Genomic DNA, 144,179 nt, shown 5'->3' on the forward strand with positions numbered 1-144,179 from the left:
CCCAGCGGTGCACAGAATATGGACTGCTTGATCTATTTTCTGTCTTATATAAACTTGTGAACCGTCTGTTTTTCTTTCCAGCTTCACTGTAAAGAAAGTAGAGCAAGAAACAGATTGCTACATTGAGTGTTGCTGCCAAATAGAAGCCTTCTTATTAAGTGCTACAACAACAACAAAGAGACGCAGAAAGAGGCCAACACAACTGCAAGGAAAAGCAAAACTGCATTGTGACTATGAACAGGGGCAAATTTAAACACACAAAAAGCTATTATTGACTACTAAAAGACAACAACAATTACAAAGTGACCACAAAATCACAACATAAAAAAACCAAACAAAATGACCACAGATAAAAACGAATTGACCACAAAAACAGATATAAAAACAGATGCGCAACGACTACTAATAGATGCAAAACAACAACTACAAAAGGGAAATACAGCTATAAACTCTGTGTTTTTATCCTTCCTTGGCCACAACCTAACTCTGACTTCCCACTGATTGAACATGGCTCCCAAATTCATCACTTTGTTTCTAATGAAACATGCAGCAATGTGACGGAGAGATGTCGATATGCCGCTGAGGAAACATTGTTCACACTGAGGGAATACAACCAGACACACTGCACTGTTTACCCCTTTTCCACATGGATGTTTCAGTGTTATGTATAGTTACATTTATTTGACCACGTATTATTAATCAGGAGTCACTTTCTTCAGCAGAAAAACATAAATAATATTATGTAAATTGCATTAATGCCTGCTTGTAAAAGTATGTTTAAAGGAGTTGTCAGTTATGTTCATATGGAGATGTGAAAGTGAGAGTGACATGCTACTCCACTGAGTACCACTCACCGAGGGGTGGAGTTTACACACTCTTTTTCAAATTCTAAATTGAGTTAGCCCACTTATTTGAACACACCGCTATGAAATAGATTCATATGTGGGCCATTTTCAGAACATGTTATATCCCTGTATTATAATTTGTTGTCCATTTATGTGTTATATTTTGCAGATGGTAAAGGAGTTACTAACTTTATTGCTTTCTATAAATCATTAGTAGATTCAACTTGGAAGTGTAAAGTAGCATAGAATGCAAGGTGAAGTACTCAAAAACGAACTTAAGTACAGTACTTGAGTAAATATAGCCTACTATCACTTTTACTTTGTAATTGAAAGTGTAATTCCACTGACTGTCCACAAGATGGCGTAAATTCACAAGAAAACAAGAGGGAGTTCAATACACTAGTGTGTGGAGTCCACGTGCTTTCTCAAACACCACTATTATGCTATAAAGTTGCATGTACAAAAACGTATAGAAATTGACAATACAAAAATCAGACATTATAAAAAGAACGACAACAAATAGGTTATTGCATTTCCTTTAGCTTTATTTATTTTATTTTAAGAATAACCACAGCTTAATAAGCTTGAAAACTAAAATATAGGCTTTTAAAAAAAAAAAAAACAGTTGCTACATTGAAACGAAATTGATTGTATTGTAATTACAATAATGAAAACTTTAATGAATAATAACGACAGGAAGTTACCAAAATAAAACTAATTTGAACTGAATGACCACATTATGGTATACGTTATGATGTACGTAACCTAATAACGTATCCAGTCCGCCTAAAAAAGGTTACATGTAATTTGTCTTATAATAATTATAAATATGTTGCTGTATACTTGTTTTTTAAAATATTTTATAAAAGCGTATATAGTCAGTCCATGTCGCGACAGTCACAGCACATCCATCCCCTGCCTAACGAACCGGAAGCGCGGATTGATTTCTCCATGCAAGCAAGGGCGGCTAAAGAAAACAAATCAAAGGAGCGCTTTTTAAATGACAATCCATCAAGCGTCGAACAGGACTTTACAAAAGAAGATTTAAAAGAATATAAATCTGGTATTGACTGACTATCCGCTTTAAAAAAGGTTTACTCTTTCGGGTATGGGATCTACCTTCAGGGTCCCCACCTGCTGGGCACCGTAATGGTGGTGAGTATACAGATCTTTGGGCAAGCTTTATTGATGTGACAGCTCCCTTTGATTGAAATAAAATCGGGTTAAATTCGATTTTTACGCTGAGACAATTCACTTTCTGTAATGTTAAGTGTAGTGTGTGAATTCAACACCTTTCTTACAATGAATAAGACATTTTAAATCTGTCTGTATTTTTTCTTTGATCTTTTTCTGCTTGGTGCGCGCGTGATAGGTCCACCCTACCACAGTATAAGCTACATTTTAAAGGAATTTCCCTGTTAAAATATCGTTTTTATTACGCAGATATTTAGTTTTTCACTAGATTTCCATTTCACTGGTGGGGCATTTCATTTACCTAATATTGCTAGGTTATGGACTGTCAGATAAGATTACATTTACAATCGAACAAAATTAACGAAAATGACCTCCGGGGTTTGATAAACAAAATGGGCTTCACATATGAGCTAGCCCCCGTCGTGTTGTGAGGTAATATACCTAATTTCCTGTTCATAACATGTCATGCAAGAAGAGCTTGGATTTACAGAGGTTTCATATGGAAACCATGGAGGGAGGTGACAGCAAAAACAAAGGTCTATTTCTATTTTTGGTACCAGTTGCTCTATGGAGAGGACACGCCCAGACGTATTCAGTTATTCATGGTAAACCTCCTGTCAGTGAGCCTAAATACTTATTACATATTTCCCATTGGATAAGATTTAGACTCTAATCAGGGTTTAAATTGTAGGTGTTTTTTTGTTAAAGTATATGGAACATGGAAGTGAGGATAAAAAAACGTATGAAGCAGGAAATAATGAAATTAGTTAAATGAAAGTACTGCTTGGAGCCATTTTAATTACAGTTCAAGACCCCATGTGGCCCCCGGACCTCAGTTTGCACCGCTGGTTGATGGTTGTCTGCTGCCGTGGAAGACATTGAACGTCACAGCCTTTTCGGTGACAGCCACCGGTGTACGTGTGCGTCTGGCTCTTCTTATTTACCCTACTGCTTCTGGGTGTCGTCGTTCTGCTGGTGGCGTATTTTGAAGAGGTGGAGGTGAAGACATGTCGGCTGATTCAACAGGCTCATAGTGGCAATTTCAAAAAGTGTCCTTTTTTCACTGAAAACACGCGGATACAGCCCCAACATGGCGACAGCAGCCGCGGCTCGTTTTGAGACCGAGACAATTAAGGTATCGTCTGCCACCCGCCGTATATTTATTTTTGAAATGAGCCTTATTAGCTACTTTGCTACAACTTTCAAGTCGGTCTCTATCTGTAGTCATTAATTGTTTTAAAAAAGAGTAACGTAAAGTGTTTGCTATAGCTTATTACAGGTGCAGGGGGTCTTCAAATTGCTTTACGGTCAAGCTATGGGATAATGTAAATGTAATATTTCATTTAAAATATGTCATAGGTAGGTTTCCATTTTCTATAATCACAATAGAAGCCCTTTTGACACCATGTCAGCTAGAATTGCAGTTATTCAGATGCGATGTCACTAACTCAGGTACATTTAGTCAACAGAGAAGGTCTAGTTCAGAAAGCTTCTAGAAACACAGTATGTCTCTGTGTTTGTTCACTGAGGCAGCTGCTCTCCTTTAGCACCATGGACAGAACAGCAGTGATTTGCTCAATGGCACTTAAAGGAGTCATTACTGCTCAGGACATGTTGTGACATGTACCCTAATTAAAATGTCAGGTGTGTCATTTTAAAAGTATATTCTAAAACAGTATGCCTATACCTACATTTAAGCTGCATTTGGTTGCTATAACAATTAGCCTATTACAGTTAGACTATTTGGTAAAACAATCCCTGTTTCTGCTCACCAGACAGTTGAGATTTGTTTTAGCGATATTACATAATGGTAATTTTATACAAAATGGGGTAACTTTGGAGGATGCATTCTTAAATTGTCAGACTCAAATCAAATCAGGAAGTGATGTCTTCATTTCTTTCATATATAGCCAATCAGTGTTGTGTAAAGATTGAGGAAACTTGCTCAAAATAAGCCAGCAGATGAGTATTCCTGTTTTTATTTCTAGTGTCTCGCAACATGCCGAAAAGTAGGGTTATTAAACAGTGGAAGCAGAAAAGAGTCCAATAACAAGTCCAGCTTGGATTCGCATTAGGGCTAAGAACAGAAATCCAGATTCAACATGTTAGTTAGTGAGCTATAGAGGTGTGTTCCAGACCTTTCTTTGAGTTGCTTGCTACTCAGGCGTCGGCGAAATGTCATAATAGCTTTTTTTGTCCTTTACTTTAACCCCGATTTTTCAATTGAAAGAAAGAAAAATGTCGTCTTTCCATTTGGAAAAGGACTAAATGAGACTTCTTATTTTCTGGGCCTGTACAATGAAAAAGACCCACCATTAAACTGACAATGGCTCGCTAGGGTTTTTGCGAGGATCGGTTTTTATGGGCCTTTTTCGCCAGTTCCTGCGGGACCATGATGGGCTTCTTGGTGTGAAGCATGGTGGATGGATAACAAGGAAAAATCAATAATACTTTTAACTGCATTTGTTTTTACTGGAAGCTATTAGTGAATGTATCTGTAATTTGAGACCATCCATCAATACAATTTGCCATTAAAAGACCAGTACCACTAGGGAAATCCAGAAATAAGTAGGTTCAGACGGGCAATTTGTATGTTCCCTTCAGATGCTGTTCCTCTGGCTAGTTCTGTGTCGCTGTGAATCAGCTGAAGGCATGCCACCAATGTCGTGCCCCATATTTACTGCCTCTGTAAAACCCTCCACCCTACCTGTGACCTCTCACTGCTCTGATTGAAACGCTCTACTCCAGAGATCCACGTGACACGCGCTACAATGATCTCCTCCAGCCTCTCAAATGCATTTCTGTAACTGCTTTATATCAACTCATTTGCTTGGGCAATTAGTCGCCCACATTAAGGCATTCCATCATCATGCGGTAGATCAATTGGGTTGCGGTAAACAATTCAGGTCGTAAACCTATTTTTGAGTCACTGTTTGGTTGCTTGAGCTTGTTTGATGCATTTTCACGTTCACCCCCTATGATTCTACCCTGCTCGGTTCCATGGACAGAGCCGCACCTACGCGCAATAATACATACATGTGTCATATACATCTTGGCTGATCATTGTGTTGCAGCTCCCTGCCCCAGCTGAGCCCCTCGCTGCCCTCTGAAGGAGCAGGATGACAAGATGGCACAGCTGCTTGTACCGCCCGGACCTGACAGCTTCCGCCCCTTCGTCCCCGAGTCGCTGGCCGCCATCGAGAGGCGCATCGCCGAGGAGGAGGCCCGGAGACCACGGGCGGACCGCCGCGTCGACAGCGATGATGAGAACGGGCCCAAGCCCAACAGCGACCTGGAGGCGGGCAAATCTCTCCCCTTCATCTACGGTGACACCCCTCCCCGCCTGGTGTCCACCCCTCTGGAGGACTTGGACACCTTCTACAGCAATCAGAAGGTCGGTTCCAAGGTTACTATAATACGTCTGTCTTATGAAAGGAAGCGGTATGACTCAAGCAGTTCATTTTGATATATGATTACAGTCTGTACTTTTCACCGTCTACAATCTAGAAGCTAATTGCCCGATGCTCTCAATAAACTATTTTAAGGAAGCAGATGTAGCAATTTCCTCCCACATAGGACGAACTTGTGCTGAAGGTAACAGATGAATAACTTAAGTTCCTATCCGTCAGTGTGGGCAGATCAGTATTTATCAAAGGGTAAAGTGCAGCTCATCAAGCCTCTGTAAGCATCGTCTACATAATCCACGTGAGACTGGAGTACTCGCATAAGGTATTTAAGTACTTGACTATTTTTGACTATACATCCCAGAAGCAATTGTTTTTCTGCTTTTCTGGTTGTAATTCAGTATAAAGAAAATAGTTCCTACATAAATCTGCTCTGCGAGTCAGTTGTGTACTGTCGCTTTAATAGAATTTAGAATCATGAACAGTGCCAACATGTTCTGCCTGAGGTGAACCCCTACAGCTCCATTATATTAACAGCCAGCCTTCCTCTCTGCTCTTATGAATAATCACACCAGGAGATACAAACTCATGCATATGAGTCCTTATTGTATGTCTCCCCTGTAAGCTGCATATTTCCCATATAGAAGATAAGGTAAGCATGGACAATACCAGCCTTTGTTTGATTTCAACACATCTTCTCTCTCTTTCAGACCTTCATAGTATTGAATCGCGGGAAGACAATCTTCCGTTTCAACGCCACTCCTGCCTTGTACATCCTAAGCCCCTTCAACCCTCTGAGGAGGGTAGCCATTAGAGTTTTAGTACACTCATATCCTTTCAGAGTTAGCCACGGACACGGCTTGATTGGGATGAAAGGGTTTGTCGGACAAAAGAGGGATTTAAATGATGAAGAAGACTACATGTCATGATTGGTTAAGAGTTGTAAGCAGACATCCATCAGGCTTTACTGCTGCTCAGAAAGACATTTTACACCCTGGATGAATAGAAGCATGTTGTTATCCTTATTATAGCAGTTCTGAATGGGAACATGATAGTCTTGATGTTTAGCTTTGGATGAAGTGTGTTTTACATAGCAGGCATGAGTAGTGACTCATGCTCAACAACGCAAATGCTCCTTAACTTTGTCTCTACGATTTTCAGCATATTGATCATGTTCACCATCCTGACCAACTGTGCTTTCATGACCCTCAGCAATCCCCCAGAATGGGCCAAGAATGTAGAGTAAGTACGCATGTCATTTCACTCGGGATGTAATCATGCCACAAAACATTATCCCTCAAATATGTTCCTTTCCTGATCATTCTTTTTTCCTAGAACATATATATGACTTGTACTCGTAGGTAGATTGATTGATTTAGCTTCTAGGTTGATAAACATATTCTATTTAATCCAAATAAACAAGATCTAGCAATGCTAGCTGAATCATGTCCGAGTGCAAACCAAGGATACAAAAAGACAAGGCTAATGACACATTTGATAAAAGAGGATGCTCTGCAAGCGTTTAAGTGTAGTGCAGATACCCTGAAGCACAGATCCACTGCCTCTCAAAGTAGGTCACTGCAGCACATAGTGGAGATCATTTAATAATCAAGAATCATATGAACAACAAGGATGACGAACGAGATTTGAGGCAGTGATAGTAATGTAAAAAGAACTGCCATGCACACGGGAAGTCTTTCACCAACATCATTATTTCTCTCTGTGGGTCCTTCCTCCTCTCTCCCTCACTTCTGGTTTCCCTCGCTGTGTTTAACAGGTACACATTCACAGGGATTTACACCTTTGAGTCCCTCATAAAGATCCTGGCCAGGGGCTTCTGTGTGGGGAAGTTCACTTTCCTGCGGGACCCGTGGAACTGGCTGGATTTTAGTGTCATCCTCATGGCGTAAGTATTGTGACAGGAGTAGTTAGCGTCAGCTTAACCTGATGTGGCGTCGATTAAGAGGCCAAATGCTTTTAAGGCTAATCAGCATAGCAGCCAATATAGTCCCACTGACTGTGAGACGGAGAGGAAGGGGCGTAACGATCCGCAGCTCAGTGTGTACATTTAAAAATGATTGCCAAGAGCGTCTATAATGGATGTAAGCCCTGAATATCTTGGCCAACATTGAGTGGTGTAGCAACGACACTGTTTTGTAGGGTGACCCGGAAGTTAGCATCTCCAAGCTCCCTAGAAATAAAGCAATACATTTGGAGTATTTCAGAGAAAACACATGTTTATGATACTTCAGCTGGATAATCACCAGATATTGACACCACTTTAGGATTGTAAGAAGTAAAAAGCTAATGTTAGGCTATAAAGCATGGTCACATGACTTCATGCGGCACGGCTAAGCTAACGACGGCCAATGACCAGCGTGATGACGTCTAGTAGTCTCATTTAGACCCATTTCCGCCCATGTTTGTCCACAGCTAAACAAAATGGATCCTTCAGCATGAATGTATTTGTTTGTGACCACAGTATTCGTTTCCTCACTGGTAGCATAATAAGCTAAGACTGTATTAACCCTATGATTCATAATGCTGTTATGAGAGGATTTCTTCATGTGTAATGGGTTCTGTTGCTGTGTAGTAACTGTGAATTTGATCCTGCAGGTATATAACAGAGTTTGTAAACCTAGGCAATGTTTCAGCTCTGCGCACGTTCAGAGTTTTGCGAGCTTTGAAAACTATCTCAGTAATACCAGGTAAGGCTGCCCGCGCCTGCCTCCAGCACTCCTGCCATTTGTCCTCTGTGCGTGACCGTTTTGCCGTCCCCTCCCCTTTCCCCCCCTCCCCTTGACCTTCCTTTTGTCTTGTCACGACATGTGTGCGGGTGCCTGACTTGTGTGTGCGTGGGCATATGTGCGTCCCATACCTTTTTCCCCAAAACCCCCTCTATCCTACTCCTTCCCCCCCCCCCCCCCCCCTTCCCTTACAGATATGTCACAGAGTTTGTGGACCTGGGCAATGTCTCAGCACTGCGAACCTTCAGGGTTCTGCGAGCCTTGAAAACTATATCAGTCATCCCAGGTGAGACAGGCCCAAAAGGGTTGATGAAATGCTAACGGCTAACTGGCGTTTCGCTAACATCCAAGCACCACCCCCCCCCCGCCCATCTCACTGTAGCTAAGCCTGATGACGCCCGTCGCCGTCTCTCATGCTGCCTCCGCCCCGAGGCCAGTAAAAGCTGGAATCTGGCTCCAATCTGCGCAGATTGACGTGATTCTGAGCTTTTAGAAACTCCCTTTAAGGCAGAATTTTTTTTGGTAGAAATCTATTCTTGCCTTGGGAGACTTACGGGTAGATTTTGTGGTACTTATTTGTTTTTTTTCTTTTATGCATGAGACATTGCAAAAGCAGATTTTCTGGTGGCAAGCACTTGTGTGTGTAGGGTTCCTCCTTACCTTGTTTTCCTGTGCATGTCCTGTTCAATGTTGTGTGTTTCTTTGGCGAAGTTGTGACATGGTGAGTGGTGGTTGGGATAAAGCATTGTAAACGCTGACATTACAAACTAACACAAAGGTCATGTTTAAAGCTTATACATTACATACTGTACATTCAGACCCCCATCCCAAACATGCTTTAGCCTAGCATACGCAGTGTTAGCACATGTTGCTCATTTCCTGCCCTTAAATGCATTTGACTCGTCACGTTGACATTTGAACTGGAAGCACAGTGGGGGAGAAGAGGTGCAACAAAGATTGAGAGTGGTGATTTGGTGAGAAATGGGTCCTTATTGTCTTGTTTGACATTTTACGTTGCATTGTTGGAGGAGGCGGGGACTCAAGATCTTCATTGTAGCCATTGTGCTTATGAGAATAAAGCCTTGGAATCTTGGAACATTTAAGAGAGGGTTAGAAGAAAAAAAAGATTGCACTCATTTCTGAAAACAGACGAAGAAACGTATAGCCTGGCCCTGTCCAAACTTTTATCACTTCTGACTCTCACTAGTTGACAAACCGTGGCTCATTTGTTTTAGCTGTACAAATCACACGATGGAAAGCTGTGGTTTAATAATGGGTTTACTGGACTGGAGCTTTTGAGATAAGATCAGTAATGTGACCACAATCACCCTCCAACATATTCACCACTTCTCTCCACCCTCCGCACTACAGCGCAGTTGTATAGAATATTCGACCACATGACTTATTACTGATCACATTCCCCGAGCCCAATAGCACTGTGTTGGGCTTGAGAAACGTTCACTCATGGTTTATCATGATTAACCTGCTTCCTGTATGACAGCACACTTCATACAGGAACCTCCACTGCAGGTCACCTTGCTGCTTGCTACTGTGAGCTCTAATTAGCAACTTCCTTCTCTTTATAGGTTGGCTGTAACAGTCAGTAATCACTCTGCGATGTATCCCTCCCGCCCCCTTCACCCTCTCTCCCGTTCAGGCTTGAAGACCATCGTCGGCGCCCTCATCCAGTCGGTGAAAAAGCTGTCGGACGTCATGATCCTCACCGTGTTCTGCCTCAGCGTCTTCGCGCTCATCGGCCTGCAGCTCTTCATGGGCAACCTGAGGCAGAAGTGTGTGCGCTGGCCAATCGGCAACAACGCCACCAACGGCAGCAACGTCACCGCCGACGACACGTTTTTCAGCCACTCCCTGCTGGATATCAACACCACGTTTGGGCAGAACACCACGGAAAACTACTTCAACTGGACAGAGTACATCAGCAACGATAGTAAGCACGCGTGAAAGTGCTGCCAGGGTTAATAGGGGTCAAATGATGGGTCAGGACGGTGGTCTCTCTTTGATACGCAGTGACAGAAATGGCTGCAAACATGGCCCACGCTTTCTAACAAGGGCTGGTGGGAGAATAGCAAATGTGGCGGATAATCGCCACAACGATGAAATCCTTTACTTTCACCCCCTCACTACCCTGCTCCACTCCACCAAAGCCCATGTGTGGCATGGAGAGGGTGAGTCACTGACCGCCGCAGGATATGGAGGGGACGTGCACCAGCTGCATGACAAGCTAACACCAGAGAGTCACGGACAGCTGATAACAAATACATAATATAAAGTGTGTCATATGTATTGCATCAATGACCCTAAAGTAGTCTGATACTGTGACACACATGGTAGATCAGGTCATGTGGTTATTAACACACACACACACACACAAAAAGGATGACTAATGCGCTGGGTGTTGGAACACACATTTCACCACCTTCCTCTATGCCTGCCAGCAGATCTACAATATGAACACACACAGTGGAGGGTTGTCTTTGTGTTCCCTCATATCTCCTGACTGACCGCCCCTGTGTCTCCCCTTTCCTCCCCCCTCTCTTTAGCCAACTACTATTTCCTCCCTGGCCGAAGGGATGCTCTGATCTGTGGGAACGGCACCGGCGCTGGGTAAGGCTTGACATATTTTATTTATACGGCCAATTAGATGCACCGCAATTAGTGTCGACTCTCGCCACCGCGCTGAGGCATTACGGGAAGCTAAACTGCCGGTCGACTATGGGTGCTTCTCATCTGTGATTTGGCAACTTTTTCAACTCCTTTTTATGCTTCTGTTACTAAGGAAAGCTTATTGATTCTGATATTTGTTAAAGAGTCACTCCAAAAGGCAAAGAGGATGGTGTGCAGTTCTGACTCAAGGCCAGTCAAACCTTCTGCAAGCATCTAACTATGATCCCACTTATGAACAGCCATTGCTCTCAATATCATGTAAGCTAGTTCAGTTCCTCAGAAGCTTTTTAACCACGTTTTAGGAAGGCTTGTATCCGCTGATGCTAATTGCTTCTTAAGAAGATGAATGTTCCAGCATTTAATTTGATCAATTATCTCAGTGTTTTTCTCCAAGGAGTCACGTCTGACCCAACAGGAAGTTTCATAAAAGTGCTCTTCATACAGAAAACCCTTTAGAAATGATGTGTTTGTTCCACTGATAATTAGATTTGGGATACTAGACATGGCACCACTAATGCTACGTGTTGTTGCTAACCCCTGTGTCCTGACAGGCTCTGTCCAGAGGGCTTTATATGTATGAAAGCCGGCCGTAACCCCGACTACGACTACACCAGCTTCGACTCCTTCAGCTGGGCCTTCCTGTCCCTGTTCAGACTCATGACCCAGGACTTCTGGGAAAACCTGTATCAGCAGGTTAGCTCATCTCTCCATTAGGGAGTACATAGCGTGCTTGTCCCTTGGGTATTTGTTTTACTGTATTTACTATCTATATTAAAATAATTGTCATAATAAAAGACTTGGCTTTAAAGATCTGAGCAAACATACCCTGTTTGTTCAGGTGTGTCATTCTGCTATTATTGAAGAGGCCTGTTATGTAAGGCTACGTTTGTTTTGAACTTCAGCAGCAACTTGACATTTGGAAAGTCACAAAACAATGGGATGACCGCCACTGAACAATATTGCTTTTCAAATATCCTTTGTTTTGAATACATTCTGTCTGTCTGCCTTGGGTCTATCAGACTTTGCGCGCGGCAGGAAAGCCCTACATGATCTTCTTCGTGCTGGTGATCTTCCTGGGCTCCTTCTACCTGGTGAACCTGATCCTGGCCGTGGTGGCCATGGCGTACGACGAGCAGAACCAGGCCACCATCGAGGAGGCGCAGCAGAAGGAGGAGGAGTTCCAGGCCATGCTGGAGCAGCTGAAGAGACAGCAGGAGGAGGCTCAGGCAGGACATCTATCTTTGTCTATTTAAATCCAAACATTTGAACATTTGTTTGTCCATTCAGAAAACAATGATTTTAGGGACTTTTTCCATGTGTTTTATAACATACATGAGTCATTGGTAGAATCTCTTTTTGTGGATGTAGCGGCTCTATTGAGGTGTGGTGCCAGCTGACAAAAGCAGCGTTGCCACTGGAGACCGAGGGATTCACTGTCCTGGATGAGTGACACCCCTCTGCTGCTCCCTCAGGGCTTAGCAGTCCTTGCTCGACCTACAGAAACAATAATTAGCAGCTGAGTGCAAGAGAAATGCAGGATAATGGAAATTAAAATAAACAGTTGTGACGACAAAGCCAGATCGTTATTTTTAATCCTCATTCATAAATAAATGCATCGATAAACACTTGAATTAGCTTAAGGTATTCGGCCGGTGGTAAAAAGGTACTACTTCTGCCAGTTCAAATGGTGGTAGTAGTCGTATGTCATCAAATAGCAAGACCGGCCCTGATCAGTGACAGTTAAGCAGATGTAAAACATGTTGTACTAATATCCACATGTATGCAGTGTTACTTACATAAACATCTTCTTTACAAATCAATTGAAATGAATGCATTTAGATGTTAAACCTAGCATCCACACTTCCTGTATTATTTTCATAAATGCAGGAATTCATAAATATTTTGGTTTGCATAAAAAGTATTTAGGCGTCCATTTTTAGATCCTGGCTCTATTTGCTGGCGCTACTCTCAGCTTCCAGGCTCTCTCCTCAGCTCTGTTCACGAGAGCCTCTGAGACATGCACTGGATCGCCATGACAACTGTGTTTGTGCTCTGATTGGCTGGCAGGTTGCCGCGGCAGCAGCCACGGAGAGCGGAGAGTACAGCGAGAGGGGGGGCCCGGGCCTCCGAGTCCTCCTCGGGGATGTCAAAGCTCAGCTCGAAGAGCGCCAAGGAGCGACGCAACAGGCGGAAGAAGAGGAAGCAGAGGGAGGAGGAGGAGGAGAGGGGGGGCCGCGACAAGTTCCACAAGTCTGAGTCAGAGGACAGCATCAAGAGAACCAGCTTCCGCTTCTCCATCGACGCCAACAGACTCTCTTATGAGAAGAGATGCTCCTCGCCCAACCAGGTAAACACCTCCCCTGGTGTCTCATTATAAGAGTGGTTTAAAGCTCAGAGACACTTCTAAATAACAGACCTACAAGGAAGAAAATACAAAAACTCAAAAGTATTGTGAATTAAAAAAATACTTAAGCAATTCAGGAAGTGATTTGTTTTTTTCTGAGAGCTAGACAAGAAGATGGATACCACACATCTGTATATTATGAAGCTGGAGCTAGCCTAGCTTAATGCTTAATGCATAATGACTAGAAGCAGGCAGAACACCTAGCTAAGCTAACATTTTCACCAACAATAAAATACATAGTGTGTTGCCATCATTATTTTCCCTGTTGTCCTTTTTTCCTTTGTTTTTTTCTCACTCCCTCCTTCCTTGCCTATCTACATACCTGTTAGGCCCACCTAGCACCAAGTCACTCTCCTCTCTCCTAACCACTCGTCATTCAAACCCCTTATTCCCTTCCCTCTCTCCCCCAGTCTCTCCTCAGTATCCGAGAATCCCTCTTCTCCCCTCGGAGGAACAGCCGCGCCAGCCTGTTCAGCTTCCGGGGCCGGGCACGCGACATGGGCTCCGAGAACGAATTCGCCGACGACGAGCACAGCACCTTCGAGGAGAGCGACAGCCGGCGGGGGTCGCTGTTCTTGCCGCGGCGTCTGGAGCGCCGCTGCAGCGCTGTGAGCCAGACCAGCCTCGGGGCGCCGCGCTTCATGCTGCCCGCCAACGGGAAGATGCACTGCGCCGTGGACTGCAACGGAGTCGTGTCTCTGGTCGGAGGAACTTCTGTCACGACCTCGCCTGTAGGTGTCCTGCTGCCTGAGGTGACTGTTTGTTCCATGCGTTAATCTGCATTCAAGTTGATTCCACTTAGTTCCTTTGTATACCCATCTTATTAGAATTTGCTCTCCACATGATACTTTATTCTTTTTAAATGAAACAGTAAAACTAATGACATTCTCCTCAGCTTAGGAAGAGACTCTTTGCTCTCCGATGCAGAGGGTTAGGTTTATAACAGGCTTTGACATGTGGTATCAGTCTCTTCATTGGACTAACTGACCATTAGAACATTTTGCATTTTATCCGACTCGTCCGCACAGGTGTTTTCAAATGTTCTGGCTGATTAGAATAAAATGATAAAGGTGACACATCTCCCCACCTACAATACTGATCATAGGGTCCGACACCTGTCAATCAAGAACAGTCTGTACAATCAGACCAGGTCTAATCATGCAACGAGTGAAAACACCTGTGTAGGTAAAGCACGTGTGTGTAGGGCTTTAATTATACATGATATGTTTGAACACCGTAGACCGGCTTGCTTTTCTTTCCCAGGGCACAACTACAGATACAGAGCTGAAGAAACGACGCTTCCGCCATCCATCCATGGATTATTTAGACGAACCAGTGGCAAGGCAGAGAGCCATGAGCGTGGCCAGTATCCTCACCAACACCATGGAAGGTTTGTGGCTTCAGTCTCATTTCATATTTTCCTTTCTTCCTTTTTTATAACTGCATTTAGTTAAAATGACACATTGTCATTTGTCCTTTTCCAGAGCTTGAAGAGTCGAGACAGAAATGCCCGCCCTGCTGGTATAGATTCTCCAACACCTGTCTGATCTGGGATTGTTACCCAGCATGGCTGAAAATGAAAGACGTGGTCTGCACGGTGGTCATGGACCCGTTTGTGGATCTGGCCATCACAATTTGCATCGTCCTCAACACCCTTTTCATGGCCATGGAGCATTACCCCATGACGAAAGAATTCAACAGCGTGCTCTCAGTTGGAAACCTGGCAAGTAGTGTGTGCTTTCAAACTGAGGGAAAATATCTCTCATGCTGCAGATTAAAACTCAACATGTTGCCCCTTTGTCATCAGGTGTTCACTGGCATCTTCACAGCAGAGATGTGCTTCAAGATCATCGCCCTGGATCCCTACTACTACTTCCAGGAGGGCTGGAACATCTTTGATGGGATCATCGTGAGTCTGAGTCTGATGGAGCTCGGCTTGGCCAACGTGGAAGGCCTGTCTGTGCTCAGGTCCTTCAGATTGGTAAGAGCCCTGGCGGAGGGATACCTTATTTCAAAAGCTGTATTAGATGATTCACAAGAAAAAAAATGTCCCCCAACAATTGAGTTTTAATCATGTAGAGACATTTCAGAAACTCAGACGGTGATTTTCATTTTCTCTTTGAACAGCTGAGGGTCTTCAAACTGGCCAAGTCGTGGCCCACTTTGAACATGCTGATCAAGATCATCGGGAACTCGGTGGGCGCGCTGGGGAACCTAACTCTGGTGCTGGCCATCATCGTCTTCATCTTCGCCGTGGTGGGCATGCAGCTGTTTGGCAAGAGCTACAAGGAGTGCGTGTGCAAGATTTCGGACAGCTGCAAGCTGCCCCGCTGGCACATGCACGACTTCTTTCATTCGTTCCTCATCGTGTTCCGGGTGCTGTGCGGGGAGTGGATCGAGACCATGTGGGACTGCATGGAGGTTGCGGGACAAAGCATGTGCCTGATTGTGTTCCTGATGGTCATGGTCATTGGAAACCTGGTGGTATGGGTTCTTTCTCTTGATTGATTATTTAGTTGAATTGATTAGACTGTTTTTGTGTGGAATTTGCTTTCCCTGCCTAATGTCAATTCTTCTTAGGTGTTAAACCTGTTCCTGGCTCTCCTCCTGAGCTCCTTCAGCGCCGACAACCTGGCAGCGACTGACGACGACAGCGAGATGAACAACCTGCAGATCGCCGTGGGTCGGATCCAGCGGGGCATCGCGTTTGTCAAATCCATGGTGCGCCAGTTCTTTCAGAGCCTCTGCTTCGGCGGTAAGGGCGGTAAGGGCTCCGGCCTGACGGAGGAGAGCAAACCGTTAGACGAGCTGCACAGCAACGGCAAGGACAACTGCATCTCCAACCACACCTCAGTGGAGATCACCAGAGACCCCAGTGTGGTGTACGTGACAGAGGGCAATGGACGGCCAGGAGGGGGGCTGGTCATTGAGGTTGGTGTGGACACTGCGGGGAAGTACCCGATGGAGGAATGTGACTACATGTCATTTATTCATAACCCCACCCTGACAGTCACAGTGCCCATCGCTGTGGGCGAGTCGGACTTTGAGAACCCGAACACGGAAGATTTCAGCAGCGACTCGTCGGACGTGGAGGGCAGCAAAGAGGTAAGATCAGAGATGACATGTTTCCATCAATTTATAGAAAAGATCTTGAGTCACACAACCTTTGTAGATGATTAGCTCCTTCATATGCATAATAGTTACCAGCCAACGCAGGCCATGTATAAATGTCATGATTTGCATAGAGATGGCCTTTACTGGCAATCTTCCAACAGTCTAACAGTTTGAAAATAAAATACCTGCTGACTCATTCGTACATGATTCATGCTGCGCTACGAATCTCAGCTCTGAAGCCATGGCAGCAGAAGAAATGACGAATCATGACTCAAATTGGTCTTGTAGCAGGTTCAGAGTGTAATGAATTTGTCAGTGTATTTGTGTGTAGTGCTAAACGGTCGACCTGCTAGAGGGACTAAAAACATTACGATTAAATTAATGAGCAATTTGCAAAGCTCCATAAACCATTGGCACAAAAATCGCAAGGAAGTGTTACTTTTCTTTTGCGTGTTCCAACAGAGCAAATGCCAGGTTTTGTTGTTAAGTGTTGCCAGGCCGACAGAGCATCGGGACTGTGCTCCCTGGTGATGTCAACCTGCCACTGTGGGTGTGGTGCCAAGTCCCTGAGAGTCAAAACAAACCCAGGAGACTATTTCTAGCCTCGGCACCACATGTTCCAGATTTGGACAAACAACACCGAAGTGAACACCCTGTAGCCAGGGGTTGGTGATTTGTGATATCTGAGCCCCCGGTTTAAAGACATTTAGAAATATCTTTAGCATTTAGAGTTCTGTAAGACGAGTATCTATGAAAGACAATGCCTTAGGGGAATTCTAATGACTTGCTGTGTGTGTTCCCATTGTGGCTGAGCACACTTGAGGTTGTATGCTGGCTTTTTGGTGTGTGTGACTTACTTTGTTTAACCCCCCCGTTTGTTATTGCAGCTGTGTCACAGACGCTCTCAAGGTTTTCAGTGAGAGGACAATTGTAAGAGCACTTTATTGTACCATAGCACTAACCATGAGGACTGCCTATGCCATTTTACAGACAAACAACATCTTTGTTCTCATACCTTCAATGGATTGCCCATTTTCGTTCTTTGCCTGGTCTGCCCTCCGTCCCCCCCCACCCCCACCCTCTTTGCTTTAAACCTCTCCCTACCCCTTTCCCATACAGCAGCACTTCAATGCTGTCATCTTATTCCCTTTAACCCCTCCTACCCCACCACCCCTTTCATAATTGATCTCCAAACATCAGGCTGTATCGCAGTAACACACCATTAGGAATGAGCACCACCTTTTGTCCATCGATAGACCACCATCCAACATGATGTTTGCTTTGGTTTCATTGCTTGGTTTTGGGACTTGATTGGCATCCAACACTCCAAGCTTGAGAATGAAGAGAGGAGGGAGAGAAAGAAGGGGGGGGGGGGGGAGAGATGGAATGAATTTTGCTGTAGTTTGACAAAATTCATTGGTCTGGTCCATAGCCCATACACACACACACACACACACACACACACATGAAATACTTGTGTTCTGTGTCGATTATTAGTAGAATGGTAAAGAAATATCTACATAGGGAATTCTTTCCAAGTTTCCAACCAATTAATCAACATGGATTTTTGCAGGGTGGCAAACAGATAACACACGGCGTTTACATTCAACCAGGCTTATTTGTGATGAGTAATATCTTCATTTAAACCTCTATTTAAAATCTGAAATAACATTGAATCCAACAGAGTGTGCTTCGATGCCTGTGTTATCCACTTTCGATCCACTGCATCGATCTTGTTTATACGAATATAATAAAACCAACTCAATCTGCCAAATAGAAGCATGTTAGACTAAGAGTAAAACCCTCATAAGATCCATGCCCAGAAGAGCTAAGGTGGGTCTCTGGCTGTAGCAGAGAAGGAGGAACCAGAAGGCAACTCGCCTTCAGAAAACGATGCACTTGTGAGCAGCATGCTTCCATCATTCCCATGCCGTATTAGCTGGGTCCCACGGCAATCAGAGCTGCTGCACTGTCTAGGATGACATGTTCCCGTACTTCACACCACAGCAGATAGATCCGACATGAGGCCACACAACACCATGTTTGCCCAAAGAAAAACAGACAGGAAGCCCCGCAAGATCAAAAAGTCTGAAAGATCTTAGCGTTACAGAGTGTTCAAAACTCAGAGATGGTGAGGAAGACAGCAACACTTTACATGTGTTGCTGAGAAGACTAGCACTCTTAGCCCTGTATGTTTTCTGGGTATGCATGGGTGCTAATACAACATGTTTTATAAAAATGGGAACATGAAAAAACTACGCCAGACCATATATGTTATAAACAGTGCACAGTACTGGTTTTTGCTGGTAAGCTAATGTGGATGCCGTCTACTTCAACACAAACAGAAGAAGCTTGTACACTGCTTTCAAGGAATGGAAATAACGTGTTTTCATGTCACTCCGGAAAATGTTCAGCAGCGCGGGTTGATTACTATGAGGGTGGGGGGGATACATATTCATAGAAGCAATTTTTGGATAAAGGGGGATACATTCTAGACTCATTGATTTGGGCTCATTTTTCAGTGGACATGAAAATACTTCAGCACACGTTCTGCTTGGTACTATTTCAGGCTTGGATTGATAATGCACTGGAATACTGCATGCACTTCCTCCAACTGAGGGCACATCAAACGTACCCACAGCGCACTTCTTTATGCTAACCTCCCCATGCCATGTGTTGCCACATCATCTGATCAGATAACGTAAAAACAAAGCCTGTAGGTACATTTGATCGATGCTGCATGTGATGGTGATACAATGACTTTGAAGAGCCCAACTCTGAGCTATTACAGTGCCCAGTCTCCACACTAAGGTTGTGTACGTGTAAATGGAGAATCACAATGATAACCAGCTCAGAAGGTTGGCTCCTATAACCAGTGTGCCTCCGTGGCGTTGTTTCCTAACTTCAGACCCTCGTCTTCTTCCAGAAGATTGACATAGAGCCCCACCCTCCGAGCTCATCGGAGGGGAGCACGGTGGATATCCGCCCCCCTGGAGACGGGGTGGATTCGGTGGAGCTGGAGCCAGAGGAGTCGCTGGAACCAGAGGCGTGCTTCACAGAGGGTGAGGGGGGGTGTGAGGGTGACGGGTAGTGGGAGAGTGTGACGAAGAGAGAGAAGGTAGGAGTTGAAATGCTCCCGCAGCACATTTCAAGGCGCAGAGTAAATCGAGGTAACTGTCCGTGAGTGACGGGCAGTACAAATGCTCAGCAGGACAGAAAGAAAAGGAGTCTTGTTTGTAATGCAACCTGACATTTAGTCTGATGCACCTCCAGAGCCATTCTGAATCTGCAAGTATCTCTTAAGTCTTGTACGAATGTGGAATACAAAAAGAAAATATGATGGTTTTTCTGTAATGCTTTAATAATACTCGAATGGTAGCAGCGCATGCATTGATTAGCATTACTTTAGCAATTATGTAAATATCAAATCAGATTGCACTAGATTTGTTAGCGGACTGAACAAAAAAAGACGAGTTTGTTTTTGGTTTAATCATATGCGCCTCTACCCACAATCCCCCGGTGCCTGCAGGCTGTGTGAGCAGGTTCCAGTGCTGCCAGATCAACGAGGAGGAAGAGCACTTTAAGAGCTGGTGGACACTCAGGAAAACCTGCTTCATCATAGTGGAGCACAACTGGTTTGAATCCTTCATCATATTCATGATCCTGCTCAGCAGCGGAGCCCTGGTGAGCAGGCGTTCTGTGCAGCTTCCTCCTTTTGTGACCCCACAAAAACAAGTTCTACATACATACAGCACTTCTTCCATTACTGGTCTTTACTATGTATTCCATTGTGTTCAGGCTTTTGAGGACATTTACATCGAGCAGCGGAGGACCATCAAGACGGTGCTGGAGTACTCAGACAAGGTCTTCACCTACATCTTCATCCTGGAGATGCTGCTGAAGTGGACGGCTTACGGCTTCGTCAAGTATTTCACCAACGCCTGGTGCTGGCTCGACTTCCTCATCGTAGACGTACGTATGAGGAGTCCAGTCAAAGACAGCTCGGATTTGATTGGTTATTTATTTGAGGAAAGATGTGCTTTCTTGCTGCAAGTCAGACGAAGTACTGAGGATTAAGGACTGAAGTCACAGCATCAAATTGTGTCCTATCATTGGGGTCAAAAACATGCACGGCCCAGCCTTCACTTAGTAGCTTGATATTTTACGCACATCTAACAGGCGAGAAATATACAAACTATTATTTTTTAGCGATTACCATACTGATATAAATAGCACATGCTGCTTAACTCGTTGTTCATTGCTGTCACATCTCTTAATCTGAAATTCACATTATTTAAGACTCTAAATTCTTTATAATCTCTTAGCTAATCATTAATGCATAACCCACCATCATGTTCCAACAGAGGGACCTTTCTCGTGTCTCACCTCTCACCCTGCCTGTCTCTGACGCTCTCGTCTCTCAGGTGTCCCTGGTCAGCCTCGTGGCCAACTTTATGGGCTACTCGGAGATCACCGCCATCAAATCTCTGAGGACACTGCGAGCCCTGCGGCCCCTCAGGGCCCTGTCTCGGTTTGAGGGCATGAGGGTAAGGACATCTGGGAATAACGGTTTTAATATTCTTATTGTTGAAGCAGAAGGCAAAATGATTGTACAGTATAAATATATTTGATTTATATCATGTGGTTGTACTGCATGTGTATTATAACTTGTGTTTAGTTATCTTTTCCTTGCAATTCAACACTGCTCTGCATGACTCTCTGCACATTGTGTCAATGGATTATCTTCGTTAGCTGCTCTCAGGCTTTGTTTCTCTGACGTTGCTCGTGTGCTGCCTTTGACCTGTAATTATTTTCTTTGTTGTGTGTCTTTTTTCATTTACAGTCAAACAAAATGTTGTGACTTCATCCCGCCTCTCTAAGGTTTTTTTCTGTTATGCTTTTATACCTTTCAAATGTTCACTTTTCTCACCTATCCATCTTCCTCATGTTGTAAATATATATAATGTGTAGGTATTAAAAACAGCTTTGAAGAATGTTGGAATTTTAAAATCAGTATTTGCTTATGTTCAGAACACTAATCTATTCAGGTGTGCACGTGTCTTCTTTAAGCACGGTTAAGTGATTACATGATTGTAATAGCCACTTATTGTAATAGCCACTTATCTCAAGTCAAACGGCCTCTGTGTTTCCTGAGTGTGTGCTTGGCCCCTCCCCAGGTGGTGGTGAACGCGCTGCTGGGGGCCATCCCCTCCATCATGAACGTGCTGCTGGTGTGCCTCATCTTCTGGCTCATCTTCAGCATCATGGGCGTCAACCTGTTCGCAGGGAAGTACTACTACTGCGTCAACACCACCAACGACGAGATCTTCCCCATCAAAGTGGTCAACAACAAGAGCGAGTGCCTGAACCTGGTGAACGACAGCGCCCGCTGGAGGAACGTCAAGATCAACTTTGACAACGTGGGGGCCGGTTACCTGGCTCTGCTGCAAGTGGTGAGTTCAGACTTAGGGACACAGGAGGCAGTGTGAGGCCAACATGTCAAAGTAAGCATTTTCTGGCTTCTAGTTTTGCTGTGTGATTGACAGTCTGATCTGATAAATAAACCAATCTTATTAATAAAATACCCCCATCATGCACACTGACTATTTAAAATGTGCTCTTAGGCCACATTTAAGGGTTGGATGGACATCATGTACGCAGCTGTGGACTCTCGGAATGTAAGTGTTAACAGATAGATTTATAAGTCGAGGGGCTGATATAAGCCAATAGCATTCCAATGTGTTCTATCTGTCCTGTTCTAGTTGGAGGACCAGCCTGAATATGAAGTGAACCTCTACATGTACCTCTACTTTGTCATCTTCATCATCTTCGGCTCCTTCTTCACCCTCAACCTGTTCATTGGTGTCATCATCGACAACTTCAACCAGCAGAAGAAAAAGATAAGTGGCTTTTAGTGACATGATCCATCAGGACATGTCCAATTGGACCCCAAAATGTTCTGTAGACATCTAAAAGGATTTGTGTATGGTGGTGAAACAGCTGAAGGAACACTTTGGGAAAAAAAACATGGCATTTAAGGCGTTTATAAATGTTCTATTTTTGAAGTTGAGATAAAACCCAGGTAGCAGCACCCTGCTAGCTGAAACGATCGTTGCTAATCTAGCCAACAATGGCGATAATCACTTGCGGTGAGCACAGAACGGTCGAAGTTCACGGACTGCGTGGTCACAGAGCACGACATGTAGACCGTACACAGTCTGTCAATGTGCCCTCCATACAACCTAGCACTAACAAGAAGGATTGGCAACACCCAGGAGAGGGTGTGAGTGAGGGGAGGGTGTTTGCCTCCGTGCTGGCAGCTCTGACTGAGACACTTGATCCGTATCACAACCCCGCAGATACAGCCTCTCACACACACACACACACACACACATTAGTTCAGCGCTGACACGAGTCCTCCCTCCAGACACGCATCATACTCACAGTGAGCAGCGCGGAGACTGTGATGCGTGCCTCATGTATCATATCAGGAGAGGGTTCATCGCTTTGATTAATGACAGCGTACGGACTCGCTCAGTCTCATTATGTGTTTCAGATAGCATATCTGTCAGTTTAAATACAGGGGGGAAAGTCTTATAATCCAGTCCACCTTTACTCAAGGGTGACAGGATTTAAATGTAATGGTGAAGGTTCCACGTCCCTGTGACCTCAAAGGCCATTTTTGACAATGCAAACAAGGAGTTCTTATTCATTCTCATAAAAACTGTGTGCATGTGCGGGACGATCCTCCTGCAGGTGTTTCTGTTGATTACTGATCACATGGTGCGTCCTCTAAAAGGGCTCACTGCTGTCACATGTTCACATGAAGGCTTCATGCTGACATGCAGCAGCAGTCAGTGATTGCAAATCAAGTTACCCAAAGCATTTAATAATGAGAGGATGCGTTGGCTGGTTTGATTTATGGAGTGGCCGCTCCCCCCTGGAACATTGTGGCAGATCACCTGACGGAGGTTCAGAGCAGCACCTGTTGTCTCTTACACACTGATTGGCCCTCATGGTGACGCAGGACACCAACAACAAACAGTGGAGGCCTTTTAAAGTCATTATACATGGTTTCACAAATGCAATATGTGCCATTATTAAATTGACATTTAAGAAGTGACTTGTGACGAGGGATAACATTTTCGACCACACACAAAATGAGTGTTCTATGTGGTTATAACCAGGTCTTGTTGTGCTCCCTTTACTTTGGAGGTCAGGACATCTTCATGACAGAAGAGCAGAAGAAGTACTACAACGCCATGAAGAAGCTGGGCTCCAAGAAGCCACAGAAACCCATCCCCCGGCCTGCAGTAAGTGTTCACCCTGTCCTTTATCTCTAACAGACTCGGAGAGGAAGTGTCACATGACTCCTGCTGTCCTCCTCTGCCCTCAGAACGAGTTCCAAGGCTGCGTGTTCGACTTCATCACAAAGCAGGCCTTCGACATCGTCATCATGATCCTCATCTGCCTCAACATGGTGACCATGATGGTGGAGACGGACGACCAGACGAAGGAAACCGCCTTAATGCTCTACCGGATCAACCTGGTCTTCATCACGCTCTTCACCGGGGAGTGTGTGCTCAAGATGATCTCCCTGCGCCACTACTACTTCACCATCGGGTGGAATATATTCGACTTTGTGGTGGTGATCCTGTCCATTGTAGGTAAGGAGGGAGATGTTTAATTGGATAGATTAGATGTGTTTAGGTCCAGAGTCAATTATACGTACGTACAGTGGAGTACCAGCAGAAAGGTTTGCAATGTATTGTTCTAATGTACAAATTGAACTGAGGACGTGCAAACAATCTCCTGTCTATAGAGAAAAGCCTCTTACAACCCCAGCAAAATCCAAACCTCCCTTGAAGGTGCGAAAGCTTTTTACTGTTTTATAAGTAAAATGGCCTGCTGACGTTTTTTCTGCTTTTGCAGGTATGTTTTTATCCGAAGTCATCGAGAAGTACTTTGTGTCCCCGACGCTGTTCCGAGTGATCCGTCTGGCCAGGATAGGTCGCATCCTGCGCCTGATCAAAGGTGCCAAAGGCATCCGGACCCTCCTCTTCGCTTTGATGATGTCCCTCCCCGCCTTGTTCAACATCGGACTCCTCCTCTTCCTGGTCATGTTCATCTACGCCATCTTCGGCATGTCCAACTTCGCCTACGTGAAGCGAGAGGCGGGGATCGACGACATGTTCAACTTCGAGACGTTCGGGAACAGCATGATCTGTCTGTTTCAGATCACCACGTCGGCGGGGTGGGACAGGCTGATGGCCCCCATCCTGAACAAGAGGGAGCCCGACTGTGACAGCCAGATGGAGCACCCGGGCAACAACTACAAAGGTAACTGCGGCAACCCGTCGGTGGCCATCTTCTTCTTCGTCAGCTACATCATCATCTGCTTCCTCATCGTGGTCAACATGTACATCGCCGTCATCCTGGAGAACTTCAGCGTGGCCACGGAGGAGAGCGCCGAGCCGCTGAGCGAGGACGACTTTGAGATGTTCTACGAGGTGTGGGAGCGCTTCGACCCCGGCGCCACTCAGTTCATGGAGTACAGCAAGCTGTCTGACTTTGCCGATGCCCTGGACCCGCCGCTGCGCATGCCCAAACCCAACATGCTCCAGCTGATCTCCATGGACCTACCCATGGTGAGCGGCGAGCGCATCCACTGCCTGGACATCCTGTTCGCCTTCACCAAGCGCGTGCTGGGCGAGAGCGGCGAGATGGACGTGCTGCGCGGGCAGATGGAGGAGCGCTTCATGGCCTCCAACCCCTCCAAGGTGTCCTACGAGCCCATCATCACCACGCTGCGCCGCAAACAGGAGGACATAGCGGCACTCATCATCCAGAGAGCCTTCCGCCGCTTCCTGTTCTGCAGCACCATGAAGAAGGCCTCCGCCCTCTACAAGGAGCAGCTGAAGGAGGGCATGCGGGACCCCGACAAGGACGTCATGGTCATCTGCAAGTTCAGCGAGATGTCCACCTCGGAGAAAACGGACATGACGCCCTCCACGGCCTCCCCGCCCTCCTACAACAGCGTGACCAAGTCGGACAAGGACAAATACGAGAAGGAAAACAAAGGGAAGGACCGGAAAAAATAAAAGTTTATGAATAGGAACAAAAAATAACAATGCATCAGAGACATTTGTTTACAGCTTCTAAAGTGGGGACATAGTGTGTGTCTTAGAAGGAGGCCTGACATGGGAGTGTTATATGTGAACACAAAGTGAAAAAAGCCTCTGTGCAAAATGCTTGTGAGTTTCCTATTGGTTGTTGTTACTATCTGACACACTTGAGTGTACTGTTAAGTTGTCTGTAGCTAGTGCCGCTGCTACTACTATAAATCCAGTGTCTTGAATTTAACGATGGCTGTATCACTTAATAAGTACTCTGCATTCTTTTTATTTTTTACGAGAAAGAATGTTTTCTACTTTTTAGTTTCACTGTGAGAATATGTCTGCTTTCACTGTTGTAAACGCACCACTGGCCGACAATGGGACACAAAGCTGAAGTGCAACGGATGAATTGTACTCACAGGTGTGCCATCAGTGATGTCTGTATCGTGCTTCTGTCTGGACTCACATCTCCCATAGCAACGCAGAGAAGCTGAATGTATGCGTACGCGTTAAAGAGCTAGTTTGACATTTTTGGAAATGATCGCAAATTTCCCAAAACATCAGAACTATGCCTTTTTAAAGTGACACTTGTATTTGTTTCCCCCAGAGCCCCTGTAAAGAAAACCCCCTGAACTAATGAAATATACTTTAAGAAAATGTCAAGCTAGAACATGACAATATATCACATTTATAATATCACAAATGTTTGTATGGCATCCATGTTGTTTAAACCGAGAAGCGAGTGGTTCGATGTAGTGCTTTGGTTTGTATATAGTATAGCTATCTCGGCCCACAGTATGCATCACACTTACATTTGATGTAAGAGCACTTTTGATCCCCACATTTATGTAAGTCATGTGTGTTTTGTAAGAGCGGGAGAATGTAGTCTCTTCATGTGAGCGCGCGTGTGTGCAACTGCGGCTTGTTCCACCCATTATAAATAACATTTTTACTGTAGATATGAGTGCATTTTTCGTTCTGCACTGTAACACATGATGTAAGGTCCCCATACGTGTAGATAAACCATGAAGCAATCAGTAGCCATCTCTCATTGCGCTTGTAGTGTTTTAGTGAACTGCATGCAGGAAGTGACTACTGTCCGCTCATATGGTGATATCATTTCAAAGCCAAAAGAATAAAGGACATATTTTTTCTTAACGCTTGTTTCTTTTCTGTTTTCTTCCCGGCCTTTTACTTTTTTCTGTGAAAACATAAAAATATAACCAAGTAAATAATATTCATCTATACGTTTCTGTACTGTATAAATATAAAATAACAGTTTTAAGCATACACAAGAGGATGCAATGCATAGAGACAGTCTCATGATGTGTGTTGATGTAACACGTACAGACAGGTGTGAACATGTAAATGTCATGTGTCGTGTCCATGGTAAGGCAAGACACTCCATATAAATATTCACTAATATGATATTTGTGCTTATTTCAGATGCGTTACTCATATTTGCCATGCAGCAGTTCATTCTCTTAAAATGAGTAGAACAAATATGTTTCAAACATTTTCCTCCCATTGTATTGACATGTCCTAACCTGTCTGTTGATGCATATGTTGCTCATAGTGACAGTAGAATTGATTTAAGGAAGACGAGCAAATCTCCTATTGTAGTACTTGTTCTTTAAAGGTGCATTTCAACACAATATTCAGCATTAAACATATGAACAAAGTCACATTAAGATCTAGACATTCAGGAGGAGGAGGGAGACGGAGGTGAAAAGCTGAGACTACCCACACCCAGCGCCCCCCACTCCCCTCCAGACGCTTTATTGTTTCTTCTTCTCTCTCCCTGTTGCCTGGCAACCTAGAATTACAGCTCCTCTGTCTGTGATTGATCAGCAGCCGCGCCTCTGCTTACCCGCTTGTTGGCTGAATGCAAGCAGGCATCCCCCGCTCCACCCCCCCCCCCCCCCCACCACAGGGGACACACACCTTTGGTTATATAAGCAGGGGGGGGGGGGGGGTGACATTGTGTTGCCTTCACTGTACACACTGTGACATCACTGCTGAATGTACACTAACACAACACCTGCTGCAGCTGCGTGGAGGCTCAGCCAGCCATGAAACATATTTCTATACATGAACACAATGATGAGGGAGAACACAGAGCTTCCTGTCTGAGATCTTCCACACACACACACACACACACACACACACACACACACACACACACACACACACACACACACACAAACCCTACAGTGCTCTCTGCAGGCTGCATGGTGCAACACAGAAACAGTGAGACATAACATAAGGTCAAATGAGATGGACCTTTATTAATCCCCGTAGGGAAACTCAGGAGTTAAAGAAGCAACAGAGTGAGAGTGAAATACAGGACAGTAGAGTTTAACATTCAAGATATAAATGTTGCTTTTTATTTGGTGACTATAAGTAAAGGAAAATAAAGTAACATGCCATATTGTACGCCGTAAATTATGTGAAATAATATGAAATAGCACAACAAAAGATAGTGAGACTATACGTTACAATCCATTTATTATTTAAATAACTGACTCATTGTCTATTCCAAATGTCCTGGCATATTAGAAACACTTATACAATTATATATACTGTGAAAAGCCTTCTCATAGACATCTAACCATGAATAATGTTAGGAAAGTGTCCTTCAAAATTAATCATTCATATTACCCTGCCAATCTCCATATGCAGAAATGTAAAATGTGTCTGTGATGAATATTCAGGAACAGTTTTGTTCTCACATCAAGAAAATCTGGCAAGACATTTGCAGATGTGTCACTAATAATCCTTTTTATTTGAATGGGGAAGTGTTTGCTTGCTTTCAGTATGTTTTATGATAATGGCCAAAGCGTGGATTATATGCACATTTGTGAAGTTTTCAGTAAGAAATAATGTTTGTTTCGTGACAGTGCACAGATGTTCCGAGCAAAAGCGATGTCATAGTTTGTCCTGAGGCAGGAAAGATGTAGACAATAACCCTAACCCTCTTGTTGGAGGATGTCAGTGATAAGCAAGATATAGTCAGTTGTTGTCAACGTGTGCCATCTGCTGGTAGGAAAGTGGAATACTAGAAATGCACTGATAGTGGACAGGAACTTTACTTCAACTTAGATGTATTAACACCAAGACAACAAAGTAAACCACTTTTAAGAGTTTTTTTTATTGACACTCATGGAAACTCACAGTTGCTTTAAAAAGAACATGAAATATATTTGGACCCCAGTTTGGCAGTGTTGACTGTTGAGAGACAAAGTTACTACTCTTGACACAAGCCTTATTACGTTATCTGAAAACTGGAAAAAAGTGCAGTTTTATCACATTGTTCACACAACTGTAAAATGATAAATTTAGCACAGACAAATGGTGTTTTTTAGGCAGAAAGACATTATTTTTGTTATTATATTGTGTGATAACTTTGGCAAACATGCTTATGGCAGCATAGTTCACGTGTTAGAGTTCTGATAATTACTTTTAAGCTAAATACTACCGTTATCATGTAAACAAGCTCACAAATGCTATGATAACAAGCTGATATTACTGCTCCCTGTTGCACGTGAAACTAGCTACTTTGCACTTAGTAAAGCCTGGCTTATAGGAATGCCATCAGTTTCGAAGGTATTTGGTCATAAAACAAGTTATTGGAAACAATAATGTTGACCCTATAACTGCACACTAGATGATAACGTACAACTACTTATTTTTTTAGGCATGTAAGCACAATTCTGACCTAGCAGCAGAGCTAAGCCGATACAGCTAACGCGTTAGCAAACAGGTCAGTTGGAAACATCCAGCAAATACGTAACCACTTTACAGTCATGTCAACCTAATGAATATAAATGCAATATCTTTCTCTCCTTTTATCTCTACCAATTATTGGAGAGGATATTATCTGACTCTTTAGCTGCTAAAAACTCCCTTATGTTCATCAGCTAAATGCTAGCTTTTGATGTTGTTTAGAGCATTTTTAGGGATAGAGAAAGTTGTGTGAACCAAAACAGTCAAATTAAGGCCTAAAACCAAAACAATGAGCTGAAATATGCTAACATTTTCCATAACTAAGAGAAACTGCAGTCACTGATAATCGTTTTGTCTATGGGTTGGTCACTACAAATAACATTGTTAATCATAAACTTATTTAAAGCTGCTTTAATGTCCAAATTGATTTATCAAACTTCTGAAGCAAAGACAAGCTGCTAACTAGGCTAAAATGTGAGCCACAAAAGAAAAAAAGCTTCAGTACGAATTGAATCAGATTTATGTGTTAATATGAATACCAGTGTTTTGTCAGTGACACCGTTTATCATTTTACAGTTTGTGTTAAGCCTTGGAAACATAGGTAAACTGGACACATGCTATAAATACAGGCATAAAGAACAATTAGCAGCATCAATGAGACACCGGCACAATGCAAAAATATTGAAACAATACAAGCACCTCAAAATGTTGATTTATCATAGGTGCCGTTCACAACCAGGAAACATGCTGTAATGATCAAATACTTTATGAGAGGGCATACATTGTACTCCATATAGTTAAATACAGAAACGCTGTTTTATTGAGTTTTGTTAGTGAACTTTTTATAGTTTACCAGTCTTAAACAACAATCTGTATGACTCATTCGGAATCACTTATCAATAGAAACTGATGTTTGAAGGGCACCATTCTTGATAACATTTTTTTTTTTTTAAATGAATGGATCCCTCTTTGAGTCATCAGGTACTCTCAGAGCATGATGTGTCTGTGATTTGCTTTTTCAGTCCTGGTCGCTCGATTTTTTCCTCTTTATTCTGCTCCTCAGATCCAGACGGAGCCTCAGTCTGTGAGTCACGCAGCTCTGGATTGTTATGGAGGTCTGTGGAGGGGGGCTGTTCATCAGCTGCATCGGCGGGGGCAGCGATACTCTCACGGGTGTCCACATGTGCACAGGTTTGGAGCTTCATGGACTCGGTGGGGTCAGGGAAGTGGCTCTGCTGCTCTGTTTGGCAGTGGAGTTTGATTTCAGACTCTAAGGCTGTTTCTACTGGGGGGAGTGTGGGGACATTTTCACTGAGAAACGCAGGAGAGTCTGTTTGATAATGCTGCGAGCTGTGGAAGGGGCTCATGTTAGAGTAACTCATCACAGAGGGAAGGGGGACAGTGTAGGGCGGTGGACCTGTTCCATGCATTGAGCAATCCCAATCATCATCATCCTCTTCTTCGTCATCTTCCTCATCATCCTCTTCATCTTCCTCGTCCTCTTCTTCGTCCTCCTCGGTGTCCATTGTGTCTAAGCTGTGTGTGCTGCAGTCCGACAGCCCGCTGCAAACACTGCTGCCATCCTCATCGTCCTCATAGGCCTCATCATCCTCTTCCTCCTCCTCCTCTTCCTCCTCTTCATCTATATGTGAATCGGTGTCGCCTGTGCTTTGGAGGTGCATGATGGGAATGTGCTGTGTGCCACTCATCAATGGAAACTGCAGGTTCGTCTGCTGCTGCTGCTGATGTTGGACTAAGGAGGAGTCGCCATGGTAACCGTTGCCATTGGTTACAAGCTGCTGCTCCGGCTGCTGCTGCTGCTGATGCTGCTGCTGCTCCTCTCGACTCTTCTCCAGCTCCAGCTTCATGATGGTGTGCAGGAAGTGGGTGCGCACCCGGACCGGGTTGAACTCCAGGCGTCCCGTGTTGTTGCTGCAGCCGTCTTTGGTGCAGCCGCAGGGGAAGGACATGCGGTCCACCTGAGGAAAAACAAAAATAAATCCAGTGTTAAACCGTAGTGACAAAAAGAGAATTCAAGGATAAATCATAGCTGGTCATGTTTGGGGAGAGCTGCAGAATCCACTGTGGGTGTACAAGTTACTCACCTTAACGCAGTAGAGCTTCTTTATTCAATAATTTGGTTTAAAAATCCTCCAAAACTTTGAATATAACTCCAATAATTTACATGGGAAAAAGGCTATTTAAAACGAAATTTGTTATTTTTCTTTAAATCTGCAGGGTTTCTCCAGACGTGTTTTAATTTAGAAGTGATGTGTAAAGAAGCTCTCAGGAGTCAGAGGGTGGGCACTATTTCTTGATAAAAAAAGTAGGAGAAGATAAGAGACACGCCGTTACCTACAAAGGTCATTTTGCAATACTCATGAACCATTTTTATCACTGAATCATTTGGACAACCAATAAGGCAGTCTTCCTGAAGTTTGTGTTTCACTCAAAAAGTGTAAGCTAGCAAGCTAGGCTAAAAAGCTTTCATTTCATTTGTACAGTCATGGAGTTACTTAGGAAGAGCTATAGTCCCTAATTGGATAATGCAAAGTAAACACATGTCTGTCTGTTGGAATCTGGTGGTTCACATAGATAAATGACAAATGTCTTCTTTACCAGTAGAAACCAATTAGTACCAGTTTACCATTTTGACCAAATAGCCAAAGAAGTTTTGAGGAAGCTGTACTGCTTTGACAGACATGAACAACACTTTAGTATTATAGATGGGCCTCACCACAGTTCCATTTACCTGGCACTTAATGCCGGCCAGGCTGCAGGCACAGGTCTCCGGGTCACATATCCCCCGGCAGCGGCACCCACACTCCTCTCGGGACATGCGGAGGGAACGCAGCTCGTGCTTCTCCTCCACGTCGATGCGTCGGACCCCCGAGGAACGGAGCAGGGTGCGCCGCCTCCTGGTAGTCAGAGGCTGGAGGAAGAAGTAATCATCCACCTCCGTGTTGTCCACATCAAGGTCATCTTCGGAGATGTCATCCAGCGTCAGGGTATCCGCCTCCACGGATGACACAGTGCCATTCTTGGTCAGCTGGAGGACAAGAACGTTTAGTTAAGATTGGACCATAAACTACGCCTACACATATACAATATTTGAAGCAGGAAACACTGACTTTGAGTTTGATGGCATTGAGTTTTTCCTCTTTGAGATGGTCCCTCAGCATGTTCCGGTGGCTCAGTTTCTGCTCCATGGCAAACTCCCTGAGGGTGAAATGCTTCACCCCGCTGTGGCGTGGTGACATCCCCAAGGTGCTGCCGCCCTGCGTGGGCACACTGGTGAACCCCTGCCGGCGGTTGAAGTAGTAGACTGTCACATTCTCAAAGTGCACGTTGCGGCCACGCAGTCGCTTCGAAGGCTGCTGGAGAGTGGCTACAATTGACACAGACAATTGGGAATTGGGTTACATTTCTGCTGTCACTGGATCTTTTGGTGTCAAACAGTTTGGGGGACATCACAAGGGTAGTGGGGCAGGAGGCGCTAATGACAACAGAAACACTTCCAGTGGTTAAGTAGGAATAACACTAGGTTCTTGGTACAAACACAGTTGTTATTCTAATAAGATTGCGTCTATTAAAACTGTGTCCAAGGCAGAGAGAAGTGAAGTAAGAATAAAATGGAGCAGTCAAATGCAACGTGCAAATCATTGCTGAACATAATGACAGCCTTTTCCGTCAAATAAATAGAGCAAAAGCCAGATTCAAAATATATAAATATTAAGTTACAGCTGAAAATATATACCTTTCTGTTAGCTCTGGGTAATCACGTCATCGTCACTTTTAAGTTGTTATAATCAGCTTTTTTACAACATTTGTTAGACGGCAAAAGATTGACTTTTAAGATTGACCCAATTTTGAAACGTTTCTCCATCTCAATGTCCAGTGTTGTGTTGTGTCTTACAGTCCAGCAGCCCAGAGGGGACGGGGTGGTTGAGACTGTCACTGCTGTTGCCGCTGTCGCTGCAGGAGACCTCATCGTCAGACCTTTGCAGGGACAGATAGGGGGACGGGCCCTCCTCAAGCTTCCTCTTCAGGATCCCACTCATCATGTGGCTCCTCTCACTGGTTGCACCTGCACAAGGGACAAGGCTAAAGTTAGGGTAGGTGACTACTGATGGATATAAGCCAGAGTATTGATTATGATTTAAAAAGATATTACTGCGCTACACGCCTCTGTGTCCTTTGCCATTTTAATCACGATATTTAACCTTTGAATCCTACAGTCCTTCAGAACCCCCAGTAAAATAATGTTGATAAGCAGTGCCTTCTAGAAAGCTGAAATTGTACAAATTAATGGGAACAAAAGTGAATGACTTCCACATTTATTTACCTTAAGCTCATTCTATTTAATAGACCGCTTAATTATGCAGAATGTATTACTGATCTTCGTATTGAACTTGAAAAACATTAAGCGAAGCAAGCAATTGGAAGAGGTGTAATTAGCGGTGAAGTATTAGTTTTTCTTCTTTTGGAAAATTGTCAAACATATTACATTTTTAAAAGTAGAGCCCAGTAAAAAGCTCCTGATTTTTTTTGAGGAAATGTGTCATCATTTTAATTTATTCAAAACTGGCCCATGTTGTTATGTGACTTAGCCAATTTTTGTGTATTGCCTTTTATATCAAATTAAGACTTTGGTTCTGTTTTGGTTGCTTTTGTGGAGAATTGAGTGCGTACACTCTTCTGATTGGAGTTAATTTGCACACACATAAAACGCACTTTGATGTAGTGTGTCTTAAGTCCTGTGCACTTTTTTGACACTTAAATTTCATATTTGGAAAAAGTGTTGAGCATAGACCGATTGGAGGATTACATCATATGCAGCAGAGCCGAATGCTGGGCCAAGCTTTAACAGGCTTTGTCTCCTTCCTCTTACTACCCACTGCAAAACAAATATTCCTGTGCGACTTCCTTATTATTCCATTCCTTTTTAATATGAATTCCCTTCCCTTTATCTCCAAACTACCTGGTATTAAGTCCTATACACAAGCTCACTGCTTTTCAGGGAAAAAAGCTGTAAAACTAAAAACATCTGTCGTAGAAGGGACCCTGAACACATCATTCTATGTAACATAATTCTGTGTCACAGATGGTGATGCAGGAGAGTTTCATGTGCTGCCTCTTTAACCTAAACGTCCCTGGTGGAGATATGTTAACACACACACACGTACTACACACACACATGTGTCTGCCTGCATGCGCAGCCTCCCACTCCCCAAACACCTTACAGGGGGATTCTTATTGACAAATGTATCAGCATCATCCTGTGACGTGATTCAATCCCCCGTGTTGCATGCTCTCTTCTTTCCCCGTCACTGACCTGTTTCCTCTGCTTGCCTTTGGTTTCCAGGAAGTCCTCCACTTTGCATCCCAGTGTTCACCAGCAGCAGCCAAACATCCCCATGTGTCGTGATGATGCAGTGAGTGCTGCCATGATGCCTCTCTCCCTCCCTCTTGCCAGCAGCCTCTGGCACTATTGTGCAACAGCGAACACCTCTGCCTCTGTCACTATCTTAAGCGTTCTCCCACTGCACCCTCATCCTATGTCTCTCCCTGTCTGATTCTCTCCTGCTCTGCACCCCCTTCCCTATTCTCCCTCCCTCTCTCTCTCCTCACAAAGACTTGTTAGCTCGATGCTGCTGCCGGCTGGAGCGCTGGAGCTTGACTGAGGTGAAGCAAGCCCTTTGAGATCACAGAGAGAAAGGGGGGTGGTTGATGGGGGTGGAAAGTGTAGGTTCTGCACGCTGATATTTCCAGTCTCCAGGAAAATAATTGGGGCAAATGTACAAGCAGTATTTCCTCCGATTACAACAAAAAAGAATAAGTGGAAACTGAATCTCTCCACCTGACGTCACAGGGGATATCAGTTTTTTTCCACTCCATACAATGTTTTATTTCTCACATTTAATGCTTTGCAGGGTGTTTGTAATGCAAATGTTTTGCTCTGCTATATATCTTCTTTTAATTACTATAAAGTTAATTCCAAATTTGAATTGAAAGACGAAACAAATAGATCAGAAAAACAGGCGTGTCTGGGAAATTCTTAAAAACTACATTATACACTCTGACTATCTTTGTGAAATTCAAAGAGAAAGGGCAGAACTAACCAAAACCTATGGAAATCAATAAAGAGAAAGTATATTTAAATTGACCAGTGGCGAGCCGTGACTTTTATACCTAGGCCCTCTGACCCCCCCTTCCCTCGGAAAAAAAAGAAGAGATATTACGTCTCAACGTAGACTTCAGCGGAATATCAAAACAGTGGTCCGGGGTGCAAAACGCATCAATGACAGCGACCCTCTACCACACAAAACAACACAATTTATAACACCTATCATGACAGGGCACCCACAGCCAAGCAGTAGCGTGGCGTGGGAAAAACAATTAGGGGAAGCCAATAATACGTCCTTTCTTTTGGGTCGGGGGTGTGGTGGTCAATGTAATAACGTAACCAGATGAGTGATTACAGCACCCGGTATCATTTTACACACAATTTTATCAGATGCAGGACTTACACACGCCTGTTATCTAACCGACAGGTCCGCACGCACTCTCCAGCCGAAACTCTAATAAGCATTCATTCACAAACTAAATCAGGAGACCTTTAACGTTTTACGTCCGATTCGCTCCTTTTTTCCTCGCTGTACACAGCTCCAGTTTGGGCATTGGTCTGGCATCAGATTGTATTTGTTGTTGCTGCTGTAGCGGAAGTTTAGTACAATTATTTTTGAGGAAATACTCCAAATCTCCACCCTCCATAATTGCACTTGCTTCAGTTGCTTGCTACTTTCTAACGGCGGTGAGAGTGGTGCAGTGGCGCTATCTATCTTCTATCGATTAGATTTATGATTCGAAAATTATAAAAGTAGGGTACACATGTGGATATTATCCGACTGAACAAAACGTGCATTTATCTAACAGGTTCGTTTTCCACTGACCTTATTTCGAGCTATTTTCCTAAATCCTATGGAGAAATTCCATTGTTTTTTTGTCGAGGGAAACCGAGCGCAGCTTACTTCCGGGTTTTAGGACGCGTCACTGCAACACTAAATTGATGCGATTTGATTGGATTGTGAGGCAAGGGAAGCCCTTGGCATGGCCCTGACCAATCACAGGTTGGCAGGGGCATCACGTGAGCCTCATCTGATTGGCCAATCCCTCAAAAAAAAATTCACCAAGGGAAGCCAGATTCGGCTGGCCTCCTCTCGCAACAGTGAGTGCAATCTACTGTTTCACCATAACATCTAGAGCGGCGCTGTTTGTTTCACTCTTTGTAAAATACTCAATGAGAATGGGGGAGAGACGGGCCGGTGTCAGTACCAGATATGTTCGGGCTACCAGATATGTTCGGGTGTATTTCCGTCGCATCCGTCATATTCGTCATATTTTACGGCAACTCAAGAGGGCCACCACGGTCAAATAACGAACATTTAAACATAGCCGATACTTCATTCTTTACTTTGTCCGTTATTATATGTAGAAGATTATACTTTTTCTCCGTCATGTTGTTTCCTTAGCAACAACTTCAAACAGGCATAGCCTACACTTCATTCTTTACTTTGTCCGTTATTATATGTAGAAGATATTAATTTTTTCTCCGTCATGTTGTTTCCATAGCAACAACTTCAAACAATAACAACTAACCGCTAGCCGCAAAGCTAGCATCACAGCCACTGCTTCCGTCTCCGTTTTCCACCATAGCACCTCACACATAACAAGCTGTCCCGAGTTCCTCCGGCTGCAGTTCCACAGACGGCCGGTGTGTGGCAGCAGAGCGCTGGGAGCACAGGGAGGTGAGTATATGACGGATGCGACGGAAATACACCCGAACATATCTGGTAGCCCGAACATACTGATACTGACACCGGCAGCAACACACAGCAAAGGAGAATTATCGAAACAAAACAAAGTGTTTTTATTTATTTATTTAAATTGTAACTACAATCCGAAAAAACAGGGGAAGCCTGGCTTCCCTTGGCCTCCGGGAGAAAACGCCACTGCAGCCAAGTAGCGATTACAAATGAATTAAGTCGGCACGGCGGCCCGCATTGAAAATGACTTATTAGGCCTACCTTTGATGATCAAATCACTGAAACACAAAGTCCATCCTCCTGTCCTTTTGGATGAAGCACTTGATGGCGGGTCATTCAGCTGATCCTTTGCCACTCCAGTTTATCATTGTAACTCAATCTTGAAAATGACTCGGTTAATAATTTCGCAACGATGTCATCACTATCACTGAAGTGAGCCATCATGAACGAACTTATGCTAATTATAAATCTATCGATTAGATTTATGATTCAAAAATAATAAAAGTAGGATAGACATGTGGATATTATCCGGCTGAACACACCGTGCATTTATCTAACAGGTTCGTTTTCCACAGACCCACTGCTTTCTGTCGAGGGAATCCGAGCGCAGCTTACTTCCGGGTTTTAGGGTGCGTCACTGCACCTCTTGCATAGACCTCACAGCGGGCGGAACCTATCATAAAGTCCGCGAAAATAAAGCCCGCCCATTTAGAGGGAAGATATGATTGGTCAATTGTACTGTCATTTGACATTACTCTCTCATTGCGTTACTATAGCGGGCCCTCTGTGAATGTAGAGAGGGACCAACAAGCCCTCCCGTCTTCACATAACTCGCAGAGACGGCATTTAACCATAGACTGTATATATAAAGCATTTAACCCTTCACATTCCCACAGAAACTGAACAGGCAGATTCGAAGGATTTCTTTGGAAATATTATTTTAAATACAATGTAATCAAGTTATTTTGGTAAAACTAATGAAAAATGTAACAACAAAAAAATATAAAAAATAATATTTAAAAAAAAATGTTTTTTTTTTAATGTTTTCAAATATTATTTTTTAGAATATCTTAGGCCCTCACAGAGGTCCTAGAGGGCGCTGACGGCTCGCCACTGAAATTGACTGCACATGGAAATATTTAAAATCAAATTAAAATGTAATCCCGTTAATTCCCGTTAACAATTATTTTGGAAAAGTCATAAAGAAAAACAGTCTAATTAACTAACCAGCTGTTAATGGACACTTACATGTAGCAAGGGTTCATAACCATCTTGTTGCTTTCGTTACAGCAGGATTGGCCGCTGTGACTTAACGGCATTCAGGCTGAAAGTCAACCATGCTGTTCTGCCAGGAAATGCAGCGACTGAAACTGAGTAAGACAACATATAAATACTTATTTGTTTGCTAAAAGTAGTTCATAAGTCTGCTAGCTCATTGACAGGGGTGCAAAATGCCATAGGCTGATGCTAATAACGTTAGCATGTTGAGTAGCAAACACTTATTTTTGCTTTGAACCCTGTGAGTTATAAGGTAGCTAAAATGTGCACCTTTTTAAAGTGTGGTTAATGTTAAGAACTGCACTTTATATACAAATGGAAAGCAGAATCTATATTTAGGACACGAGCTGTACAGGCAGTAGAGTCACAACATGTTTCAAACTGTCACTATCAACACCACACAGTTACCATTACCAGTGGCTCTATGCTACTGTGTGACATTGGGTAATGAGATACACTCTCCAGTTGAAATCTCTCAGTGAGTAATTTTGAGGTGATGTGCAAATGGCTAAAATTAGAAAAAGCTTTGTTGTTGCCCATGCATGATGACTCACTGCCTATTTAAATATGAACAGCTCAAAGACGCAAGCAGCAACTCCCACATTTCACACGTCCGAGTCTATGATTTCATTAAGAGTCTTGTGTGTCCTTTAACCAACAATGTTAACCATCCATGTCCACTGTCCACCCATCACCCTCAGCTGTACTTTGTGTTAAGTTTGAGTTATTTGGAAGCTTCCATACACCCAGCACTTCCAGCACCCATCGGCTATTGTGTGATGAAGAGAGCCAACATTTCTGGTGTTTCAGTGTAGCCAATGGATTTTTAGCAACTTCAAAAACGAGGTGGTCTATCTGCAATCATGGGCAGATATCTGTTAATAGAGATTATTAAAAAGATAATGAATTCATTGTAATAAGATTGCATTTTAGGTAGTGCATAGATACGTGCATGCAACCAAATCCCACCAAAACACATTTGTCTACAGAGATGATTTGCTTGCTAATATGCTAAACCAGGATGTTAAGCATAGTAAACATTACACCTGCTCAATGTTACCATGCTTTAACTGTAAAATGTGGTCTAAAATAAACCCCAATTTATAGTCATGAACAACAACAACTCATTAAACCCTACTTTTCATAAGCACCATAATGATGAACTACATTTTTTTGATTACCCAACATACACTCACAAGCCACTAAAAGGTGTTGCTATAGCAATGCCAGACCCTGAATGTTCTATCTTTCTGTTATAGATGTGCTTGGTTGAAAAATATCTGAAATTAAGTCACCAAGATCTTTCGCCTTGAGTTTGCAAGTACTGTACACAGAGAGAGCAAAAAGAGAGAGTGTGTTAGTGATTCGTCTGGCAGGAAGACATTTTGTTTTTCCATCGCAGCAAAGAGGTTGTGGGAAACAATATGGACTCACAGGAAACATCTGCCTTCTTCAATTAATATTACAGCTTGGTGACCTACTAAAATGCAATCATAAGTGTCGAAATAGGACTCGTAATTGGTGCATTTATGGAAGAAACCACTTGAAGACATAGTCATAATAAACGTAGTTGTTGATTGTTGAGCTGGAACATAATTGCAGTGCATTCAGATTTGCAACAGCTGATTATTGTCCTCTGTATTCTTAGTAGAGAGGGTCATTAAAAAGTACTGAAGCTGTCAGGGTACTGTGGGATCAAACTACCAGAGCGTGGAGTAAAATGTCCTTGACCATAAGGGCATAAGAGACAGCACGACATAAATCAAGTGTAAATATTCTCACATCGTTGCAGAACAGCGTCAGATTTAAAATGTCTCTCTATTCAATATGTGAATCGTAGTTGTTTTAGAATTTGGCAATTGGAAAGAAACGAAAAGTTACGAAACACAAAAATAAAAGTACACCATGATAATCTGTGTTTGTACTTGTATTTTATTATTACTGTCAATAATAACCTGACCTCCACTTGCTGTAGGAGAAGGGCTTTTTTTTGGTTTTTGTGCTGTGCTCTGAAATGCCTCGTTTTCTGTTGGCAGAGATGGAGTGGCAAAGTGCCGGAGAGACAGAGCGATCCTTCCAATCAGCTTCCATGGCAACGGGCCACGAGAGGTAGGGAGGGAGGGGGGGAGATGAGGAGGAGGAGGAGGCAGCCAGAGGGGTTGTGGGGAGGTGGGGGCTGGGATGTGGCCGCTCCTAACGCTGAAGCATGAGGGGAAAGCTGTAAGAACTGTGAGAGGGAGAAAAGGGTGTGTGTTTGTCTGTGTGTGTCTGTGTGTGTTCGAAATCTGAACAATGGTTAATGAAAAATTGCCTATAAGACACATGATTATGTTTGGCCTGTGACATTATACTTTTTAATACAATGCACTAAATGTCTTGATAATCATAAGATTGAAAACATTTATATATCACACCATAATGGCGTCCTCTAGTGCTCTTAAAGTCAATAGAGGACACTTTAACCATCTGTACATGGGCCTGTAGAAATGGCTCCACAGCATCCTGTAATAAGTAATAAATAACAAATAGAATGTCATGTCTGCAAATAAAAGACATAAATAGTCCCAGACAAAGTAATCACTGTATTTATCTTGTATTACTACCTTGAGGGGATCTGCAGTGTGTCACTTGTAGCTACTAAATGAGTTTATAGTGACCAATACCTCTTAGTACATTACGGTTTACTGTGACATCATTCAGGAGTATTCCTAATACCAACCAGTTGTTATACAAACACAGATCCTTAAAAAGTTACAGATAAAAAGGCATTCTACAGTTTTATTCTACATTTATTTATAAAGGAAGTATCAATTTATTTGAAAACTTACATGCTGGTTGCGCCTGCTACAGTGTTCAACATTTTTTGTGTAATATTTGTAGTAATTTAGTTTAGATTGTCTGAGTTTTACCCAACAAACAAGTGAATCAAAACTTGATGAAATACTTCTATTGGATCAAACATTAATTTAACTTCTAAAATCTCTGCCAAAATGCTTGTTGCACCTGCCGCAGTGTTGAAAGATAGTAACATTTGTAGTAATTCTGTTTTGATAGTCAGATTTTTTTACTTCTTTTTACTGTATAATGAAAGTAAGGCTATACCGTGGAAGCTTATTGATAATAAGTTGCATACACATGCTGCCCTCCATAGACAATTAGTATTTTGCTATTTGGACATGAGGCTGTGTTGTGTTTTATGTATACACTGACATGTTTTCACTTAACTAGTAGCCTTAATGTATTCTTCAGTGTAATATAGTAAAACATCATCATAATATACAATTGGCATACTACTGGATAGCAAGCTTAGCAGTAACTGCAATCAAATTAAGTGATACTGGGAACAATTAATAAACATCATTTACTAAGGTTACAACAAACCAGCGGGGTCTCGGTCAGTGACACGTCTTTTCACTGGGAGTCTTTTCTTCAGCTTCAGTCATGAGCCCATCATTAATTCCCAGCTCCTGTCCGGTCCTCCTGCCTGTGGGGTGTAATTGTTTCCCCAGGGACCCGGAGAAATGGCTCAGCTGTCTGGCTGCTGCTAACTGCGGCCTGACCTACAGAGCTGTGTGTGTGCATGTGTGTGTGAGATGGGTTGAGGGAGTTTCCTTACCACAGGGGAACAAAGACTCGGTGTGAATTACATAATTTTCGATAAAATCTGATGTATTTTCCAATCTATTGTTCTATAGCTGTCTTAAAATTATGTTAAGAAGAGTCTGATCAGTAGAACCTGTGTGGATGGACCAGTTGTGCGTACGGCCATTTTAAACAGCAGTTAGTTTGAATCCTGGACGCAAACCAGTCAATTACAGCATCTGCATGTAGCTGCTGTTGTATGTTTCAATCAGATCCTACTTAAATGGCAAAGAAGAACTGGGTTCGAGGTTCCTAGATTGAAAATAAGTGGTCAACACTTAAAGGGATAGTGGAAATGGAACCTCAAATAGTTTCGTTTTAACTTATATACAAGCATAATTACGTACCAAAACAATCACACCTGATTAAAAAAATATAATAATTGCCTTACGCATGTTAGAAGCACTTTATTGCAGCTTCCCCGAAGTTTTTTAGAAACGAAATGTTCGACTCAGCCAAACCGGAAGTGACGAAAACTTAGGAAGACGATACGATAACAAACCATGGCGTCTATGCAGAATGAACGTGGAAGGGCAAATATACCAGACAAAGAAGAAGGATTGTACGAGGTATCCAGTGATGATAGCGAGTCAGAATCATCCTCTCGGCTTTCCTACGAAAATGTCGTTTTAGGAACTGAATCTGAATCCGGTTCAGTAAGCGACGATGGTGACAATATTGAGCCAGACGATGGACCATTACGTCCTTATTTGTTCGAGCCCGAGGTGATGGTTCACGGCATGGGCAATGGCGAGGATGACCAGGACCAGGCGCCAGATGATGCACCCCTACGCACAAATAATCTTGACTGGTAGGTCCCTAAGCATAGCTCACGCATCTTAAGATCACCTGTAGCCTTTACAAATATTAATCATTGTTAACCAGTTAAGCCCGAAGGTCCCCCCAGTGGACCCCTCCCACAGTTTTTTCTCTCACATGTCTCAGGGCTTCTTAACATTTATGAAACTATTAATGTTTCATACCCTTTTAAAGGTAAGAAACTCCGCTAACTGACAATAAGAACAATTGTTAGCTAGAAAAAACACAAGAGTAATACCAAGCCTTTGAATTAGCATTGAGCGAAACAATGCTAACTAATGCTAACGCTTTTTTACACACAACACACGGTAGTAGAAATGCCCTTATTACTATCTTAACTGCACAAACAAGATATACGATTTAAAGCTGAGACTCCACAGATTCCACACATGTAATGTCATCACTGTAAGACCTCGAATTCCTGGAGCTATCAGCCAGAAAAGAGAAAGTAAACAACATCCGGTTCCAAAAATATTACAATAATTACGTCTTACCTTTTTTGATTTGTGATCAAAAGTTGTGTTCAACGGAATAAAAACAAATTTCACCCACTGACGACGAATGGCTGGGTTTCTTGGAAACGCATGCGTCGATACGCCATTCTCTGCATTTGCTGTCGCACTACAGCCATACAAAACACATCTATTCACCATAATAAAGGTCGGCTATTCACATGCAAATGCTATTGAATGTCCGCCATTGTTTGTGCCCGTCTTCCTATGCTCTCGTCATCACCCGAAGATTCCCGACGATTCCCGAAGTATTTCGTTTCATTGAGAGGGCGCAGTAAAATTGAAAATAAAATGAAACTAGGCGCATGAAATTAAAAAAAATTGTTTATTATGCTTATTTTTTAATAAAAATACACAAGTTAAACCCAAAATTCGCGGATTTCCACTATCCCTTTAAGCCACTTAGCTCCTTATTTCCCTTTTTTAAATGATGGTAACCAACAAAAATGAGTCAGAACTATTTGGTACACTGCATCTCCGATACTGCTAAAAGAAAAACGTGCTTTTTTATTTCTAAAGCAGCTTCAACTGAACTTTTTTAAATGGCGTGAAGCCGACATTCTCACAATGTATTCCTTTAGCAAAAATATATATTTGTAAGAAAAATCCAAATGACATTACTCTTATTTTATAATCTTGTGTTTCCACGAGTTGACCACCAGATGGCAGTCTTGGCATTTACAACAGACTACAGCCATGTGAAGCTAGAATTAAAGCAGAGGAAGCTGAGAGACCAATAAACAGCTGTTAAAAAAAGCCCAGCCACATGCAATAGCATATTTAATTTTTGATAATAGCCCAAGATACATTTTACTGTCCATATATGTGGAAATTGGGCGGTTAAACTTACAATAGAGGAATTAATTCTCTATTTTTCTCTGTTTAGCTGGATGCCAACAGGAGCCCCAATGGTGCCCGAACCTTGCTTTGGAAACCTATAAAAGTCTATTTATACTGGGCTTTTTCGTTAGATTGATTGTTATATTTTCTCTATAAAACCACACGGTAAATGAGATTTTTCAAGCGTGTCAAACTATTGGCCCACTGCAGGACCAATACATCTCATCATAGGATCCGATACATAGCGGCTCCATCTTTTCCTGTGTTTTATTGTTCCCTTTAAACCTGGGTTTTAATGCTGCAGCCAGCTGTGAGAAATGTGAAAAAGTCCAGGCCGTCATTTTTTCCTACTTAGAGGAGGAGGCGGTGGCTGAAAAGCGGTCAGGAGAGCAGATGGCTGAGCGTCTGTCTGGTCTGTTTAAAGAACACCGCAGGAAAAGCCCAGAGTCAAACAAGCCAACTACATTTGCCCGGGATGATCTCAGAGCTTTCCATCCTGAAGACATCAACATTTAAACCTTCACTGAACTCCAGATCAGTGCACACTAGTAAAAGGCTCTTCCTGGATGTGTTGTTTTGATCTTTGTCACAGAGAATATTACAGTCCCACAAATTGTAGCACATACTGAGCAGTGGCGGTTCTAGACCAATTTGATTGGGGGGGCCACTGGGGGGCCAGTTATTTTCTGAGGGGGGCACAATAAATGCAGGACAAAAAAGAGAACTAGACAGTATGAAGTAATTGCGCATAAGAAAACAATGCAATACAGTTATTGGTATTTGTTTCAGTACACTTATTTATTTCAGATAGATCTTATAGTTATTACTGTTAACGTCAGCTTAAGTTATAGTGCAATGTTTGCACTAACACCATATTTATATAAAAATAAAGGCAATGAACAGTTACATCTCTACTTTACATAAGGGTGTCTGCACAATCTTACATTACAGCAACAAAATCCTGTGGTTTTTGGCAAACCGAGTACCAGAAAATATACATTTAAAAAAAACTTTTTATTGTTAGGGGGGCCACAGGTCAGTGTTAGGGGGGCACTGGCCCCCCCTGGCCCTCCCCTAGAACCGCCCCTGATACTGAGTATACAACCCAGCTGCTCTCACATAGCACATGAGCCGATTAAATCCAGCTATTCACTAAAAACAACATTACCACAGCTTCACCTTGAAGGACACCTGTGCATGCAACCTTCTGTTTTCATTGGTAGACCAAACAGCTACTGCATTGCATCACTATCATGTGACCCTATCAGATGACTGGTTGTGTACTATTGAAGGCGAGGGAGGAAGTAGAACCTCAGTAATCGGAGTAGTGTAGCTGTCATCGGATCCACACTGACTGCTGTGTCTACTAGTGAGCCTAGAAAGTGAGCAGGAAGCGTTACAGTGTGTACAGAGAGAAGCACACTACACTCAATTTCAATTGGAAGTGTCTAATTCTGTCCTGAGGTGTACTCAAAATCATTTAGTGTGGTAGTGTTAGATGTCAAATGTTGACTATTGTATTATTCTGTAGTTAGAATAAGAATGATTTCTGTTGTTGAAAAAACATGCAAATATAAGATTAGAGAAGCTACCAGTAAAATACATGTAAAAGACAGAACAGTAAATAATATGAAACTGTTTCAATTCAGTTGGAGATGTTATTTGTTTGTAATGTAAGGGACCTGGAAAATGCTTGTCACCCTGTAAAGGAGGTCAGAGGTCGGCTACACAGATTTGTTGCTGCCTCCATTCCAAAACATCGGGTATGAACCCGTGGGTTATGAACCCGTGGGTCCTTTAAAAGCTTTTCTGGGCCCCTTTTGCCTGTTCCTCAAGAGTTCAAATTACAATCACAACATAAGTGTTCACTTTTTGCTTCAAAGTACACGTCTTTCCTTTTAATCCCTTAAACCCTGAGTACTTTACTGAGAGCTGCAGAAAGGCCTTCTGGTAAATGAAGGAAAGAAGTGCCTGACGTTGTAGTAGATGAGGTGGGCTGAGGATAAATGAGTATGCCAACAAAAGCAAACTGCAGCTCCTTATATTACACATTGTAAGAGTCTGTGGGAAGATGTTTAATATCAGAAGAGAAAATAACATGAAACTTGATTGATCCACTGAGAAACGAGGTCTCTGGAGCATCAAATAATAGAAAGACAAATAATGCAATCTAAAAACCAAACAAAGAACATTTGACCAAATAACCCTCAAAATACTGTTGCTGTACAAAGTTCTGTGTCGTTAGAATGTCATCACAACATTTAGCTAAAGTTTGTTTAAATCGACTCGACTTATGTTAGCTTGCTTAATATTCCGCTATGGTTAGCTAGTAGCTAACTGTCTGTCGGTTGTTTGGTGTTGGATAACAGAGATAAAGCTATAAAACAATAACCTGAAAGATGCTTAAACACTTCGTACAGCTAAATACAACTGACGGTTGTAATTCTCTTTTGGATCATGATGTAGAAAATCTAGGCTTTCAGAGTCCTTAATGTCACATTTGATTCAAAAGGAGGGTTGGAATCAGAGAGTAGCTTTTCCATTTCAACAACCAACAAGATTGAATAATGTGTAGTCAGCTGCTGCGCGTCACTTTTTCCTGGCTAGAGTCTCGAACTCTTTTTCTCTCCTGACTGTATTTCTAGAGCTTTTCTTGGGAACAGATGGACCTTTTGGCTTTTTAAGTACACTCTATATTAAACTGAGGTATTTAGTGACAGCTCTTTGAATGGTTTACTGGAACGTTGACATGTGAACACACATTTCTGTAGATAGAGAACAGTGTCTTCCATCTTCCTATCTTATCCAAGGGATGGTATTTCAGTCTGTTGTCTAAATAAAGTCGTCTGGAGTCCTTGGCCAGGAATTCCACATGGGAGCACACACAGATCCTGCATTATAGTTTATTTAAAAGAAGCAGACAGTGTTTTTACCCTTGTGAATCCTCAGTCTCTCTAAAGCCCCAGCAGAGCTTAAATGTTGACTTGTTGTGTTAAAGAAAAGCTGCTCTGGAGCTTTGTGTCAGGGGGCATTATGTTTGTTCCCACACTGAATTCCACTTAGCCCTGCACTTATAACAGTGTCTGTGTGCATGTTTCTGAATCCACTTGCACTATGCAACGAATCAAGATGCATATCACGGAAAATCCCCACTATTCCATTAGTCCCAAAGCCGTCCTTAGCGTCCTGTTCCTCTCCAAATGGACCCTTTTCCATTGCTGAAATTAAACATTGGATAAAAATGAATGGAATTTCAAAACAGAATATTTGTTTTTAGTGAGAAACTGCTGTAACTGGACTCTACATGGACACTGGATCCAGCTGAAAGTGACACACATACCTTTGGTCCTCCTGAATAATGTATATAATTGGAGTGATACTGTGTCCTCCACAGTACTATCAGATGCATATATCATGACCGTTCATTCATTAAGATTGGATTATCTGGATTGCCTCTCAGTTCCTTTCTCGCTGTATTGATGTTTCTATGTGACTGTTTTTAGGCTTGTAACTCAACTGTCTTTGTTCCTACATGATCCTGTAACTAAGCTGTCGATCTCCATCGGCTTCCTCTGTTCCCTCTTACTCTCCTCTCCATCATGTGCTTCTCTCTCAGAGCCCACATGAATATAACAGGGGGGGGATTTGAACTGATCTAGTTTACAAAGCCCAGTTTCCTCCAATGTAGTGAAAATCACACTTTGTACCTAACTGAAATGTGAGTCACGGAGGAAGCAGACTTAACTTGTTAATTTCCCTTTTGTGCCAAAACAGAAAGCAGGAAAACACTCCCAAGGAAGTGTTGGTGTGGCAAGTGGAAAATGAACAATGTATCCACCATCATGGATGCAGTGCAGGAAAGTAAGGTTAGTTTTAATGGGCTTTCCTTGTGTTGTTCAGGGATAATGAGCTTTGGTACACACCCCGTAGTGTTTCAGGAAGGATGGGTGAGGTTCAAAGTTATTAATTTGTTTCCTGAAAGCTTGCAGATGTTCCTTTTTAACCCTGTGTTAATTGTGGCTTTGCTCTGCATTGCTCGGGGTGCCACAGTCCTTTGTAGCTTATGTGTGAAAAATATCATTGAAAAATAATTGAATGAACCATTTTGGGATATTTTTTAATTCATTTTCTTAACCTTATTTAAACTCAATATTTAAAAAGAATGAAAATAAATAATCCTCCTTTTTCCTCAAACATTTTGATAGCTAGCTGTCAGAGCTAACTAGCTTGCTAACTAGCTTGCTAACTATCTGTTAAGGTAATATTGAATTCAGCCATTTTATTTTCTGTTGAGAGGTTTAACTTGAACTAATAATAACATATCATATATTTTTAGTATATTATCTATGTAAAATCTGAAGTTACTAGTTATTATAGCTGTTTTGTTGAGTTGTTACAGAGTATTAGGGTGGGTTATACTTAAAGAATCAGTCCAACTTCTCCATCTTCTTTCCACTTTTTCACTCGTGCAGCCCCTCTCCTTTCCCCTGTCGTCACTTCTTTGGTCTTTTTTCTCAACTCATATCTCAATTTGCCTTTCTGAGCCCACTTGTGAGTGTTCATAGGCTTCTGTGTATGCATGAGTAATTACAGGGCAGGAGAGAGGGAAAAAAAAAATTCCCCTGTGAACTTTTCCTTTCCTCCTCCTTTTTCTTTCAGCCACTCAGTGTGCCTGCAAGACCCGGAGAGCCTGGCAGACAGAGAGGAACCCACTCCTGCATCTCCATCTCCGATCCTCACCCTCTTAAAACGTCCTCACCCCTGCTGACTCACCTCACACAGTACACTTCCTCTCCAAGTACCAGCCTGAAGGGGAAAAAAGGGGGGAGATACGGTTTCTGTACAACAATGGAAATTCAATCAGGAAATGGAGAGGAGGTGGCGAGTGCAGTGTCGGCGACCTCGGGCTCCGTTTCCCAGAGTTCCCCTGGGCCGCAGGTAGAGGCATCACACGATCCCGTGCTCCGAGAGGACCTGCAGGCTGCGAAGAGGATTGAGAGGTTTGACATTCCACTTGATAACCTGAAGAGGATGTTTGAGAAGCCTGGCGTTGGAAACACAGTAAGTAACTGCAACTCCGCATTTTCATTGTGTTTTCTAAATCTCTCCAAGTAAATTCCTTTTTTCAACCTTACAATGCAAAGTCAGTTGTGGTGAGTGTGAGGTCATGCCTCAAGCATACAGATCTAGTTTCTGAGTGCTGACACTGTGCACTATGTATATATCACTGTTGTAAGCTTCTTCTTTATATAATCACTCTTTCGAGGCGGATGTTGCTTGACCATGTTGTTGACATATTTCTGGAAGAATTGGAAAGTCAAAACAGGATGTCTCTTATCTCTCCGTTTGCTTCGATGTGATTCATTTGGGTTTTTCCGTCATTTTATTGGTGAAAAATGCTTACAGCTCTCGTCTCTTTGCCAGAGAGGAGGGTGGCCTTCTCTCTCTTGCTTTGTTTTTCCGACTCAGCTGGCTTCTCTGAGAGGAAAATCTAAGTCTTTTGGAACTGAAGTGGGTCATTATGGGAAAACCTCTCATTTACCAAATGTCTAAGGATAAAACTAAAAGGCCCAGATGACCTACTTTTTTGCTCCAATGTCATCAAATCAAACCCCATTAAAATGATTAGATTGTGCATGGAACATTTTAAACTCTAAAAACAAAATCAACAGGGGCCAATGCATTATGGGGAATGTGGTTCTCAGTGTGTGCCAGTGTTGACTGCTGGTGGCACTGATACACAGCGGCTGCATCTGTGCCACTGGGTTGGTGATATTCGACACCCTGTTATTTGAGACCTATTTTGGGGGGCTTTATGGTTAAGCAGGATTTTAAAAATAACCCCGGTAATTGGCATGTCGGCTGCTACTGGAAGTGGAGAGAAGCTTCTCCGTCAGGCCAGAGGCAGAGAGAAATGTGAATCTGTTAGAAATCACATCTGGCTCTTGAGAAACATTAAACGGATTAATGTGGTTAATGATCCACATCACTCGAGCTAAGAGTTTAAGATAGCATCGTTTGATGGTTTCTTTTTGCTTTTCTGTCCAGCTGTGAAGGCTAATATCCTAGTTTCTCCTTATCAGACGTGTTTGGGCTGCTGGGGTATGAGCCACAACAGTCTCAAGAGACAAGACCTCCTCTTTGGTTTTATTATGGCTGTTCAACATTCCAGTATTTCTTTGACTGTTAAACATGATCTCATAGGAGAGAGTATACATAGCACACCACTTTTAAAGGACATTTTGCATGTTGTGTGTCCACGCATTTTAAGCTGTTAGTGTGTCATTTAACACCATGTTGTCATTCTCAAGTTGCCACATAAAACAGAACTATTTGGCTAGGTTTGGGTACAAAACTAGGGTCAGTCTTCAGAAAAAAAACATGGCGCATTTGAAGTTAATTCTTTGTTAATGTTGTCGATTCAAACTAAACTACATCGTAAGTCAACATTTGAGTTCTGGATTAAGACAGGATGTGAACAGCAGGCAGTTTTGTGTTTTTTCTAGCCATGCATCCCATCCTCCTCCCTACTTTACGCTCTTTACATTCAATCCACTGACTTCTGAAGCACTTGCTCTGAGCCTTTCATATTTGACATTTTATGTGACATTTAAAAAGCAAAAAGATGCATAGTGATAACACACAAATGACTGATGACTTGTCATTCAAACGCCATTTAGTGACACCATGCAGGACGATGCCTCTTGACAAATAATGTGTCACTTAGCCATTAGTGTGCTTCGATGTTATCAGTCCTTCTTTGTTTGAAGTGTGCGACCCATTAAAGCTGCTACAGCAAATACTTATAAACAATTTATTAGACCCAGAATCTCAACTCTATACAGTTTTGTTTTATTCCCACTGCTCCAATCAGCGTTTTTTTCGAGCTCCGTCATCTGGAGTTATCAGGGAGTGGACTCACACAGTACTCTCCCTGCTCAGCACTGAACAGCAGACAGACATAGTAGGCTATGTACCAATCAATTCGAGCTAGAAAACAGTACTTGGAGAGTGCATTGGTCTTGCAATTCAATGTCAGAACCCTATGCTACTTCGTGACCAGGAGTTAGCTTAAAATTAGCATGTATACTGGCTGAGGCTGAGCTTAATATTTAAAGATGTGCTCTATTTTTCTTCCCGTGGCCTGTATTATTTATTGAAACGGTATGATGTCATTGGACGGCCAGCAATAACAATGAATGACAGACTCCCAGGTGGTCGCTCAGCTGTGGCCCACATCCTCAACGGGCGTTTCCAACAGCCGCAGATGTGTCGTCACGCCGAGCTTTATCTCGTGTGCAAAAGAGCGTGTGGCGAGCTGATCCTCCAAGGACACTGGCTCGTGTTTACAACATCTGTCTGACCTTCTGGGCAAGATACACACTGATGCACATGCATGAGACAGATGAGGTGCTAAAATGGTTTTATATCATGCAGGGAGGAAAGAATTCTCAGAAGCATGCATGCACACACTTTTTCGTTATTGACATGCATTTTAAAACAAGGCTCGTCATCAAAAATAAGAAAGCTTTCCATTATGTTGTACAATTAAGTTCATGATGTGATGGCTGCTGTTTGCCAGTGGGTGGCAGTGGAGCGTCTTTGAGTTAAACTGTCACTCTGTGAACCCTATAAACTCCATGAAAGGAGGATCAATGTTGTGCTCTTAATCAGGAGTTTATCACAGTGAGACGATTACTAATCACCTGCAGTTAATTAGAGTTCATTCTCAACGCCTGAAGGTGTCTTCAAATCGCTTTTCTGTTCAGATTAGAGGCGTCAGATTATCAGGATTTGCATATTTGCTGAAATATGATGGGTTTGGCAAATGTAACCCAACACAACATAATTTAAACGGATCTCACGCCATGGGATGACACCTGGCTAACAGGATAACATGGTTAAGTAGGAACTGTTTTAGGTGGCTGACTGTGAATGAGGTGTCTACATACATTCAGACAGTGGCTCCACAGGTCTGGAATGTCGCCTTGGTTTATTTTCATAACTCGTATCATCACTGTCACTACATCACTCTTGCATGTTTTATGTGTCTGGCTCATGGTCAGTAAGATACTTTGGATTTTGTTCCTGTGACCATATCTTTCGTTATAGATCTTACAGCGTGTGCTCTTGAATATAGCCTGTTTGCAAACGGCAGAAGTCAATTTACGCAAATGGAGAAATGTATTGTATGCGGTTCCTTTTTATCGACTTTTCCAGGCAATTTCTTGTCTCTTTGCCAAATCTCAACTGACATGTTAAAAGATGTACATAGTCCTGCCTTTTGGCTAATTGTCAGCCATTTCCCCCGTTAAAAGAAAAAAAAAATCAATCATTATGCAACACCTTTCCTAAACGCACTTCATTAAACGTTAAATAAACTAAAAGCCACAATGTGTCTGCAAGAAATTGATCCAGACTTGATGAGGACACCCGCGTCCTCATCAAGTCCATTGAGCTCGTAAAAATTCCATTAACTTTTACCAGGCATCTCTTTCGTCTCACTTTCGCAGATTCAAATCTTTTAATGGAGCTGGCAGCGGAGCCGTGTGGTGACGCATTGCTAGTCTGTTGTGTGATGATGACTTGTTGCTCGCGCCTTGGCTCGTAGAATACTTGCTCTGTTCTGCTGCGAGCCAAACACAGCTGTGAAACTCCCCGCTTCATTTGTCTCGTTCAGATGACTCATTGGCTACCTGGCGTTCGCTTTGTTTATGGATTTGACAAATAAAAAATGACGTAAAAGTCGGCTCCGTGTTGTTGTCAGACCCATTTTCTCCCAGAGGTATTATAGTAGCATGTGCATACTCCAACGTATGATAATCCATTCCCATAGCTGGGTAATGAATGCATATCTGCAGGCTTTCTGTTTTGTGACTCAGATTGTCTTTTCTCTAACACCCACAGCCCTACAAAAGCATACGTGTTCAACAATTAGCCAAAGACCTCAAGGCTTCCTTGCTCAATCATTCATCATGGCGCTGTCAATGAGAGGGCAGCATCGTTTCCATGGCAAAAAAAGAGGAAGCACTCCAATATTCTTTGGCTGTGTGTTCATTTACTAAATCTCAATCATTAAACCTTATGATGAATGAGAGGAACAGCATAAAGACACAGTTGTTACAGTTAAACATAGTGTCTAAAAGCCATGGAAGCAGCCACATTTAATCATCTCAAGGCCTTTTTCTCTTTACAGATATTTTAGAAAGCATTTCACTGAGAGGCTGTGCACATTTGTTGACATCTTCTCATCATTTAGCACATTAAGTAGTAACATTTTGGCTGTCAGTGTCTCTGTATTGTTGGTGGAAATTGGCCCCGGTTGTCTCATTACTTGGTACGGGTGCTTGGACAAAGTCAGTGTGCCAAATAATGGTCCCATGTTAGCATGAATAGTTGGAAGCAGGAAACCGGAGCTGCTAAATATAACATATTGGAGGATTTGATACTGTACATCACACAGGGAAATAATTGTTTTAATTTAAGTTGGGCTGATGTGTCCACATGATGCAGAAGTTTGAACCAATGAATGAAAAAAGGCCATTCTAATTGACTCTAAGCTACATTGCGCAGCAGTACCTAGAACTAAATGCTAACGTTAGCATTCTTACATACTCAAAATGACTCTGCTAACACGCTAATGTTTTATTGGTATTACTGGAAAAACGTTATACTTCTTAATTGTAAATCACTTGCTTGTACATACATTTCCTATTTTTAAATCTTGACTAAAGAAATGTCATCCTAGCAAATAATTGGATCTTTTATTTGTATGTAACAATGTACGTCACTATTTCCCCTATATTTAGTACCAAATCTTACTTCTTTTCAGATGACGTCATTGGAAGTATAATAGCCCAATTTACAACTGTTATGGAGACATTTCAAATCAAATCAAGTTTTATTTATATAGCACATTTATAAACGATTTTTGGTCGAGCCAAAGTGCTGTACATAGACACTTTACAGCTAATACAATAGCACAGATTGTTCAGAATATCAGTATGAGAAAAAAAACAACAACACCCTCTATCCTTAGACCCTCACATCGTACAAGGAAAAACTTCCGGAGAAAACCCCACAGTTTATTAGTTTCCCTTAAAACTACAAACCCTAACCCTATAATGGCACTCGAAGAAAAGTCAGGTGATTAATATAGTCCGTTGGTTCAAATGCTGAACGCATAACATGTTGTGGTCATCCATCCCATACGTAGCTGTTGAAACATTTGAGTCCGGGACAAAGTAATTCCAGTAGAAGGTGACGTGAAGTTCGTCCACATGCACAAGCTCGTATTACTCATTTGCACAATTATAGACTTAAATCCCCAGAATTCAACGAGGCATGCAGTAAGTCAGCTCCATGCTTCAGTGTATATTTGGAGAGGCTGAAAACAGACCCGCAGCCCAAGCCACTTTAGAGTCATCGTGTATAAATAGTAGAGCCTGGTGATGTTGGCATCCCTCACTGAACATTAAGAGAGCACTGATGAAAGAGACTGAAATATGATTCACATTCAGTGAGCATAAGGCCATATTGTGAGAAGAGAGAGGCCTGGGAGAGTGGATGGGAGGGGGAGACAGAGAGCAAGGAGGATGAAGATGGATAGGGAGCCATGGAGTCTCAGCAGGGGCGTTAGGGGGGAGAAACCAAATGAAAAGAGAGTTCATAAATTAGCAGGTAAAGCAGGTCACAGTCTGATTAACTAATTATATTCATGTTTCGATAATGATAAGCTTCATCAGGCCCTGCTTCACGACTGCACAATCTCAAACACTCCTTTTCCCAATTTTCTCTTTTTTTCTGCGTCTTCCCTTCCTTTGAGACAAGCACATGGCTTCCAATTTGAGCCCTGGGTTAGATAATCTGAGGAGAAGAGGCCCAGAATATAGAATGAGGAGCTCTGGCACAGAATCTTATAACATTTTATGAGGAAAAAAAGACTTGTATTGATCTATGTGAAACACACGTCTCATATTAAAAGTGTTTAAGATAAATCTAAGTGTGCCCATGTCCTGTACGGCAGACCTCCAGCCTGCATTATTGGCCTGCTAATGTCCCTGTTAATAGGCAGCAGTCAATACACACAGGGACTTTCTGCAGCCAAGCTTTGAAACTCAAAATCATTGGACGTCTGTCAAGCTTTTAATTTATCTGCCGCTCACTAGATCTGGGTCAAATTAGTCATTTGCAAATGAGCCCAGTTGGGCAAGCTAAATGACTCGACCCTCCTCTAACAGCTTCCACCCCGAGTGACGCTGAGCAGGACACTTAACCCTGAAAAAAAGTGTGAAGCACTCAAACTGTGGCTAAAATTGTTGGGAATTTGGCCTCAAACTAACAATTTAGAAACTGTAATGTCTTGTATGGCTGCTACATGGCGTTTATTTGATCGAGACAGCAAGATTATTAGGCACATTTTTGAAAATAGCCTCTTGTGGCTTGGTGATGTAGAAACTACTATAGGGACTACCCAAACCTCCTCATTATGTGCTATACGTTTTGTATTATTCATTAACTAGGTGTTATTTCAATCCATTGGATTATTAAAGAGGGATTTATACTCCCCGTAGGTTCTTTTTGATGTTCAGAGCTCCCTAAAGCAACTGCATTTTTTCCTAAACTGTATAACCATTTGCAGTAAGTGCCTCTGACTGAAATCCTCCTTACTGAAAATGGGAAACAAATAGCCATGTTGCTACTATACTGGACCAGCCCCTGGCCTTCCTGTAGCAAAGCTGCCCCGTGGGGAGTGCTAGTAATGCTAAAAATAGCAGCATGTTCAGTCACAACGTCCAACTGCTCCAGTCGAGCTGCTTAGAGGCCGGCAGTAGGCAGCTGTGCTCGTATGGGGCAGATCATATGTAAATGTGTGGGGATCAAACAGTGGCATATGCGAAAGGGAAGTCTGCCTGGGATCACACAGTTAAATACATATTTAAATGTACTACGTGAGCTTTTTGATGGACATTTGAATGTTTTATTTCCCTGACTTAGGCCTAGTCATAACAGAATACAGTTCATTGTAGTGGAAAACAAATACTGTCCCATTTCCCTATAACAGGGTAGGCCAACTTTGGGCACCTGGCTGGAGTGAGATTTTCATATCATGGGTTTGATTACACATATGCGCACTAAATGACTGCTATCGTGTCAGCAGCGGGACCTTAGCATAGGCCTATAGGATAGATATATATACAATATATACAAATACACAATATTGGACACAGACTATAAAGGGCACAACGTTTCATTCACTAATGAAAGTCAAACACATGTTTGTTTCCACTGTTTTATTGTGTGCCTGTCGCGATAAGCAATTAACAGTAGGGCCTGGCTCATTTCGTGGCATCTGCAGGCAGTGGCAAGTCCTTCCGGCATATGCCACAGAGGCCACTACTCTGTGGTAGCTGTGGCAAGTCCTTCCGGCATATGCCACAGAGGCCACTACTCTGTGGTAGCTGTGGCAAGTACTTCCGGCATAAGCCACAGATGCCACAACTTGCCGAGGCATCTGCCGCTGCTGGGAGTTGCCACAAGATGCCAGAGTAAAGGCCCGTCCACACTACAGCGTCGACAGCTTCAATCTGCCCATTCACTTTGAATGGGGTGACGTCACGTTGAATGTTCAACTTCTGACGCCGGAGTAGCCAGCGCCAGCCAATCAAATCCCGTTTCGGAAAATCTGACAGCTCAAGACGTAGCCAATCAAACCGCGTCTAAGCTGTGAGAGATATCCCGCCGTTCATTTCTATATTTCAAAAAAAGATGGAGGAGAAACTAATTATCGCCGTAGCAAATCACCCGGTTTTGTATGACCAGACCCTCTTCACCTACCGGGATACAAACCGGAGGAACCAGGCATGGAGGGAGGTGCCAGAGACAGTGGGTGAAACTGGTAGGTTTTCGCCTGTTTGGGGAGTTTATATATATATATATATTGCTCCCATAAAATCCCCGGGGGTTTTTGCTTTGCATGTCGGGGGCGGGAGATTCATGTGATTGGTTGTTGGTCGCGTTGCTTGAATAACATCCCCAAGCTTCAGACACGCCCAGCTCCAAGCTTTTTTTGAAGCTGTAGTGTGGACGCTCCGTAAGAGAACGTTTACGGTAGCTGCCACTCGCCTTCCGTGGCAAATGCTGCTATTTAAACCCGTATTTATCGTGTAAAATGTCGCTGTTTTGGCATGACTTTATCGAACTGATCTGTACACAGGACTGATGATCTGTGCACAGGGTTGGGTTGTAACTGAATACATGTAACGGCGTTACGTAATCAGAATACAAAAACCAAGTAGCCTAACTGTATTCAGCTCGCGTTACATTTGAAAAACAACTAATCCGAATTCAGTTACTTTCGTAAATCTGAAGTGAATACATTTTGGAATACTTATTGGAATTATTGGTGGAAAAGTTTCCTCACAAAATGTATCCTAATATTCATTACCGGCAGAACTGTGTGCACAGCGCAGCAGCATGTCTGTGAGGCCCCGCCCCCGCACGCAGATGAGAGAGAGAGATCTCTTTTTAAATATATTGAAAGTTAGAAACGGAGATGGTTCGATAAAACGTGCAAGATAACGTTTATGTAGCATTTCTTTACTGTCGAAATGACATTTCATAACTGGATCAAATCAAAGTGAATGGCCTGCTGCTGCTGAAGGCATGGGGCAAATATAAGTCCTTTGCCGAATTTATAAAGTAAACCTTAGCATCTCACTAGCAGTGGCAACTGCAATCAGTTACAGCTGCCCTAAGTCTGTAGCCAAGTCTAATAACACCAGTGTACACGTTGCTGTGTCAATACAGATATGTATTTGTTAATTATTTGTCTTTACTAGTCATACACCTGGTTTATCGTATAGCAAGCAGTGGAAACTCCCCTCAAGAAGCGAAAATTGCCAAGGGCGTTGCAACCCTCACTCGCCAATATTTCATCATAAATATAGCACGTTTGTTTATTTTAGCAAACCATGCTCCAAGTAAAATTGAATAGAAATTATAATGTTTAAAAAAATAGAGATCGGACCATCAGTCCTGTGTACAGATCATCAGTCCTGTGTACAGATCAGTTCGATAAAGTCATGCCAAAACAGCGACATTTTACACGATAAATACGGGTTTAAATAGCAGCATTTGCCACGGAAGGCGAGTGGCAGCTACCGTAAACCTTCTCTTACTCTGGCATCTTGTGGCAACTCCCGTTGAGCAGCGGCAGATGCCTCGGCAAGTTGTGGCATCTGTGGCATATGCCGGAAGGACTTGCCACAGCTACCGCAGAGTAGCGGCCTCTGTGGCATATGCCGGAAGGACTTGCCACTGCCTGCAGATGCCACGAAATGCGCTTTCTGTCTCTCACAATTAATTGACTTATCGTACGATAAATAAAAATGAACTCGATACATTTCCATTTACATGAGGATGTGACTAGCAGTTTGAAAGGATGTACTTGAATTATTATTATATATTATCATTATGTCAGTGGTCTAAAATGGTCATACAACGGTGCCGACAATATTATCGTTTATCGCAATAATTTCCAGGAAAATGTATCCAACAAAATTAATTATCGTGAGAGGTCTATACATGAAACATACACACACAAACAAATCTACAGACTTACTCCAAACTGCCAAATATATTAATTAACACACTCACTCATATACTCTTTGACTCTATGTTGGCCTAGTTACTAGAACAATAAGCATCAGACTTTTACTTTTTTATCATTTCTACTGGATCTGAGATATGCGCATGCGCAATACGGGTCGGGGATTGACCAACCGGCTCCCACTGCTCTGCTGTCTGTTAAAGATCAAATGCAAAGCTTCCAAATATGCTACATTTTTATAGAAATGTTGTTTTTAAGACTGCCTGTATTTAAAAAAAAATTTAAATCGAGATAATACACCCAAAAAAAAGCTTTTTATTGATCCAAAACTCGACCCAAAGCCGTCTGAATTTCTGACATGTAATTCCCAGCAGCCTCCGCGCGCGTGACGTAATAGTGGCCAAACAGTCTCTGGACCAAATATCCCGACTCGGCAGTCTCGGTCACATGTTTTTCGAAAAGAAAACTGAATTAACATGGGTTATTGTTGTGCTTTTTGTTGTACGAACGGTGCGGGATCTGGGAGAGTTTTACATGCATTTCCCAAAGACCAAATCATCAAAAATGGATTTTTTTAGTGAATCGTGTTGGATGGCAACCGACAAAATGGAGCAAGTTGTGTTCTGACCACTTCGCGTGTGATGCATACGACGTTGATCCTGCTATCATGAAGTCTGTTGGTGGAGAAGCATTAATAGCACGTCGGAGGCTGAAACCCGGAGCCGTCCCCTCCATATTTCAGCACAAGAAACCACTGAAAGAACGAAAGAGCCGGGCGATGCAGAAACGCCAAATAATTGAGGTAAACAACTTTTGATTAGATTTCAAAGCGCACGGAGCACAGCAGATAACGCAGATAACGGAATTGCAGTTTTATTGCTTATAGAGGTGGGCACCGTTAGATTCTGTGTCTTTACGATCATAAACAATGTGTTGGATGTGCAGCTAGGATAAGTAATAAGGGCGCTAGGAGTGATTTCGGTGCAGTAATAGGTTAGCATTTTTCGCTCGGGGCTAATTCAGAGTCTCACTGTTAGCATTGTGTTTGGTTGTGATGGTTCCCAAATTACCCAGTGGTGAGTCCGCCTGGACTTTATTTTTCTAAACCTCTCTAAAAAGGTAAAACGTCACTTGTTTTGCATCAATCTTGATACAGGGTACTTATTATATGTTATAGTTTGGATTCCTAAAGCTTTTAGTCTATAGTCTACTCAGAATCAGACATGATAACGAAACTAAGTTGTACTATCGGCGGAAGCAGCTGTGAGCGATAAGCCAAGGTTTGTTTGTTTGGCCACTGTGACGTCACGCGACGCCATCTTGCGGAGGAGCGGCTGAGAAAATAAATCGTCGGACTTGGTGTTGGGGGTTGAACAAAATAAATATTGCGCATTGCCAGACGTATATTATCTCCGATTTTAATACTGCAATATCTTAGATAGTGTTGTAGCTATATGATTTCGATTTTACTGGCAATTATAAAAAAAACTTTGCATTTGATCTTTAACGTTGTTAAGAGTGGTGGGGTCGGATCGACAGTTTGAGCAGCTGTCAACTCAACATTGTAAATAACCATGTAAATAACCAACCAAAAACGATCGCCGGTTCATCTTGTTTTTGGCGTGAGAATAGTTTGGGCAGCGTGAGAGCGTGAGAGTGAAAGCGTGTGTCACACGCCAGATGCGTGAGAGTTGGCAACCCTGCCCTATAAACTTGTTGGAAAGGTCCGTCATGACGGTCATGACTCATGAGGAAGCACAATTGTTTTTCCCCTTAATTAAGAGGAGATGGGGAACGACCTTGGCGTCTTTTGAATAATCTGTGTTTGCATATTTACCCGTTAGGAACTGTCTGAGATAAGCTTACAAGCCGTAGACCAAATGCTTGTTAGCTTGGGTAATATAACTGCCTAGCCTAGAGCTATTTTGTGACGGACTAGCACCGCCGCAGCCTGCCAGTGAGTTAGCAGTTAGCTTGCATGCTACAGCCTTCCACTAACTAGCCCCGCGAGTAGTATATTGCTACATCTCCAAGATTGCACTGTAACTTTTCTTGTTGTGCCCATGCCTGATAGCAACAAAATACGGATTGTATAAAAAATATTCATTAAAAAGATATTTCACCCGGGCGCTTCATAACACAAAGAGTCAACATACAATTGAAAAAGAAGTGCATTGTTTGTCAGGCAGACACAGGGGGAGGATGGTTCTGACAGGGAAGAACTGCAACTATAGCTGAGGGAAAACTCTGACTTAATGTTGCATCATGTACCCACAAAAACAACAAGCAGCCTTTTTCACCAACACAGCATGAGATGAAAACACATCAGCAACGTTTTTTTACACTCTTAAAAACTATCGGAGAGGAAAATGGAGCACAGGCTGTGACCAGCAATATATGCTCATACATCAAGATGCACCGTAAAGCAACAGTATGAAAATATCCCATCTGTTGCTGCACTGTTTGTCTGGGACCATAAATGTGAGTCATTGTATATCCCTGTGGGCTTTGTTCTGGCTCGCTATACGTCTGTCTTGTCTCTCTTCTATGTGGCTGCTTCTTTCTGCCGTCTAGCTCTCACTCTGACTCTGTCTGCTTCTTTGGCCTTTAGTTAATCCACTCTGTCCCAGCTGGCCTAGGTAGAACATATTAAATCACTGTGACAATACAGACTCCCCCTCCCCGAGTGGCTTCCATTCCTCTTGTTGTCAATCGGACTTCTCCATGCCTTCTCTATTTGTTCATGTACTCTTCACAGGCCCGGTTCCAGAACAAAATGACTCATGGTGCATCTGAGATTAGAGAGGGTGCAGTGGTAAAGTGCTATTTTTACAAGTGGGGAGTGGACCTAACACCCTCAAGGGGGTCCTCACCTCCTCTAGGGGGGTCCGGGGGGATGCTCCCCCGGGAAGATTTTTTTTTGAATATTGAAGTTAAAAGCATCAATCTGGTGCACTTTGAGAGCAACATGAAGAGATCTATGGATACATCTCAACACCCATATGAAACAGAACTGTAAACAGATTGACTTTTTCTTTATGGATATTTTACAAATCACTCCCCTTTTAAGACCGAAATGTCTACATGCATAACAGAAGATGGCATCTTTTTTACATGAATATTCCAGCCCGTCTCTGTTTTGAAACCATGAGATGCAAAATGAGCGCCTTACCCCACTGTACAGGCGAGTTTTTTTAATATACCTGGGCAGGCTCTGTTTTGCCGAGGTCCTCTGGCACTTGCAGGCCGCCGAGGGGTGGCGGTGTTTGGGGCAACGATGACTGCTGCGGCTGCTCCGCCTCCGTGGGCGAGGCGGGCAAAGCCGGCGAGTCGGGCGGGAGGATGTCAGTGTCCACGACAGTGGCCGCGGGTAACGTAATGTCCCCATGATCTGAACTGTTAGCTTACCTGCAGTAGATGCAGTGTTACTGCTGGCGATAAGGGCTGGTTCTTTTAACCATTTTCTGATGTCCATCACTGACTGCTGTGTAAGCACCTTATGGTAAGCACCTTGCAGATGACGAACGCGCAGCGGCACAGGTCACGCGCACCTGAAATAATAACGTTACTTATCGTTTAAATTGACCAAATAAATGAAGCAGACAATGTTATTCAACCACTATTTATTTATCTTCTTCTTCTTCTTCTTCTTCTTCTTCTTCTTCTTCTTCTTCTTCTTCTTCTTCTTCTTCTTCTTCTTCTTCTTCTTCTTCTTTCTTTCTTCTTTTCTTCTTCTCTCTTTTCTTCTTTTCTTCTTCTTCTTCTTCTTCTTCTTCTTCTTCTTCTTCTTCTTCTTCTTCTTCTTCTTCTTCTTCTCTTCTAATATTTTTCAATTTAAATATATATTTTTTTCACTTTGAATTGCTCAACTGAGGGTGCATAACGGCTCAACTGAGGGTGCATAACGGCTCAACTGAGGTGCAATGCACTCTTATGCACCCCTGTAAAACCGGGCATGACTCTTCACTTCTTTATTGGCCCATGACTCATCTCTTTCTCTCATCACTCCCTCGTCTTCAGTACCCATGTTTGCCCATGAGTTCTTGAAATATTGATGTGCCTCCGTTGAGTCATAATGAGTACAGTCGATACAGGATTGCAAACAACAAATATTGTTTTCATGCTTCGACTGGATTGCAGAAAGGAATGCTTATGGCAAACAAAAAGCATGGCGAAAAGGGAGGGGGGGAGTGGAAGGAAGGATGGCATGAAAGCCGGGATGACCTTCAAATGAACAATGCACACTGTTGCATAACACCAACAAGTAGGAAGTGATAAGCCTTGAGATCTAAAGACTGGCTTTAAAGACTGCTCGGTTAATTCCGTCATTTGTGTTTTCTGTGCATGTTTTGCTCTCAGATAACAAATGGCAAAGCATGCTTCAATAGTTCAATTAGCTAACATATATCAGGAGTCTGACTACGAGTGCCAAGATTTCCTTTTATGTGAGCCAGACATGTATAGTCAGCTTAGCAACTGAAGACAAACTTGAGATCTGCATTGTAAAGCTAGGTATGATGATGTTGACATGTTGGTTAGCCAGCCATTAACATCCAGACTGGAATAAATGATTGGATGGTGCTCTATCTAATATTTTACAGACATTCGTGGTCCCCAGAGGATACATCTCACTGTCTACTTCCTCTTGACTGTTTCTATAGCGCCACCAGCAGTCAATGTTTTCACACACCCAGTCAAATATTGAAATAAACAGCATTTATTGGCAGAATTTGGTACAATTATCACTCCCAGTGGATGTCAACCGCCAATCCAAATTTGAATATTTCCAATACTTTGTGATAGGTAATCCATCACAATAAATATTGAGCTATGCTATTTAATTAATCTCCAATGTAATGTCTCACTATCAATCACTTGATAGCAGAAGATGTTATGCCTGTTGACCTAAATCATTAATTTCATATGTATCCTTTGTGGTTGGATACACAGTAACAGCTGATTTTTAACCTCTGCCTCACACTGCAACATTTAGATGAACACATCAATGGGAGACATTTTTTAAAAAGTCATTACATTTGCAAACATATCAAAATGATGTGGGTAAATGTGAACCACATTTAAATGAAAGTAAATGGGCTGTACCGTTGATGGAACCTATTAGATCTTTTCGTGCATTTCCATCTCTTTTCTCACAATAGCTGTCTCTTTCAAGGGGACAATTACCTTACATAATTAGCAACGCCTCTCACTCTGGCACTCGTTTGTTCATTCACTCATCTATTTATTCACACAGCCTGAATGATTTAGCCCCAGAGATTGAACCATCGCTGTTCCAGCCAGCTGTTCCACCACGGCTGAGTGTTGGAGCCAAAGAAAGGTGCCTGAGGATTAATTTCCCTCTAAAACCTGCCATACATTGGGCTATGGCTTTTTATTACCTTTCTAAACATACAGTAGACATGGCAAGCACAGTAATTATGCAACAACACACAGTGTGTATATTAATACGCCTCAGAGGAACAATTATAATAAAATAAAATGCTTTTTTAAATAAATAAATAGATCAGCTCAGAAAATAAATCTTGGTTCTTGCCTGTATAATTTAAATGTATACATATATATATATATTTTTAAATAGTACATTAATTAAATACATGGGTGCTAGAAGAGCACAGACCCCTGCCAATGCCCTATCTCGCAATGTTAATGAAAATTAAAAATTATTTATGTGTCTGCCCTCTGATTCAAATCCACAAAAAAATGTAAGAGGTTCCTCCTTGGCTCATGCGACACCCTTAAATATAGTGTTGTGAAAATCAGGACACTATTATTCCCTTAATCCTGAACCACTGCACACAAATATTACCGAGTGCGATTTTTTTTGATTCGACATTGTAAGAGGGAATGATCATTTATAAAACATTATTCACATTATCAAATATATTAAAATGATTTAAAACATGATTATTTTCAAGAGGATCTGTACAATAATTCCTGTCATGTGCATTCAATCTAAACAATAGATTTTGATATGAATTTGTAGCCACCTAGCCTAATGACATCATCAGGGTTATTTGTATACAGTAGTCATCGGTCCTCTAGTGCCACAGAAGACATTATACAACTGCTTTTAACTAAGTAGGAATCAGCATGACTAACTCACCCTTATGTGTTATGTTGAGTTTGTATATTTCCTGGCAGGATTCCCTCACAGTGTACATATATAGGCAGCTTGTTTTTAGCCCAGCAGATTGCCCGTGATGGCTACTGAAGCAGCTGTCAATCACTCTCTAACAGAAGGTTAAGGTGGATGGCAGTCAATAACTGTAAGTAACATTCAATGAAGTCATTTTTAAAAAATGTGAGAATCACCACAAACAAATGTGTACACTCACTAGAAGACATTATGACCAATGACCTGATCCCTCTTCCTGCATAGTAACAGTTTAAAATGACTGCTGTAAACCTTTACCTCACTGCTTTGAATTGTTGAAGGTCAGGCGTGTTTAGAAAAGTAAATCCAAAGCAACTGGCAGCCTCCGTCAGCCCGGTGATTTGTTTCCTGTTGGAGAATCTCATGAGTAATTCTTGAGAGCAGCCACTTGTTATGTTATGCCAGCAGACCCATAAGGCTGCGTTCACAGCCAGAAGCACTCAGTCCTAGAGCTGACAGGGACTGTGCTGAACTGTATGTAAATACAGCGTCTGTGTCCACATGCTCAGATTCACTCATGTTTGCACGATTGCCAACAATGGGTTCTTTGATTTAAGTACCCAAACAATGAGTCACGTGTGATTGACTTCTTTAGTTGGCCTGAGCTACAGTGCTTCCCCAGAGACATTGACATAGGCATTAAAGGAACTAAAGGCACAGGGAGAGCCAATCAGTGAAGCCTCAGAATTGATTTGATGTGAGGATGTTCAGAAACCCGGCATTCACCTGTAAGAGAATCAGGATAACAAGCATGCCGAAGAAGCACTCAAGCAGACCAGGGAGCTCTTAACACTCAAAGTAAAGAGAAGCCAAGATAGGAGAGACGGAGAGGAAAAGCAATCCAAAAAGAATACCTAAAAGTCTTTAAGGAGTTCCTCCCGGCAAGGTGGGCGCCCTCTCTCCTCCAGAATGTCACACCTGATATCGAACCAGCGGACCTTATCGATTTGAAGTGCTACTGTAGTTTCACCAACTCCGGTAAAAGCACTCCAAGACATTTCTGTTTGAGTCCAAGCAGCTGCAGGAGAGCTTAGTTTTGGCAAAGTTTCAACTTGTATTCAAACTAGTCAAAAACCACATTAATTTGCCCAAATTATTCATGTATTAGTACAAGCCTTGAGTGATGATCCAAACACTACAGGTAGATAATGTGCTACAAAATGACTAAATATACTTATCTACTACTACTCCAAACTCCATGCAGTCGCAATAAAGTCAAACATTTGATTTGAGTAGTTTAATAGTCATTACACATGCCTTAAAAACATGATTACTCTAAACACTACCAATTAACATATCATAACATTTGGCTTACTGGTTGCCAAGCTACCTCACGGTGACAAAAATACTTCTTTGTTAGGATTAAACCTAACTTTAGAGGTGCTGGCACCCATATGTTTCCTTCCGTACGACATGTTTCTAAAAAAAACCGTATTAATCATGTTTGAAAAGCAGCACTGAGAGGCAGGGCAGGGCGACAAGGACATTCTTTCACAGAGCGTCACGTATTTATTTACAAAGCAGGGTAGAAGTGTGTGTGGAGGATGAGATGGAGAGCTTGAGAGTGATTCAAGTCTTGTCTACCTCCAAACACCTGGCGCATCGCTGCAGGAACGGGCCAAACACCTCTCGCATCTGAGGTTGAAATGACAATGTGATTTCCTCTCCCACGATGAAAAAGCTTAGCCCACATAATTCAGGTGAGGAAAATATCCCCCCATGCAAGGAATTGGTACATCCTCACAAGTGATATCCGCCCACTTGCGAAAAACAAAACGTTCTGGACTAATTGACTTATTAAGGGTGACATTTTTAAACAGAGGGATTGGGGGGGGAGACAGGTGGAGAACACTTGAGTAGAAAGAGGCGGACAGCCCTCCTCAGAGACCCTCCGTGCACCATGGCATGTCATTAAAGTTCTACTAGTAGCTTGTTAGAGGACAAAACGTTGACAGCTGACACAAGAAAATCAGTGGAGAATAGTCCCCGCATGTGTGATGGCGAGCCCACGGTCTCACGGATTGTCCCTCTAATAGGCACCAATGTAAGGATGGAAGGTGTCCTTGTACCCTAGGCTGTTATTTCCTGTTACCATGGTTTCTCCAGCCCAGGTCCGGCTGCCCTCTTCGTAGATGCACATGAAATGGTCCCAGATGGCCGCCATTGATTTCATTAGCTGAGCTTCTTTAAAGAGGACGCAGTGATTATTATTTGTATTCAAAAGGATTATCTCTCACGACAGACAGGCAAGGTTTAGACAGATTTCACCAAGCACTGTCGCTTATGTCAGTCTGTAGGAGATACGCGGAGACACCACCACTACTGTACCACTACCCCCCTCTTCCTCCTTCCTCTCCCAAAGAGAACATATGGCAGGTGCTCAGAGCTAGATAGTTGGGCTGTGACATTGCTGCTATTCATCCGGTTATTGTATTTGATCAAATGCATAACTGCAGTCCTCCCTTCTGTGTGCAGTAATCACATCAATACCCGGTGAACACAACATTGTTTCTTTTTAGGGACAGGACAATCACAAATGTAGAATCGACGAACCACAGATTAGTTCCCGTTCTTAGAAATCTCAACGGGAAGCTCAAAGATAACGGATTCAGCTAAACACAATCCTTTTTGTCATGTCTGTTTTCAGGTTATTATATAATAACAATAGTTGTTCGTCAGCCGTCAGTTTTTCTTGGTCGCTGGATGCAAGAAAATATATATTTTGTATCAGATACCATGCCATAATGTCGGGGCCTTAGTTCACACTTACAGAGTTTGGTTCTAACATTCGGTTTGATCTAGTCATGAAGAGTACTTTTTGTATTTGTTTATTCTGTGTAGACCTGCTGTGTACACATACATTGTACAAATAATAAAAAAAGGCAAACAAATTCGAAGACAGTCTTTCCTGCGCGGCATTTAAGGTGTTTCACTTGTTTGTACAAACAGAGAAGTGACAACATATTGAGTTAAGTATAAAAAAGAGTTTGAGACCTTTTGATTAGTGATAATAATAAACGTATGAGGATCTTTTTTATTTGCAGATGACACTTGGTAATTTTCTTTCTGGCAGTAAATAGATTTTGACATCCTGAACCGACGTCAATGCTCCAGACAAGGAAGACATTAAGACGTACTGTTACACCTTTGACTTGATTGGTTGTGATATACAGTAAACTACTTCTGTCTAAAGTCTCTCTCGTCTTTAACGATATTCAATGTTTTGTCCAACTGTGTATTAATGTAAAGAGAAAATCGCTCCCAAGCACGCACCACATGCACTAGATGCATAATTTACTTGCGACATTGGCTTTAAGTGAAGTGTAAACAAGCCCATCAGACAACCAAAGAGAGATTAATGTTTGAATCTCTATAATGGCTTTCGTTCAGCGACATTCACTTCTGTAACCAGCTGTAATGAACTCTAGCCACCACAAGCTCACGCACACACACGGCTTCCACACAAACCCTTACCGCGTGTGCACTTAATCATCCCCTGAGCAAAGTAACACCCCGCCGTAGACAAAATACTCTGTCTAATATCAGCAGCCAAACACAGAGCGCTGGGGAGCTGCGGTTAGCGGGCGCTCTGCTCCTCGCAGCTCACTGATTTGAATTTCATTCGATGTGAGTGCCACTACAGCAGGAGAGAGACAGTGACAGAAAGGAAGAGATTACACTTACACGCATCCCCTGCCATAGTGTGTGTGTGTGTGTGGTGTGTGTGTGTGTGTGTGTGTGTGTGTGTGTGTGTGGTGTGTGTGTGTGTGTGTGTGTGTGTGTGTGTGTGTGTGTGTGTGTGTGTGTGTGTGTGTGTGTGTGTGTGTGTGGGTGTGTGTGTGTGTGTGTGTGTGTGTGTGTGTGTGTGTGTTGTGTGTGTGTGTGTGTGTGTGTGTGGTGTGTGTGTGTGTGTGTGTGTGTGTGTGTGTGTGTGTGTGTGTGTGTGTGTGTGTGTGTGTGTGTGTGTGTGTGTGTGTGTGATAAATTATGCAAATAACTATGCATGTTGTGTTTTTGGGGGATTTGCTAAATGGGATTTTGTCCTTTGGTGCATTTTTTAAATTATGGTTGACACTTTCTTGAGAGACAAAAGGAAACTACACATACAAAGGTGTGTGTGTGTGTGTGTGTGTGTGTGTGTGTGTGGTTACTGTTGAAAAAACGCTACTGGGAGTACATTTGATTTGCAAATGAAACACTCACCCTCACATTTGTAAAGACACACACACGCCTGTGCACACACACACTTACAGACACAGGTGTGTTTGTTCCCTGCAGGGATGTGTTGCACCTGCTGACAAAACGCTTCCAAGGGAACAGCCAGCCTGTGTGCACCGAGGACATGCAATTAGCCAATGTTGTAGCTTTTATCAATAGAAGCCAGTGAAAACACGCATTTCTTACTGCTAGAGTGGCTCTATTAATTTTCAACCACGTGCTGTTTGCTCTAACTTTCCAGCCTGCTGCTCACATTGTGCTCAAGGTCGTCTCTCTTTACACGTGCAGATGTGTGTGTGTGGGCGTGTGTGTGTAGCTCAGGCAACAGCAACAAAGTTTTGCTGGAATCCACAGCTTGAATGTCACTTGACTGTATCATTTTTCATACTTAAGGTATGTGTAGTAGCATGTGTATCCATGTCAGTACATGAGTGTCTAGGGTGTGCATGGGTTACAGCCAGCTGGTTTTGATGACCCTTGGCGTCACCTCTCCATCTACGTGTTGAGAAAACACAGGTGTTTTCCCTGATAGCTCTTTATCTTTCTCTCAACCAGGAAGTGACAAGCACCTCCTCGTCCAAAAGAGTGTCGCCCGGTAGTGTCACACAGGCTCAACCATCACCAGATCACACCATGGCCTCACCTAAGGACACCACTCTTTGTGAGTACTCTTTAATTTTTTAAAACAGAGTTCAAAAGTGTGTGATGCAACATCGGAAGGATTATAACATATGACAAGCGGCTTTCTGATTGCATCAGGGCTACTCTCTTCCGTCAAGCTAAACACCCGAGGCTGCCTCTCGGATAATGCAATGTGTTGTTCCATTTGTTCTCTGCGAGATAAACATTGGGCAGAAAGCAGCTTTTTGAAAACTAGTTTGTTGCCAGATAAGGCTTTCCCTCCCTGGCAGCTTTTTAAATGGGAAGCTGGGGGCTCGCTAGATACTGAGCTTCCATTACTGTGATACTGCGGTGGCTACCTCCAGTTTGTTTTCCACTGATAGCGGTGTACACACAGATGGAGCTTACAGTGCAAGGTACACTCCTTTTTATTTAACTGGCTGACGATCACAAACAAACCAAGGGGAGTAAGTCCGAACACATTGGCCTCGCAGGTATCACAGTATGATGCTAATTATTGAACCATTAAAAAATTGGGATAAATCCAAATTCTGTACAACTATTAAAACTTAAAATCCCAATTGTGCTTGTAGGGAAGGAGGAAGGAGGACGGCTATAACGTAAGCTATTCAGTGAGTGCACAGTCCTGCTAACAGCTAACGAAGCATAGGTTGCATTGACTTACAGTACAATGCTCTCTGTCTCTATCCATAAAAGATTAGTATTGGGCAAAGGTCAATTACAATGTTATGATAAGTTCAAATGTTGTGTTTGGCAAGTAACTTGAATACATGCAGTTGTTTAAAATGAATGTTTTTCGCAGTAATATCAAATATGTATTAGGAAGGGAGTTGTGTCGGTTTACTTACCCTTGGCGAAATACAACATGCCGCCTAAATTAGACGCATCCCTTTTTTGTCAAGAGCAGACAGATGTAGGTAAGGAGTGAGCCATCTTGCTTCCTTCTAAACAATTTGTAGGGCAAGTAATTGTCTTGGACAAAGAACATTAACGTTGATACCTTCCCCCAAGCCTGGTTCTAGAAAGAAAATGGCTAAGGATGCATCTAAAATAAGCTGAGAGCGCATGCAATATTTTGCCATCGTGAAATCTGATGGCCTCAATAATTGCGTTGTTAAGTTTAACTATGACAGCCACTGTTGATAATGACTTTCTTACTCCCCTTGTTGTCTTTTTCCTTTGTCCTTCATTTCCTGCTCTACGCATTGGCAACACAAGTGTCATGCAATGTCACGCATGTCATGCAAATGGAAAATAGGAAAAACAAGGGGTGATGATTGTAGAGGGGGAGAATCTAAAGCATTGACAGCCCTCAAAGTGGTATCGAGGTTGAACACAAATATTTACACGCACACACTCATATGGTCAACCATGCATACGGTATATTGTCACACGATGACTGAGAGCCTCTCCATCTCTACCTGAGATCAGTCAGGCTTTCGTGCCGCTCTGCGAGTCTCTAAATCTCCGTGCCGTGTCTAAACCTGGCGCTTCTTGACAATCCTGTTGTCCTGACTGAGCGACGGCTTTGGTCTCTGCTGACAAGATGTCACTGACGGCAGCGCGCAATGCGCCAGGTCAAATGACAAAGGGGGCTACAGGAGATTCCCCCGCAAAGCCGCGATGTTTAAATAACTGCTCTTTAAACGGATGCAAAGCTCACCTCTAAATCTCCATGCTGCATCCTTGTTTACTTTTTTTCCTCATATTACACCAGAATCACCGCGGCTGGATTTGTGGAACACACTTCAGCGGAGTTAAATAGGAATGCCTATTTTAAAGTTGCAAGATCTTTTGTTGCAAATGCTGCCAATTTGAGCTGGCTTTGCCAAAGACGTTTTTTGTTTTAATTAATTTCCTCCCAGATTTGCCTGCCAAATGATTATGGCTTTATTATATTATCCTAAGAAAAAACAAAGATTTCCGTCATGTCAGTTTCAGTTTTGATCCGCTTAGCTACTATTAGTGGACACAAATGAGCTCGTAAGATATGATTGATATGTGGGATTTGGAAATTGAAGTTTGACAATGTTGTGTGTTGTTGTTAGGCTGATACAGACAAAACAATATCTTCTCACTTAAGAGCTTTAGCATGGATTGTGATACTATCTGAAACCCTTGACATTGAAACTTGTAGATCTAAATCCTTTATGAGCAAATAAGTCCTTTTTAATCTAACCTTTTATTATGATTGCACGATCAATATCTTCGTTTCCACCTTAACTGTGACTGCACTGTTTACCCAAGCAATTGTTATTTAAATAAATAGACACGAGAGGCTGTTAGTCACAGTGATTTTACAACAGCTAAAGCAAGCATTGTTAGGTAGGTTGCAGAGCTAAGTGCTTTTTTGAAAAGGTCACTGGCAATGTTTCCTAAAATCAAAAATGTACTGATAACAAAAAGGTCTCTTTGTTTCTCCTGCTGGGATTGTAGACTTGTTTTTTAGGAGACTAAATGGTGCAGTGGTTAGCAGAAGTCCCATAGCCTCACTTTAAAGTAAGAGTTTAACATTTTAGTATTCAATGATCCGTCCAAAGTTTTCAAATCCACCCTCTAAAGCTCAATAAGTTACACATTGATTGTTCACCCAGCCATCGCAGGGGAAGTCCTCTTCTGTGAGAGATTGTTTCCCTGTTTGTATTGTGTATCTTAACTGGTTCTCCTTTTTAGAGTTTAAATGTCCTTCCGTTATTGTAAATTATTTATCGTATCAATACAAGGCCAAAAAAGAATTGCTAGGGATTGGGAAAGTTTTGAAATGTTGTTCTCACAAGGTTAAATACCCTTTTAGTCATTAGCATTGATTAGCACATTCCTACCCAACCCAGACATTGTAATAACACGGAACAGTACATCTTTTTATTGGCAATTTACTCGAATAAAGTAAAGAGTAATCAGCACTTTGTAATTTCTGAAAGTTCTTTGAGTTTGAGACTCACATGAATATGTACTCACTAATGGATTTTTGGGATATTCTCAGGCTCGTTCATTAGGTATTCTACAGGAGTATGATTATTTTCCGCTTTAGGAACAGGAAATCCATGTGCAATTTCAGTGGGATTATCAGCAGAGAGCAGCTTCCCTACAAGCCTGATAACCACGCTTTCCTCTCGTCCATGTGCTAGGGCGGGCTTGTGTTTCATATAAACCGTCATGATCACAGCAAATAATATGGAGAGAATAGACTTACATTTTACCTGCAGGGTTATATAAACTAGATGTTCTCTTGTAATGTCAAAGAAGAGGTAGGTTGAAATAGAATGAACATAAGGTCATGTTTGTCTACCCTCCCTCCCAAATGTAAAGCGTCTTTGGGTTCAAGAAAAGCGCAAAAGAAATAAAATGTATTATTATTATTATTAAGGTCACTGGTTTGAAAGAGGGCCTTTATCATTGGTTAAGGGCGAAATACATCCAAGGTGAAAAAACAGGCAGAAAGAAAGGAAATATTTTCTATTTTCTCCAAACTGATTATCTTAACAGTTCAAGGTTTCTTGCTCAAGTAAGTCCCTATACACAGCTTGCATTTCTCTGAATCCCCACTTTTCCCTTGGTTGGAGTCCCTTACATTCCCATTGTCATTGAAAAAGCACATCTTGATAGAAGGCATACAGTGTACACGAGGGTTTTTCGAAGGACGAACGGTATCACCTAGAAAGGTACACTCAACTCCTCTTGGCAGAATGTTCTGAATCATTTACCACATCAAAAAAAAAGTTGAGCCGCTTTCACAGGCAATATATAATTTAAGAAGGACATCGTGAGCATGTCTCTCAGACTTATACAACGACAGGTTTTGAACACATTGAAGTTTAAGAGCTATACTATCAAGGTGTTAAAGGAATATTTCAGATGAAGCTGACGTAGCAACACATCATAAATGAAGTTGAGCTCATGAATCAATAATCAATATTTTACATAGAGAGGCAGGATATGTAGCGTATATTGCTATAATAAGTATATATTTATTACCAGCTATTAAAGGAACAGTAAGAGAAAACATGCTGTGTTTTACTATTTGGAGTTACTTGAGAAGATTGACATGTTAAATACGAAGCTAGCTGTTAGCTGGTTTTACTTAGCTTAGTTTAGCATAAAGATTTGGAGCACAGGGAGACAGCCTTGCTTTCACAAATAATCTGAAAACAAAATAATAGTAACTTCCTCCCAATATTTGGTGATATAATGTGCGGACTTTCCCAATGTCTGTGAAGCAATGTGTGAATCTCCCCCTGTGAATCATGAAATACCCCCATATGTCCCATGCTAACAAGCAGTGGTATTACATGACAAATAGAGGATGTACTAAGTTTCAGTTTTCCAGCTCACAGTGTGAGGCATCTGTGTCCATAAGACTCCTGTGACATAAGGTTAAGGGCATGTTGGGTACCTCGATACTCAATACTAAGAAAAGGCCAACCCACATCCACCTTCCCCCAAGTCACTCCTATTTTTTTTTACCACAGGGACTTCTAAAATAAAATCAGCTGTTGCTGGACGCCTGGGCCTCATTGCACAGTAGAGCACCCTGCTGGAGCTGGTCTCCAAGCCTCTCCGTCTCTCTGCCCAGGATCTGCTGTGTTTGTCGGGTTAACGCTGGGCGACTAAGCCGATTACATTTTCTGGAGATTCAACACCCTTTTGTATTCTGTTGGATTCTATTGTTGTGTGATTTACAGAGCAAACTACACGGTTAAAGAAGGTAAGCAATGTTTGCAGACTATCAGTATTACAAGGCTTCAACATAACTGCCTGCATAGCTCTTTTTAAAAGGATTTCCCACCCAAGCGCCAAAGTGGAAGGAGACAAATTGGGAATAGTAGATGACATTTTAGCTTGATAATGAATTGGTTTGATGTGCCCAGGCAGCGCAGACATGAGCAATCTTTGGTGTAAAATGGGAATTAAGTGAACATGAGGTGCTGGAGATATGAAACATGATATTTCAGTTTGTTTCAAGGATTCCTCTAGGATTTGTGCACTGTCATAAAACATGCATGGGCCCTTCCTGTTTCCTTCCACTAGACATCACCGGCAGCAATCTGATCTGGAATATTCTGAAGGCTTAGCAAATGGTAGACAAAGTGCTTAGCCTAGCATAAGGAAGAACCGTAGGGCCATCCAGCCTCTATGTAAAGAACTTATTTTGATATATTTGACAGCTCAATTATTGCGGCTGTGTTTTTTGTTTTTTTCTTTCCCTTTTTCGGTGAGGAAAAAATCGCCCTCCGCGGCTGACATTTCAATTAGTGTAGCTCGATTTGGTTCTCCTTTCAAACCTCGCCAGCCAAAAAGCTTTGGTCAGAAAGTGCTAAACCGAAAATTGGATTGCTTAAGGCTCTCGTTGTGAGGAGGGGGCAGAGGAGGGAGCGACACCTCTGTGATTAGGGGACGGCCTCTGCTCCACACAGATCTACGGGCCATGATTCAGCTCTGAGCTGCGGAGCCATGCTGCCTTCTATTGCAATCATATACTTTGAAATGACTCTTGTTTTCTCTATTTCCTGGACACAACCTCAAACTCTTTCTTCTGGGGTGTAACACCTCACCTCTGATCGCTTTAGTGCAGGCAGCAGACCCAGTGACAGGGGGGTCAATAGCTCCAGGCTCGGCTCAATATAGCCAGTGAGTCGTGCATGGCGGCAGCAGCATGGCCTCCCCTGTTGACTCTCCCCTCTTCCATTCCCCCCCCTGCCATCACTTGAGCTGCCACTGTGCCATTTAAGAGATAAAAAGCTAGAAGCAGAGAGTTTTATTGAGTGTGGAGGTAAATATGCCTCCGTCAAAAGCAGAGAAGGTTATAAGTGTAAGCCTGTGAAAAAGTTCTTCTGATATCAATAGCACACTGTATACAGAGCCAGTGTTTGAAAGCTTTTATTGATGCTTATTTAACATCTGATGGTGCCAGTACTCATTAGAGGCAGCATTGAGAGAAGGTGACTTCCATTTTTGTTTTCTACCACGCACTTCCGCTCTCAGAAGGGAACATGACGCTGCAGACAAAGCCGGGTTATAAAAAGGCCCGGGATATTTCTCTCTCCAGGCAGCCCCCCCCTCCCCTCAGAGCCCTAGTTACCTCACGTCCATGCTATGGCAGCTTTGCATACGGCATTCCCATGTCAGAAGCCAGAGATATCCAGAGCTGTTGTCACCGCTCTCTCCGTCTCTGCCTCTCTGACAGCGCCAGACCGTGACGTTATCATTTGTCTCCGGTGATAAATGAGGGCATTATCCTTGTGTTTCTGTCATCGAGCCAGTAATAAGTTACCACGCACGCACACCCCTGCTTATTTTCGGATGTCTCGGGAAGCCTATTTCGGACAGGTTATTGGTTACACCTACATGCCGGACGTAGCAGAAAGCTAAAATTGGTGACATGAGGAGTCATTCTTGACTCGTCTGCATTAAGGTCACACCAGTAAGGGCACAATTAAATTCACCTGTGCATTGTTCTAGAACTTGCTATTTGCAGGACTAGTAGGTAAACAACTGTATCTGGGGAGCTTACCGCTAACACTTAACACTGTTAATGTTCTGGAGCTTACAATTGTTCCCTTAGTGTCGTCCTATTTTCTCTGCACTTGTGTGCTTTTTTGATATTTTATTTTCAGGATTGTACAGGATTTCATTCAGTTACGAGTTATTGAAACATTTCCATTTTGAACATTATCAACCAACAAAATGGCTGTTCTTAGTTGTTATCATCATCCTCATCATCATCATCATCATCATCATCATCCTCATCATCATCATCATCATCTAATTGATACTTCAGACTGACCAAAAGGCACCTACCTGCAAAAGTGTGAGACAAACGCCGTTTGACATGGTGATTGAAACAAAGATCTTGTTTAGCCAACAGCAGTACTTGGCTAGGTTTAGGAACAAAGCTGTCCATCACCCCAAAAGAGTCCCATTTCTCCATCTTATTCATGAAACGTGTATAGGAAATCCAGAAAGAGCCTTAACTAGTTGAAGGTGATTGATATTTTTGATAGTATAGATACCAAAAGGTGGCTATATTTAGCCGGTGTAGTCATAGACATACTATAAGTGAGCTAAGAGAAGTGTTTAGATAGCTGGCCTTGTAACGCCAAGCATGAACAGTATGTACTACACCGCTCTGCATTGTAACTGTTACTAAGCTCCATAACGCCACAGCAGAAAGAAGACCTTCACTGGAGCCTAATGCATTCAAAAAGCAGCTGCTTTAAGACTCTACAATCAGTCATCAAGTATAATTCACTCTGACCTCTACTTGCAGTGGAGCTTAAACTAGTAAATACATGTGAAGCAAATATGTAATCATCTAGTAGAAATACACAACAAGGAGGAGGTGTCAAAATGTCAAAAGGTTGCAGCGTGAGCAAATAATAAGAGAGAGAATCATTTCTATTTTGGGTCTTCTACCATCCCACGGTGTTGCTTCCCAGAGAAAGAGAACATGCCAAGAGCGAAAAAGGTCCAGTGTGGGTGTACGCTGAGCCTTAATGGAGTCTTCTCTGTGGCCTAATGATGCTTTGTAGCGAAGGAAAGTCAAATGTGAAATCAGTGGTCTTCTTTAATTGGCTATCCTTGGGGATGTGCGGAGCGATATGAAGTATCGCACGGCAGAGCTTCGAGATTGATGAGGGTTTCATTTCAGTTTCGTGTCCACATTTGTTATTGATTGTTTGCCTCTGGCCCATTTACAGTATCTACAACTATGCAGATGTCTTTTCATAAACAGGGAGGTTACAAAAAGGTCACATTTGTTTTCATATTTTAGACGCCACTACATCTGGTTTAATTCCTCTACTTGTGTGATGATTTGTTGCTAAGATAACGGTTGTTTCTTTGTGTTTGTGCAGCTGCAGGTAGACCCGGACGTCCTGAGGAAGAGCAGGAGGGCGAGTCGGTGTCGGTGAAGGAGCGTCTGGCGATGTATCAGGCGGCCGTGTCCAAGAAAGAAACCAGCAGCTCCTCCTCTGCAGCGGTAAGACGATACTTCCACATGGGTGAAAAGGAGAGATGCTCGTAAGGATACACAGGCACGTTTCGATGTAATTGTTAAACTGACAGTATAGCTGCTGATGTGTATGACCATCCATTTCTCCCTAAAGCTTAAATGAGCTGTCACTGAACACTGTCTTGCTTGAAGGCTACTCAGTGCCATAGGGATCTGCTCGATGGTAGCATTATCTGTCAAAGTGTCATAAGGCTCAGCACTGGGTGGGAAAACTAAACCTTGGGGGTGTGAACGGGAGCCAGTGGGAATAATGTAACTTGTCATTTCTTATAGGGCTGCTGTGTCCGCATGATACATCGTTTGGTTCTCAACACACGTTTAGACTCCTTTTTATCTGGTTTTGTCATTGAACAAAATAAGGAAGCCTTAAGAGGCAAGTCAGTAGGAACAAAAATGTTTTCCAGGTTGATCTTTCTTGCAGGTGAAAAATGAGTAAAGGTAATTTACTGAATGGGTTAATGGCTCACTTCAGCCTCTTGTGACCGAAATTAGTATAACAACAAACAAAAAAAAGTAACTAAGATAATTAAGCCTCGCAAAACCTTTTGTGGTTGTTTCAGAGATGTTTTATGACATCGCTAAGCGTTTGACCAATCAGAACAGGGCTGGCCAGCTAACCAATCAGAGCAGACTGGGCTCTGGTTTCAGACAGAGGGTGAAAAGAGGTGCTGCAGCACAGGCTGTATGAGAAACATAAAGAGCTTTCTGAACCTTAATGCATGGAGACATGTCACAGGAGAGACTTTTGATACTTTGAACAAATTCTGCTAATAATCCCTCTGTACTTTTACTTCAGTTACATTTTTAATACATTATATTATTTGAGATGTTCTTTTGAGTCTGAGTAGTTCTTTCACGACTGGCCATAAAACACCATTAGAAAAGTATCACCTCACATAAAACACATTTTATGAGACCATCATACGCAGCTATCCATCATTATCTAATGAAAAAGCAACTATAAATCCCCAACAGTAAAATAAATCATACTTACATAATGATTATTATATGAGGTATATGCACTGGCAACATTCAGGCGGGGAATGCTACAAACACACACAAACACACGTCTTTATAGAAAGCATTAATCACCGTGTCAGAGTCGTTTTAATGCATCTGTGGAGAGAAAAAGTGTGTTTTGCAGCATATTCAGATGTGTTCACACAGCCAGCTCATCGGCAGGCCTTCACACTTTAATTAAACACAAAAATGTGTCTGACTATCCCTGAGTCATTAGTCATTACCGAGAACAGAAAAGCCTCAGCAGCTTTGAAGAGCCTGCATGCACTTTATGAACCCAATAATTCAAACGTGTGAGCAGTTAGTCAGCCAAGGCCACTGCAGTAAGTCAGCCCGGTATCTGAAACGGAGAAAAAAGCTTTAGCTGAGAGAACGTTCCCTCTACACGTACAGCTTGTTCCTTATTTACTAAAACACCAAAGGGAGGTTTAGTGCAGGCGAATTCAAAGCAGCTGAGAGTGTTTGTTCCTAAACGGGAGGAGGAATTGTGAACAAATCTGCGGCGTCTGATTTATCGCTGCTGACTCAACACTGACAGGGGAAACTGTCCAGAATGTAATGAGAAAGCAGGTGTTAAATCCAAGCAGGGCTTTGTCGGATACAGAGAGAGAATATCGCCAGCTCTAAATGTATACTCTGCAGCTCCAATGTCACATTGCGTTGTACAGTTTAAAGGTAAAAAGCTCGACACACTTGTTGAATGCAGTGATCCAAGAATTGTATCCTCCTATCTGTTGGTCTGTTATAGGTTAATAATTCATGTTCAGCTTGTTACTCATTAGGCCACACTGGGAGGGTTTAAAGAGGACGACCTGCCACCTTCTGGGCTCTTTGTACATGACGAGGGAACACATGCATGCTGCAGTCATTGTACAAAAGTGCTGGATAGCCAAAGTTTTTCTTCAATGACTAGAAAGAAAATTATGGCTACTATTTTATTTTTTTCATTTAGTTATCCTGATTTGTATGGTCTAAATGTATGTGTGACATATAGAGTAGCAGAGATGAGTCAACTAATCAATATTGATAATAATACAAATAATTGTTAAAGTGATTTCTCTTGCGAAATGTCCAAAAAAGCCGTTTAATAGGGAGAATAATGACACTTCCTGCTTTTCTCTGTTTAATAGCACAATAAATTCAATGACTTTGGGTTTTAGACTGACAAACAAGACATTTAAAGTCCTTTCCATAACCTTTCACGTTCTTCTGACATTTTATAGACAAAACGACTCATCTGCAGATGAATCTGATAATATCATTTTCAAATGAAGTATATGAAATGTTTGTATTGATAATGAATTAGCACCATAGATAGCTGACCTCCCGGACCCCCATGAGGTGGCTCCTGACAGTCTGTGTGTCCAGGCAGCAGGGCGGACAGGGGGAGGGGGGGGTTTGTTTTCACCTCTGCAGCTGTTGTCTGCATGTCCATAAAAGTGACAAGGTGTGTAAAGATAGCAGGAGCCTTGATGGACCACAGTCAGTCTGACCACTTTATCATCCAGAAGCCCTGTCTCCAACACATATCTCTACTTGTTATTCATACAGAGGCCTCCAAGAGGATGGAGCTAAGTCCAGCTGAAGAGTTAATAAGTCATTTTTAGGAAATCAAATTGTAACGATTCACTTCATAAACTGACAGAAACACAGGCAACACACAAACCAGCCTTGATAGCAACCTGTCAAAGTAACCACACCCTAAAACATATACCCTTGTTTATCCTCTACTTTTCTCTTAATGCAGCCATGTCTTGCAAAATGAACATCAGGCTGTAATAGATAAGAGCTAAAACTAGAGATTGAGACCGTAAACTCAGCAGGAAAGTGTTTAATCATGTTAGAGGTAGGGTTATTTTCTCATAGACTTCTATACAATCAGACTTCTTTTAGCAACAAGATGCCCCCTGCTGGCTATTAGAAAGAATGCAGGTTTAGAAGACTTTTCCAACCCACTGTCCATAATGTGTACGACGGTCATTTTAAACGAGAGATGTTGGCTTCATGTTATATTATTCAGCTATTGTACCCAGCAGTATTCAAAATATTGATAACACAGTGCCCTGCCATCAAATGTCTCTGACCTGAACGACTCTGCAATAACTTGCAAATTGCATTGGGGCCCTCATTTGCATTAAAAGGAAAGGTGGCAAGTGTGGGTGTGTGTTCCACATTAACACATACTCACACACACACACACACACACCCACACACACACACACACACACACACACACGCAGAAAGCTCCTTTTTATATTGCAGTTTCCAAGGAGCTATATATGCAGAGCCCTACATATAAATGTTTTATCAGAAAAGTAATTGACAATCCCAAAAGAAGATTATCGTATCAAATAGTCAGTGTGCATTCTCGATATAGCAGAGTGAGGACTCCGTACTGATGAGGCGTGGAATGCGTCTTTGCAAAAATAAAAAAAACAGGCGTATGTTCTTTCCAGTTTGAAATATAATTCCTTCTATAGCTCAATACAAAGTATTGAAAGGCTCTTTTGTGCCACTAACCTGGCTAATCTGAGAAACTGAATGTTCTATCGAGGTTTCACTCTGTGTTGCAGACAAAGAAAATCCATTACAATTGCCACCTTTCTTTATATCTTCAAATTCCCAGAAATAAACACAAACAATTACTTTAATTGAATGTTTTAATTATTTTCAGCTTGACAAAGATCACAAAGACATCAGTTTGACTTCTATCTTGTCTCTCAGTATTGTTAAATCTACATGTTAACACATCCCCTTTTACACCTCCTCCAGGATTCTAAAGGAACCATGTCCCTCCACTGTTTTGCTTTTACCATTACAGCATTCACGACACGTTTAAAAGACCTCCAACACTGCTAATGCTTTTCATAGCATTAGCATAATTCACTTTCACATTAGCATAAGGTAATGTATAACATATTCACAATCAATGGGGGTAGAGTATGGTTCACTTGGGTCAAATCCAATCTCTTGAATCTCATATAATGTCGTGTAACAGCATGTTTAATCCAACACATGTATACGGATTGATTTGTAGCTTTGTTTAATGTGATCTGTTTTCTCCTGATAGGTGATGGATGAGTCCGAGGCCTGTTCGCTGCCGGGGGGTCTGGCCAGTGTGAAGAAACAGTTTGAGAGCCAGGAGTTCGCCTCCTCATCCTCTCAGTCCAGCGTCGCCCAGTTCCACTACGAGCAGAGATCTGTGCAGGTGAGGATGGAGCCACAGTCGCTGCTGGGAAGTTTTTTATTGAGGTGTGATAATATCATCACACATTCTTTATTGGAGAGTGTGAGGATTTTTTTCTTTCTACTATTTGAAGCACGAATCTACAAAACGACTCACAACGACTCTAACAAGAAAAGCAATTGGCTACAAAGATTCAAGAAAGAAAACGACAATAAACCTTAACATGTTGCTCCAATGTATTTAACTAGAGGGGTCTTTTGCATGGCTGTACCCAGGGACCCATTGTCTCTAAATCTGCCCATGATTTAAATTCAGCAGAACCATGAAGACAAAGTACCTCTGTCCTTTCTGTTCCCCAGCTCTCCGCAAAGTGTGAAACATAGAAATGCCACTGTGTGATTCCCATTCTACTGCAGCCCTTTATTGGGAACACTTGGCTGCTGTGTCTGCGAGCGCCGTCTTGTAGGTCAAATCAAAGAGGGCACCTTGAACTTTGCTCGAATATGTGCGGTGTCATGGAGTGCGTGAGGGAAATGCCAGAACACGTTAGCAGCCCCGGTCTCAGTGAAGTGAGGTCAGTTCTGCTCATCCAGGCGGGAAGCAGAGTGGATTCATCGAGCGCACAAGGACCTTGTTGAATTCTAGAATTTACAGAAAGCTTCGTGAGGAGGAAGTGTCTCTTTGATCGAGCCATTGCTTCTCTGCTAACAGCAAACCACTCTCCGCTCGAATCTTCCTAGCAGGTGTTCTATCCGAGCTCTGGTGATATAACCGGTTGTACATCAGGAAGGATATTATTATTCTGACATAAGTGGTTTCAGGAGTACAGAGCACCCCGAGCCTCCATGTATCTTTCATGTTAACAGCAGTGGATACAAGCTTAAAATATTATACTTCTCCTTCATCTCATACAAATTGCATGAATGTCACTTGCAGGCACAAGTCGTTTTTTGGGGAATCTATTGCTTTTCCTCTCCAAGACTAAAATGGTCCTTTATTGGAATTTAATCTAGTTTGTTATGGGACAACATTTTGGGAATTATTAAGCTTTTTTGTGATCCAACAATGACTTACTTGCAGGCAGTCTGTCTGTGTGTGTCATGTACAGGGAGTCATCACTTTCTCTCTGTTTGACAGGAGGTGTCAAGCTCCTCAGAAGTGACGGTGAGAAGCAGTGCCAGAGAGGTCGTTCCCGCTACAAGCCACTTTCACAGTCAACAAGAGGTACTTCCTGTTCCCCTCAGTATTGGTCAACAGCTGTAAGGTAGCATTTTACCCGAAACACTTCTTTGGTTACTAGCCTTATGCTACGGCTTTAACTTGTCCCTGATTGAAGCTACAGTGCATTTGGCAATATACTAACCAACTATTTATCTTTTTTTCACAGGTGATCCATGACGAAAGAGTCCACCAGAACAATGTGGCTGCCAGTTACGGGAACCATTACAATGAAACAGGTTATTCCTCATGGATTTTTATATTGTAATTAGTATGTTTTCATCACTGCTTGTGTCCTTTATATGAATGATTGTTCCCTCTACAGCTGAATAAGGGATGAGCTATGAAAATGAGTTGGAGTGCAGATGATTTTCTTTGTGGTGCATAGCAGTAAATCTAATCAGGGCACAGTCAGGAATGTAAAATATTGGAAAGTGGAAATTGGGCAATCACCGCTGCATGGTTTTGGAAAATGAAAACTACTCAGGTTTTAATGAAATGATTTATTTCTCTTCCAAATCCCTCTGAGCTCGCTCACTGCGAATGACTTAATGAGGCAGCCTTCTTCTTGTGTCTAATTCAGTTATGCTCGTCGGCGGCGAGGACCTACCAAAGGTTTCCACTCAGGCTTTGAAGCAGCAGTATGAAAAAACAATTGAGGGAGCCGCACCAGCCAAGGAAATTAAGGTAATGATGCAGTCTGTTTATCTAAATATATAGTACTTTGGCTTTTTCGCAGGGAGGTATCTCTATAAAGACCAGGCCACATGGTGAAATCATCAAAAGAAAATTGGCCATGCAATGAGTTGATGGCGAATAATTGGAGTGGATAAAAGACCTCATATCATTACACAGGCAACGACTGAATGTTCTCTTTCACAGTGATAAAAGGAAAACTGAGACTAAAACAAGGAGTCCCATTACAGTCTGAAGTTAAAATGATTTTCAATGAATCTTTCAGTCAAATGAGTCATTAGGAACACACACAACTGGAGATGTCTGGGTTTGACAGACTGGGAGTGTGTCGTGTCTTGTTTGGCTGTTTCTAGATTTGGAATATACATTTGACTCAGCTGCAAACGACATGATTATCATTTTAAATTGAAAGCTGATACTTCCTTTTCTATTCTTCCTTCTCTGTACTTCAAAGCTGTCCTTATCTTAACTATACAAATATTTCCATTTCCTGACTTCAAAACTTCTTTTACTTTCCCTCTCTCCTTAACAAAAATCACTGGCCAATCACAGGTTGATGTGGATTTCAACCAATTTCAATGGACCCCAGTTAATCAGTCTTCCAAAGCCTCAACCAAGACAAGCTATGACATGTCCTCCTCCGTAAAGACGGCCTCTGCCTCATCAGTAGCTTCTGCCTCTGCAATGGATTATGAGATGCCAGATCACTTCCCTCCACCACCCTTGCACCTGTATCAGGAAACTCCTGAGTACATCTCTTCCCAACATCAAGAGTCTGCCTCCCAACAGAAGCACACTGTGTCTAAGGAGCAGTACTTTAAACACAAGAGTAAGGCTGAACTAAAGCGCATCTACAAGCACATGAATCCAGACGTACGCAAGAACCTGGAGGAGGACTTCTTGCAGGAGCTCACGGAAGCGGAAAAGAAGGACTTTGAAAGCGAGGAACTGGTGGGAGAAGTCCAGCAGGCGTGCTATTTGTTTGAAAATGACGGCAACGACTCGAGCAGGGGTTCGAGCTCCGACAGAGAGTCCGTGGAGTGGGATGAGGTCCTTAAAGGGGAAGTGCAGTCCAGGCGCTGGATGTTTGAAAACAAGGCTCTTGATGAGATCAAAGATGACAACCTGGATGAGGACGAGGTGAGGAATATCGCCCAGCAGGAAATCATTGCGGGCAAAGATGTCAGACACACAGCTTGGATGTTTGAGACTAAGCCCATGGATGCTCTCGGGATAGAAGGTACTGAATCAGCTGAGCAGTTGCAAAAATTGACTGATCTCGCAAGAGGAGATGTCCGCACTGCTACCTGGCTTTTTGAGACGCAGCCACTGGATTATCTGAATAAGATTTACCAAGAAGACGAGCAGGAGACCGATATTGTCGCCACCAAGAGCATTACCGGCGGAGATGTGAAAACTGCTAGATATCTCTTTGAGACCCAGCATCTGGATTCAATGGGCAAAACAGAAACCATTGAGGAGACCAACTTCCTTAACCTGAAGTCTGAGCTGGAAGAAATCAAAGGCGATGTGAAGACAACCACTCGCATGTTCGAGACCCAGCCCATGTGTGTCATTAGGGGGGATTCAGGAGAGATGTTGGAGATCACCACAATCCGCAGGGAGGAGACTGCGAAAGGAGACGTCAAGACATCACGCTGGATGTTTGAAACCCAGCCTCTGGATATGATTAGCAAAGACCCTGCAATGGTGAAGCTAATTTGTGGCATATCCATGGAGGACAACGTCCAAGGCGGTGTGAACAAAGGTCGATGGCTTTTTGAGACAAAGACCCTCGACACCATTAAGGATGAGGAATGGGAGAGTTCCAGGATGCAAAAGGAAGACATCATTGGTGCAGATGTCAGGAAGCACTGTCTGGTTTTCGAGACTCAGTCTATGGATACTCTGAAAGACAATGCCAATGCTAGACCTTTAGCTGCAGAGGAGATTGTAGGAGGAGATGTTCGAACAGCCACACATCTGTTTGAGACAGTACCCATGGAAAATCTGAAGGAACTGCTGGATGTGGGAAAACTCAAGAAAATGGTTGCATCTGAAGAGGAAAAGGGAGATGTGAGGCATCAAAAGTGGGTCTTTGAGAGCCAGCCCCTGGGGAATATAAGAGAGGAGAAGAGGGAGATTACAAGAACTGTCAACGTTGAAGCTCTCGAAATAGGAGATGTGACAAACTATAAAGAAAGGTTTGAAAGTATGGATTTAAGTAAGTGTGAAGGAACACAGAGAATTCAAGTTGAAGGTGTCACAAGTGGATCCGTCAAATCCAACAGAGTTCTTTTTGAATCCACCCCTATGTATGCTATGCAAGACAGCTTTGGTCATTATCATGAGGTAAAGACCGTGAGGCGGGAGGAGATTGTGAAAGGAGATGTGCGCAGCTGCAGATGGATGTTTGAAACACGTCCCATTGATGAGTTTGATGAAAGCCTCAATAAGTTTCAGATCATAAAAGGTATATCAAAGCAGGAAGTCCAGTCAGGGGATGTCAAAACAGCTAAGTGGTTGTTTGAAACTCAAGCGCTTGATGCCATTAAAAGCTCCAACCATTTTGAAGATGAAGAACAAAAAACAAAGGAAGAAATTGAAATTGAGAAAGGGGACGTTAAGACCTGCAGGTGGCTATTTGAGACTCAACCGATGGATGTTCTGTATGAAAAAACGGAGAAGAGTGAGGCGGATGTCGAAGAAGTTCAAAAAGGAGACGTCAAAACATGCACTTGGCTCTTTGAGACCCAGACACTTGACAACATACGTGATCATACAGAGTCTGAGACCATTCTGAAGACCTGCACTGTGAATCAAGAGGATGTGCAAGGAAAAGACGTCAGACTGGCTCGCTTCCTCTTTGAAACTGAGAACCTGGAAAACATCACAGGGGAGGACAGTTCTTTCAGGAGGGTCACGAAGATTGACATCGACTCGGGGGATGTTTCCAGGATGAAGTACATCTTTGAGAATAGCTCTTCTGACATAATGAGCTCCACTTCTGGGGAAACAATGCAGAGGATGAAAACGCAGCAGGCCGAGGAGATCCAGGCGGGGAACGTCGTCAACTGCACCTATATGTTTGAGAATCAGCCAATTGATGCCATACGTGACGATTCCACAGAGACGAAGGAAAGTCGCACTGTGACTGACGTTCAGGGGGGTGACGTTGGCAAAAGTCGCTTTATTTTTGAGACATATTCTCTGGATGAAATTAAAGAGGAGTCCTCTGAGACTGATATTTCTAAACTCGCCAGTATCTTTAGAGATAAAGAAGAGAGGGGGGATGTGAAAAATTACACCATGATGTTTGAAACTCAGCCGCTGTACGCCATCTGTGACAAAGAGGGCCATTATCATGAAGTAACTACAGTCACCAAGGAGGAGATCATTAAAGGAGATGTGGTGGGAGCTCGATGGCAGTTTGAGACAAAGCCTCTGGATTCAATTAGAGATTCAGAGCAGGTCTATGTTATTAAATCGGTGACTGAAGAAGGCATCAACAAAGGAGACGTTAGCTCTGCGAGGTGGAGGTTTGAAACGCAACCCCTGGATGAAATTGCAGAAGACATAAAAACCAGGTCAAAAACTGTTGAAGATATCCAAGGCGGTGATGTAAGGACAAATAAGCAGCGGTTTGAGACTGATGAGATGTCCCAGAAGTACATCAGAACAGTAAGTGTGAGCGAAATCCAAAAAGGTGATGTCAGATCTGCCACGTGGATGTTTGAAACGCGCACGATGGATGAGATCCACGGTGAAGGCGCAGAGTACGATGGCATGGAGAGAGTGACAAAAGAGGAAGTAATGAAGGGGGATGTCACACAGTCTGTGTGGCTCTTTGAGAAGCAGCCTCTTGACAGTATCAAACAGACTGACGGAACAGAGCTCGTCGTCTCCAAGGAGGAAATCCCACAGGCCGATGTGAAGACCACTACATGGCTATTTGAATCAACTCCCTTCAATGATTTCAACGAGAGCAGCACGGAAAAGACAGAAATAATAGGTAAAAGCGTCAAAGAGACACTTGAGGAGCTTTACAGTCAGAAAATGGTTGACTCACAGGGCGTTCTTATCGAGGCAGATGAGATCGGCGATATCCGCATGGCAAAGTTTAAACTCATGAACCAGGAAGCTCCCCAAATCCAAAGGGAAGAGATTATCAGAGGGGATATGAGTAGCATAATGATGAACCTCCTGAACCGTAGGGAGATCACTGAAAGGGGGATAACTATTGACAGCGAGGAGCGGGGGAATATTAACACCACAGTGAAGCAGCTACTCACCCAGGAAAGGGGAATCAATGTGGAGAAAGAGGAAATTATCCGCGGCGACATTCAAGAGGCCGTAAACAATCTGCTCAAGAATGAAGGCTCCTCCAAGCATGGCATTCTGATTCAAGAGGATGAGAAAGGAGACGTGAGGATGACTATTTATTCCCTTTTGAATAAAGGGGAGAGGTCTAGCGCGGAGAAAGAGGATATCATTCATGGGAACGTAAGCAAAACCCTTCATCGTCTTCTCTCCAACTCAGGAGCCGAAGAGTCCAGAAAGATAAGGGTCGGAGACACGGAAAGGGGAAATGTCAGCTTTTACTCCACATGCATTGAGTCGGGAGCCTTGGATTACCTGAAGCAGCTTCAGAGCAAAATGGATGAAACAGTCAAGGAAATAGTGGAAAAGGAGAATATCATCGGTGGGGACGTTCGAGAGACCAAAATCTTGCTGCGGAAGAATCAGCAGGAGATCGGTCGCACCGTGGCACAGCAAGACATACTTCCTGGTGACGTTCACAGCAATGTTAAAGTCTTTATGACAGAGCCTGCTGTTACCTACAAGAACCTGGAGAAAAGGGATATTGTTAAAGGTGACCTTACAGCAGCCCTGAGTTCACTGACCCATGCCATCAATCAGAAAGTGGTCATCGACAAAGAGGAGGTGGTGAAGGGAGACATACCTACTACTCTAAGGTCTCTGGAAGAGTCGCAGCATCAAAACAAAGGAATGGAAAAGCCTGAAATTGTCAGGGGAGACATCAAAGGTGCCCTCGAGTCACTGGAGAAGTCTGCAACCACCAATACGGGAGTGACTGTGGAAGATCTGGTGCCAGGTGATATCAAAGGAACCCTGAAGTCCCTAGAGGAGGCGAAGCAAGCTGTAAAAGAGGTGGAAAAAGAGGAAATCCTCAAAGGAGACATCCACATGGCCATGCACAGTTTACATGTAGCAACAAGCGAGAAAAAGACTTACCAGCATCAAGTGAGCGAACAAGGGGATGTTAGAGCCACCATCCAGCACTTTCTAGAGCCAACGACTTCTCCTAAAATGCAGCGCAGGGGAAGCATTGAAGGAGATGTAAAAACATCTATAAAATGTCTCTACGAAGGACAAGATTCAACACTGGTGGAAAAAGAGGAAGTATTAAAAGGGGACGTTCAAGGTGCAATAAAGAATCTAATGCAAAGAAAACAATATTCAAATCCTAAGCGTTCCCACAAGAAAGCAAAAGTGCCCGTGAAGAATCCATTAACTGTAAAGCAAGCGGAGCATGAATGCTTCCATGAAGCCAAGAGTGAGAGTGTGGCAGTCAATCCAGCCCCCGCTGAGAAGAAGCTCTCTCAGAGCAGTGAGTCACAGAAGCACACGCAGAGTCAGAGCGAAAGCAAATCGCTGCAAACGCAGGTAATAACCCAAGAGGAACACTCGGTTACTATAGCCAAAACAGACAATACTACTGGGGCCTCTCAACACAAGAGCATGAAAGAACAGAAGCACAAAGCGCTGCCCCCACAGAGAATACAAGCTCCCAAGCCTATTATGATAAAGCATAAAGAAATGACTAATAATGATCAAACGGAAGCGAAAGAAGTCGATGTGAGCGTGATGAAAGAGGTGCATAGCACATCACAGAGCAACATTTCAAACAAGCAAGTATGTGAAACAAAGACGATCAAACAGGTGCAGACTACAGTGATGGAGAAGACTGTCGTGCATAAGCAAAATGTGTCCGAGCAGATGTCTCAAAAGCAAACTGAGAAAAAGGAAATCACACAAAAACACAGCGTGAAAAATATAAAGGGTGAATACCGTAACCTGGACATGAAAGGGAAAAGTGTCATAAAGAAGGCCAAGCCGGAGATTCACTTCCCCCCACCTCCCTCTTCACCGCCTCCACCCTCAGAGTCAGAGCTCTCCCTCCCTCCACCTCCATCCCCAGTGCTGGAGAGCCCAGCCTCCCCCCCTTCTATCATGAGGCAGGACAGCGACCTCCCACCTCCTCCACCGCCGCCTCCCATGGACGGCAAGTCTGAGCCTGACTTTTTCCCTCTTCCTCCACCTCCTCCGCAAGATTTTCTCCCTCCACCTCCCTCTCAGCAAGAGCTTAATGCATTGCCCCAGTCTCCCCCTGCCAAGCTGGGGAAACCCGTCGGCAAGCCTTTATTCAAATTGCCCAAGCAACCAGAAACACTGAAGCTACCGGTACAAGTTAAATCTAAATGGCAGAAAAAGCAGCCCACTCCTACACCACCCCCACCCCCACCCCCACCCCCAACTCAGCTCCAAGAAGTACAAGAAGTGAAAAAGGAAACCAAACAGATTGAAATAAGCAAACAGATTCAGTCTGAGTCAAAAGCAATGTCACCAACAAAAATACCAAGCACCCCAGCTATGAAACCAAAAGAGAGTCCACAGCCGCCTAAAAGAGTGTTTGTCCCTCCTATTAAAATGCCTCCAACTCCCGAACCTCCCAAATCTAGACCTTTTGCTCGCAAATTTAAAACCCCTCTCATGCTCGCAGAGGAAAGGTACCGCCTACAGTTGGAGAAAGAAGAGTCCATGAGGAGTACTGTCACAACTCCCACGTCCCCACCAATTAATCTGCCCTCCTTTGCAGCCAGTAGTCCCGAGCCTCCCGCAGCACAGAAAGCAGACTCAGAAGTGGCAACGGAAGCCGCAAAGATCGAAGAAGCTAAGGCTATTTCCAAAGAAGGAATACCGCCTCCCAAGAAAACCCCTTCCCAGATCCCTTTGAGCAAACCCTTGATCTCAGTGGTAACTAAGAAATCAGCTACAGGATCTTCAAGTGTGTCCGTAGATAAAAAGCATGTTGCCAGTGAGCACTCCTCAGAAAAAATGCTTTCCTCAACTGAAGTCATTAAAAAGAGCCAAACCGCACCTAAGAATCAGACCGTCGTTTCCCAGTCTAATCGTGAGGCCTCAAATATTGAAATCCAGTCATGCTCAAAGGTGGTCACTTCTTCTGTCACGGAGCAGCAGCAGTGTATTAAGACATCCAGCTCCAGGTCTATCACTGCCACACAAAGTGATGTCCATGAAAATGCTAATCTACAAAGTCAGAGTGCGGTCACTTTGAAAGCTGAAGATGTAAAGAATATTAATGCGCCTCTGACACTGGAGGGGAAAATGAGTCCCTCTCATCCCACGAAGATCCCAAAGGTAACTCCCAGTTTCAAAGTGAAAACTTTCAAGATGCCAAAAGAGAAGAAAGAGGAAAAGTTGGACGGCGCAATGAAAAGTGAAGTGTATTTACAGCAAGAGAAAAGTAGTGTTTCACAGAAGAGTGAAACAAAAGTGAGTCAGAAAAGCGAGCAGGTGACGTCTGCAAAAACTGAAATGAAAACAGAAATGAAATTAATTGAGAAGAAAAGTCATGTGACCCCAGCTATGGAGAAAATTGAAGTGGAGGTTCAAGGGAAAAAGGGGACAGAGATGCAAAGGAATGAGGCTGGAGTACAGCTGTCACCATCGGTTACCGTTTTAATACCCAAGATGGCTAAGATAACATCTGCAGCAGCTCATGAAGGACAGGGCCATGCATCCGTCTCCCACAGCCAGCAGAGCATGAAGGCAGAGAGCTTTCAGAGACACGAGGAGGTGGTTGTGACTGAGAGGGTGGTGCAGCAACGCCTGCAGAAGCAAGAGGTCGTTCAGGTGCAAAAGCAAATAAATGTACGAGCAGCAGAAACAAGCGAAATGCAGATAAATGCAGTGAAGTCAAAAGATTTGCCTAAGAACGTGTCTGCACAGGCAATAGGGAAAATGACCCATAAAGAGGAGGCTCTTTCAGAAGAAATCACAGATTTTGAGAAATGCAATGTAATGCAAAAGCTGCTCGCTCAAATAAAAGAGCTGGAAGGCACACCAAGCAAAATAGACTCCAACGCTGTCAGGATGATTATAAACGAAGTCCCTGACTGGGCCATGGGCGCGGATGAGAAGAAGAATTTAAGCGAAATTACTAAACGACAAAGTAAGAAAAAGCTGAAAGAGATGATGGTGTATGTGAAGAATATTTTTCAAACAAAGCTCACAACTTTTGAGGAAACCGTGACAACCGTGGAAAAGCAGGTGAAAGACAAAGAAGAGAAAGAAGAGAGAGTAGAACCGTCAGCGCCGCCGGCTGTGCCTCCAAAACCTGACAAAAAAGTTTTCAGCGGAGCAACCACTAAGATTTCAAAGATCAGTATCGGCTCGTCCAAGAGTGAAAGGAAGGTGGTGGAGGAGAAAAGGTCAATCCAAGAGAGAAAAGTGCACCAGGAGATAAGTGAGGATCAGAGGGTGTCCTCCCCGTTAGCCAGCATCCGAAGTCCTTCACCGACTTTTATAAGCATTGAGTCAAGGAGGATCGACTCGCCCCTCAGAGTGACCCCGTCTCCTCCACCCTACAAGTCAGTCGGGACGCCCCCGCCTCCTCCTCGCAAGTCCTTCACGCCCACATCCCCCTTTAGGGCCACGCCGTCGCCAACGATGAGCCGCTCAGAGAAGCTGGTGAAACTGAGGGACACCACCTCCATGCTTTCTCGCGGCATCACCCCACCACCTCCCATGCCGGTGCCAGAGTGTATTGCAGCTGAAAGAGAGCTATCGTCCTCTCTTAGCGACAGGGAGACTCCCGTAGAGAGAGATGAGCAAGGGTTGATGGAAGTTGGAGAAATGGGGGACTCCATGATGACTGTCAGAGATAAGAAGTCTTTCTTTGAGGAGGCGCAGAAGGCGGAGGTGAGCAAGACGTACATGCGTAAGGATCCCATTGATATCCCTGAACGTCTGGGAGCTGAGGCCGAGGAAGGGGCCGAGGGCGTGAATATAGAACTCCTGAAACAGGATCTCCCAAGAGTCGATCTGTCTAAGCTGGTCAACAGATTTGAATCCCCCCAACCAAAGGTCTACAACAGAAAAGAGCCTATTGTCATCACGGAGAGGCTGGGGAGCGATACGGAGGACGCGGAGGATGAGCCGGCAAAATCTGACGAAATCCCCACATTCAACGTCAAGGCGATAAAGAATGTGTTTGAGACGGGAGAGCTCGGTTCTCAGGCGGCACGAGACCTCAGAGAACAAATAGAAAGAAGAGAATCTGAGTCCGCCCCTTCTGAGCCGGCGGGTCACTCGGAAACGACAGCGGTCGCCGAGCAATTCTGCACCGTCGACGTCTTCGGGAACATTACAGACGGGACAACGAGCGAGGAGTCCGTGACCCGCGGTAACCCCCCGTCCTACGCCGATGTGGTGAGAGGCGAGGCGGTCTCCGTGCCCCCAGAGGCGTCCACCGAGGAACTGCTGAGAAACTTCCAGCAGTCGTGGGCCGAGAGCCAAGGAGTGTTCCAGAACCTGGGTTTCAGTGTCACCGAGCAGAGGACCTCCCAGATCGTAACGCACCAGCAGCAGACTGTCGTGACGGGTAAACCAGGCTGTGCAGCATGAGGACACTAAACCAGCGTGACGGTGTGATTAACATGCTTTGTGTGTTCAAAGTTTAAGGCATTGTGTGGCAAGAAAAGAAGCATTCACTTTGGTTTGACACTTTTATTTACATGACGTGATTTTCTTTGAAGTGCTTTTATTTGAAGCTCTGAGCTGTTGGCAGTTCACTTGCTGTCAGGTTGGCATATTTTAATATTCACAGGGTTTTATTTCCATGCTTGTGATGTGTGAGACATATTGGACTAATAATTCTCATGCCTGGGTGTGTGGTGCAGAGGAGGGCTTTAAATGTCTCCAGCGAGAAGAAAAACTATTTAATTAATTTTTACACTTCACTGGAAGATTCACCTTTTGTTCCCTGCTCATGCTGTGAATTAATAAAATAAGTAACTTAAAAGTAAGCATTAAATTAACTTCATTTTCAAAGATTTTTTAATTAATTATGAGTCGACTCTCAGAACTTGAAACACAAGCTATTTTTAGACAATGAATTGCAATAACAATGCTGATACTAATTAGAGTGGAGTACAATTTCGTAGAAGCATCCTGACTGTGATGATACACTTAATTGCTTGTTTGCTGTCAACCCTAATAACAATTGGGAATCAAATGTTAAAACGTTATGTGAATCCCCTTATAATATTTGAACCTTCCTGGAACAAGCTCTCTAAATTTGATAGTAATCCTTGGAAATGTAGTTTGGAGAATGTACTTAAACCGCAGTGAATATTAATCATTTATTTACTGGGTTTGCTTTTAAGACTCGCAACATGCATGTTATGATCCCCAAAGTGTTCAAAAACCTATTTATTTATTTGACTAACCTAGAATTATTTTATTAGTTTTCTTCCTTAGTTGGAAGAGTTCCTAAGCCAAAACGCTGTAGGTAGCAATACATTGGAATTCATTCATTATAAATGAACCAGGTGAACCTTTTCATTTAGTACCAAATGAAAAGGTTGCTACCAGGAAATTAACAGGAAATGATGACCCTGCTAATTAAAGCTTTGCCTCATTTCTTTGCAGAAAATTCGAGTTCCAGAGTCCGAACTGTGCAGGGTGTGTCGGAAGAGGGTGTACCCGATGGAGTCGCTGATCGCAGACAAACACAACTTCCATAAGAGCTGCTTTCGCTGCGAGCACTGCAGAGGCAAACTAAGGTGAAGATAACTCACAGAGCACCACATTATTCTGCTTTTATTGTTGCATTATTTAACCTATTTTCCCCCTCTACAGCCTTGGAAACTATGCCTCTCTCCATGGACGAATGTACTGCAAGCCACACTTCACGCAACTGTTCAAATCCAAGGGGAATTACGACGAGGGATTTGGACAAAAACCACACAAAGAACTATGGAGTAATAAGGAGAATTCACCCGAAAAGACAAGCGTCAGATCACCATCACCCGAAAAGACAAGCGTCAGATCACCATCACCCGAAAAGACAAGCGTCAGATCACCATCACCCGAAAAGACAAGCGTGAGATCACCATCACCCGAAAAGACAAGCGTGAGATCTCCACCACCCGAAAAGAAAATCACAGATTCCAAATCTCCCGCTGCTCAGACCCCGCTAGTTACTGAGGATGAGGAAACGAGAAAATCAGAAGATGAAAACAAAAAGCTCACCACTAAGATGTCTGTAGTGTGGCCTCCTCAATCTGATCACAGCAAGAAATCCTTCACTATAGAGGAGGAGTTGAAGCTGGTTAAGCCGTCATGGCCCCCTAAGGAGGGCTCCGCTCAGGAAAATGAACTCCTCAATCAGCCGCTCAGGCCTTCATTAAAGGAGAGCGATGTCTCCGCAGCTGAAGCACAAAATGGACCCCAGGAAAAAGACAAGAGAGCAACAGAGAATGTGAAAAAGCCTGAAGAGACTCCAGCACAGTCAGAAGCCTCCCCCTCCCCCTCCCCCGCAGCAGTTGGAGAGAAACCGGCAAATGTTTCTCACCCTCGAGAAAGGAAAGAGTCAAACAGCGGCTCGGAGGTACAAGAGCGTTCTGAAATGGAGTCTGAAGTGCACCCTGGAGTGGAAGAGAAGAAAGAGAGCGCAGGGAATGGTGGTGGAGCTGTGGTGGAGGAAGTGAAAGTAAACGGACACGATAGGCAGAAAGAAAGTGCAGCAGGTGGGGAGGAAAGTCAGGCGGAGATAGATAAAGGAAGTAATGGCGGTTTGAACAATGGGGAGGCGGTAAAGGTCACCTTAATAGATGAGGAGGCAAGACAGGTGTTGAATGCTAACTCCAACAATAATTGCGGCCTGGAGCAAGGAAACCTGTTTGAAGGGCTTAGTGAGCACGAGGAAGGGAAGAATCTCTTTTCAACAGATTTCTTCCAAACAGATGAAGAAATGAAATGGATGCCAAGCGAAGTGCTGCAGTTGGCACAGAGCGAGGATGCTTTTGTGCCAGCCGGTGCCAAATGTACTGAAGCCACAGAGCGCTCTTCTGACACGCATTTCTTCACAGGCGAGGGAACGCTCCAAAACGAGGCCACGGAGCTGCAGATTAGCACATCAAGCTTCCTGGAGGACATCTTCGCCGGGCTGAGCAGCAGCAGCTCTGACCTGCTATCTGATTTCAGAGGCGGTCAATCTGCCGCCGGGACGCATCGGGCGTCTGCGCTCGATGACCTTTTGGATTTCGGGATGGAGGTAAAAGAAGATAAAACGGGGCGGGAGGATGAGGCTCCTCTGTGGGGCGAAGACGACGACGGGCTGACGGTGGAGGAGCGCATCAAGAGGAACCGATTCTACGACGACGACGACAGCGACAACTCTTAAACTTTTCATCTAATTATCAGGCAGCCACATGTCATTTCACTTATGTCCATGGAGAGATGAACTGCTCTGATTGTGTTTTTGTACTGAGTTTTAATATCTTTGATCTTTACTTAGCTTTGATTGCACCTGGTGTGCAGAGAAATGGTTACTTAGTATATTTTTCTTGACTGATTTTCAATATGTGCGTTAATAATTTTTCTCCGAATGAATGCTTTTCAGGATAAAGACTTTTCATCCTTTTTTTTCATTTCTATCTTGTGGTTGAAATAAAGCTTCATGAACTCAATGATACAAATGAGTTTTTCATCAGTGAGTGGTACTTAGCTGTTTCCTCTCTGTGTGGCTTGCTGCTTTGATGTATGGCCTACCTACGGCGAAAGGCGTATTGATTTCCACTGATAGAGCAGGCCTGTTGTTGGAGTTACAGATTTTTCTATTAGGTGGCTTTTGTCACCTCTGACAGATGTTTCCCCCCCCCCCCTCCGGTTACAGCCTGAACACATGGGGTAATTGGCTGCAAACACAATATACTGCAATGTTAATTACACCAGCAGAAAAAAAAACGACTTTAATGTCAGAAAAGTGAATTCAGCGCGGGTCACGCTGCATTGTGCTGACGGCTCCTTTAACTTGGGGAAGCACTGTTACCGGTTCAATAATTCAGCATCCTTTCCCCAGATGCTATTTGGCATCTTTTTAATTGGGTTATTTGTTTTCATTGACGATCCAAAGCAGATGCAGTTTTGTACATTTTTTTTTATCGTTTTATTCCTCTACCAAACAATTATAAACCCAGATGAATGCCCTTACAATCAGATAGGAGAGGAGACGATAATACAACTGTCCACGATACCAATGTTCAATTTCTTTATATATCAATGCTCTGATGTCATCGTGGTGTACAGGGAACCACTGGAACCGGATGTAGGTGCAGTACAGTTGCTTATAATCCAAAAACTGCGCATCAGCTAAGAGTCCAGATTAAATCTAATATAACATTGAGGAGAACCGGGTTTACAGGGTTTCCTAATTTTGCGTTAGATACATTCCGCTACTATAACTAAGTCCCTTTAACATGTTGTGTACGACGAATGACCTCCAGAGCCCGATGAATAATATATCATTTTGTGTACGGATAATAGGAATGTATGCAGTATATATGCTTACACTGACTAACAGGATGTGGGGGTGGAAAGAACTATATCAAAAATAAAAGATGTGAGACAGCAGTCATGTAATTATTTCTGGTAAGACGCCAGGGGTTGAAGTTGGGTCACAGACAGTCCGATCGATCCATCCTTGAGCTTCAGTTTGGAAGTGAATCTGTCTGTGTGCTGACCCTTATTGAAATGGAGTTGCTGTACATTTCAGTCAGAAATAAAGCGAATCCACTGGGTCTTCACAGCCTCAGAAGATTGGACTGCATAAAGATTTCTATTGGATCTTGCAGCCAACAACAGAACAAGTAGCATGTTATTCTCCATAATTAGTGCCTTTTGCATAATATATCACCTTAAACTTCTGCAAAGTAGCCTCATATGGTCCAGTGTTCAGAAATATCTTAGCTCAAATGTAGCATTCCAGGAACACGATGCAATCATTGATAACATTTCAATGCTAGGGAATAATACATAATATAGCTTAACATGATATGTCTTGCTATTTCCAAATGAACAGCTGGGGCATTTCTCTAATAAAGGCATTCAATTATAAAAAAATACAAAAAGATAAATGAATGATCAATAATTTATAAACCGTAACATGAGATGAGCTTTAACAAAGTGAACCTTCCTTTTAAATAATGTTCAATCAGGTAAGGATGTTCCGAGCTAGAAACCAGTCAAATCAATCATCCAGCTCCCCTGCATCCCCCTGCTGCAATTTCACCGAGCCGTGGATTTATTTTCGCCCAGATGCCATCAGGTCATCCAGGCATGACGAGCGGTCGCTCCGTTGCCTGAAAGTCAATCTCGGTTAAACAAAGAAGCATCATGGTCCTCTCTCTCCCGGCCGGCTCTGATTGGCTGCCGTCCCTCCCAATCAGGCGGCCGCTGATTGGACGGCTGCTCTCCTCCCGCCGGCCGCAGACACACTGAGCAGAGGAGGGATCGGCACGGTACGGAGCGGACCTTTTCCCCGCAGCTGGGACAAGTTGGAACCACGGGACACGGAGAACAGCGCCGGTAAGTGTCGATAAATGCAGAAAAATGTGGCGTTAACGTTATTTGGAGGGCACTAGGCACGCGCCAGTCGCTCTCGCGCAACTTGACGGATGCTGTTTTCAGAAGTGAAATTAGCTCAAGTGTGCTGTTTTGTTTTATGAATGCTCTCTTCCCCCCTGTTAATGTGTCCTCACCGTTACTGTGGCTTGTTTAAAAAAGCTTTGACAGAAGTGCCTGTGCTAGCAGTTATGTTTTTAATTAGCTTTTGAAGGTTAACTTTACAATTTTGGACTCGAGCGTTGTGTGGAGCTGCTACCTGCAGTGTGAGGTGACACTGCTCAACAGCCTGGAATCCTAGACTTAATCTGCGTTTTCTAGTGCATGCCATCATTTAAATCCAAAGTTGGCTCCATTTATTGGCACATATCTGTGTGTGTGCGATAACAAGAGGCTGAGCCAGATAAGTACATGAGAGCATTGTGCATGTCATAATGCTGTGCACTTTATAGCCTAATATTAAGTATGATGATTTATCTGGCTGCTAATCCATGTCACTTAACACGAGCCAGTCAAATCCATCAGTTTCATTGCATAAAGGGCTGCGTGTCACCATGCTGAGTTTTATCACTCCATCACATTCTGCTGCTCTGTGAAAGGGGCCGTACAAATGGAGAGTGGGATACAGACTAACCCTCTGTGGCAGGCTGCTCAATGGGATTTTACATTGCAGTCGGGGGTCATGACAACAATTCACAGCGAGAACAGTACCTAAGCCTCGGAAAAAAATCCATTCCTTAAGATTTGTTTTGACAGTTAGCTTGAGACCTGAATGCCACAGATCTCTCCTTTCTCCAGATCTGATCGTCTTATTGGAATCACACTGCTCCCTGACGTGATCATCACATCAATACCCCTTCGCACTCTTTCTTGTCCGGGAGTAATTGCAGGCTCTTTTGTGAGCACCATGGCTTTCAACCTTACACCGCCGCCAAGGGTCGTTAATTCCTGCAGCCCTGCCAAATTCTCTCATTTAAGCCCGTGTGCTGGCGCATGACCAGATACTGATATTGTGGGGGAAGAAAAAAATGTCCATTTAATCTCAGAAATGTCCCAGAGTCATTCATCTGCTGTGACAGCACATATAGTTTGGAGGTCTAGTTTGGTGAAGTGAAGGTTGCTTGTATTCTTAGCTTAAAACCTTAATGTGTTTGATACAGCCGAATCTGGATAGAAGTCATTTGTTTTTACTAAAGCTCATGATTCAGTAGCTTTTCCAGAATCAAGGTTTGATCAGCTGATCAGTTCCCCATCACGCCACGGCTGTGTCTTTAAAACAAGGATAACGATTGTGGTCCAATAAGAGCCCCCTTTGGCGCCTCCTAAAATCAATGACTCTCACTGTTTTTGTTGGAGCAATCGAAGTCGTCAATCACTGAAACACTTATCACACTCCTTGTATTAATAAATCGGCTGTTTGCGAGTATTGTGTTGTGAACTGCAGCTTATTGACATCCCGTGAGAGGAAGCAAGCCCCCGGGCGTGCACCTAACGGGCTGCTTTGAACTCATTTGACCCCGTGTGGGGCGTCAATATGTGAAGGCATCCTTCCTGTCACAGTTATCGGGGGACCGTGACACATGGGATAGATTTTTCCAAATGTTCCACGTTAGATAAATGAATGCCATTCTCACTTGTGGTGCCGGATAGAAAATAGAAGATTCTTTTTGGCTGAAATGATGGTGGAGGAGCCCTCAGGCGTGACCAGAATCTGTTCATCACAGCATTCCTGTCCTGGAAGTGAGAGGAACTCGATGTATGGCGCTCCGAGATGAGATAAAGACTGTGTGACAGTGATGAATGACGTTTGTAAAATGGAAAAAAGTGTATTACAAACCAGCTTATTGACTCATTCCAAATTGCAATGCTCTCCTTGTCAACACAATTTAAAAGGAACATGTTGGGTTTGTTTGTTACGGTGAGCTGTGGCATTCTGGTGCCCGCGGGGAGCATTCGCTGTTTAGTCAGAATCTCATTTGGAAACTGCTGCTTTATTAAGACCTTTTAGTTTGTGTTGGATTGAGCTTTTGTTCCCTCCGTCTACACCATTTCTTTTCATTAGCGCTGCCATTCGTCATCAGGAATTAGTGTCAGCCACTCCAAGTCTTTTTTGCATCACCTTCCTTCAGGAGGAATCCATCATAAAATAGGAAGAGACTCCAATTTCTCCGCTGAGCAAGTGGCATGGCCTCAATCATAGATATCTGATTGTGGAGTAGCACACAGCATACCCACCTGGCCACATGCTATTGACATCAGGCTCTGCCGTCGTGGGAAATATCAGAAATAGGTGAAAGTAAACAAAATAACTACTTTTTGTGTGTCGATGGATGGCGACTTCCATATTCAAGGCTGAATTCTCTTGAGTACACGCCAGCATTTGAATACTGGTTGCATTACACTTAAGTGACACAATGGCAGTATGCTTGCTGAGGGAAATATCTATTTGTACGTATTTCACACCTGTGTGGTTAAAACTAGCCATGATAGTGTCTCTGGTTAGTACGGCTCATATGGCCGGTGTTAAAGCTGTTAGTCGTACCCCTGGTGTGGAGTGGTCTAAGTGGGGGGTGCAATCTGACCTCCAGCTGGTAAATGTGTGCGCTGAGGGCGGTGTCTGACCCTTTGTACTTCAGTGTATTTAGTCCATTAGATAGTGTGATCCCTGTTAGTCATAACATAGTCTGATAAAACTAATAATGCTTCTAAGTTATGGCACCATAAACTTTAATGTACCTATCAGATGCTATACAATGAATTTGACCTCTCCTAGATGGTCCGGTAGATGCAGGTTCTCCAAAGGTGTCCAACATCGAGATACACGTGAGTCTGTATAACCTAACTTCTCCTAACGTTTCTATTCCAAACAGTGCAGCGTTGAAACTTCAAGAGGCTTTTTTCTGATTATAACTTTCATAATTAACATTGTTTTAAACTGGAGAAACTTTGAGATGGCGGATGTGTATTTCACCGGCTGTGAAGTCACAATAACAATTCACCCTGCCAACCCAATTCTGCATGTTGGAAAAGCAACAAGAAAATAATCTGTTGGATGATGTCCACTTAATGAGCGCTGTGCACGCCAGTGTCTGTTCATTTACTCTTGGCCGGAGACAGGTCCCGACAGAGGGTTTCACGTTTGGCACCTGGACTTCTGTTAAGCTCCGAGGCTCATAATCCTCTGTCCAACATGTTATCTCACTAAGGAAACATATAGCTAGCTTCTTCTTCTTCTTCTTAGCTTGAATGAAACTAAACATGTGTTTGTAGTTCAACAGGGTTCAACAGAGTGGTGACTGATCACCTCACGGTTTGATTCATATCAACATGTCAACCAGATCAGCATTCAACAAGCTTTAGGGTTCAGTACGGATAGATTTAATGAGTGTGGGATCCAGAGCTGTGAAGAAGCTCATCCTGTAAGTCTGTACGGCTGACACTAATGTTATCTTAAGCAGCTTAAGAGCACACTGAGCTGCTAACAGTAGCATTAGAGGTCATCAGGCACTTTCTAAAACACTGTCAGACTCAACTTTCTAAGGAAGTACATCATTCTGTGATTCTATTGGTGTAGAAGTAAGATGAGTTTGTGATTTTGCTCGGTGCTAGGGTTGCAAGCGGCTACAAAGACTTTCCAAATGTTGTCAGATTGCCGAATCTTTGTTTTGTATCTTTAGAAAAACGGCTATTGGCGGAGAAGCGTGACAATTGCTGAGCTGTTGTTTCAGCACCATGGACAGCGGTTTTTGTTTTGTGCATGTGGGTAACTGTCCGTGGTGCTGAAGCTGAGCAGATCAAATCCAATATATTCAGGCTAACTTTTAGACTGATATTTATACAGAAATCTCATTATTATATTATGAATGAAATGGCACATTCAGCACCCAACTAAACAGCCCTGCTTCCATTCCATCTTTAAATTGGCTTTTAAATCAGAGTTCTGTCTAAAACCTAAGAGAATACATTTGATATGAAGCCGATGAAAGAGAACAACATTTTTGCTTTGGAAATAAACGATTTGCCAATTATCTTTATATTGATTGACTGATTATAATAATAGTAGTTACAGTTTGTTCTGGACACAATGTCCCTCTGGCATGATCCTTGCAATGGAAGCGTTGACCTCTTCCTGAAACGGGTCAAACCAGAACACCCTCTCCCTCAGGGGCTCAGTAAACTCTCATATGTTCACTTGGCCTTCTCTCCGTGAATAATTAATGACCAAATTGTTGAATGTAATCGCAACGCGGGGAAGCAATCCAAAGGAAGAGAGCACTGCCCGATTGCCTGTTTTCATGCAGAATGAATAGTTTCCGTGCAACAGCTCGTAATTGACCGTGCATTCGACTTTACGAGTGCCTGGCTACACTAATCACTGATAGGAGGAGGCTGTCACTTTTCTAAGGTCTTGAGCGTTGTGCTGCTGTGGCTGCAGGATTCCTCTCTGCTTCTCCCAGGGTGTTCACTGGGTTCACGTCGATGTGCTTTGACCTCTTCTGTTGCTCCAGGCTGGCTCCCTCTCTCTGTGGAGCGGCTTCAGACGGAGCTTCATCTGTGGAGCCCAGCTAGTTGTCATCAAGCGTGTGACTGCAGTACAAACTTCATGTGATCATTTTGTAATCTTGTTGGCCAGAGCTGAACCACGCGAGTGAGGCACAGATGATAGATTGAAATCCAGCAGCTGCAGCATACTGTGATCCTTTCAACGAATGGCACAACACAATAAATAGCCTGCTTGTCTGCCTCTCTATCCGGCTATATTTACGACAGTAAAAGCAAGACGGACTGCGCTCTGCCATCCATTTTCCTGCTTTTGTTTACGAAAATGACAAAGTGTAATTATCTGAAAATGCTCCGATGGTCTTCTCTTGTTTTACTGAAAACAAAAAACAGCAGGATGTTATGAGACTGACCCAAAATGACAGCCCTGTCCTCTTAGCTGGTGCCTTTTAGTTTGATGAGGTGTGCTACTTACTTCTGCTGCCAGGTAATGGACTGGTGCAGCGTGTTTATGTAGGCTAACCGACGTTAGCGTCGCAAAAAGCAATGGGATGTTTCCCTTCGATTCTGGAATGTTGCAATAAACAAGCTCTTCGACGAACACACGCAGGATACTCTCCACACGTTGACACCACTTTATGACGTCCCGACCGCTAAGCTAAAGGCAGCTAATGTTTGGCGTGATGGCGTTTAGGAGCTTCAATTAGACGCTTCCGACATTCACAAGTCGAGTAGCTGTTCACGATGTTGTTGTCTTGGTTACGTGCTGAATTGCATTTGAATTCCCTGTGTGCACATCTGTAAGAGTACTTGTTCTGACTGTAGTAGTATCGCAGAGCCGCTCCCTGTTATCTCCACCAGCTGTGGAGTTGGCTGCTGTTGCCTTCCCATTTCCACACGCCAGGCTCTGCTGCAAAAACATGGGATGAAGAAAAGATAGGAAGGAGGATTTGTCAGGGCTTAAAAAAAAGACAACTAGGTGTTGAGAAACTCATGAACACTGTCACATGATCTGCGTTTGTAAGTCCTGGTTGGTTGTTTGGCTCGTGTTGCGTAGAGACAAAGGAGACACCAAGGAAGCATCGAAGCTCCTTTCCTATCATCTAGAGAACCCCATCAGGAACCTCCCGAAGCAACCTTGTTTTATTATTTCCAAGTATGATTTCCCCCCCCCCTCCTCACTTAGATCCTTTCATGGACGGCCAACATTCCTCCATCCACACATTCATACCCAGCGGGGGCCCAGGAAGAGGAGTTAACGTCACGTTGGTTTCACTTCTTCGGCTAAACGAATGAAACGCGGAGCTCAGTCGCCACACGGGAAGATATTCACTCCTCAGACGCTGCTGCGGCGTGTAACAGTGTGTACTGCTCTGGGTGTAATTCAGTAGGTGATATTAATATCTTTCCGTGTGCGCGCTTCATTCCAATCAGCATCCAGCGAGCGCACGTCTCTCAGCGGACCCCACTAACCCACTTGATTAGTCGTGTGTTTGACTCCTAGGCCTCATTATAGCACTATTATATGTGCACAGGCATCGTACAGAACATCATTCATCTCACACAAACTACACGCAGTGATCAGGTATGGTTGGTGCACTTGTGTTTAAACATTATCCTCGGAGGCCTGGGTGTAGATTTGACATTCTTCTCTCAAACTTCTTTCCTCCAAATGGATGATTTGGCAGGTTTACTGAGGATCTCGCTCCACCTGATCCCAGTTGGTCTTGTTAACTGCCTGCAGAGGAAAAGCAGGTGGTTGCTATCAAACTGTTGAGAGGTGATCTTGATCTCATATGCCCCAGGTGACTGTACTCATACATTGTCACAGCTGCTTTTATTCTGCTCTACTATTCCTCAAGTTGAAATGACACTTTGCTTTCATGGAGCGTTTTGAAACTCAGAGCAGTGCTTCACTTGAATGGAACATGTCCTAGAAGTTAGTTTAGTCAATATTCAGCTGCTTCAAAGCCACTTCTCACTCTAAAGATTTTTTTTCTTCAGCTCTCAATATTGATTGCAAAAAAGGATGAATAACTTCCTGAAAAGTTAGAATAACTTGGAAAGGAAGCCAACAAGTCATTGGGTATTATATTATTTCTGCATGGTCACATTTTCCGTACGGCTGCAAATTGCCTTATTTAATCTGCCAATTATTTTTGATGCTCGCTCTACGATATCCGCCTTTACAGTAAAACAAGCCCAAAGAAAGGTTGTGAATGGCAGATAGGATGAGGGATGTGCTGGATATGGAGCTTAATACATCCAGGTATTTACCTTGGTGAAATAGTTTGGATGGAAGTATTGTAAATGTTGGCAGTAGAGGAAATGATATGTTTCATTTAGCGACCCCTATAAGCTCTGAATGCATTTCCACAGAGCCAGGAGTGTATCTGTGAGGTGTGCAATGTGTTCACAAAGACTTTCCTCTCATGGATTCCCTTCTCCTCGCTCGGGAACAGCTGTGAGGAAGCTTCAAAAGGTCACATAATGCTAAGTCAAACTTCCCGAATGATAACGGGAGAAGGTCTATATTCAGCATTCCATACGTCACCAGCTCTAGGTCAGAGTGTGAGTAAAGCGGCCATCATGCACTTGTTAGATACTACCAACAAAACAGTTTGCCTGTGCTCTCACAGCGGCGTCAAAATAAACAAATTCCTCCCCAAGAAGCCATGACGATACACGCGAAAAACCCACATGAGCTTTTCTTAGAATCATCTTTTCTCTGGAGCGTGTTTATTCTCAGGGTTCTTTTTTTTTTTGTAGGCGAGCAATGCACATTTATCTTTCTCTGAAAAAGCCTGGTGTGTATTGATTTGAATAGCGTTACGTTGCACCCCATTAGCCTCTGCGTGGTGACTTCAAACATGCTTTGCAGCACGAACGCTATGATGAGAAAATGATAAATGGCTCGGGCTCTAAAGAAGCTTTCATGTGCGTAGATTACCTCAGGAATGTCGTTTCTCGTTGCCTTCACAGAAGAATGTACCAGCGCCAGGCTGATGTGCACACTCTGTCCTCTAATATGTGAACCCATGCATTTTTCAAGATGAGGTTGATTACATTCTCTGGGTGATTTTTCATATTTAATCAGCTCCAGGCGCTTTGGGTTTTACTTACACTAGAGTGCCCATTAATATTCAGTGTGTCCACATTACACACATGCGTTTACTCAGTGTGTTTTGAACAGAATTCAAATATTAGCATTTGATGATATCACCCCCAAGTCTGTTTCGCGAAAGATTATTGTGTTGCCTCTGGTACGACTGTTGCATTTCCATCCGCCGTCATTAATTTGTATGCATATCTAGTCGGGGACTCATCTTCAAATAACACTGATTTAATCACAGTTTCATTCTGAAGGTTCCCCAGGAAAGTGCTGGGATGATAATGAAGATCATAATCGCACCTGATGGCAACAAAACAAGCATATTACAATGATGTGGAGCAGAAGCCAGAATGGAAAATGCTCTATCCGTTAATTAGCCTGATTTATGCAGAAACACACAAATAAGGGCATTTTCTTCCTGTGGAGATGGAGTGATTGGATGAGGTTGCGTGCTCAGCGGGTAATCTTGATATTTGGGCCATTTTTTCATCCATCCATCACTTTCAGCATCCTTATCAGCCTGAGGGAAAGCAGCGTTGGTTAGATAGTTTGCACCTTGGGAACTTTCCGGCACTATTTTCTGTTGGGAAAAGTCATTTGTCAGTTGTCAGTTATGTGTCCTAAATATGGCATTGCTGCTGTGTCATCCTTGCTCTATAGATGAGAGCAGCGCTCAGTCACTTCCTGGTGAAATGACAGCTCCACCCCCTTCCCGATGAAAGCAAAGAATCGGCGCGAAGTGGAAAAAATAGTGCCTGGTCAACAATTAATCTCAGCTACATTCTGATGCCAATTAGGTTAACGTAAATCCTCAAAGTAAACCGTTGTAATTGGCTCCTCAAAGAAAAAAAGCTTGTTATTGTTAATTTTCTTATCTGACAGGCGAAGTCCTCAGATTTTGTATTTACCACCAGTCAAAGGACATTAGATATTTCACCCAAAAAGGGGCGGGGCCATGATATCGAAGGGAAACTCCGGGATGGGTGCTCATGTTATGGAGAACACAAAACTCATACAAATAGACACGTTTAACAAAGAGAACGCCCATCACCCATATGCTGCTGCCATGACAGTCCTCCTTTGCACATTGACATATAAACAGCCCATGTGTAATGAAGCAGAGGGTAATAGGGCTGCTGTATGATGGCGGCTCTGACTCCCAGCTGCATTGAGATGTGTTTGATGTTCTGTGACGCCTAAACATGCCACAATAGTGCTGCAGGTTCAAAGCCATGCGCACAGCTTCATACTGCCAGATAGGACACATAACAAGGGTCTCATGGCAACAAGCGAACATTCTGTTCAACACTGATGATGGAACGCTTAGCTGCTATCATCAAATGAAGATGTGGCGACTAGGGCTGTCCTTTTAAATGTCAATTAATAACAGTTTGGCACACATTTGTGAACCGTTAGCATCTTGCAGTTTTAATTAAAAAAGGATGACAGAATCTACTATTTACAGCATGAACATTTGGTACAGACAAAGTATCTACAAGGTTTGTTGCTCCACTTTTTGTCTCATCAGGTAAAACTGTGAGCACATTCCATGTATTGGATTCCTAATTCAGTGTTTCCATGAGGACGGTGTGTAATGTCCACCTCCCATGATTTAGAGTTATCGCTCCCTTCCATCACGGCATCTCTGGAAGTATGTCCGCCATTTCCCGCGTATTCATCACCATTAGAAGAGCAATCGGTGGTGCTTGGGATCATGTATAGGAAGCATGCAGTGGTCAACATTCACCCATCCTTCCCCATCACCCCCCCATCACTTTATCGAGCGCTATGATCTATTGAGGGAGAAAGCAGGAGTGCTCCTCAGGAAAAGCAATAACTCTGTGCCTGAGGAGAAGGAAATCAGGAGGCAGGCGTGTCCTAGCAAGCCAGACACACACTCCCCCCCCCACCTCAGCCGTGTGTATGGACATACTGTACGTTTCTCATCTCCATCCTCCCCGCCCTCTTCATAGTGCTGTCATCTCACTCAAGTTATCACCAGCTGCTCCCCGTAGACGGCTTATTGCCTTTTCCACCCTCGTCTGTCCGCCTGGCTGAAAAGGCCTCCCAGGAAGAGATTAGCAATCCAATAACTGGCGGAGCATCCACCTCAGCAGCAGGTGCTCCCCGGAATGAATGCTGATGAGAACAGCCAGGACTCTATAATAACAGGTCGGCAGTATGTGCTAACAGCGCGTAGCCGAGCAGTCTCGACCTGCTGCTGATCCTCGCCTGTTGTTCAGCAGCTTTCCGTGCCACGTTATTCAGAGGAATTCTGCTCCACAGTTTTCTGAGCCGGCTGGGAATGCTCCGTTTTGGTGGACTATATTCCCAGCCCTAGTACTGAATCCAATGAATGTAGCATATATTTAAAGCACGTCAAGGGAAATCTGTCGTTAATTAAAATGTTAGGGAATATCTTTGTGTTTTGACACATACTGAAAACGTAAATGCACAATATGTCACAAAAGTAATATGCTAATGCTTGATAATGACTTTCCATTATAAAGTTAATTAATTAGGCGGAATCAAACAAATTGAATAGAAGACCCATGCCTGCAGTTGAATGAAATGTGTGTCTCAAATGAGAGACCTTTTGAATGTATACTAGATGTGATATTATCTAGGCTCCTTGAGGATGCTCTCTCAAATGATGATACATGATCCGTTTATAGACAATGAACTTCTATAATGCAGCATATTACCGTATAATAACTTAATGATAGACTTTGCAAGCTCTTGCGGGCCACATAAAGTTACACGGCAGGCTGGATTTGGTCAGCGGGCCTTGAGTTTGACACCTGAGCTTGGTTCTGACAATAAATCACTGACTTAACCCCATACATACCTTTCTGTTGTGGTTAGTCAGACCATCAACCCACTTTCAAACCCTATTTGTTTGTGGTGTTCCTCAGGGATCAGTACTTGGCCCAAACGTCTTCTCATCTTCAAGCTATTTCACTTCCTGTTTCAAAAGTGCTGATTTGGGCTATAAAGCTTTAAAAAAATTTAATTAATAAAAAAGGAGGGGGCTGAGCTCATGCGGGACCCGGCAGCTACTGTCTAAACTAAATGCTGCCGTGATGAAATGCCATATCATGGATTATCAAGGATTATCTCTGAAACAGTTTGGAGCTCAAAGGCTTTCTCTCTTGCCGGTTATACCACAAGGTGAGTTCCTTTTTATTTCCTGCTTCTTCACACACATGCTCTCCAGTACAGGTTAGCTCTGAGTGTTAGCGATGCTAATGTAAACACCGACCATATTACGTCCAAAACAGTCGGCATTGTTTCTGATAGCAACATTTCTGATAGGGCGTAAAGCCAGCCTACATTTCAGATATTACGTCATATCAGACAAAAATCTGGATCAGCTCCGTTGTAGCCCCGTTTTTAGAGATTTGGGTACGGAGGAAAAGAGAGAGGGTTTTATTTTCTAATGCTACGTGAGTTCCCCGACACACCGGGGACACATATTTAGGTATAAAAGACATCAAAAAGTGCATTTTGCATGATAGGTCCCCTTTAAGTCCAGACTCATACCTCACTCTTCACTTTGTAATGACTATTTCCACGTTCTAACCTTCAGCTCAACACCTTGGGATCCTCAGCTATGGAACTATCCACCTGAACCTGTGTTGAGTTTGTTTATGTTCTAAATAAAATGTCTTTGTGTGTCTAATATTATGCAAAAGCCGTTTTACGATCCCTTATTACTCTCACTTGTTCATTCTATTGACTTCTATTACACATAATTGTATGCTCCATATTTTTGAAGGTTCATTGTGGCTTGTTTATGCTCTTTTTTACCACGCTCTCTGGCTCAGTAGTTATCTTTCACCTGCGGTTTTATGGTGATGTAAAGACTTTTAACTGCCGCGTTTTGTTGCTCATTATAATAGCCCCATGGGTGTTCAGTAAAAACCCGTTTCACTGTGATCTTGTATTTTGAGGCTTGGTAAGACGCCAGGTAGTATACTGTGGACTTTAATATAAACTGAACAGTTAATCATGAGTAGAAAATGTGTTGAGGTCTTTTCTTCTTACAGAATATTCCTTCAATAAATCATTTATTTTCAAGGTAACTGAATAGGATAAGGTATTCGAGAACAATTATACGTTTGACTTGTTATTCATCTACACGAGCAAATCATTTAATATTTACACAGCAGTGTGCGCGTACAGTATCTGTGGCTCACAGCCCTGGCCACATGCTTCTGAGATCAATCCTCCAACAAAAGAAGTAGAAACACAAACTCAGCACAAAACAAACTGGGTGGGGGGGTCGTATTTTATTTTTATGGGGAGCACAAAAGGACTTAAATGCCCCATAGCGTAACTGCAAGTCATCTCCCTTGTCCATAAATCCCCTCTGGCTTCCTGCTGTGGTGGATTTACGCTCCGCTTGTGTTATCTGTAGTTTGTGTTTTCTTCCATTTCACGGGGTCTTCGTGGTGTTTCATGATAGAGAGTCAGTCCCTCGAGACCCACATAAGGTGGTAGGCTACTTAAGCGTTTTTATTTGTTACTGTTCTTAACGCTCAGCAGTCAGCCTGTCATTTGTATCACAGAAAATGCCATTGTCATACACTGATTGAGGGTCAACAGGGATTATTTGTAGGACAGATGTTCAAAAATATCACTTTTTTTCAAAATAAGATTGACTTCACACTGAATTGAAGTCGTCCTTATCTTCTTCACAGCTTTCAACTCTGTCACCTGTCGCAAGCTTCACAGAAAGCTGCAAGCTGAGAGTTTGTGTTTTTCAAGAATCCTTCGGAGAATTTATTTTTGATATCTGTTTGCAGTCGTAGCTAGAGGCTTTGAGAGATAAAAAGGCCTTCTTTGCTCTACTGTTGGATGTTTGCCATCGACTGTGAGGGAAAGGGCTTACAGACTGGTGAGTGGTGCTCAGGTGCAATATAGGATGCTCACTAATTGAGAGGAGTACATGAGCCCAGGAGGGACAGGTGCACAGAGGGGTTAGCCGAGGTCCACAGCACACGAACAGAATCCTCCCCTCCACTGTTCCCCTGTAATTGCGGTTAGCCTAATCTGTCCCCCGGCTTCCTGTCTGAGGAAAAGAAGCCGAGCCCTGAGCAGTCATCTGGCATGATGCTCCGACGAGATAGTTACGTCTTCCTGGCAGTCAGCAGACGAGGAACAAACGGAAGCTGGGAGATTAATGTGGAAAAATGAAAAGGGACGGATTGGTCAGGGGAGCAAAGACGGATGCCAGGTTTCAGACGTTGGAGTCCAGAGGTGACTCGCGCTCCAGCAGATGATAGGCCGATGCCATAATGACATAGGCCGCTGACGAGTAGCGCGACATGAATTGTGACAGGGATTTTCTCCTCCTTCACAGGCAGCCATTGTAAGCCTGTCTTCTTAACAAGGAGAATACATCCTAGAAGAGCTCTGTCCTTTTAACATGGATAACTAGCTCTTGAAGCTATACATCATTGTGTTTTTTTTTATGGAAGACAGATTTTACAGCTGCTCAGTGGAATTGATTGACTGCCATTTCATCTTTCCATATCTACATCTAAATGAGTTTTATTTGACTGTAGATAGAAGGCTGTCAAATATTGTCATTGTCTGTATAAACCGCCTTGGATGTCATAACTTTGCCAACTAAGTTATGGTTCAGTCTATTATTAATGAGCGATCTCTCTGCTGATGACAACTTTCTCCCTTTTTAAAGCTGAGGTTGTGCCGCGTTATTAGAATGGCGTGTCGACTTGAGGAACAGAAATGGAACGTTTTAAAAATGTAGGCCAGGATCCTGCGCCACCTGTGGGGCTTCTCAAGGTTCCATTATTGCCCTCGACTTCTTTGTGTGTATATCATCGATCCGGTGGCTATAGGCCAGATTTCTGTCATTTATCAAAGCACAAACTCTCCTTTTGTTCTTAGATCCTTCCTAGATATGAGCACATGTCCCCCCCCGTGGTGAGCTGGTTAAAGATGGTGTTCAGGATGGATTTAAAAATGTTATTGCTTGTTTTTAAATCACTGCCCTTTCTTACATTATCGACCTTCTCTCCACTTACATCCCGGCTTGTACTTTCAAATCTCTAGAGCAGCTGTTCCTGTCTGCCCGGGGCATTACACTGAGAATAGGCTTTTCAAAAGGTCCCATTTGAAACATTTTACTTGCATTTAATGTATTTGTCTTTGAATTATCTCTGATGTATTCTCTTGACTGCATTGAACTTATTATAATTCTTTTTTGTCTGTTTATTATTATTCTTTTCTCACAGTTTTCACCCAGGCTAGTGAAAATACCGCTTTATATTTCATTGGACTTATACTGAATCAAATGTAAATGTCATGTGACATTTGACTGTTTACTGAGCATATGCAAGTGTTACTTTTCAGTCCAATCAATATACTTAGTGCAACCACAACAGTCTGATGTTTCCATGAACCCTACGGCATGTTTTAAATGTCTCTAATACGTTAGATATTGCCTTTATTCCAGGATAGGATAATAGGCTTTCTGACTAAAATGTACATTTGCATCCAAGTCTGAATCACAGACTTATTATCAACAACCCCAGCTTGTAACTCTTTGTATCATGACCGAAGCTTTTCAGCAGAGAGCCATCCCTCTGCGTGCTTCTGGATTATAGATCGGCCCTTTTAATAATCAATGACGAAACAGATTAGTGGCATAATCTCCAGTCTATGCTTTTATAATACTCTTTACACTGTAACTCTCAGAAGCAATAAAAAGCGCGGCTTAATGCGGCGGCAGCTAGTGTCTGTCACCATATTGGTTTCTGTCTGACAGCATTGTTAAGTTCATCTCTAACCCCTCTGTGTTGGAAACGCTCCCTTTAAAGATTTCATTTGAGGTTATTTTTGAAGCGGCATTTTCAGGAGAATTTGACATTTTGATCAAATGGATAGAAAAGATTATGTGACAGTCGGGTTCTTAAATAAGTCTGACATTAGGCTGAGCAACATCATTTGTTACCTCTTGTAATTCAACGTGTCTGTACAAGTTTTGTCAGGCAAGAGGTCACCGTGTGTTATAATCACGCCGACGCCCATTTACATTTCTCCGTGTTTCTGAAGTGAGACACTGGCATGCAAACGCCATTACTCTCCCTGGCTGGTTCCCAACACTGGGCTAATAGAGGTGAGCCGACAACAGGCCCCACGGAGACGAGCCGCGCACCGTGGGCAACACGTGTAACGTCATTATGAGAAACGGACAGCAATCAAGCGCGCACATAAATCTTACAAGTGCACACTGTGTGACATCACGGTTTATATTCAGTAAATTGGTGGGAACGGCTCTCGGTGTGAGAGAGGGATTGGCAGCCAGGATTTAGAGGCTGAGGCTCAGAGAATAAATCTTCTTTGGGGGAAGGATGTCGAAGCCTGTTGGGAAAGCTAGCTTGACACAGCCGTGCCCTCCGTGGTTTATTCAAACTGAGGCTTCAGAGATAAAGGTATTCTTTTGCCACGAAGACAAAGAAATCACAACAATTCCATCTTGTTGTCAACAGTTTCCTGCTTTGGTTACATGTTTCAATTGTTCTCACGAAGCAACCATGGTTTGATAATGATTTATCCCTGGGAGTGAGAGAATGATCCTGGTTATAGCTTATATCCAGCGTGTTACCGTGAGCATAACACAGCTTCTCTTTCACTTGGACTCATGTTGAGAGCAGTGATGTAAGTTTGAAAATGCAATAGCAGCATGTGATTATTTCGCCCACGTATAAGTGAGGCTCGCTGCTATCAGCCATGATAGCCTGTTGTGCTTGCTAGTCCCAGCTCTATTGATATGTGTATCAATAGAGCTGGGACTAGCAAGCACAACAGGCTATCATGCCTTGTATGTTGTTTCAAGGTCTAAAAAGTCCATCCAAGATTCCTGGATCAAAGGCGATGTCTTTGGATGGTTTGTTTAGTCAGATATCACTTTAATACAATATGAAGTTGAGAAAAGCAGGAGGTCTATTTTAAAGGCTGAAAAATAACGTTCCGTTGGGGATTATTTTTGTATTGATGGACAAATCTTAAAGTGAAATAGTTTCATTGTGCAGTTTCCATATCCTCCTTCACTGTACAGTTGGGAGTCTGGTCTTTCTCTGAGTAAAGTCCCTGCTCAGACTGAGGTGGATTCATTGACTTTCAAGGCATTATCTGCGTTTCAGTCCCTAATAGGCTAAATGACAAACGCTGGAGTGTGTGAGCATTTCATTAGTTTTGGAGGACTCGGCCTACTAGTTTGATTTGTTGCCCGTTTGACCGTGGTGTTCTGAGGTTAACGGAGCACACAGGCCGCCGCTCAGGGGATAGCATGTTTGTTCTTCTCTGTTCTGTAAGAGCAGCTCAAACCCTGTTGTGTCACAAGCTTTTTGCAAAACCCTCTCTGCAGCTTGGAAATCATGGAATATAAAACTAATCTTGTCGCCTGCTTTATTAGTCCTGAAGAAGAAGAACGACTGCATGTCTAGACCTCCACTCGCACGCGCAATTAGATCTCACACATGCAAAAAATAACACAATCATGCTCCACATGGGCGTCTGGAATTAAATCAATTTCTGCTAATTTAATGAAACCCAAGTGTCCTCGCAACCCTCAACGCAATTAGAAACTAAAAAGTGAACAGAAGGGGGGGAATTATCAAAAGAACAGTTGGGTGTAAGTGGAAATGACAGAAAGCCCTTATTCCTCGCTCCCCTTTGAAGAGTGAATGTCAATGGAACTTTGTTGGCAAAGGTTAACACGGTCATTAGTATTCAGCCCGCAGAACGTCTCATTTATCCTCAAAGTGGTGCCGTTCATTTCCATATTTAGGGTGAAGGCGGCGGAGAGATTTCCATCGCAGAATGTCTTTGGGAACAACGGCGTGACTAATGCAGACACGAGTCTCTGTCTTTGACTCACAGGTCAGGGACTAACACTGACCTGTCACTCCCAACCTGAAACACCATCCATAGCATTTGAATAAAACCTAGTACCAAGACATCCAAGTGGAGTCTATTCAGACGTCTGTGGCCTCGAAGACACACTGGCTCTTCACTCTTCCGTCTCCCGAGGTAAACAACAACACTTGTCAGCCTGATGCTTTTCTCAGCTTTGGAAAAAATGCAAATGAATTCTGTGGCGCCTACGACTCTCCTGCTGATTAATGGCTAGAGGTGGAGGACCCATGTTGCGGCTTTGATGAGGCATTTTGTACAGTTGGGCGAGAAAACAATGGCAGTTCATTTTATTGCGATGTCGGCTCCTGGGATACATCAGCACTGCTGCTACACGGCACAGTGAGGAGTTAAGCCCATTAATAAAGCCTGAGAGCCAGGGAGGGGCGGGCTCTCTCTAATGGCCCCGGTGCTGCTTGTGGAGCCATTTAGATGCAGAGTGAGGGTCTTATTGTGTTCAGTTATGACTGTTGCTTTCCATTCCTCCCTCTCGCTGTGCCCATGATCATTTAGCTGTTTTGTTCCAAACATCACATTTTCTACAAAGCTCCCGTGTTGCAATTCCAACAGTATTGGCAGACTGCTTGGCTGTCGTCAATAACAGAGAGTTATCAATAAAACACAATTATGAGGATTCCAGCATCCATTTTGCTCGATGGGCCTTTTGCCTGAGGACAAGCCGTCATCAAAGTGAGTGATTTGACTGTGAAATGCACTCTCACACACTCTCTACTGATGCAGGCTGTCCCAATGGCTTCTCGGGTGTTCTTCTTTCGGCAACATTTGGTAGTTTCAGCGTCTGTGAATATTTTCAAATGTTCTTATTCTTTCAAGATAGTAAAGTGAGTTTCATTAGTTTCCTGCGCGGGTATAATGACCGAGGGTATGCTGTATAGATTGTAAAGTCCCCAGAGACAAATGTTTATTTAGTGATATTACTGTAGGTACAAATTAAATAACATTTGATTGATTCATTGACGTTTTTTTTTATTTAGCTGATGCCTTTATCCAAAGCGACTTACAATAAGTGCAATCAACCATGAGCATATCAACTCAGAAAAGCCAAAATCCTGCATTCAGCTTATAGCAAAGTGTATTGTTGTGAGTATATGTATAGTAATAAGAGTGAGAACCACTGATTGTGACCCTCTGTGTTTTTATGTAATCATCTGCTCCGGCTGACATTCATCAGCTGTTTCCTGCAATCCCTCACCTGTCTGTGTCCATTCAGCTCAGTTTTACATTCACCGTCATTACTGTCATCATCACTTAGTTTCTTAATGAGAGCAATGGGAGACTTGGCGTACCTCTCTGATCCAGACTCATTTTTCTGAGCTGCTGCTTCACCGAGGCAGGGTGGTGAATTAACTACAGCAGCATTAGCGGCTATTGCGGAGCCAGGAGTTCAGACTTAAGGTGCCGATTTTCTCTTTAATACGTCTCTGCGGACCGGAGGGATGGCAATTTGCAAATGAGCTAGAAGCAAGGGGTAATTAGGGGTAGTCTGGTATAGAAAGGCTCAAAACGGTTCGATATTTAGCCAAATATTGGACCTGACCCGTGTGCCAAACCTCACCACTGGTTTTACCTGTTGCCAAGCCTTTTTTAATGCCTTACATCAATGCATGAAAGACATTCTTAGTAAACAAAAACCACGCCGGCAGCCATAGTTTGGCCGTAAATTGAGACTCTAAAGGCTCCGTTAATTAATTCAAACACAAATATCACATTAATCACGTTGTCATGTTTCTTATTATGTATTTAGTTCTGTGACCTAGTCGGCTCTGGTTTAATAATGAAGGCTTATTTTTTGATGCCAGTGTCATTATGAAAAATGTAGGTTGCTGAGGTCCTGCTGGTTTGCATACAATCTGATTGAACTCCACTCTATTGGTCGTAACAGTGCCAGATAACTAGCGTCTGTAGTAAGATGAATATTGAGCATTTAAGTGGTGATTATGAAGAGTAATATTTAATTTTGAAGCCTTTCTTGCCTGCAGGTGTTTTGATTAAATCTTGTATTTATAAGATATGTTACTATCTTCTGAATATATTCATTAACCCATAGTGTGTATATTTCTTAAATCCACATTCAGCGACGGGTTAAGATGCTAATGTTCATGTTTAAAAATACGGCAGTGCATAAGCATGAAGGGTTGTGCCAGGGCTGTCCTCAGTGTTAGTGCAGGATGTATAGGAAGCATTACCACAGCTGTACAGTAGAGTTTACCTGATTTACCACATGTGGTTTTCTATGTGTGGGCTTCAAGCCAAAAAAACAAGCCCTGAGAAAAGGTGTCACAGCTGCACATAGGTTAGCACCTAAAAACCTGTCAAACGGCACTTTGTGTCTTCCCTAACATTGGAACGTATTCAAACACGTCCCACAGACAGGACTGTCATTTTTTTAAAAGGTGATCACAATAATGCCAGATCATCCAGCACCTCCGTCCTTCACTCCCGCCACCACATAACCTGAATACATCCTGAAGGCATTGTTTTGTTGTTTTCATTTCCAAACCAACATCAAAAATATGGCACGTAATAGAGAGAGGGGAGTGCCATGTGTAATGCACAGCAGCGTGCTCTCACTCCACCATGCTCTGCTCTCCCCCAGTCACTCACTTAGTAATCATAGTAAGAATCTGAACAGAGGGTGGCTGCAGATTAGCATCAAAACCCCCCAAAACAACAATGCACTGCTTTCAGTCTGAGATCCGACACAAAAGAAAGACAAAACAACAATTCACAAAACGCTATTTCTCACAATATTGAAGTGAAACAGCAAAGAGAAAGATGACTGAGGAGACAGCGGCAGTGAGGGGTGAATACTGAGAGAGACCCCGTGAAGACAAAGATTCTGTTTTGCACACCACTCATCCTCCACGCTCGCTCCATGCATAAATGAATATAGATAGCTGGCTGAAATCACTACTGATAACTGTAGCCTGGCACAAGATGTTGCCGCTAATCAGTCCCCGTAGAAAGGATCCGAACCTCACACACACACACACACACACACACACACACACACACACACACACACACACACACTAAACAATCACTTTGCTTGGTATTTTCTTTCACGATTGCTTTTCTCTACCCATACAACCCGCAGCTTATTACAGAACACAAATGCCCGTTGTTTTGCATATTGACAACTTTGGCTCTGTGTTATTCACCCAGGCTTACTAAATCATTGCATCATTTATTCAAAAAATTAACTTCTATAATTATTTTTTTTCAGCCATTCTGAAAGGATCCCATTGAGACGCATTCTTGAGCTAAAAAGAAAATAGCTCACCCCGTCATTTCATCAAAATGAAAAATACAATAGCAAGGAGGATTTCCTGATGCGTATCTTCTGCTCTATACATTCTAATACTGCATGTATGTATGCATACAAAAGACTATATAAATACACAACCTAACAATTAGAACATTAAAGCCCAATTCAAAGTCGTTTTAAAGCCCAATCTCGAAATTAGCTTGAAAAAATATAATTAAAAACATGGGACGACAGCGTGTATCTGCGCACACACACTTTTTAATAAAACCCAGTGTCAGACTGGTGGTGGAGGCGTAGAAGAACTCGTCTGCTAGCTTGTCGGCACGTTGTCGACGTTGCCTAAATCTGGCGCGTCAGTTTCAGTTCTTCAGTGTGATGACAAACTAAAAAAGTGCTCTGCAAAGTATGGAGAGGAGAAACGTCGTCTAACCCTAACCCTGTGATTACTATGTTAGCTTAAGTTACATTTTTATAATTCCCAGTTTTAGCTAACCCCAACTAAACGTTTTTAGTTCAGTTTAAGTATGCAGAGAATCGTTTTCAACTCTTAGGTATTACTACTCAAAATGTTTTTTTTCCATCTATTTCTTTGTTTGAGTCTTACTGCTGTGTCAAATGACTTTCTCTGACTCAACAGATTGTATAACATTTTAGCCATACCAACCATTTTGTCTTTTAGTCAAACATCGTCCTTGTCATTGAAGAGAATGTGTCAACAAACATATTTAATCATAGTTTAGGTTAAAGAAATAAGCACTCGGTAAAGTCATAAATGTTTAAAAAGTTGACCAAAAACCACTTTGACCAAATAATGACACTCCCTTCAGCCTCAGATGTACTTTGTGATTAATGCTTGAATAAAGAACAGATGGTGATTGATATTGGATTTAGTGGGGAGGCTATTTTTGCTGTTAAACTTCCCTTTAATGTCTGAAAACACCAGAAAAGAGCTTGAGCGTGATGGCAGACCGCTAAGAAATCAAACGTCTCATCCCTGATTGACTGATCTGAAGATAAGCAATGTCGTGTAATGGAATTTATAAACAGTCAGTCAGAGTGATAATCATCTTCACTTAGTATCTAAAAAGTTTGCACTCCAAATAATCCCAACGGTAAAGTTTATCTTTTAGAAGTGAAAGTTTACAGAGATAACACCCTAACGGAATACTTAACTAAATCCACATTTGAACCAAACAATATGATCATAAAAACATGGAATGATCTTAATGTGTACATTTTAAAGCTGTGACAGGCTTACATTAATAAGATATAGAGTGTCACAGTGACGCATCCTAAAACCCGCAAGTAAGTTAGCATTTTACCATGTCCGGTTCCTTCGACAAAAAGCAATGGGATCTCTCCATAGGATTTAGGAAAGTAGCTGGAAATAAGGTCTGTGGTTGAGACACGTTGAAGAGACGGATCACGTTTTGTTCTACGACATTAAATCCATCAGCAGTGACCCCACTGGTGATGAGTTTACGTGTCTGAAAAACGATGGTTGTTACCAAGTGGCTGAATAGCACTACAGAAGTTGTCGAGGCCGTTTTACGTCATTACGCCGAACACGTAAACACTCCTCTAAGTTTGTTTGTCCTGTTCTGCTTGAAAGCAAGTCCCTGCCTCCTGCAAAGTGTTCAAACAAACACTTCAACTTGATTTCATTAACTTCAATTTACAATCTGTATTTTTGAATATGGATCTGAAGTTGTCGTGACGTTGAAGCAACGACCCTGCTGCTATCGTTTATAGCATAACGTTAGCATTTTGCTTCTGGCGATTAGATTTATGATTATAAAAGTAGGGTAGACGTGTGGAGATTATCCGGCTGAACAAAACGTGATCCGTCTCTTAAATGTGTCTCAACCACTGACCAGCTATTTTCCTAAATCCTATGGAGGAATTGCATTGTGTTTTTGTGGAAGGAACCGGAAGGAGCTTACTTCCGGGTTTTAGGATGCGTCACTGCGGCACTCTATAGGCCTGTTTTTTCAAATGTGTTGATAGCGGATAGACGAAACACCATATACTTTCACTTCCTACATCCTCAGCATCTTTTCCTCCCAACTTGTTGTACTTGAATTACAGTCATTATGCACATGGCAACTAAGTGAATGTGTGCTCCTTTTTTGATTAGCCCTGTGTATTGTTTGTGATGAGATGCTGTCAGTGAGTCACAGTTACAAGAGGAATGCTCACACTACAATCACTGCCTGTGTGCAATTATCTCCACGCCTCAGGGCCGGGGGGGCATCCATGCATGGAGCTGAGAATGTATGCCTGATTGTGGAACATGTTATTCTGCCACCACAGGCATTCATCTGCTGCTATAATTGCTTCCAGTCTTGATTGTGTTGTCCTTCCTCCTTCCCCTCGTGTCAGCCCTTTGACTGTTCCATAATAGATAAACCCTGTCTTTGTTGGACACCATGGGTCAAACGGTTGCCATGTTGGAAAAAACTCGGACTGCCAATGATGACATTTCGAAAAAAATCCCATTATTGCTTAGCTTGATCTGATGTATGCTACATTTGCATACTTCTGTTCTTAGACATATTGTGGTGCTTATTTTTTTGCTGAGTAGAAAACAGCTTACCCTACCTTTTTGAGGGTGTACATTTAAATACATCAGATATGATTAGTGGTGATCAAACAGCTCAGAGTGACGGGATAAAGGGGGGGGGGGGTAGGATGACACCCCTTAATAGCTGCTCTGTGTGTATCAAATCAGTTTACAGGCAGAGAGGGGATTGAAGGGAATCATTCACAGTCGAGCGCACTCGTTCTCGTGTGCTCATTCGGCTTAATGAGTGATGTTTGTGTTTAGTATTTGGCCTCCATCTGCACCCCCCCTTCTCCCGCTCTCTCATCAGCCATCAGTCTCATGAACACATGTTTAGTTTTCATTGCAGCAGTGCCTTCACCTCCTGGGGGGGGGGGGGGTTCTAACATGCTGTTTGCAGCTGACAGCTTCACGATAATCACTTCACAACTCCCATGGAATTGCCTAATAAGCTGCTAGCTGAACGTCGGCTTTACCTGAGTGAGGTGCGGCTTCTGTGCGATGCCCCCCTGCCTCCTCTCCCTGCTTCCCCCTTTTTTCTCCTGCTCACTTCGCTGGCTGATTTGACAGCTGTTGTTCTTAATTTTCTCCCTGGCTATTTTGCCCAGGATCCATCTGGTGCTGCCAAGAGGGAGCGCGCTGATCTGGGAGCAGTGCTCAGCGTGTCAGATGCGTACGCATGCACGCACACACACACACACACACACACACACACACACACACACACACACACACACACACACACACACACACACACACACACACACACACACACACACACACCACACAATTACCTGTAGGCTTTACTTTTCCAGCAGTGATGGTATTGGGTTGAAAGCAGGACGAAGTGCATTAGATGGCAGGTTTGTGTACTGTATGTGCCCTTTTCAATTATGGTGCAAGACAGGACTCTTAGCACATATTCAAGCTAGTTCCTCTGTAGAGGTACTGTAAGCTAGATCTACAGAAGAAAGGCAGGGCAATTACAGTGAGTGATTTTTCTATTTGGTCCCTTTGAACAACAGGGGCTTTGTTTTCATTCCTTTCAGCGTACTTTTGTGAGCGCTATGCCGCGGGCAGTTTGTCTGCTTCCAGTACAGATTATTCCTGCTTGGAATAACTGTTTGTTTTGGTGTGCTAACAGAGCTGTCCTCCTTCCACCCCGGAAACACACTTTGTTTTTCACTTCCCCTTGTTTCCTCTGTAGGTTGTGATTCTTTCATCTCAGGGGGGTTAACGACAGCTATAATCCTATTGATCCAGAAAAGTGATTCCTCCTAATCCTGTAACATGGAAGGTGGGCATTGAGCTTCCCAGGACAGAAGCGCCGGTAGCCATTTTGCTTTAGAAATCCTCACCCCGCCGTCTGTGTTCATCTTAAAGATTAACCAAAAGGAGGGGTTCTTTATGTATGTTGTATTTGTTACTTCTGCGGAGGATGTTCTTGTGGACTCAGAGAATAGAAGCTTTTTCAGATGAGCCTCGGGGAATGAGCCGGCATCACTCTTTCTTCCTGCTTCCTGCTCTTTCTCCCACGTTGCATTGTGGCTTCTTTCTTACTCTGGAGAATTGCCCTTCTTTACTGTCACCTCTCAATGCCTCTTCTGCTGTGTCTCCCCTGACGGCAAAAAGCATGTGGCAGCGCCCCGCCACGACTAACACTCATCCGTGCCAGTTAATGACTCTCAAAGGCATCGCATCGCCATGGCTGCCAGGCTGAGTGCAGGCTGAATCAGCGGTAAAAAGTGGGGGTGACATCAGAGACTCTGGGTGTCACTCTGCTGGCAGCAGCTGCCTCCCACGCTCTGCCACCATCATCCATCTGCACTGTACGCTGGAGGGAGACGGGGGAGATGGAGGGCTGGAATAATTGTGAGATAAGCTGGTTCTACTTGCAGTGCAGTGAATGAAATACGGCTGAGAAAGTGTCAATTCATAAGAGCAGCTAGTGGCTCCACGTTGAGTTGAATAATCCGTTTTTGTGCAAATCTTGACAGCGTTTCCCAGCTCCAATTGTTTATTTCTATATATTCTATGGCTCTGAATATGACCTTTTGTAGAGGAGCGATAAAGCAGAAATACCAGCCAATTTAGTCGAAATGTGCAGAATGACTGTAAGAGAGTGGAAGAATGATGCCCTAAGGGGAAAGGAAAATGTTAACGTCACATTTAAAGTTTTATTTCATCTGTAACCTTTATAAACGCTGTCGGATTGTTCTTTGATTTCTCTGGAAGTATCAAAAGTGGGTAATTCATGACTCTTTCGTTGCTAAGTGCTAGCATGCGGCTTGTGTGACTGAAGTGACTAAAGCCTTTTCACTGAATAGTGTACTCTCTGCACAAAAACAGTTACTTCTGTGCACAAATGATCTGCTCAAACCTAGCAAAAAGACCACAGGCCTTCACTTTATCTTTCTCAAGTCTAAGGGAAAGCAATTTCATCTTGCCGCGTTTTTTTTTGTTGCTGACAACTTTTTGCACATATTTGAAACCATTGATTTCTCCGAACTCATAATGGGCTCTGCTGGAAGAGAAGCGATAACTTTGGAGTGAATAAATCCCTTTCATGTAGCTGTCCCCGCCGCTTTAAGGGTTTCCAAGGCAACCGTTGGCTGCTTCCTTTTGTTAGTTAAGGTGTGAGGCATTGTTCACTGCATGCATTCAGATGGTAATTGACAGTTATGAAAAGGTTCTTTTTGCGTGTTGAACAATGTAAACGCCTTTGAGGGCATGTCAGCATGGAACCTCTGTACAGTATGCCTGAAGCTTTTGAGCTGCCTTTGACACTGATAAAATACCCAGTACATTTAGCAAAAAGGCGGGGCACAAATTATGCATTTAATGTGAAATTCTGATGTTTTTTTCATATCTAATGACATTTATAGCCCATGAAATATTCATACAAGTTATTGGCAGTTTAAATTGTATTAAAACGATAATTAGTGCAGCCCTACATTCATGTCTTGCTCTTTATCATCACAGTTACAGACGGATAAATCATAATGTCATCATCCCAAAAAGAAGAGAGCAATAAACACATCACAAAAGATGTGAAAAGTATGAATTTGAATCGGGTGCTATTAGGCGGACAACATGGAAGTGTAAAGCATATTTTCACTCTACATTTTATTTCTATATTTATCACAAGTGAAATTGTAAAATGTAACATTTGTAAATCTCAGATTGTCCTCATATCATGCAGGTGTAGTCACAGCACAGCTCTCCAATGACACATTGTTGGCAGCTAAAGTCTTATTTCCAAATATTTTCTGTTTTCCTTCATGACTACTGACTGCTATCTGTGATGTTTTCATCCGCTCATATTTATCAGCAGGACTTTGAAGCTCCAGGATGTCAAATTGAGCATTTTACTCCGCTATCATTTTGGTAAATGGAACCTGCAAATGGAGAGCTACAGTACAGGCAGCGTTATTACAGCAATCTGTGGGGCTGATTACACTAATGATCACTTCTCATGAACATGAGCAGGTGGCATTTATCAAGATGAAATGAGTCATTTTTGTCACGGTTGTGAGATTCAGGAGAATATTTGTTAGACTACATCATAGAGGGTTTCAGGGATGACTTTGTTTGTAGGCGGACCCAAAAGTTATCTTCGGAATTGGGATTTTATTCAACACATCTTGGCAGAAAATAATATCTGTGGCAAACACACATTTATGAAACAGATTTCGTTCAGCAGGATAATCTCCATAAATCTCCATCACTCGTATGCTTTTATTATTTTCTAAACTGTATGCAATCGGCAGAAGTAAAATGCTATAAACAAACAACATCAAGGTCACATGACTCAGCATCGCTAGCTAACGGCAGCTGATGTTGGCTTGATGACGTTTAGTAGTCTCATTTGAACACTTATTAGCAGATGCTGTTTTTAAGACACAGAAAGGCTTGACAGATATTATGTCGTAGAATAAAACCTGAAAGAATCTTAAGCTTTTTCACAAACCTCATTTCAGGCAGGATTCTAACCGAAACAAACCTGTTCAAAAACTGCTAACTTCGAGACAAGGGAGCTGTAAGGGCTCAAATGACTTGTATCCGTTTTTAGGACCCATTCCTGCACCACTCTTCTTGAATATAAAGTTGTGCCCACTACTGAAATGAAGTCATTCTTATTAATATAGTTACACTGTTTCCAACTGATATCCCAAACTCTTACGTCAGGCGTCTTTCTTGGCCTCCATGAACACATCGTCCTCGTCGGTAACATTAACCTCTGCCAGTTCACCCTGAACAAGGCATCCAATGAGCAGCCACGCTTTGTCAACCCCCAATGTCTCGCTCTTTTGAGACTATGACACAAAGAAATGATCGCCCTGCATATTCATCACTATTACCAGTGAGCAGAGTGTGAATTGAATTGAATATGTAACGCAGGGCTCGGCTCATTGCATCGTCGAAGCATGGACCACTCACTGCTTCTCTACATGGGAGAGTACAAATGCTGGGGAGATGAACCGCAGAATCGTCCAACTTCTAAAGGGAAATACTGCTGCGAGATATGTGGAGTCATAAAAAACACAGCCTGGACACAAAGTGTAAATAACCAGATTAAATCAGCGGCTGAGCTGTGATTGAAACACCTCCCTCCAGGCTCCAATTGATTGGCCATTTCACCGCCGACAGTGCCATACATAACCTGAAGAAGCAAAGAAATGAAGTGTTAACCTCTTTGTTATGCGTATTCGCCACGCGAGCCTGATCAATGCGGCAGGATCGGCCCATGCGGCGGTGGAGTGATTGCTAGAATCAGCTGTTAACAGTGAGGTATGAAAGAACCCTCAAGTTTCATTAATAGCCGCGTTTGAACTGGAATAAAAAGCCAGCTCTGATTGTCCCGATGGCTGGTGGTATAGTTACCCGGCTGAGGCTAGACGTTGGGTGGCGGCGGGGTCCTTCTGGGACTCCAGCCGGCACGGGGTGGGAGGATGAGAGAGCCCCGAGACGCGGTGGTGTGGGATGGGGGAGCAGAGCAGAAGTCTGACAGCTCCCCAGCAGAGAGGACAGGGAGGATGATGGGGGAAAGAGAGGAGGAGGAGCAGAGGCGTCTCACGGAGATCAAAGGTGCGCTCATCAAGGGCTCGTCTTCCTTTGACAGGGGCGAAGAGGTGGGGAAGGGGGGGGGGGGCTTCAATGGAAAGTCAATGACGGCTGAGGCTGTGGAGCTATAACAAAACCAAAGAGCAGACGGTAACGCTTTTACCTGTGGCTCTATATTCCTCAACAGACTCTCTCCACATCATTTGTTTGCTCTGCCCTGAGAGCTTTATGCATTTCTAATGTAATGTATACACTCAGCCAGCGGATAAATTATTTGTGTATGCGTGTTCCTCATACTAGTTCAACGGAGATGTGCTTTGCAAACCACGAATGAGATGAGGTCCTCAATCTATTTGAGTAGGGCAGTCTGTCAGGAAGTGGTATTACGCCAATATGTTGCACTCTAAACCGAGTCTCTATTTCTGTTGAGCTAACAGAGTCCCTTCACCTCATGATTCCTGAGCACAACAAACCCTCTGAAGGTTCTTTGCTCTTGTCACCTGTTAATTCACTGTTGCCTCATTTTTCACCGCAATATATAAGTCCTGTATCTCTAAGGACACAGGACAATCATGGCTAGAAGTGGGAACAATTCAAAGTGTGCAGTGTAGCAGTAATAATGCCAAACATAGTAATTCAAATGCTACACAAGTAGAATTGTATAGCTTTACATACAACACTTTTCCAAGCTCCAACCAATGTAACCAATACTGGGAAATAAATGAGGGCTCTGCCTGCTCTACATGTTGAACTACTTACATGTTTCCAACCTCTCCTTGCGGCTCTGTGTAAACAGCCTGCAGTTTCCATAATTTACACTGATTAGCTCAGGTGAAGGGGTGGGGGGGGTGTGAGTGAGTCATTTGTTTGATCATTCATGTGTCACGTGCGATATGTCAGACTCCACTGATCCCATTCTGATCAAACCTGAGAGAACATGCATCCCACAGCTGCACCCGGCCTTCAAAATGGCTTTGATTAGCTCCAGGTAGAAATCAAGGTGGAACACATTAGCGAGAGGCGATGTACAGAAAGATGACACACTTTCATGCTGGAAAATGCCTGGAGAGCGTGTCACTCATTAAACATGTTGATCATGAACTGAGAGGATACAGGGCCGATCAGGGAGACATGACCCACTTCTGCCTCCTGAGTGCAGCTGCTCCCCGGAGGAGGAGGAGGAGGAGGAGGAGGAGGGAGGAGGGAGGAGGCTCTTTTAGCTTGATGCACTGGAGAGGTCATTTCCTTGATTTACTATGCATCAACAGCTCGGCAAAGAGCAATGTCGATACTGGATGTGGGATGTAAAGGTTAGCATAAAGTGGAGGATTTATGAATAATGTGAATGCATGTCTCTTGTGGAAATCTCTGCTCCATAAGTCAGACGTATAAAGATAGAAGAATGTTCCAAGCCTGCAGTACAGCACTGTTTGTAACATATCTATAAGTGATGCGGGAATGAGTCCTAAACCCAGAAAGGTGTCAGCGTCTAGCACTTCCTGTTCTGGTTCGTCTCATAGTCAATAGGTAATTGGATAAATGCATGAATTAACGTCTGTGGTTAATGTAAGCTAACGGAGTTTTTACGTTTTGTTCCGTGTTATTAGTCTGCCTAAAATAAGATCTTAGGATATCACAAGCTTTACAGATTTGACATAAAATGAGTCCAGAGTCCTGCCTTGCCTTTTTGTCAAGCCCTTGCCATGCTTACTTACGGGCAGTGTTGTGCTAGTTACTGAAAACCAGTAACTAGTTACCATTACTAGTTACTTCATGTCAAAAGTAACTCAGTTACTTTACGAGTTACTTGCATCCCAAAGTAATGCGTTACTGTGAAAAGTAACGTTTTAGTTACTTGAGAAAAGGGCTCCCATTAATGCCCTTATAGCCTTCATTTCAGTACTGTTATTGCATTGGAGAATAATACAATCTGTTGATCAACTTGACATGCATTATATGCAATCTGGATTGCATCGATATTAGCTGGCTTTCCATTTTTGTATATTCTTTCTCCAGGTAGTTGGAAAAAGTTTTCCGTCCCATATGCCGTGTGCCGCCCGGACATGCTATCATGCTAACTAGCTCCCTGAAAGCGGGTGACTCCACTGTAGCAATAGCCTGCATGTGTTCTACAACATACCGTGCAATGGCTTTATCGACCTTTCCCTGCCCAGCAGTCCCTTGGTTAAAATCCAGCCGCTGTTGCTTAGGTGGAGGTGGAGTGGCGTCGGCTGAGTCTCTGTGGTCTTAGCTACTAGCTTCGTCCCAGCATGTTGTTTTTGCAGATGTTTTAAGAGATTTGAATGACTGGTTTGGGCAGTAGATAGGACCTTTGACCCGCCAGGACACAACTTACATTTAACTAAAACGTTCTTTTCTTTGTGCTCGACAAAAGTGAAATAGTGAGAATATCTCCAGGTGGAGAAACTAGACTTGAGCTCCGCCGCCGCCATGATAGTCTTGTTAGTAAACAACACAAACACGCCCACAGCCCGTCTCCGCATGTGACACAGGAAGTATCTAAGTACATTTACTCAAGTACTTAAGTACAGTTCTCATCTCTGTTCGCCTGGCTGTTGACTATATTAAAAAACTAACGGAGTAACGCACCATGTAGTAACGGTAACTGCGTTACTGAATTAAAAAAGTGATGCGTTAGAGTACTAGTTACTGCCAAAAGTAACGCGTTACTTGTAACGTGTTAGTCCCAACACTGCTTACGGGTCAGCCTACATACATCCTTCATCAACGCACCACCTTGAAGACGCTCTTGGGACTAAACCTTGCTTCTAAAACCCTCTAACAGCAGTATGGTCTTGCACTTTCTGACATTTGCTTTCCATGAATGTCTGAGAGAGACCTAAATATTTGTGTTCAAGGACTGAATTGACAGGATCTCAGATTCTAATGGGAATCTTAATTAGGCCCTTTAATACCGCGGTGTGCATTGAAAAGGTCAACCAATTAGATCCATGGTTATGTTAAAGACACTGTGACAGGCCTCGCACCGAGACTAGTGTGTTGTCTGCTTCAGGTGCGTAATTAGAGTAATCAAGATCTAGGCCATTCCCAATTAGATCTGGGTCATTTCCATTAAAAAATCACTTCTTCATGCACCGTGCATAATGCAATGCTCTTAGAGAACCAGGCACTGCTTTTAAACTTAATGAAGGCACATTTTAATCAGTTTGCCTGCTTATTGCGTGCCTAAAACCCAACCAGGTCCACTTAAAATAGTAAAAAATAATAAAACGGAAAGCCATATCAATTGATGAGTGATTTAACACATTTTTGAGTTAGTAAACTTCATGTACATTCACTTTATTGAATTGTATATTTATCCATGTCTGATAAGTTTAGTGCATCAGAAGTAATTAATAGAAAATCCAATAGATCTGTCTTCTAGAACTAGACCCTCAAATATTTGGGAAAAATCCGCCCCAAAATACAAGGAAACGTCCTGTTTGACCTACATCGTAAATACATCTCCCACCAATATAAATACTGGTATTGTAGAAGTATGAGGGGAGGCGTGTGGTGCAGTGGGTTGTGAGTTGGTATTCGGATTAGGAGGTCACAGGTTCAAACCCCACTGCAGTCAGCATGTCGTTGTGTCCCTGGGCAAGACACTTCACCCCAAATTGCTCCTGTGGGGATTGCCCACAGTATTGAGTATGTAAGTCGCTTTGGATAAAAGCGTCTAACAAGTGACATGTCATGTAATGTATGAGGGGTCGCAGAGGCTGGAAATGCACAACAAAAAGCATTTAACTGACAGTAGAAGTAGCCTAGTAATACTACCTTTTCTAGTTGATATCTAGTATCTCTAAGTGTTGTAGTGTTTGTGGCAAATCCCAAACACTGATTGTGTGTCCGTATGGAAGAAAGAAGTTATTTTTGTATGTGTAAAGCAGCAGAGTTTTTCTTTGGTTCAGAACAGACTCGTGTGATCTGGATTTGCGGTTGAATTTTAACGAGAACAGAAGTTCAGTGAGCAGGAAATGTGACCTTGAAGTCGTGTCCTCCGGGAGAACACAAAGACTGAGTTGATTTTTCGGCTTAGCATGTCTGCAGAGTGTGATTTTACCTGCAAAATGTTTGGAATTAAAAAAAAATGTAAAACGTTGTTTCCATATCTACTGTCGGAGACTTTGTGAAGACGGCTACCGACAGCTGACAGGAAGTATTCAGGACGCCTTCAAGCTGAAAGTTAATTATCTCATCGGGCCCCGCGGGTAATTCAGGATCTTGACGGTATCTGTTCCGAGCTTTCAGACCACACAAAGGCACGCTGTGATTGTGACACCCCCCCCCCCCCCCCCGGTTAGCAGTCGGGATTGTTGCCGTGTCAATAGGAAGTGGAGCCAGATGATTAGCAGGGTTGTCAGACATGTCCATTAGCCATTATATTTATAATAGAGAGAAACAGTAATCCATGAAAACCCCAATGAAATCCTTTCTGTATTGTGAATATCCGCTGTAATCACGACCATGTCTTCATTATGACGGACGGACATATGAGTCGTTGTGAAAGGAGGAGTACTGGAGGATTTTAGGATTCAGCTTAATCCTTGTTCTCTCTAGGAAAGTCTGACATGAGTGTGGCCTCGCCGACCCCGAGTTGTGATACCCTAATGTCATTTAGGTTTGCAGTCAATACTGAAACTGTGTATTACATATTTTGTATCCTTTTTGAAACAAGACAACAAGACATAGGCTAACAATATAACAAACTAGTATATGTATTTATTCAGCACCTTTCAAAACAGTTATAAAGTGCTTAACAATACAAAACAGAATGAAACTATTACAAATCTAAACGCAACAGATATCAGTTTCTCAGCATTACTTTGTATTTTGTCCTAATTAGCATATTAGCATGCTGGTATGCTAAGTAAATTAGAAGTAAGCTACACCTGCTAAACATCAGCATGTTAGCATTGTCATTTTGAGCGTGCTAATGTTAGCATTAGTTTAAAGCACCTCACTTCCACCACTCTTATCACATACGGTGATTATGAGACAATATCATATGTCAACAACATGTGTTTATTTAACTATTTTCTTTATTTATATCAAATATTTCAAACATCGAGTTCAAAGTGCTGCTCAGGAAAAAAAAAGTTATTCATGTTTTGCAAAATGAAATAGGTAAAACATGAAATCAAATAATCGTCAGGTAAATAAAATGTGGATACCAAAATGAAAAAATAAAATAGAATTAATAACAAATTAAAAATCAAATAAGCAGGCACTCACCATCGCTCCGTTAGGACGCATAACAAACATTTTAGAAATAAGCAGTCACCAATATGCAATACAGATACACTTGTATTGGCTTGTTTTAGTCACAAGTTATATGTTCATTACGATAAGGGATGCAAATAAAAAAAGGTTTTAATGATGTTAACCCTATTACTTTCACATCTGGGACCGAACCATGACTTGAAATGCAACCGAAAATGATCCCCTTAATGGCACACGGGAACAATACCAATTACACGCTACAAATATATTTTTTTGTACAAAGCACGTCTTTATTGGGCTCTTATGGTAATTTCCGCATCGAGCCGTCACTGACAAACAACACGGGGAGTATATTCGGGGCGAAAAAGTAGCTCATCACTCATCTCAGGATGCATTTCCACAACAAAGATGTGCTCCCAGAGGAAAGAGACACACAGTCTAATGACGGCTGGCAGCACAAACTAAAGGTGCATTTGCTCTCCCCTTATTATTCCTCGTTGTTGAATAATTAAGACCTATTGTTATTTCTCGGGCCACCCACTGTAATGATGGCAATAATTCATATTATGCTGATTAGCGCGGTGACATGGGGGGGCGTAATGCATTCCACAAGGCATCTTTTTTTCCAGCATTATGCTAAGAGGCTTCACACAATGATATGAAATGTGTGAATTAGCTTCTATAGGCCACTACAGCATAATTGTGATGCTTTCATTATTCTCATGAGCACTCACGAGTGTGTGTTAGAAGTGTGTGTTAGAAGTGTGTGTGTGTTTCCCCCCCCCACCCAGTGTGTGAGTGGCGTGTTAATGGGAGGCTGCGATTACTCCGCTGACATCTGGCTGTAGCTGAGCCCTGAACAGGTACACCGATTCCACGGACACACAACGCCACTCAAAACAGAGGGCAGAAAGCTCTTCCCAATTACCCAGAGCGCACTGCTCCCTGCCTGTTAGCGGTGACAGCGCTCCTTCCTGACCTTGACGCGCTGCTTCCTGTCTTCAAACTGATGGCAGGGAGACATCATCATTGGGCTCTACTTTTATTTATCTCTACTCTAGCTTTACTAGTTGGCCCCCATTGATTGATCTTAACATACTGCTAAAATGATTAGCTGCTAATTGATTTGTTAATCGACACAAAATCAATAAGCAACTATCTTTATTATTGATTGATCTGTTGAGGTTTTTTCTCTGTTTTTTCCAATGTGAGCAGTTAGTTATTTCCCAATTGCATGTCTTTTAGACGTCTTTAGGGTTCTGGTAGGATAAATCATGATGGGCTAGGGCAGGGGTCGGCAACCCGCGGCTCTTTAAGCCCTCTACTCTGGCTCCCTTGAGCTTGGACAAAAATAAGAAGGAAATAAAATAAAAATATTTGTAGGACTATTTATATTTTGTTGCACGGTTCATAAATAAAAAACAAAACGGTTTTAATTAGGTCAACTAAAATATGCGTCATATCCTGCTACGGTCCCGCGCCAGCGCCTTTTCTTGCAGGTGAATAACCGGACCCCCGGCTCGATGAGCGAATATGAATAAATCAAAGAAAAGAAAAGTACCGGAGGAACACAGAGGGTTTAGTTCTGCGTGGACAGTTATCTGCTTAAATGATGCTGGCTTACCGGTATGTTTGATATGTGGAGAGAAGTTCTCAAAGGTGCTGCAGCTTTACGTATTGGAGGAAAACCACGGAAGAGGAAGACAGCTGACGATCTTCAGTCATAATTCAATCACCTAACTCTTTTTAGGGTGCAGCTATAGGTTTTATTTATTTCAAAGTGGGCCCATTTTTATTATATTCATTTTATTCAAATGTGCAGAGGACTCCAAGTGCTGTGTTGATTTATTTTAAAGTTGGCCTGTGTATTTTTTCAATTCTCCTTATAAGAGTTCTTTGTTTATTATTAGAGGTTAACAGTTTTATATAATGTAATAAATAATAAATGCAAATAAACTATAGTTGTTGTCTATGATGTAACAATATATATAACTTTATAAGCTATCAAGCTATCAAATATGTTTTGCGGCTCCAGACAAAAAGGGGGCAAAATGGCTCTTTTGGTCAAAAAGGTTGCAGACCCCTGGGTTAGGGTATTATGATATTGTAAGGTTGATTATTGGTGCTTTCACAAACTATTTACCCATTGAGATGTTTTACTCATCAGCAATGTACATAAACTGTAATGACGTAGTTGACATAAGGAAAATGACAGAAAAGCTATAACAGTCTGGTTTGTTTTGTATCACTTGTAATGCAGCCTTTCAAAGCAGGAAAAGAGCCCATATTCAGATATATACATCTGAGATAATATCATCTTATAACCTCTATATCAATATAATGTCGGTAAATTGCACAGCGACACATTTCATAGTTAAAAAAATAATGAATTATTCCCTGAAATAATGAGCAAAAATGGTTGTTACCTCACCGTAGACTGGTGTCCAAAATATATCCCTATTAATTATAGTCTACTGTGTTTACGCTTTGACATTTGATTTGACTGTCTGCATTCTATATCCTATAAATTGCTCTGAGAAAGTTGCACAGCATCGAAAACAGGGTTCATTTCCTGCCAACAGCCCCGCAATAACCATGAGTCATGAGTCTGAAAATACTCATTATTGAGTAACAACAACTGGAAGACATCCTACATATAAACCCATAGTGAAACATCACAGTCATTTCCATTGTGCCAACTCCTGTCATTGAAATTCTTCTGGAATATAATAATTAGTCGCGTGTTAACTGAGTTCAGTGCCACCCTGAAGGAGAGTGAGAACCTGAGAACCTGAAATTGGCTGCGTCTGCCACGGAAGCTCACAAAACTCAATTTGATGAGTTTCATTTGACCTATTCTGGGCGCGAGTGAGCCTCAAATTATAAGTTCTCATAAAAGAGCAAACATCGATAGAAGCCTCCACCTTCTCCGTCTGTTTGTTGCCGTAGTTAGATTTAGCGGCGGTGTGTAGCATACTGATGAGATAAATACTCTTAAAACTCCCCTTGTTGTTGATGTCAAGATATATTTTCTTTGAGCCTTATGCAGTTAATATGAAGCATAATGCTGACTCATTGTTTCATTCTGTGACTGAATGGGTTCAGCTGAATTATATGTATTCATGTTAAAAATATGCTTTTTACAGATTTAAAACTAAGCCTCGGCAAACATGTTTATTTCACGTTTTTCTTATGTTGACAGCTGGCCTTAGCCCTAAAGCCACACAGCAGCATCTAATCTCCTTTCCTTTTCCAATATCCTTTCTTTCTTTCTCATATCACTTGTTCTGACCTGTCTTTTTGTCCTCCACAGATGGTATGAGGAGCCCATATTGCCTCGGCTGGGAGCCAGCTGTGTCAGGTAGGCTACACTGACCTCAGCTTGCGGTCCGTTTGTCAGAGCGCTGCTCACTCAGGGATGTAGCCTATTTCTGCTTTTTTAAATCCAGTCCAGTATTTCACATAACTCTCTCGGCTGGAACGGGAAGAGAGGCTTTGAATACAAGTTATTGTTTCCTCTGAACTTCACTGCTTCAATCTCAATGTGTAATGAAGCATAGGCTTTGTCACACTTGCATGAATTGAACTCTCCTGGGTTCATCAAAGGGAATGAGTAAACTGAAGAGAGGTGCTTCCAGTTCCTTTCCCCTTCCCTTTCTCATGCTTTACAGCAACACACTAATATATGCAGTTTATTACAGATTCTCTTGTATGATATAAGGGAAAAGGAGCTTGTTGTAGATAGGGGTACTTGTCTATCTTAGAAAATATATGGATGAATGAATATGATATGGAAATGATATGCTCCTACAGCTGAGCACTGTTGGGACGTTATCTCCGTTACCTGACTATTGGTAGTGCTTCGTGCCTGCACCACGTCTTTTTGTCCGGTCGGGTCTTGGAAGACCAGAAGCTGTGGGGTTCATAAAAACATTTTCTTACTCAATATCAAGCCACGATTATTGTTTTTATATTACATTTTATAATGTCAGACTTTTTTTGCCGTCCGTGAGGAAAAGAAATGCGGCACAGAGCCTCAGAATACTGAAATCTGTTTTCTCCTAATTTGTTATTATTTGGTGCAGGCAAGAAACATACTACCAATAGAAATACATTGCTTTTAAAATCGTTCTGTGTGACACTGAACAAATGGTGTGGTGAACACGAATCAATAGATTACATTTCGTGCCTATCACACCAAATGGCGTGAGACCGGGCTGGTTATCTAAACGAGAGAGATCGCCTAACGTTTCCTACTGGTTGGCTTTATTGATACAATGAACTATCACAATATGAAGTGTCATTTTAGTTTAAAAAGTCCAAACATACAGTTGTGTGTTGTGCAACTCTCTCATTGTTTAGCTTGGCCAAACATGATCAGTATTGTTTTGAAAAATGCCCTTTTTGGACAGAAAATCAAATAAATACAGTTTTTTCGAGATGTTTTCACAGCAATATAGAACAATATTAGAGAGGTAACTTTAACCTGGTTACTTCCTTAACACAACAAAAATGATACAAATGAATGTAGAAGTAGTTTTTTTCTTTACTGCAGAATAAATCTTGTGTTAAGAATTGTAAATGTTTCACCAGTATTAATATAAACGACTACACGTATCTTTAATAGCATGCACCCCTGGCCACAGTGTGCTCCTCCGGTGTGTGAGGACGGTGTTCCGTGTACGGTTGCTCTTGGGTATTGTAACAAAATAATGTGTCTGAAATAAGACATTAAGAAGTGCCTCCGCACTCGCCGGCAGAGACACAAACAGTAAGCATACATATGTCAGATGCTCCCTGCGAGCTAAAGTTCAAATCCCCTTCATATGCGAGCATCCTTAGCGCCACGGGCAGGGACTCGGCGAAAAGGTCAAATCTCACACGAGTAAAAGAAATTGCCGCCTTTTGCTTCCCCTCACCGTGCTGTTTTTAGCTTTTGCTGAGCATTAGTGACTGCTGCTTACTCCCACACACCTAATCACCTCTCAGCATGCCAAATGAATACATGAATCACACTACAAATCTGCATATAATTAGCATTTTGAAGAGTGTGATAATGTCATTCAGCTCTGCAGCCCAGACACATTGTGTTTCTGGCTGCATTCAAATCAGTAATCACAGAGACATTCCAGTTTCATCAATAAAGGGGAGCTTCAAGAGGATGTTCAGGAGAGGTCATTGAAATAAAGGACATTGTCAGTGAGAATGGAAACCCCTCTGGTTCCAGTGGATCATATTCATCTTGTTGAAGTAGCGGAGGAGGAGAACAACATTTAGTTTAAAGCTAATCAAGCACACTACAAATGGCTGCTCCACACAAGTGTAGCTCGAATGTAATATCTGAATGCATGGGTGATTCACACATGTGAAATATTTAGAGAAAAGGAGTGGATGTATTGATGCGCCCTGGGGAAGAACGGTCGGTATCTTCTTTGAACTGCTTCCCCACATCAGGACTCTGTTCAGTCTGAGTATATCAAAAGAGTGAAAAGCACCACTTGACCCACTCTTTTCATTTAGAAAACTCACTCTTTTAAAATATTCAATCAACCCTGGAGATAATTCTTCTGACAAGTCGGAGGAATTGATTTCTTCTTCGTGAAATAAAATGACACTGTGATGAATTGTAGTTATTGCACTGCAGAAGCAGCTCGCTGACACAGATCAAAATATAAGAATGTGCTAACATAATTCATCTTCCTCTATGAGCCGTCTCCTTACATAAAAACACATTGCTCTGTCTTTAATTGCTTGTCTTAACAAGGAACTCATGCATAAAGTGTGGATTCAAGAATACAGACTTATCTTTGCATCAGAATGAGCTTATACCGCCACCAGACTCAAGATATTTCCTTTGATTTCATCATAATGCCGACTATCTCTCTAGAATACATTTCGGATGGATTCATTGCTCAGCCAGTCCAAGTGTTAGTCTACCAGCAGAGTTGCAGGCTAATTGAACAGAACGTGGCGATCCAGCTCCAGGCTTCACAGCTTCATCATCATTTCTCAAAGACACCTCAGCGGGCACTTTATCATGTCTCAAGACCAATTTCTCAATCTTTTCCCCTATGAATACATTATGCCACCAAGTCGTATATCTTCCCTGGCTGTGCTTGTGGCGAGCGGACAACCTTTTGGAGTAAAGTGCGAACACAGGACACAGTTTGTATCTCGGTGTGTTCAGGAGAACGCAGTGAGATATCTGTGAGTCATGTGACCACACAGCGAGACATCAGGGAGCACAACCCTCATGGACAATCCCCAGAGACAAAGGTCTCCGTCTTGCCGTGGGGGCTGTAACTCATTAGTTGATTCCGCTGATCAATCACCGTTGAATTAGTGTGGGTCATTACGAGCATAAACCTTGAATGCCGGCCTCGGGGGAAATCCATTGTGGCGCAGTGGGAGGTAAAGCACTTGATGAGTGTGAGAGAATGTGTGTGTGCACTCCAGACTGTATGAACTCTACTTAATGGCTTTCATTGTCAATGAAAACAGTCATTTATCCATTGTGTATTCCCTATAAAACATTCCCCGTTTCAATCTCTACTACATCCACCACGGCAGCTTTTGTGGTTGCATTAAACGATCAGTGCTGGAGGATTTACAGACACACAAAGACAGACCGCACCATTTTGAAGCAACGATAAAACGATTAAGCTTTTATCGCACGGATGACTCGCTGACTGACGGGCATTGTTTGGCATTATTCTATTTCAAAGGCTCTATTTGTGATTACGCCATAGGCACAACAGTATGGCCTCTTCAAGTGTCTTCAGATCAATGTAGTAAGTCTGTCATAAGCTTTTCAAACCTCACAGCGGGTTAGGGCAATCTTAAAAGATTATACTTGTCAGATTAAATGAAACCGTGGTGGGCTTTCAATCGGCCAGCAGCACAAGGCTCCAGATTCCAACAATAAGATCTCAGCACTTTGAAAAGCAGCAGCTGGAAGACTGTGGAGGCACCTCGCAGGTTCTCAGTGCTTAGTGGGATGACAGGGAGATTAATTCAAGGCCACGTTATTTGTCTTGGCTGGGGCATGAATCACAGCAGCCTCCCCACAGGACAGCTTTCTGCTGATGTACAAGATTTCAAATCATATCTGGGGTCAGCTGGGTGGGAGATCACGCCGGGGTCAGATAGTAAATGCAAATCAGGCTCTCATTTAACTTGGAAGAGGTTGCTGTGTCAGTGATAGCAGACAGTGTAACCTCACTGTAGCATCAATAGCACAATGTATTTATACAGTAGTTTGATTATAGCCGGTTGTGCTCTGAGTTGAGTCTTGTTTGGCTTTTCAAGGATAGAATTTATGGACTCATTTGTGGAGATAGTGTTTGAGCTTCAATCTTCTACAGTAGGGGAGTGTTTCTAATAGCAACGGTTCACATCTGAGAACTGGCCTTGCTAGTAGACACACGTGGTGAGAGTGCTGCCGACCCACTACAGGGATTCAAGCCGTTGAGACAACAGAATATTCAACAAGGCTCAGCTAAGTTTCCTTTGGAGTCACGGAGAAACATAGGGGGGTCAGGGTGCTCCGTGGCTCATTGGTTCAGTGGAGGTGAAGGCAATACTGATATTTTGTTGTACATGCAGAAGAAAACTCTCTCTGCAAACGTGCATAGTATCTGTTTTCTGCAGGTCGCTCCAGTCATTCAATTCCACTCATTTCCCTCTGAGCAGGTTAAGCTAATCCAAAGCGGTCCTTGGAAATATCAATAAGACGAATCAATGAGTCTGTGCTTAAACCGGCGGTGTGGAGGCGGTGTCTACTTCAATCAGAGGCTGTGCCCCTTGCAACGTTTCAACCCCGTCGCCCGCGCTGCATGTGAAGTGTGCTGAACCTCGTGGTCAAGGTTACATCTGAAAGGAGCAGCAAATGGTGTTTACACTGGCCTTTGAAAGCAGCACAATGCGGCACAGTGTAGAGCAGCGTTTAGTTTTCTGTCTGTTGCTAGAGCTCATCAACTTGATAGCTGTACCAGTCAGAGCATCTCTTGACAAATGAAGGTTTCATTTAAAGTGAAGGTCGCGAGCTGCTTTTGTTTTGAAATCGCTGGAGTGGATCTCTGGGAGTTGTATTTCACTTTGCTGCGGATTTAAAGTGTCTGGCTGACACATCCTTGTGAGGAGTCCATAAGCAGTCAGTCACCAGTTGATGTCTGAGGATTTAACTCTTCTGCTTTCTTTCAGCATCACAGTTCTGCTATAACTTGTGCGCATTGTTCCAGACTTCACAGTAACAGAATCAAATGGAGATGTTGTGTGTTTGTTTCACCCTAAACTCCCATGTGTCAGTTTGCTTCAACTGAAGTGCTATTTGAATAATCTAACGGCGTATGAATCCCCCAAACACATCTCCAATTTATTTTTTAACTCAAAGACTTTAGAAGTTATTAAAAAGTAAAATATGTTCTCTTGCCTGCTGTACATCTGATTCTGTCATTTCAGTCTCCACTGGTTTTCAATCATACTTTTATACTTTTGATAGATATTCCTATGAAACGGGTATTCAATTGGATTATAAGTGAAATTAAAAAGGAACCCTTCTGAAATATGCTTTCTGGAAGTTTGGACTAAACCAATTTGCCTTTAGACATGTAGTACGAACTACTTGGGTGCAATGGTCCAACACTTTGGTCCAATACCTCAAAAAAATTGGTTTCGGATGGTCTTGATCCCTAGGTCCAGGAAACGTAGTCTCATGTTCCCGATAGATTGACCCTGATGTTTTAATAATCGAATCTTCCAAAAGAATACACCATTTTGATTCAAAGAGTATGGAGAATTGTTAACGTTGTTTCATTGCTGCGTAAATGAACCCTGCTGCTTTAAGGGTCCGCTAACTTGCCCTTTGAATAAGAGCCTTATATAACGTAGAAAGCCTGCCAGTGGTGTACGCACGCTGGAGGTTGATTGATGATGTCTGAGCTTGACCTTTGATGGCAAGGTATCAAGGTGGAAGTGCTTGAAAATGAAAATGTTCCTCCAAAGAGTGACATGCCGGCACAAGTGTCTTCAGTGAGCAGTCCATGCATTATTCATCTCTGCTCCTCTTGCATAGCAAAGCCTCTGCCAACTTCTGCTTTGACCATTTACCCCCGCCGCTCGTCCCGCCACTTTCTTCTCCTTCCATTTCCTGGAGGTTTTTCAGACACAGAACACTATCTCTTTGAACAGTGCTGTTTGATGTTGAAATGAACTAGTGTGTGCTTCTCCTTACCCAAATCCTTTAGTCTTTTGTGTATTCAAATGCCATGCATCGGTCTGATAAAGGCTCAACTTTGTAGATGAATAGAGCAACCTCCACATACTGACAGCCTCCTTCATGAGGCGGATTTCACTCTGGCAATTCCTTCACTTTAATTGGCGATTGGACTTTGGTACAATAGTGTTTTGAGATGGGGGCATACAATTAAAAACCAGGTTAAAGGCAGATTTGTGGTTGCCCATGTATTATAGCCGCCTGTATCAACTAGGGTCATTTGCCGAGCCATTTGAAGAGAGAAAGTAAAAAGGACTAGGGGCAGAGTGGGGAAAGAAACACAGTGAAAACGATCAAAAGAATGACAAAGGAAGGAAAGTGTCTTTTCCCCCATGTTTATCTGCGAGTTTTCAGTTCCACCGTTCGTCTTTTGTAACATGTTGACATCCCACTTTACATCTCGGAACAACTGTTTGCTGGCTTCGACTGAACTAACAAAAGACAACCTAAACTTTCCAAGTTCTATTTCTCTGGACGTAAGCACTCTGCCACACAGGCTCACTCTCCACTCTTATTCCGTGGGAGTGAAGGCTTTGTAGCCGTCCTCTGGTGCCTTGAGAGTGGGCTGCTTAGCAATACTAAGTACTTTGTGTTGGTGGTATGTTATGTAAAAGGGTTCTAGGACTAATTTCATTTTAAAGGGGCCAATGCTGTGGCACAGCTGTGGGCTTGAACGCTTTTAGTTGAAGTGACACTTGATCTTGAAGTAATTTTAATTCCAACTGGACACAAAAAGGGAGGAAACGCTGAGAATATCAAGTGCACAATGATCATTCCTATCCGAATCATCGTCGTCTTGAGTGTGTCTCTTGGTTTTGTTCTGGCAACTGCAGGTAATCTGACAGCCTTCTGGCCGATGCATGACAGCTTTGGCTAGGTCTTTTGGAACCTTCTTACTTCCAATGTGATTTGTGTGATCTGTAATCAGTGCTTACTGGCCTAAGCGGGCCAGTGTCTGTACATATTATACTACCAGTGTATTTGATTCTGGCCATAGGCTATATGTAGTGGAAGAGGCGCCGTGACATCAGCCATTCATTCATTCATAGGGCAGCTCGTTATAGCAGCCTTGAATAGTATAACTAGCACTTGATAGGTGTTTAATTCATTGCAAGAATGAATGTCACCTTGATTGTTGCCCCCTGCTCTGCTATAGAGTGAGAGCACATAAGATATCATCCATAAAACCGTGTCTGCAAGACTGTGTTTCAGAAAGGCCGGCGTTTATTTTTGAGTTTGTGAGCAGGCAAAAAAAGAAAGGAGTTCAAGGACTCAACAAGGGCTTTGATCCCCCCCCCCCGGAGACAATGATGACTCTCCTCACACCCCACCTACCGCCCTCCTTCCTGTCCTCCTTTTTGACACTGAGCAACGAGCCCCGCTCTGACCTTGCAGCGATTTTTGCAAATGTGCATCTCGCCGAGCCCTCTCGGAAATACAGGAGAACCACCTGCAGCCCACAGACCAACACCTGGACACACACACACACACACACACACGCACATTCACACAAAAAGAGTACATTCGCAGAGGGAGCTGTTTCTAGGTCCCCATCTCCCCACGGGGGCTCCCTATGATCACAGGGTCCAGCAGTCAACATAACCCCAAGACAGCCCTGCCATTCAGCGCTCCCTCCTCCTTCCTCTCCATCACACCTCCAGCATAATAAGTGTCTCCAGCAGTCTCACTGTGTGACCCTTTCAGTCATGAGCGGCGTAACCCCCACCCTCCTCCAGAGCAACACCAATTTACGATCTGCCCGCCTCGACTCTGCGCCTGTGACGCCGCTCCGTTGTTTATTCATCACCCCTGGCCGTCCAATGAAGGGCATTATGAAAGGGATACCACAGCTTGGATCGTACCCCCTCCCCCGCTTTCATTACCCACCACTTGAAGATGGCAGAGGACAGATTATCAAAGTGTGGGACTGTTTGATCACTCTGAACTTGTGTGCTTTGCCAGGTGAAAGGGTTCGTCTTTGAAAGGGACACCTGAAAATGCGCAGTGCTGTAGGGTGTCGCAAAGGAGGCTGTAATTGAATTGGAAACGACACAAGGGACTCTGAAGCCCCCGCTGTCAGGAAGCACTGCGAGCCCAGAGAGACGTTAGAGGGGGGGAGGAAGGACGTTTTCTCACCTTGCCAAGCTCATTCACCTCAGAGACTACAGTGAAAGCCAGAGGAGCAACCATAAAGCAGACCACCTGGAAGAGAGGTCAAATCCTCATATTGCTGTATCCATTTGAGTGTTTTCTAGTTACATTACTGATGTATTTTAACATGGAGGGACCCGAAAGATACAGAAAGAGTTGTTACCTTAACTTAATGACTCCATGTTGGGCTTTTCAAACCTATTTTAAAACCCGCCGGCTGAGCCAAAAGTGCTCAATGTGCTCAAGGCTGGAAACAAAGCCGCTTCTGTGGAAAGTGGTTATTTTAGAAAGAAAAGACTTCAAACTGACAGGTAGCACACAAGGAAATGGCCTTAAGCACATCTGTTGGTACTTCCAGCAAGTGTGCGCTATGATTGGCTACCATTTTCATCATCGTAAACAACATATAACCATGAAGGGTCGTTGGCAGCCAAATGAAAGTGTTGGGAACAAAAGAGAAATCCATTTTGTTTTGAGCCACAACCAAAAGCAGCAGGCCGATGCATTCTTATCACTCTCGAAACTTTTTCACCATGTACAGTGCAAGAGTTCCTTTAGAAACTTTATCCTTCATATTATTCCACTTTCTCTGGCATTCATATAGAAGCCTGCAAAAGGAGGAGGAGTGATGTTGTACATCTAGAGATTAGAGAGATCAGAGAGACATGTGTTTGAAGGTGGGTGGTTGTGAGGTGGGTGTGAAGTAGAGGAACAGTACAGAGCCAATGTGAGGATGTGGCCTGTGTGCTAGTTTTACCTTCTTTTCAAGGCTTCTTGCTGTGAAGCTTCTGACCCTGTGAGATCCAGACACATTGTTCCTGTGGGGGGTTAACAAGGGCCTCTCTGCTGGCTGTGAACTCAAAGAGAAAGTGCATTGTCAAAGCATTTAGGAGAGGTGTGTAGGATCCTCCATCCTCTCTTCTGCTGCTGTTTCCTATTGATTATCACACTTCCATCTGATTCAGTTCGATGGGAGGAGGGTTACCGGCATGATTCAATCACGACAAGTATCTCATTTTTCCCCGAGTGTGATCGATGCATTAATGTGCGACCTTCAGCGCGGAGGTGTTAGCAACCCCGCTTCACATCTTTGAGGACAAAACAGTGCTATTTCACATCATCTTAAATATCCTTTGAGAAAAATAAATGATTTCGGAATGATTCCAACAGCATTGATTTGGTGCGTAAGGTTTGCAGAGGACCAGAGTGGGGACGTGATATCAGCCAGAAGATTAGCGTGGGAGGAAGGACTTTTTCAAGATGGGTGTTGTCCAATTAGTCCAAAATGTATCTTCTAAAAGTATGTATTCAGCTTGTTTTAGAGCTACAAACTCATTATTTAGCCACATTTCTTGCACAGAAAAGCCATT

General features: G+C 42.9%; 4 protein-coding genes across 13 annotated transcripts in view; 3 read left to right on the top strand and 1 right to left on the bottom strand.

The window, feature by feature from the left end:
• The first annotated feature begins 1,766 nt into the window (after window positions 1-1,766).
• scn1lab (sodium channel, voltage-gated, type I like, alpha b) lies at window positions 1,767-26,667 on the top strand. The gene is given in 28 exon segments (XM_034217122.1): window positions 1,767-2,000; window positions 5,114-5,433; window positions 6,154-6,272; window positions 6,596-6,685; window positions 7,221-7,349; window positions 8,385-8,476; window positions 9,848-10,138; window positions 10,752-10,815; window positions 11,427-11,568; window positions 11,895-12,101; window positions 12,943-12,998; window positions 13,000-13,222; window positions 13,690-14,031; window positions 14,543-14,669; window positions 14,764-15,002; window positions 15,087-15,260; window positions 15,407-15,763; window positions 15,860-16,384; window positions 19,320-19,455; window positions 19,923-20,077; window positions 20,192-20,365; window positions 20,818-20,940; window positions 21,571-21,846; window positions 22,018-22,071; window positions 22,156-22,293; window positions 23,602-23,706; window positions 23,790-24,060; window positions 24,326-26,667. Coding segments are annotated over 27 exon segments (6,045 nt in total). The 5' UTR covers window positions 1,767-2,000; window positions 5,114-5,166; the 3' UTR covers window positions 25,495-26,667.
• Window positions 26,668-29,737: 3,070 nt separating this feature from the next.
• LOC117546754 (cysteine/serine-rich nuclear protein 3-like) lies at window positions 29,738-37,366 on the bottom strand. Of its 3 annotated transcripts, none has more exons than XM_034217125.1 (5): window positions 37,323-37,366; window positions 33,152-33,322; window positions 32,367-32,623; window positions 31,973-32,284; window positions 29,738-31,214 (listed from the first exon to the last, which is right to left on the bottom strand). In XM_034217125.1, the coding sequence occupies exons 2-5, from the start codon at window positions 33,297-33,299 to the stop codon at window positions 30,213-30,215; spliced, it is 1,719 nt and encodes a 572-aa protein (XP_034073016.1). In that variant the 5' UTR covers window positions 33,300-33,322; window positions 37,323-37,366; the 3' UTR covers window positions 29,738-30,212. The 3 variants fall into 3 exon arrangements, with proteins under 3 accessions (XP_034073016.1, XP_034073015.1, XP_034073014.1); XM_034217124.1 differs by lacking the exon at window positions 37,323-37,366 and adding an exon at window positions 34,571-34,855 and having other exon boundaries at window positions 31,988-32,284; XM_034217123.1 differs by lacking the exon at window positions 37,323-37,366 and adding an exon at window positions 34,571-34,855.
• A 961-nt stretch (window positions 37,367-38,327) lies between these two features.
• On the top strand, window positions 38,328-95,126 carry xirp2a (xin actin binding repeat containing 2a). 7 transcript variants are annotated; one of them, XM_034217004.1, is made up of 13 exons: window positions 38,365-38,435; window positions 40,376-40,448; window positions 47,927-48,018; window positions 48,812-49,213; window positions 69,712-69,817; window positions 77,652-77,776; window positions 81,900-82,037; window positions 83,154-83,240; window positions 83,404-83,473; window positions 83,818-83,921; window positions 84,483-93,639; window positions 94,689-94,822; window positions 94,899-95,126. In XM_034217004.1, exons 3-12 carry the CDS (start codon window positions 47,974-47,976, stop codon window positions 94,781-94,783), a joined length of 10,329 nt encoding a protein of 3,442 aa, XP_034072895.1. In that variant the 5' UTR covers window positions 38,365-38,435; window positions 40,376-40,448; window positions 47,927-47,973; the 3' UTR covers window positions 94,784-94,822; window positions 94,899-95,126. The 7 variants fall into 7 exon arrangements, with proteins under 7 accessions (XP_034072891.1, XP_034072895.1, XP_034072894.1 ...); XM_034217000.1 differs by lacking the exon at window positions 40,376-40,448 and having other exon boundaries at window positions 38,328-38,435; XM_034217003.1 differs by lacking the exons at window positions 38,365-38,435; window positions 40,376-40,448 and adding an exon at window positions 42,748-42,792.
• Window positions 95,127-98,530: 3,404 nt separating this feature from the next.
• LOC117546728 (beta-1,3-galactosyltransferase 1-like) overlaps window positions 98,531-144,179 on the top strand; it is a 73,195-nt gene continuing 27,546 nt past the window's right edge. The window contains exons 1-2 of one of the 2 annotated variants that reach the window (XM_034217075.1): window positions 98,531-98,627; window positions 134,698-134,745. The gene's annotated coding sequence lies outside the window, so the exon portion shown is untranslated. The remainder of the gene's footprint in view (window positions 98,628-134,697; window positions 134,746-144,179) is intronic. The other variant, XM_034217076.1, reaches the window with a different exon arrangement.

Source organism: Gymnodraco acuticeps, unplaced genomic scaffold (assembly GCF_902827175.1).
Source record: "Gymnodraco acuticeps unplaced genomic scaffold, fGymAcu1.1, whole genome shotgun sequence".
NCBI lineage: Eukaryota > Metazoa > Chordata > Actinopteri > Perciformes > Bathydraconidae > Gymnodraco > Gymnodraco acuticeps.

Coding starts and splice junctions, on each gene's coding strand:
- xirp2a (XM_034217000.1), top strand. CDS start 38,399: ATGCTGTTCTGCCAGGAAATGCAGCGACTGAAACTGA. Junction 69,818..77,651: donor ACCTAAGGACACCACTCTTT/GTGAGTACTCTT, acceptor GTGTTTGTGCAG/CTGCAGGTAGACCCGGACGT. Junction 83,474..83,817: donor GAACCATTACAATGAAACAG/GTTATTCCTCAT, acceptor TGTCTAATTCAG/TTATGCTCGTCGGCGGCGAG.
- LOC117546754 (XM_034217123.1), bottom strand. CDS start 34,619: ATGCAAAGTGGAGGACTTCCTGGAAACCAAAGGCAAGCAGAGGAAACA. Junction 33,323..34,570: donor AAGGCAAGCAGAGGAAACAG/GTCAGTGACGGG, acceptor TCCCTTGTGCAG/GTGCAACCAGTGAGAGGAGC. Junction 32,624..33,151: donor CCCCTCTGGGCTGCTGGACT/GTAAGACACAAC, acceptor TGTCAATTGTAG/CCACTCTCCAGCAGCCTTCG.